At 40.0% G+C, this 144,179-nt stretch overlaps 1 protein-coding gene across 1 annotated transcript; it reads left to right on the plus strand.

Annotated features, from left to right (window-relative positions):
* Positions 1-9,509: 9,509 nt before the first annotated feature.
* Positions 9,510-100,185, plus strand: GIPC2 (GIPC PDZ domain containing family member 2; the record flags this gene model as incomplete). The annotated part of the gene is made up of 6 exons (XM_079724997.1): positions 9,510-9,766; positions 38,419-38,604; positions 48,077-48,257; positions 72,456-72,562; positions 78,401-78,482; positions 100,046-100,185. Exons 1-6 carry the CDS (start codon positions 9,527-9,529, stop codon positions 100,183-100,185), a joined length of 936 nt encoding a protein of 311 aa, XP_079581123.1. The 5' UTR covers positions 9,510-9,526.
* Positions 100,186-144,179: the final 43,994 nt, after the last annotated feature.

A 144,179-nucleotide genomic window follows, 5' to 3' on the forward strand; every position in this document is an offset into this window, starting at 1 on the left:
GAATTGAAAGGTTATAGAGGACTTCCCTGGTGGCACAGTGGTTAAGAATCTGCCTGCCAGTGCAAGGGACACAGGTTCAAGCCCTGGTCCGGGAAGATCCCACATGCTGTGGAGCAACTAAGCCTGTGTACCACAACTACTGAAGCTGTGTACCTAGTGCCCGTGCTCCACAATAAGAGAAGCCACCGCAATGAGAAGCCTGTGCACCACAACAAAGAGTAGTCCCCGCTTGCCACAACTAGAGAAAGCCCGCGTGCAGCAACAAAGACCCAACGCAGCCAAAACTAAATGATAATAAAAAAAATAAATATGAAAAGAAAGAAAGAAGGGCTATAGAATTCAAACTTCCCACACTATGCCAATATTTTGCCCTGTTTATTTGATATTTTATTTGATACAGCTTAAAGGGATTCTTATCTTTGAAGTTTTTCTTAACTTCACACCCTATTGTGTTCCCTTGTACTAATCCCTCATACATCACATGTAGATATTGATAATGTATCTGCCGTATACCCTACGATGACTCACTTCTCTTCTTACTTTTCTTTAATCAAATTTCAGTAAGCTTTTTACTCAGGCAATATATTGTGACATTATTTCACTTGATGGGAATGCATTATTTATACTGCTTACTAGGTTTTCTCTAATCTTTTTTCATTAGCTCAAGACAAGGTAATGCTATTTGGTGCTATAACAACCATAAGTACAAAGGTAAATTCAAGCCTTGAGACCCTGTAACAATATTCCATTTTGAGGGAGTATGAACCAGACTATGAATCATAATATGTTTATATTAATTTCTTAAGTTATAGAAATATAAACACAAAAAATGTTAAGTTATCCTAAGGAATTAATAGACTCTCTTTGTCTCCCCCTGTAATTCTGCTAAACTTAATAAGGAAAACATGGATTTTCAGGACCCAATTGATATGAGAGGTGAGGGAAAATAAAAAAGCTTGGTATGATGACTCAAATATGTCTGGTCTGGGCCGCTGAGTATGTGACCCTGTTTACTGAAATCAGGAGAAAAAAAAAGGTATTTTTCAGGAGAAAGGATGAACTTGTACAATCTCAATTTTAGTTTCCTACAGTACATTCCCCTTCTGGTAGATGGAGTTGTAGATACAAATTTGGAGGTCAAAAACATCTGCTGAAACCAGAAGAATAGATGTGGTCACTCAGGGAGAGCATGTAGGGTAAGAAGACAAGATGGCCAAGGAAAAATGCCTTCCTTGCAGAACAAAGTTCCTACAGAGTAGCAGTTAGCAAAGATGTGGAGAGGTAAGGAAGTGCTAACTAATGAAGGTTGATTGCCATTTGGCTCTACAAGGATTGAGTTATTAGCCGCTGCAGCTGCTGAACTTTAACATCCTGAAAGGAGGCCAGGGGAGAGATCAGGAGTGAGGTACTCTGTGCTCTGGGAAAACTGGCAGAATAGGCTTTCAGATAGTTAGATATTTTCAGGAGAATTTTCTATGAACCTGGATTCTTGCATCTTCCCATAGTTGGAAAAGCACCAAAACCATTAATGAAGATATCTGTTCCTCATGACTAGCAGCAACCTTCTACTGAGATACGTGTTTAGTTGCAGGTACCCCCTTTGCCAAAATCACATAGATACTGACCTTCCCCCTTACCTTTTCTGAGCAGTTACTCAGAGCTTTCCAAGAGGCTGTCTCCTGGGCTGTAGTCCTCAGTAAGTCCCCCAGTAAAACTGAAACTCAGAGCTCTCATTTTGTGTGTTTTTATTTCAGTCGACAGTTTTGGTGACCACTAAGGGACTCAGAGCAGACTTCTCTCCTTTGCCTGAACTTTATGTGGATCTGGATCCTTGGTACCAGAAGGGCCTCTTGTGCTTGTCTGCCTCCTTGGTGAGCCCAGAAGAATTTGAGTAAGCCTCTTCTGGTTCTTGGCTCTCCTAATTGTTGGTTGATGAGCCTAAGTTTTGTTTAGAGGTATATAACAGGTACCTGGCTCTCCAGTTGAAAGATACAGGGATTTGCTCAGTTGAAAGACACTGAGTGGTCTGGACTGGGTGATTAGGTGGGAGGCTGGCCTAACACCATTCCTAAAAGAAGGGCATTAGAAAGCCAGCCTTCAGCCAAAACAATCTTGAGGGAAAAAAACGGAGCTGGAGGAATCAGACTCCCTGACTTCAGACTATACTACAAAGCTACAGTAATCAAGACAATATGGTACTGGCACAAAAAAACAGAAATATAGATCAATGGAACAGGATAGAAAGCCCAGAGGTAAACCCACGCACCTATGGTCAACTAATATATGACAAAGGAGGCAAGGATATGTAGAAAAGACAGTCTCTTCAATAAGTGGTGCTGGGAAAACTGGACAGCTACATGTAAAAGAATGAAATTAGAACACTCCCTAACACCATACACAAAAATAAACTCAAAATGGATTACAGACCTAAATGTAAGACCAGACAGTATAAAACCCTTAGAGGAAAACATAGGAAGAACACTCTTTGACATAAATCACAGCAAGATATTTTTGACCCACCTCCTAGAGAAATGGAAATAAAAACAAAAATAAACAAATGGGACCTAATGAAACTTAAAAGCTTTTGCACAGCAAAGAAAACAATAAACAAAACAAAAAAACAGCCCTCAGAATGGGGGAAAATATTTGCTAACTAATCAACGGACAAAGGATTAATCTCCAAAATATATAAACAGCTCATGCAGCTCAATATTAAAAAAAAAAAAACCCAATCCAAAAATGGGCAGAAGACGTAAATAGACATTTCTCCAAAGAAGATGTACAGATGGCCAAGAGGCACATGAAAAGCTGCTCAATATCACTAATTATTAGAGAAATGCAAATCAAAACTACAGTGAGGTATCACCTCACACTGGTTGGAATGGGCATCATCAGAAAATCTACAAACAACAAATGCTAGATAGGGTATGGAGAAAAGGGAACCCTCTTGCACTGTTGGTGGGAATGTAAATTGATACAGCCACTATGGAGAACAGTATGGAGGTTCCTTAAAAAAACTAAAAATAGAATTACCATACGACCCAACAATCCCACTACTGGGCATATACCCTGAGAAAACCATAATTCAAGAAGACACATGCACTGCAATATTCATTGCAGCACTATTTACAATAGCCAGGTCATGGAAGCAACCTAAATGCCCATCAACAGACGAATGGATAAAGAAGATGTGGTACATATATACAATGGAATATTACTCAGCCTTAAAAAGGAACAAAATTGGGTCATTTGTAGAGATGTGGATGGACCTAGAGACTGTCATACAGAGTGAAGTAAGTCAGAAAGAGAAAAACAAATATCATATATTAATGCATATATGTGGAATCTAGAAAAATGGTACAGATGAACCGGTTTGCAAGGCAGAAATAGAGACACAGATGTAGAGAACAAACATATGGACACCAAGAGGGGAAAGCAGGGGCAAGGGTGGTGGTGGTGGGATGAACTGGGAAATTGGGATTGACATATATATACTAATATGTATAAAATAGATAACTAAGAAGAACCTGCTGTATAAAAAAAAATAATAAAATTAAATTAAAAAAAAAGAGAAATCCAGCCTCCAACTAACACCCAATCCAGGTTATGTATATACAAAACTTATACTTACAAGCACCAACTTAATTGGGAATTAAAGGAAATCTTGCCTCCAAAATGGCCAAGCTGGGGCTCTTTCATTGCATATGCAGTTAAGTTCAAGAAAGCCAACTTGATAAAATATCCTTTCAGGGGCTTCCCTGGTGGCGCAGTGGTTGAGAGTCCGCCTGCCGATGCAGGCGACACGGGTTCGTGCCCTGGTCCGGGAAGATCCCACATGCCACGGAGCAGCTGGGCCCGTGAGCCATGGCCGCTGAGCCTGCGTGTCCGGAGCCTGTGCTCCGCAATGGAAGAGGCCACAACAGTGAGAGGCCCGTGTACCGCAAAAAAAAATCCTTTCAGAGTTCTGATCCTAAGGGAAAGTCCTTCTAGGAGAAGCTTGCATTTCTCTCTCTGTGTCTTGAGATGTAAATGTTCTACTAGGGCTCTTAGAAATTCATGTCTTATCTAGACCATCTTCAGTTCCTGAGACTGAGAATAAAAGGGGGGGTGTGGAAGGCCTTTTTAAACTCAAACGAGTAAACTTAACTTATTCCAATTGTTACTTATGAACTAGTGAGTTTTATATTATAACACATGATTCATGACTAAGTTTTAAAATCTAACTGTGAGATCTCTCTGTGTCTATACGGATATATGTATGTCTGTGTGTATGTTAGAGATATGGTATGTCTCTACCTCCAGATGGTATTACCAAAATTAATTTGCAAATGAGTTCTATTTAATTGACTTAAAGGAAATTAAGTGCTTATATAAATTCTCAGAAATATAAAAGAAGCTAACCCAAATGAATTTCAGGTTCATGTGAACTGGGAAATATTCAGTATTAAATTAATATTTGGTATTAAATTTAGTTTAGTTAATACAGACATGTCTTTAGAGTCATCAACAGTAAGTATAATAGTATGATTGTACCAAGCTTTACTAGAAGTCAAATAAGATCTTACTATATCTGGTGCAAAGTTTGTCAGCTTTACCAAAGTTTGTCAGCTTTTTTATTTACCAAGAAAAATAACTTTGTATGATGAAGTTTTTAATAAGTAAGTTAAATATAAATGAGTTAAGAACCTACAGGTAAACTCTTTAGGAATAATTATGTTTTAGGAATGTCTACCTAAAAATAGCCTCTCCAGATTTTGCTAACTTGAAACTTCACAGTTTTGCTAAATTAAGTTAAATGATGGAAGTTTATTGACTATCTAGGTCATTTCCAAATAAAATGATACTGAAACATTAATTACTGAACACTGGCTTTCTTTTACAGAGAAACTAAAGGTATTTAAGGACTATTAATAAATATGTTTGGTGCCACACTGAGACATTTTCTATAAGAAAGCATGTTTTTAGACATTATAAATAGTGTTTGCCAATCTACAGAATCGTAATGTAAAATTTCCTAAGTGCTTACTTCTTTGTTTTCACTAGAAATTAAGATTTTTAAGAGTTGAGAATTCTAATTAAAATATGTACTTAAAGCTAATAGAAATAATAAGGGAAATATCTCACTATGCAAGGAAAGTAAGAGTTGTGTTTTCAGTAAAAGAAGATATGAGGAATGGAAATGCATTTTGTTAAGGGAAAATAAAGTAATTTTTTCTTAAAGCTGGTTATTTCTGAATAAGAAAGAAAATAAGGGACAAATTAATATGGGTATAGCAAGTTGTGGAAGGTTCCTGGGGAAGAAATTAAAAAAGAATCCTTAGAAAGGAATCCTTTGTGTGGTCAGGACTGACTTAGATTAGAATGAATTTAATTGAGTAGATACATTTTAAGATTAAAGGTAAAGTGGTGCAAAACTTGAATTTGGTTTTCTCTCTCTGTGAAGAAAACAAAGTTCTCTTAGAATGTTGATCTGCTTTCAGTAACATTGTAAAGTTTCTTTCCCTTTTTATTTATTTATTTTTGGCTGCATTGGGCCTTCGTTGCTGTGCACGGGCTTTCTCTAGTTGCAGCGAGTGGAGGCTACTCTTCGTTGCGGTGCACGGGCTTCACATTGTGGCGGCTTCTCTTGTGGAGCACAGGCTCTAGGCTCACGGGCTTCAGTAGTTGCAGCACATGGACTCAGTAGGTGCAGCTCATGGGCTCAGAAGTTGTGGCTCATGGGCTCTAGAGCGCAGGCTCAGTAGTTGTGGCGCATGGGCTTAGTTGCTCTGCAGCATGTGAGATCTTCCTGGACCAGGGCTCGAACCCCTGTCCCCTGCATTGGCAGGCAGATTCTTAACCACTGTGCCACCAGGGAAGTACCTCTTTACCTTGTTAGTAATGTATCATAACTTTCTGAATTTGTCTTTGAAATCTTTCTTTCTTTATTTAATTTCAATTAATTAATTAATTTTTTTTTTTGGCTGTGCTGCATGGCATGCGGGATCTTAGGGATTGAACCCATGCCCCTGCAGTGGAAGTGCAGAGGCTTACTGGACTGCCAGGGAAAGCCTGTTTTTTTTTAAGAAATAATTTTATTTAATTAATTAATTTATTTATCTTTTGGCCTCACCACGCAGTATGTGGTTTCTTAGTTCCCCGACCAGGGATTGAACCCGTGCCCCCTGCACTGACACTGCAGAGTCTTAACCACTGGACTGACACGGAAGTCCAAAAAAAGATATTAAATTAATTTGGTTTATTTGGTATGTTAAATTACATGGGAAGCATTGTTAAATGAGTGATAAATCTTCCTATGTTATAGGGGTAAATATTATTAATACAGGTATCCTAGAAATTATATGGAATTCCTAAAAATCTGGTATGTCCTGGCAAATTGTTATCAGTCATAATTCTAGTTATCTTAAAATGTTGTATGTCACAGCAGTAACCAAGCTTCTTTGTCAATTGCATTGAAATAAGATCTTTAACTATGCCTTTAAAAATTTTTTGTCATTTATAGACAGTTATTGTTGTATTGATGTTTTTGCAAAAAAATAAAACTTCGTCTTCAAGATTCATAGAAGGGACTGTTTGACAAGTACAGGTTTCTGATAAATTTCAGATCATACAGCTGAACTGGGTAAGGAATTAAAGAATTTTAATGGAAACCCTGATGGCTTCATAAAACTGTTAACAAGAGATCAAGGATTAGTTACATAGGACTGAGTGAACTGCTGAATATGGTTATAATTTTTATGTTTTAAAAAATATTTTGTCTGAAATGTTACTAGCTTTTACTCTGTGTTTTCCAGATATAAGGAAACATTTCCCCTTAAGCTAATTATGGCTTACAGCAATTTGGTAAATTATATCCTTGTAAGCAGAATTGAAACTTTTATCTTTTCTCTCTACCTCATCCCTCCAGAAATTGGAAACTCTTAGGTTCCCAGCAGATTTATCAGGTGAAAAATGAAGGCCACCTCCTGACAAGTGCAGGAATCTCAAGATATCTTGGAAGCTTCAAGAAGAGAGGAATTCATTCAAATTTGTTGATATCACAAGTGGAATTGAGTTATTAGCCACTGCAGCTGCTGACCTTTAACACACCCTGAAAGGAGTTCAGGACAGAGATTAGGAATAAGACTCTGGGAAAACTGGTAGAACAAAGCTTCAAATAGTTAAATATTTTCAGAAGAAATTTCTTATAAACCTGGATTCTTGTGCCTTCCCATACTTAGAAAAGGACTAAAACCATTTATGAAGATTATCTGTTCCTCATGACGGGCAGCAACCTTCTACTGAGATGTGTGCTTGGGTGCATGTACCCCCTTTGCCAAAAGCACATAGATACTGACCTCCCTCTTACCTCTTCTGAGCAGTTCCTCAGAGCTATCTGAGATGCTGTCTCTTGGGCTATAGTCCTCAGTAAATCTCCAAATAAAACTGAAACTCAGAACTCTCAAGTTGTACGTTTTTATTTCAGTAGAAGCCAAAACAGAGGTGTGATTTAAGAATAAGATGGTCAATGCAGTCAGATATTCCAAAAGGTGAAGTAAGACTGAAAAGTGTTAATCATATCTGATGATTAAGTGCTGACCATAGTAAGAGCAATTTCAGCAAAGAGTGAGGGCAAAGTCTGATCACAGTGAGTCTAAGAGCAAAGGGGGAATTGAGGAAATGCAGCTAATTCAAGACTGTTTTGCTTTGCTGTGAAAATGCAGAGGTGACTGCAGGGGTGGAGGGGTGGAGGACTTGAAAACAATGTAAAAGATTTGGGCTTTTGACCATCAGTGGATGGTACCAGGTGGGGAGATGAAAGACGAGAGTCAACAGGTAGCTTAAACATAGAGATCCTCAAGGAATGAACAGATCAGCTCAAGGGTCAAATAAAAGAAGAGATTTCTTCAGAGTTTGGAGAAGGGAGGTGGGTGGAATTACAGACAAAGGGTAGGAAATTGAGGGAGTTCAGGAGTCACACTGAGTGGCCTCAATTTCCTCTGTAGAATAAGAGACAGGGTTTTCTACAGAGACCAAGGAGGGCGGAGGTGGAGTAAATCATCTTGGGAGAGTGCTGAACGTTTGGGAGAGAAAGATGCCCAGGAAGAAGTAAAAAGGATTACTGAGAGTTGCTGAGGGCTTGGCTGAGGGTGTTTAACTATGAATTCAATGTGGCACTAATCTCAAAACTTCTCCTTCCAATTCTGCCTTGCAGGGTGTAAGGTACAGAGAAGGAAGATGGAGATTGACTTCCACTTAAATTCCTATTCCCAATGGCCCAGACATACAGTTACGAAGGCATGTGGCCCAGTTGTGTGTGAGTGCTGACCACACGTTTATGACCACCACCAGAAGGGCCAGCATGTTTGTATTCTAAGATGTGTTCTGTAGAATCAGAATACTAAGGCTTTTATAGAAATTGAGTCATTTAAAAACAAATTTTATTTATTTATTATTTATTTTTGGCTGTATTAGGTCTTCATTGCTTCGTGCGGGCTTTCTCTAGTTGCGGTGAGTGGGGCCCACTCTTCATTGAGGTGCAAAGGCCTCTCACTGCGGTGGCTTCTCTTGTTGCGGAGCATGGCTCCAGGTGTGCGGGCTTCAGTAGTCGTGGCACGTGGGCTCAGTAGTTGTGGCCTGCGAGCTCTAGAGCGCAGGCTCAGCAGTTGTGGCACATGGGCTTTGTTGCTACAGGGCATGTGGGATCCTCCCGGACCAGGGCTAGAACCTGAGTCCCCCGCATTGGCAGGCGGATTCCTAACCACCGCGCCACCAGGGAAATCCCTAGACATTGAGCCATTTTTAAAGGAGGGGAAAGAAGCCAGGAGATGAGAGGAGGGAATGGGCTATCGACTGAAGAACCTGCACAACCTAAACGTTTTGAGTTAAGTTTCATTCGGAGACCTTACTGAGCACTGTAGCGGAGGAGAGCCTCTCAGATAGCTCTGAGGAACTGCTCAGAAGAGGTAAGGGAGGAGCCAGGATATATGGGTGTTTTTGTTGGATAAAAACGTGTTATGGAACATGAAAAGATTACTGCTAATCACAAAGGACAGACGTCTCAAGTTAATGATTGTAGTGCTTTCCTATGTAGGGGAAGATGCAAGAGTCTGAGTTCACTGAAATGATTCCTTAGACGTGCATCTTAACTATCTAGGGCCAGTATCCAAATCACAGAATGCTTCCTTGTTTTCTCCATCCTGAATTCCCCTCAGGGCACACCATCCAGGGCAGCTGCGATGGTTGATGGCTTGATCCTTGTAGAACTGGAATGGTAGGCAACATTCCCCTTCCTCAGGGTCCAACTTTACTTCTCCCTGATCCATCCGGAGGGCAGGTAGCTGCTCGGCTGGTTGCAGGTGCAGCTCCTCTCAGTGGAGGAGGGACCTGAGCAGGCGGGGCCTGGCGGGAGCGCCTCTGCCATTGGCCCAGCCCAGGCTGCACCTGCCCGGTGCCGGCAGGCCCTTAGCACAAAGTCCGGGGTCCCAGGCCAAGGAGGTAGCAGTCCGTGGCAGCGCAGGTGGGTCCCCGCCCTCGGCCAGGCAAGATGCCCCTGGGGCTGCGGAGAAAAAAGAAATGCAATACCAAGGAGACCTCCCGGCTGGTGGAGGGCGAGCAGACGAATGCGGCTGGCGGCAGCCTACCCAGCCTCCCGGCGCCCACCTGCAGGCTGGTTTTCCACACGCAGCTGGCCCACGGCAGCGCCACGGGCAGAGTGGAGAATTTCTGCAGCATCCAGGAGCTCTACGCCAAGATCGCGGGCGTGTTTGAGATTTCGCCGTCGGAGGTAAGCGCCGGGGGCTGGGGCTCAGCCTCTCGCCGCCTCTCGCCGCTTCTCCCACCGCCCCGCGCAGGCTTAAATTGGCTCCGGCTGGTTGAGCTGCGCTTCCCGGATCCCGACGTCGGAAGAGGGGTGGGGTCCGCGGCTGCGAGCGCCCCATGGGGAGAGAGAGGGCCTTACAGGGAAGGGAAGAGGTAAGTCCCAGGACTGGAGAAAGTCACGTTCTCCAGGCTCGATCTGGCCTCTGGGAAACACGGGACGACCTTTCTTCCTCCTGCAAATGAGCATGCTCTAGTAACCCGAGATTCAGCAGCTTCGGCGCCTTCCCAGCGTCGAGATCTGGCTCGGCAAATTAACACCCTTCACTTTGTCTGGACTTTGCTCTCCTGCTTCCTCTGCAGGGCTGAGCGGGCCACGCTGAGCATCTCCGGGATTGACGGGCTAGGGGGTGCCTTCCGGGTGATACCAAACCAAGCCCCATTTTGACCCGCATATGTCATGTCACATGTCATCAACACTTTGGTATTTCCGGGAAGCTTATTATTCCAAGGGCGGATAACTAAGAGAGTTATACTAAACTATGCGGGACTAGTTGACAAAAATTTCAGAGGGGAAAGCCCCTCTAAATTTTACCCCATATCCTTGAAAAGGGACTGAAATTTGCTTTTATTAGATCGATAGCACGTGTGCCAGGAACTGGAGTTTGTTATAGGGTGATTTCCAAAGCCCTAGTTTAGGCGGATATTTATGTGAGCACTTTTTTTCATACTTACCCAAGCTAACTGCAAATGCAGGTGTGAGAAGTCAGTCCAAGAAAGTATTTTGTCCGTATTTCAAGGAAAAGCACAAGACCTTGTTGCCCTGGACTCCTGGGAGTGCAGAGAGCTGCCTTTGGGTGGCACAGAGCAGCATTTGGCTATCTATTCTTTAATGTTGTTTATCAGGTCAGTTCAAGTGAAATTGAGGTCAAGACAAAATTCCAAGAGGAGATGAAAGAGATCTTGAAGCTAACCTTTTGTTCTTTCAGGGTTCCCAGGCACTGAGGGGGCAAATCACAGACCCATTCTATGAATTATTTAGATTAATATAGAGTATTAACGATAATACTTCACGTTTGTATAGGACGTTTCAATTCAAAAAGCCCTCTTGCAGGAAAAATATTATTTGATCTTCTCTGAGAGAGGTAGGTGGCAGAGAGTTCATTGGGTAGTTAAGGACAGGATTTGGAGACTGACAAACCTCACTGTGGATCCAGGCTCTACCACTTACTAGCTGGGTGGCCTTGAACAAGTTTAACTTGTCTCAGTTTCAGCCATTTGTAAAATAGAGATAAGGATATCTACCTTGAAGGGTTATTGTAAAGACTGGAGTGCATGTGTAAACCTATCAGATTGCATTGGTGTATGGTCAGTGCTTTACAAATTGTAACTAATATCATTAATACCTAATATCATTAATACCTAACAGTTAAATGAGTGGGCTGAGGTACAATGTGTCTGGCCTTTGGCCAAGGTCACCTAGCTAGCAACAAAAAAGCTGGGCCGTTATTTTAAACTTGGATCTTCTTGTTTCTAAGCTAAGTGAGCTTGTTAGCATTCTTAACTGACAACTTTAAATATCTGTCCTGTAACCAGGGACTCCAGATTTATTTACTTTGCATTAAGTCTTCCTCATCATAATGGGATACTATTTTGAGTTCTAGATGCATGACTTTACTCAATCCACTTAATCCCTGAGAAGTATTATTATTATCCGTACTTCACAGATAGGAAACTAATGCTTTGAGGTTCAGAAAATTTTCAAAATTACATATAGTAAGTGGCAGAGCCTGTGTTTATTTAATTAATTAATTTATTTGGCCACGCTGTGCGGCATGTGATATCTTAGTTCCCCGACTAGGGATCAAACCCATGCCCCCTACATTGGAAGTGCAGAGTCTTAACCACTGGACTACTAGGGAAGTCCCAGAGCCTGGGTGTAAACCCAGGTTTTTTTTTCTGGCTCCAAATTCCATGAAGTTATATTGCTTCCCAAGTTTTCCAGGGTGTCTCAGCAATAACTTGGCAACCATGTTCAGCATTTTAAGTTTGCAATGTGCTGACTTGCATTAAAATTTCAAGATAAACATTAGGTATTTTGATGTGCTTTATCAAAGTTCATAAATTTTTATAACCCTAGATATATATATTAGTATGTTTATGCATATAATCAACATTAGTGCAGGTTTTCCATCTAGACTAAAAAGAGTTAAGTATATTCAGGGTAAAGTATTGATCATCATAGTATATGTCAAAGTATCTCAATAGTTACTTTTTTAATGAATGAATGAATTTATTTTTTGGCTGCATTTGGTCTTCATTGCTGCACACGGGCTTTCTCTAGTTGTGGCAAGCGGGGGCTACTCTTCGTTGCAGGGGCGCGGGCTTCTCATTGCAGTGGCTTCTCTTGTTGCAGAGCACGAGCTCTAGGCGCGTGGGCTTCAGTAGTTGTGGCACGCGGGCTCAGCAGTTGTGGCTTGCGGGCTCTAGAGCGCAGGCTCAGTATTTGTGGCGCACGGGCTTAGTTGCTCCGCTGCATGTGGGATCTTCCCGGACCAGGGATTGAATCTGTTTCCCCTGCATTGGCAGGTGGATTCTTAACCACTGTGCCACCAGGGAAGTCCCAATAGTTACTTTCGAAACGAGTAATTTATTAAAATAAAATGTACACTAGTGAGATCCCATTTCTCATCCCATTCCCCCAGTAAGAGGAATAGTGGTATACACTTTTGAGATGTCAGTGGGGAAAAAACAAAAAATTTCCCCCCTTTATATGACTGTATCAGAAGTCCTGCCTTTTCTCTAGAGAGGTGGCTATAAGGATACAAATAGCACTGTATGAAGAGCTGTACTCTCTCTGCTAAGGAAAAGAGGGAAGGAGTTGGCCTGACCTGATGGCAGGGAGTCTGTAATGTGCCTCTGGCTGTGCGAGGCGTTTAAGACTACAGGGTGGTCATTCCATCCTCACCATAGCACTGAGGCAAGGAGTCTTCTCATTTTGCAGTTGAGCTACATGAGGCTCTGAGAAGTCAAGTAGCTTGCCCAGAGTCACTGGACTCGTGTGGGGCGGAGTCGGGATTCGAATCAAGGTTTCCTGGTTCCAAGTTCATTACATAGCAGCTGTGGGATTCTTGGTAACTGTATTCAGATTCCAAATACAAACCCGGCAAAACTTCTTTTTTAAACAAACGATCTTTTCAAGTAAAGCCTCAGACTCAACCACCGAAATACTTACTACCTCAAAAAGATGCTGTAGTGAAACTGATAATTATGGATTTCACCTATTTCCTGGTTCCTGAAGGAGGAAGTTAACGAAACCTATGAATCACTTGCAGGGTGCAGTCTGTAATCATTACCTTGAAACAGATGGCCAATTATGCAAAAATCCCTTACAGCTGATATCATTTTTCTAAACAGCTAAATGAGCAATTCAGCAAAAAGAAAAAAAGTAAATCTTATCTAAAAGAACAGTTAAAAGAACAGTTAACTCATAAATGCTGGGTCGGTTTTACAAAACATTTGATACCATCTTTTAAAATATTCAGGATTCAGGGACTTCCCTGGCGTCCATGGTTAGCACATCGCGCTTCCACTTCAGGGGGCATGGGTTGGATCCCTGGTCAGGGAACTAAACTCCTGCATGCCGTGCACAGACAAAAAAAAAAAAAAAAAAAAAAAAGAAAAATTTCAGGATTCATGTATGAGTTGATTACTAAACTCTTGAGCCATAGTCATAAAATTTGTTGAAGGGGCCTTTTGAATATTTTACTACTGTAATTGTTTGACAAGTAGTTTGTGTCATGACATATTTTCTTAATTCTCTATTATGTGGAAAGATTGTGGGGAAAGAGTGAATTTGAAAGAGTTTATTAAGAAATCACTTTTGTAGCTAGATACTTGTCCAGAAGCTGAAAACTCTATAGATTTCAGATATTAACTTTGATTTGGTTACATTAGTTTGTATATGTTGTAATACTAAGTAATTCATTGAATGAATGGATCAAGCAAATACAGCCCCTTCTCTCTCAATACATAGAGTGGTCAAATAAAGCAGTGTACTGGGGAAGCACAAGAGTCAAGAATTGTGATTTTAATTTCAAGCCATATGTTCAACATGCAATTATGTTATTTCTCTTAAAACCAACAACAACAACAAACCTTCTCTTGTCACCTGCCCCCATCTCTTTTGCTATTACCCCATTTCTCCTTTATAGCAAAACTCAAAAGTTTCTGTCTCCAATGAGATATATTCTGCATCTCATCTCTCTGCTCAAGACTGATAGCTCCTCATCTCACTTAGAGTAAAAGCCAAAATCCAATGATGCTTACAGGTCCTGTGGCCTCTCTAACATGCTCCAGCTAGTCTGGCCTCCAGGCTGTTCCTTGAACTCTGAAGCCTTAGGGCTTTTGCACTGGCTGTCTTCTCTACCAGAACCTCTCCTTGGCAAAATGCTCTTTTTTTTTTTTTTTTTTTTGGTTACGCCTTGTGGCTTTCAGGATCCTAGTTCCACGACCTGGTATTGAGCCTGAGCCCTCAGCAGTGAAAATGAGAGTCCTAACCACTGGACTGCCAGGGAATTCCCAGAATGCTCTTCCTGAAGTTTGGTCTAATGTCACCTTCTCAGTGAGGCTGGTACGGATCATCCCATTTAAAATTACAGCACCCCCTAGGAACAAAACAAACAAACAAACAACAAAAAGAAAAAACAAAACCCCTCAAATTATAGCACTCCCTATTCCCTTTTTATAAAAAACAAATTTATTTATTTATTTATTTTTGGCTGTGTTGGGTCTTCGTTGCTGCGTGTGGGCTTTTCTCTAGTTGCAGTGAGCTGGGGCTACTCTTTGTTGCGGAGCATGGGCTCTAGGCACACGGGCTCAGTAGATGTGGCTCGCGGGCTCTAGAGCGCAGGCTCAGTAGCTGTGGTGCACGGGCTTAGTTGCTTCGTGGCATGTGGGATCTTCCTGGACCAGGGCTCGAACCTGTGTCCCCTGCATTGGCAGGCAGATTCTTAACCACTGTGTCACCAGGGAAGTTCTTATCCCCCTGTCTTGACTGATATAAATGACTGCTGCTCCTTTTACCAACCACAGTTTTAGCTTTGACAGTTTTCCCCACCTTGAGATAGTTTTATTAAGACACTGAGTCATAGACTTGTCCCCAGTTCCTGACAGCAAACCTATGCTGTCCTAACATCACCTAACACAAGCCCAAATCTTTTCTAATGCCCTCTTACTCAGACCCTCCCCCACGGTTCTCCATGGTGTGCTGTCTCCCTTGTTGCAAGGAACAGTAAACTAGAAATGAGAATTCCTGGTGGTTTTTGGCTGGAAGGCATTGACAGTTGTCACTGCTGGATTTCTACAATGCAGATTCTAAATGGAACCCTGAATATGGTTTCCCTGATTCCACCCATCCTCTATTTTTTAAAAAAAGCAATTAATTCATTTATTTTTGGCTCTGTTGGGTCTTCATTGCTGCGTGCAGGCTTTCTCTAGTTGCAGTGAGCAGGGGCTACTCTTTGTTGTGGTGCATGGCCTTTTCATTGCAGTGGCTTCTTTTGTTGTAGAGCATGGGCTCTAGGCACGCATGCTTCAGTAATTGTGGCACGCAGGCTCAGTAGTTGTGGCTCGCGGGCTCTAGAGCATAGGCTCAGTAGTTGTGGCTCACGGGCTTAGTTGTTCCGTGGCATGTGGGATCTTCCCGGACCAGGGCTCGAACCTGTGTTCCCTGCATGGGCAGGCGGATTCTTAACCACTGCGCTGCCAGGGAAGTCCTGCATCCTCTATTTTAATATTGATTCTCAGATCATACCAATCTCAAAAACCTGCAAGGCTCCCTGTTACTTACTGTCATATTCCTTTTGGGCTGCTATTAAAAAAATACCACCAACTTGGTAGTTTATAAACAAGAAAAACTTATTACTCACAGTCTGGAGACTGGGAAGTCCAAGATCAATGTGCCAGCATGGTTACCTCTGGTGAAGGCTCATTTCCTAGTCCACAGCTGGCACTTCTTTCTCTGTCCTCATCTGGTGGAAGGGACTAATGGTCTTTCTGGAGCCTCTATGATAAGGCACTAATCCCATTTATGAGGTGTCCACCCTCATAATTTGAGCAATTCCCAAAGGCCCCACCCATTAACACTAGGATTTCAACATTTGAATTTTGGGGGAGGGGACATAAACATTCAGACCATAGCACTTACAAATAACCCCCACGAGCCAGACAACGTCTCCTAAGTCCTGCCTGCCTCTTTAGTCCTGCCCTGTGCCTACTGCTCCAGTCTCATTTCCTAACAATCCCCTTTTTATTCCAGAATGTTTAACTGTTTCATTCCTCTATGCATTTTCTCATGATGTTCTCCCTTCCTTGTTCTGATAGCTCCTACCCACCTCTCCAGTCTCAACTGTCACCTCCTCCAGGAAGCCTTCCTTGTGAATCTGCCAATCTAGATATGTTTAATACCCAGTACTGCATGATTTTAACATAGCATTAGCACACTGAATTGAATTTAGTTACTTATCTCTTACTGAGGGCTGGGAGGGTTTTTTCCCTTAAAAATCTCATTTCCAGAGTTCTTAGATGGCTTAATTGCACCATAAAAGTTTAATAAATAAAAGTAGATGGTGGATCCAGTAGGAGATGAAGCTGAAGATGTAAACAGTAGTGAGACTACAAATGTCCTTGAAGCTATATGGGTTCTATTCTGTAGGCAGTAAGAGTAACCCAAGTATTTTTCAGCAGGGGAATGACCCGTGACTGGTGTTTTATAAAGTTGAAACACAATCGACCATCCCTTTGCTATGCTTCCTTTATAAAGTTTAGTTTAAGTTAAGTAGGATGGTATTTTCTGGAATTGCACAGTACCATCTGAGAAGTTCTAAATATACTACGATCATTATGTGTGCTTACTACCCCTCATGAGCATCAGCCTCTGTTTTCTATGAAAAGCTCAAGTAAAAAACAAAACACCAAAAAATCCCCCCTAGAACCATGACTCATTTTGAGAAGTGGGAGGGTAGTCTCACCAGCTGCCTTATAGACCTCATTGCTCTCAGGAAGATAAGAAATGGGTAAGACTGTTGATTTGTGTGCTGGAGATCCCCCAAAGTAGGTGTGTGAACAACTCTAGAATCAAGTCTGAACCCCTCCCCAAGCCTCTGCTACCTCATAGACAGATGGTGGCCCCTTTGCGATCCCTCACCTACTCCCACCCCTCCAGCCATCCTGAGTGGACATGGGAGGCTCTTGTAGTTTGTAAGAGATGGAGACACTCAGGTTACCTTGGACAACGTGTATGTATGTATTTGTTAGGATGTACGGGGAGGTGAGGAAGCCCAGGATCGCCTCTGTAGCTGGGTGGTCAGTTTCCGTGGACAGCTGGAACATCACTCATGCTGTCTGGGTGAAAGCAGTAACTTCAGACTCTGGAGAACCAAGAGCAAGTCCAGTTGCTCTTCACCTTCCCTCTCTACCTGTCTCCCTACTTCTTACTGTGTTCTTGACTGATTCCCTCTTTTTATCCTTTGACTTTTCTCCTTTAAGGCCCCTATTGCCTCCTCTCTGTCTTTTAGTTCTTTGCTTCTGTACTTTCTGTGCGCCCACTCTGTCTCAAACTTGAACTCCCTGAGAGTGAGTCTCTGTTGTTGAGTCAGTGTACAGGACAGGTGGGGCAGGCCCCTTTGGCTTGTGGGTCAGGGCTCGTCTCTGGTCCAGTGTGTAGGTGGTACTAAGGCAGATGAACAGTGGATAAGGAGTCCTGTTGGAGAGGACAGTGGGCAGGACAGATAGTCTGAGACTTCTTGAATTAGGGATGTGGCACACATCTTCCACGGCCTGTACAGAGCATGAAACTATTCTTGGTTCTCTGACATTTATCTGTTGTTCTTCTCTTTACCTGGAAATCTTTCCCCTGTTCTTTCCCTGTTAATTTTTTTAAAGGATAAACTGAGGCATATTTAAATTGAGTATATTTGAGCAAAAATCGATCTGGGCGGTGGCAAACCAGAAGGGGTTAGAAGTGCTCAGCAGACAGGAGTTAGAGGCAAGGTTTTTATAGAGGAGATGTGGAGGCAAAGCAAGGAAGTTATTTGATTGGCTCCAGCTTAAGTGGTTGCCTTATTTGGGAAAACCTACTTGGCTGTTTGTGATTGGTTGTCCTTTAGGTTTCTTAACGTTGAGGCATTTGCTGGCCTAGGTTTTGGTTTGCTTACCTAGGCTGCCAAGTTCATTAGAACCCTCTCAGTCTAATGGCCTCCTTTTAAAATTAACAACTCCTACTTATGCTCAGGACTTGTGAGTCAGTACTCCAGGAATGCAGGTTTCTGGGCCCCGCTTTTATGGATTTGGGCTAGGGCCTGAAAAATGTGGTAATTTAACTTTTCCCTGGTGTCCCTAGGCAGTTGGTCTGTCATCTGTTGGCAGATATGTTTTTGGGAACCACTGGATTAAATGAGAAGATCCAAGGTCTTTTCCAGTATGAACGGTCTTCCAGAGCTTGTGCACTCAATTAAAAATATTAGAGTGTCACTTTTATGTAAAAAGTATTGAAATACATACAAATGTTACTAACTGCCTGTCTCATGGAGCTTACAATGTATAGGAGTGGTGGTAAGAGTAAACTAAGACATGTGAGTAAACAAGTATGTATATGCTGATAATACAAGGTGGAATACAAAGGATGCTGCCAGAGATACCAGATATGCAGGTAGGGATATGGTAGGCAGAGATCAAAGAAGAGTGAGATGGAATTTGATTGAGAAAATTGTGGCAGAGCCCCAAAAGTATTGAGCCGTGTGTACCTTTACTGCTCAATGTACATACCTAGCATGTAATTTTGATTCCACAAATGCAAAACTGTAATTATACAGGAAAATGTGATAACAAACCAGAATAAAGAAAATGACTTCAAATCAAAGACTGTTTTTTTAAAAAAATTATTTATTTGGTTGCGCTGGGTCTCTGTTGCAGCAGGTGGGCTCCTTAGTTGTGGCTCAAGGGCTCCTTAGTTGTGGCATGCATGTGAGATCTAGTTCCCTGACCAGGAATTGAACCCTGACCCCCTGCATTGGGAGCACGAAGTCCTAACCACTGTGCCACCAGGGAAGTCCCATATATATATATATTTTAATATTAATATTAATTTATTTATTTGGCTGTACTGGGTCTTAGTTGCGGCACACGGGATCTTCATTGCCGTGTGTGGGATCTTTAGTTGCAGCATGCGGGATCTTTAGTTGAAGCACATGGGATCTAGTTCCCTGAAAGGGATCGAACCTGGGCCCCTGCATAGGGAGTGTGGAGTCTTAGTCAGTGGACCACCAGGGAAGTCCCCGCCTCAGTGTTATTAATTGTAACCTTCCTCTCAGGTCCTCCTCTTTCTTTCCACCTGTTGGCTCTCAGTTAGTGAGCATATCCATGATGTTTGACCAAAGACCACCAAGGGAAAATGGTTTCTGTGGTTTTGTTTTATTCATTCACTAAATTTCCTAGCAGAAATTACTCTCTGTGAAGCAGAAGTCCACAGAGGAGCTACATAGTAAATGTTATTTAAAACCAATTTTTATTTTATTTTTTTATTTTAATTTTTTTAGAAATTGGTGTCTTTATTTTTTTGGCCATGTGGTGCAGCATGTGGGATCTTAGTTCCCTGACCAGGGATTGAACCTGGACCCCCTGCACTGGGAGCACGGAGTCTTAACCACTGGACCGCCAGGGAAATCCACCAATTTTTATTTTAATTGAAAAAATAATATATGTACATAGTAAAAAATTTTAAAAAGTGGGTAACCACTTTTTTTTTTGTGGGGAAAAAAGTGTGAACCACGGTTCCCTAGTCCTCTTTCCCCAGAAGCATCTGCTTAGGCCACTTTCTTGACCTTCATTACAGAAAAATTAAATTTGTGAATTTATGAGTGTGTGTTTGTGTGAAAGTAAATGCATATCTGTGTAAGTGTAAACCTCCCTTCTACTTTTAACAAATTAGGAGCATACCATGTATCTGTTCTATACAGTTGGTAGTAGCAGAAGCAAAGAAGCGGACCTAAGAAAAAAACACTGAAGCCTGGGGATGACAGAGTCACTGGGGTCCTTTCAGGGTCACAGAGGGCCATCAGAATGTCCTTCATGCTAGGAGAGCTGATACTGTGTCTTTAATGGCAATGAGCCAATTTTTAGTAATTTCTAAGAAGTCTGTCTTCTGAGAAGGTTTCCTGTGCTTCTTTTGTTTCCCTGTGTTTCCTTATAATAAATCCCCATCACCTAAGGTAACCAAAGGTGTTCATTTTTTTATTGAAGTATAGTTGATGTACACTATTATGTTTCAGGTGTATAACATAGTGATTCACAATTTTTAAGTTATATTCCACTTATAGTTATTGTAAAATATTGGCTGTATTCCTGATGTTGTACAATGTATCCTTGTAGATTATTTATTTTATATATAGTAGTTTGTACCTCTTAGTTCCCTATCCCACTCTTCCCCTCCCTCTTTCCCTCTCTCTACTGGTAACCACTAGTTTTTTCTCTATACCTGTGAGTCTGTTCATTTTTGTTGTATTAACTAGTTTGTTGTACTTTTTTTAGAGTCCACATATGAGTGATACAATACAGTATTTGTCTTTTTCTGTCTGACTTATTTCACTTAGCTTAATACCCTCCAGGTCCATCCAGGTTGCTATAAGTGGCAAAATTTCATTTTTTATGGCTGAGTAGTATTCCATTGTGTGAATATACCACATCTTCCTTATCCATTCACCAGTTAATGGACACTTAGGTTGTTCCCATTTCTTGGCAGTTATAAATAATGCTGCTGTGAACATTGGGGTGCATCTAAAGCTGTTTCTTGAAACTATGTATTCAGATAAAGTAACTAACAAATACCTTTGGGCTAGATACTTGCTGAGATAAAGAAAAGAGGAAGCCAACAAAGAGTGGATGACTGTCACTGTTTCTCTGGATTGGGATTCTAAAAACTGCTTTTTTCTCACTGTCTTAGAAACTCTAGCCTTTCTGTTTGGGGTATGCTGAGTATTTTGAAGTTTTGGTGATTAAAATGTGGAGTAGGAAGTTGAAGCTTGGACATGACTAATACCAGGGAGGTCCTATGGCTTCTACAGATAAGCGAAAGGGAAGAAGGGACCTTAGACCTTGTCAGTGATAGAATATTTGCCTTTTAGGAACATATCTGACCCCCAGTTAGTAGTGGCTAAACAGGCCCAAGACCCAGCATTCAGAAAGTGTATTTGCTATTGTATAAAAATCTCCCTAGAGATAATCAAACCACGTGTAGAGGAAGAGTTCCAACTTAAAAAAAAAGAAAGGCTAAAATCCAGGATCTACATCTCAACCTCTACAGGTTCTTAAGTTACAGTGTTAACTTTAAGTGGTCTTAAAGGGATACACAGTAACAAGGTTGAGGAAATGATAATTCTGTACCCATTCCTGGAACAATTTACATGTCCATATATTGCATTAAGTAGTAGCGTTTGTAGTAGTGTTTGTGTGATTGATTGGCATTAACAACATGTTCTTCATGATCCAGGGCCAGAATGTAACTTGAACCTCCTGAACCTTTTTACATTTGATACTAACAGTGTGTTCTGGGTGTAGTTAGGTATTAGGTACTGATCATGATTTGTTACTCCCTTTCTCCTTCTGTATTCTTTTTTTAAAATTCATTTACTTTTGGCTGTGCCAGGTCTTCATTGTGGCATATGGGATCTTTAGTTGCGGCATGAGAACTCTTAGTTGTGGCATGCATGTGGGATCTCGTTCCCTGACAAGGGATCAAACCTGGGCCCCGTACACTAGGAGCATAGAGTCTTACCCACTGGACCACCAGGGAAGTCCCTCCTGTATTCTTTATACTTCCCCCTTCCTATCTTAATTTTCCTGCCTTCTGTAAAGGTAAGTGGGGGAGGGAAGCATAGCTTGAGCATTGAGAAGGGAATTATTGTTGAATACCTATCATTACCACTTAACCTGTGCTACCTTGTTTGAAATAGCAGTTCTTAACAGAACCCCAGAAATGGCTGTGATCAATAGATGAGGCAATTGGAGCTCAGAACAAAAATAAACTACTCTGGCTTTCCTGGTGGCGCAGTGGTTAAGAATCCGCCTGCCAATGCAGGGGACACGGGTTCGAGCCCTGGCCCAGGAAGATCCCACATGCTGCAGAGCAACTAAGCCAGTGTGCCACAACTACTGAGTCCGCGAGCTACAACTGCTGAGCCCGGGCACCACAACTACTGAAGCCCACATGCCTAGAGCCCGTGCTCTGCAACAAGAGAAGCCACTGCAATGAGAAGCCTGCGCACCACAATGAAGAGTAACCCCTGCTCGCCACAACTAGAGAAAGCCCATGCGTAGCAACAAAGACCCAATGCAGTCAAAAGTAAATAAAATAAAATAAATTAATTAAAAAAAAGTAAACTACTCAAGGGACTTCCCTGGTGGTCCAGTGGTTAAGGCTTCGCCTTCCAATGTGCACGGGGTGTGGGTTCGATCCCTCCTCGGGGAACTAAGACCCCACATGCCTTGGGGCCAAAACCAAAACATAAAATAGAAGCAATATTGTAACAAGTTCCATAAAGACTTAAAAAAAAAAAGTAAACTACGCAAATCATGCAGTCCAAAGAGATATCTTCTATCTTAGGTTTGTCTGACTCCAAAGCCCATGTTCTTTCCTTTACACAAGTGGTTCTTAACCTTATTGGACCCAAAGTTCCCCTGTAATAACAAATATTTTGTGGCACCAATTTTATTTATCCTGAAATAAAAATTTAAACAATAATACCTACCTATACACATAATTTTAAAAACTATTAGAAACAAACATGGATTTCAATGCAAATACTTGGGAAAACTATCTCAGAAGACATAATGAAGCAGTCAGTTTCTTGTATTTACCTACTTACAGTGAATAAGTTTGGATTTAAAAAGAATAAGAAAAAAAATGAAGAAAAAAAAAGAATAAGACAATAGTCACTTGATTGTTGTTGACTCCTTTCTGTTACCTTTTGTTATCTAAATATTTGTAGGTATTCATAGAACTATATAACGTAACAATAATAGGAGCAAATGATATAAATGTTTCATGTTAAATTCAAATAACATGGACAACAGTGCTGTCAGTGACTTGATTTTCTGAAATGATGAACAACTCTTGATAAGATTCTACAGAAACGAGAATATATATATTCTCTTCCCAACATGAATCTCTAGTAAGACATTTGAAAATCATCAGAATTAGGCTCACCAAGCTGAGCCTCTCTGAGCACTAGAGTTCATACCGTATCCCTACCTCATCCCCTATCTCTCCCAGCGCCAGTGGTGTACATAATCATTGTAACAACCAAAAAAAGCTCCCACAAGATTTCAAACAGTTTTCCAGTATCACCCTACCTGCTGGCAACATTGCTTTATGCCAGTTTGCTTGAGGTTAAGCACTTGCTCTAAGCTGTGAAGTTAAGATGTAAAGGGGGGCAAAATGGGAAAGCAACAAGAAGGGAAAAGCAGTAGAAAGACCTCCTGTTTTATACTTACAGTTTTAGGATCAGTATTATAGGATTGTAATCATACAAAGTGAAACATGGCTGGTTAAATTTGTGAGATTCCAAGCTTTTGCAATACCTCAAAACTACACATGTTGCTGTGGCTATTTCACAGACTTATAGGGTCCTATGATAGATGGAGAGTCAGGGTGGCATGACAGCAATGCTTTAGGTCAATCTGATGGGGAGGTGGGTTTCAGAGTAGCGTGGTGTGCCCTGAGTTTGCTTGGAGGTGCCACCGAGTGGCTTCAATTTTCTCACCTGGAAAATTGAACAATGGAATTGAACCTGGAAAATGTACAAATAATACCTGCCTTATAAGAGTGTCGCGAGAACTGAATGAAATAGCATATTAGGTATCTAGAACAATGGTTCAATAAATGTTAGTTCTCATTCCCTCTTTTCCTCAAAAAAGATGCTTTTTAGGCAATTTTTGAGGAATTTTTTCCTTTTAGTTTTTCTATTCTAGACCTGTACAATTTCAGTCTCCTACTTTTTGCCTAATCCCAGAAAATAAGGAAAGCAAATTTAAAAGTTTATCTCTATACATGATCCTCAAACTAAGCTATCTCAGTGTGGAATTCTGTGTTACAGTAACTAATGTGGACTCTTCTGACAAGGGCTTCTTCAATAAAGTTTAATATAAACCTAATAAACTATTTCAGTCAATACAGTCAAAGATCTCAAACTTGAAATATTAAATATACCAATTTATTCAGAATTATTTTGCATTGCATTTGTCAATGCTTATTTCTCTTGAACCCTTATTCAAAAGAGTTATTTCAAAAATAACTCTTTAGGAATACCCGTGTTTCTTTGTGTCATATCTCTAGACATACCTGTGACAGAATTTTTTTCAGCATGGAATTCTATTATTCTACTCCATTCTTCCACTGAACATTTAGAGCTCATTTTCAACTCTCCCCACACTCATTAAATCTCCTAGAATCTTTTTTTTAAAGTTAGTTGGAGACTTTTTTAAAATTTTTATTTAAAAATTTTTTATTTTTTAAATGTCTTTATTATTATTATTATTTTTACAGTAAGTCCTTGTTGGTTATTTATTTTAAATATAACAGTGTGTACAGGAGTCTCCTAGATTCTTTTTTTCTTTTATAATGAAGTATTTTCTTTTTTTAAAAAATTTAAATTTATTTATTTATTTATTTATGGCTGCGTTGGGTCTTCATTGCTGCTCCCTGGCTTTCTCTAGTTGCAGTGAGTGGGGCCTACTCCTCATTGCGGTGCACAGGCTTCTCATTGCGGTGGCCTGTCTCGTGGTGGAGCACAGGCTCCAGGCACGCGGGCTTCAGTAGTTGTGGCTTACGGGCTCCAGAGCACAGGCTCAGTAGTTGTGGCACACGGGCTTAGTTGCTTTGCGGCATGTGGAATCCTCCCGGACCAGGGCTCGAACCCATGTCTCCTGCACTGGCAGGCGGATTCCCAACCACTGCACCAGGAGGGAAGTCCCTCCTAGATTCTTAATTGTGCTCAAGTCACGGACACTGACTTCCAAGAAGCTTCTGGGGAAGATTACTTACATGCTAAGGGACAGAGGAAGAACTCTACCACTGCCTTTCCTCAACATGCAAATCATGTTTTCCTTTTTATCCCATGTTGTCTAGTCTTATCATCCTGAAAAGGAAACATGCTTATTTGATCTGCTTAATAGAAGAAGCATTAAAAATAGATGGCTATGTAACTTATATTTCCTACCCAGACACTTCACAGAGTGAAAAGGAAAGTTGTAATAATCACTCTGGGACAGCAGCGGTAAACTAGGATCCAGAGTCCCTCTAATTATAGAAAAGGAGAAAAAAAAATGCGATGTGAGAAAGTTTATCATACATTTGCTAATTAAGCACCTACCACACACAAGCCAGTTTCCTAGGCAGTAAGGAAGGTTTTGAATGGTAGGCATTTAGGGAGGGGGTGGGGAGAGGAGGGTGTGGGCATAAAAATAGAAGCAGGTAGTGAAGGCACAGTGTCAGCTCTAAGCTTGGAGCCAGGAGATGCTGGTACTCCTCGTCCTGGCTCTGGCTTGGTGACACCTTCTTGGGAGTGAGGATGGAGCCCTGCCAGCTTCTTCGGGAAGCTTCCTGACACTGCTGGGTCCTCCTCCCCTCTTCTCTAACTGCTCTGTCTGCTCCAGTCGCAGGAGTCCTACACGCAGGAAGGGCAGGAATGTTGGCAAGCAGAGGGTGGGAAGAAGCTGCTTGGGAGAGTGGGGAGCCCGAGCTGGTCATAAACCCCTGGGAGCAAAGGTGAGAGGCTCTCAGCCAGGGCTGTGACTAAGTGTCTCCGATTCTGTGACAGGATTCTATTCCTGGCAGCTCCTCTCCGTGTCTTCCTGGTCTCTGTTCTTGGAGCTGTCTATCCCTGGGGTGGGAGGTGGCTTGAAATTGAGCAACCTGAACCTAGAAGAATCTTCACAGTCTCCAGACTTATGGCTAACCTCCCTTGTGTCACACCAGCCCCACCCATGGGTGAACTTTTCTATGCTTCTCAGACTTTCTAATCAATAAGGGTCTAAGGCGGTCACTGAGTTTGCCTCCACTCCCTCACCCCAACCCTTTGTCACCTCTCATCTAGGGAACCCTGTAGTACATTTTCCTTTGTCCCCTCGTGCCCTGTCACTCTGCACTATGTTTTTCTAATGTCTTTCAGGTGTCCTAGTTTAGAATAAAAATCAATTGCAATCTTTCACTCCCTCAAGTTGTTGACAGTTTCTTGCATGACCCATTTTCTTCATAAAGTGCTCATATCTTTCTGTCAGAATTTCTGTTCTGGGGAATAGGAAGGAAGAGACCACCTTCCTGCATCACTCCCATCTTGACCCCTGAGTGGCTCCCCATGCTTGCTTTCCAATTTTTCATGATTTATTTGGGTAGCTTTTATTTAGTTAGTTATTGAAATATAATTCGTTTACAATGTTGCGCCATTTGGGTGGATTTTAAATATCACATACCTTATAGACATTTCATTGTAAGGGTTAGAATAAGTCTGCTTCCTGGTTAATATGAACAGGGTGCTTGCTACATGAGCATTCTGCCAAACAAATTTTAAAATTTTGTTTAAGGGCCCTTTGGGGATCTAATGGCTTTTTAAAAAATGTATAATTTATATTTGTATATTTGGTAAACTGGAAAGTTTAATCACAGGTCTCTTTACTAATAATTATAATTTATAATGTTATGTCTCACAGACCACTCTACTGCATTCTCGGATGTAAAATGTCTCCTGTTATATCGAGTTTCTCCTTCCCTTTTGAGGTTCTCTTCCATCTTAAGTGTCAAACAAGAGGAGGCTTTTAAGAAGATAAGTGGTTTAAAAAAAAAAAAAAGATAAGTGGTTTAGAAACCTGGAAAATTTGGGACAGCACCTGACAAGGGGAGCAGCAGTGATTTATGATGTCTTTCAAATTGGCATGTAACCTTGCAGCATTATTAGACCAGGCTAAAGCTCAGATATCTCCTCTGACCTGAAGCATAGTTTGGAAGAGTATGGATATATATAGCTACACACATTTGATTTATCTTACTCCTTGGGTTAGTGTCGGTGTAATGTCCGCAAAAGCAAGACTAAAACCTATCTCTATTCTTTTAAACTTTTCCTGTTTCAAGAATTGCTTTGAGATTGCCTTTCTTTGTTACATAGTTGCTTTGATTAGATTTCATTAACAAAGGAAAACGTTCTTTCTGTTACTCTGGGAAGTCATTTGGTAGATGAAAAAATGTGATTTGATTTTGGAGGAGGGGATAAAATTATTTTTGTCACATTATTTTGCCCATTAAAAACACTGGGAAAAAATGTGATTGTACCAGGGAAGGAACAGTACAAAGGATGATTCACCTTTTATTTAAGACTTGCCACTGCTGACCCAGGACAGCTAATTTAGAAGTGAATCATTTATAGAAAGTTCTACATAGTTCCGAGGCAGGGCTTTGTACAATATCCTCATGAAGGTCTAAATAGAGCATACAGTATCAGGTTTCTAAATATCTGTCTTGTTGCCAATTTTATATCTTTTCCAAACTGAAACTTTTTTTCTAGATGACTGTAGCCATTGACAAGGTGAAGGCAAAGGCACTGGATTTATAAAATAATGTATATTTAAAAAAACAAATCTTAGAAATTTGTTACATGTGTTATAGTGGGAAAATAATAGGCATGAGATCTTAAATGTCTGTGTTTTGTTACATTCATTTCTTTGGGTTATGGTCAGTTTTGAAATTAACTGGAAGAAATCATTTAAAATTACTTATTTACAGTAAATCAAATTAAACAATGTATTAATATTTTGATATTTACTAATCACCTAATACATTTGACTTTAAAAATTTTTTTATTTTAAATTTATTTATTTATTTAATTTTTGGCTGTGTTGGGTCTTTGTTGCTGTGTGTGGGCTTTCTCTAGTTGCGGCGAGCGGGAGCTACTCTTCATTGTGCAGGCTTCTCATTGCGGTGGCTTCTCTAGGCGTGTGGGCTTCAGTAGTTGTGGTGCACGGGCTCAGTAGTTGTGACTCGCGGGCTCTAGAGCTCAGGCTCAGTAGTTGTGGCGCACGGGCTTAGTTGCGCTGCGGCATGTGGGATCTTCCCAGACGAGGGATCAAACCTGTGTCCCCTGCGTTGGCAGGCGAATTCTTCACCACTGCACCCACTGCACCACCAGAGAAGTCTTACATCTGACTTTTCAAGTCCAATTACAAATAGCTCCTTTTTGTAAGCTGTCTTCACTCCATTTAAGAAGTGGGTGGTTTAATAAATAAACAGTGTATTTGGCTCCATATAGAGCAAAAACTTTGTAGTCTCTGCCTTCTAGGAGTTTTAAGTTTGAAGCCAAATTTATATTTACATCACAGCTATGGTATCATGGGGTTAGAGAAAGCACAAAAGTCTGAATTCCAGTTTTGTCTGTCATTCACTAGCTATGTGACCTTAGACAGATCATGTAAGGGAGTTTGTGCTGGTTTTCTCTTCTACACAGCATGTAGTGGTGCTTGTCCTCATGACCTGATGCACATGGATTAGCTGAGCTAATGCTTTAGGAAGTGATCAGTAACTTGGATGTCTCTATGTAGATATTAGGTGTCAGAGAGGCAACGTTGTAGGGGAAAGAGCTTGGAACTGGACAACCAGGGTTGGAGTTATATTAGCACCAAATACTACTTAATCACAAACTATTTTATCTCTTTAAATCTTTATGTTCTAATCTGTATAGTATATGGGTATAGTAATAAATGTCACATAGAATTGTTGTAGGATTAAATGAGGTAGTATGTGAAAATACCTTGTACACATAAGTGATCAGTTAATGTTTATGAGACCTTAATTTTTATTTTATTTTTGTTCTTCCAGACCTTTATCTCCCCAGTTCCTTCACTTTTACAGTGCTCTAATAGAAGTGGGACCCAGTCTCCAAACTGTGTAGAGCTGAGAGGGATGAGCAGGTGTCTCATTCCGTGAATGTCATTGAAGAATTGTTTGAGTTCTAGAATTTCCTTTATACAACACATCTACCATATATTTGGGGGAATCATGTAGGATAAGACTCTCAGCTTTTGGGAAGAGTTTTGAGTAATATAATTCTGTCACTCTGGCTTGCCTAGAATTACTTCCTTTTGTTCAAGCACTCAGGGTAAGTGGGTGATCTTTTCTCCTCAGTAATTATTCTTAGTTTCAGGTTGTTCTTAATTCCTGCTATTTTAAGGGCAATTAACTAAACGGAAGTAAAATCTTTTTTCTCTTTTTGAGAAACAGTCTGTGAGGCTTAGATAATAAGAATAACCCAGATAGGGCCTTGGTTATTAACAAAGAAAACATAATCCAAGTGGTATTCTTGTGTATAAAGATGGTGGTATTACCTCCTGATGAAAGTATGGTTTAGTCAATTACTATGTTTATTATTATCCATTTTCTCGTCTTTATTTTCAATAATGACATTAATATTTCTATAATGCTTATTTTAGAAAAATATAAAGAGTTAGCAAGGTTCTTGGTAGATTGAGATGTAGGAAAGTAGTTGTATTAAAATATTTAGTAACACTGTTATTTTAGATAACCACAGGAGATAACTGTTCTAGTTGCTTATATTTATTTTTAAAAATTAATTAATTAATTTTTGGCTGTGTTGGGTCTTTGTTGCTGCGTGTGGGCTTTCTCTGGTTGCGGTGAGCTGGGGCTACTCTTTGATGTGGTGCGCGGGCTTCTCATTGTGGTGGTTTCTCTTGTTGCGGAGCACGGGCTCTCGGCACGCGGGCTTCAGTAGTTGTGGCATGCGAGCTCAGTGGTTGTGGCTCGTGGGTTCTAGAGTGCAGGCTCAGTAGTTGTGGCGCATGGGCTTAGTTGCTCCGAAGCATGTGGGATCTTCCTGGACCAGGTCTCGAACACGTGTCACCTGCATCGGTAGGTGGATTCTTAACCACTGCACCACCAGGGAAGTCCTTAGTTGCTTATATTTAAAATCACATTCCAAATACTGTAATGCGAGCCACACAAGCCCATAATTTCTTCCAGAGATCTTTGGAACATGTAGAATCTTGGGCCAACTCAGTTCCTGTTTAAGGAAAGCATTAAACAAAAGGTTGGAAGTGGACTTCCTGGAGTTTTAAAAATGAATTTGATGTGTTTTTGGAGAGATTTGCAACCTGTTTGTGGGCTAGAATATCTTTTGAAACACTAATGACAAATGATTTATTTAACCCTATTCACCTAGCACACTCATGGAATATATAATGGTGCCATCAGAGAAAAAGTAATATTAATTTATATTAATGGCTCTATACAGTAGTTCAGACTCTTATCATCCCAGCCATATTGAGTTTCTGGGGTGAATAACCATAACCGTGTGATGAGAACTGAAAAATAGCTATTGAAATATAAATGCATGGTAAGAATATGGTCATGAGTTATACTCAACAAAAAAAGCTGAAGGATAATGTAATTTATGGGGGAACATGAAATCCATCTTGGTTATGACATTAAAAAGGAGCAAAATCTAATTTTCAGGAAAAGTAATGCAATTTAAGCTGTCAAGCATAGGTGTAAATATTATTCAAGAAGCACCTGTATTCCAGGAATAATACTAATAATAACCTTTAGAGCTTTTTAGTTTAAAAAGCACTTTTATGTAGAGTCTCTCATTGAGTTTTAGTAACAGCTGTGTGATGTAGACCAAGCTTTACTAATGCCAGGATGTACATGAAGACCAAGGAGGTCAAATGACTGAGCTCACTGAGAGTACAGAGTTGGGACTAGATCCAGGTCTCTTACCTCTTAACCCTTTGTTGCCTTCTTTCCTTTACTTCTATTTTTCTTTCTTTTTCACAACCATTACAAGTATAACGTAGCTCCTCTCTAGATATCCATTTTGCTGATACTGAAGGGAGCTTTCCTCTATGCTTGAAATTTTTGATAGGATATGAAATTAGGATAAGAATGCATATCATTTCAGTGCATTAAAGGAAACATGGTTCACCGTAGACCTCAGAGTTGTCTTTTTTTTTTTTTTAAGGATAAAATGAGACAGTAGTAGAAAGAACTTTTAAACTGTGAATTATGGGGAGTCCCCTGGTGGTCTAGTGGTTAGGATTTGGCGCTTTCACTGCCGTGGCCTGGGTTTAGTCCCTGGTCCGGGAACTGAGGTCCCACAAGCTGTGGGGTGTGGCCAAAAACAAAACAAAACCCCCCTGTGAATTATGAAGATACAAAGGATAATGATTCTATCAGTTAGAAATCTGTTAGTTGAAAGCAACAGAAAATCCAACCCACAATGGGTTGGTAAAATTATTGGCTTGTGTAACTAAACATTCTGGGATAGGGCTGTGTATCAGATAGGATGTTTTCAGCTGCAAGTAACACAGAGCTAGTTCAACTGCCTAAGACAAACAACTTTCTATTTTACATAAAAGAGGCATAGTGTGTTCCAGAGCTGGTTAACAGAGCAACTCACCAACGTCAAGGACCTAGGTTCACTTGAAATCTTTGCGTTCTTGGCATTGATCTCTTCCTGCCTTGGTAGTAAGGTGGTGGTGGAAGTTTCTAGATCACATACAGGTAAGGGAACATCCAGGGGAAGAGGGGATTGTCTTTTACTGTGTTTGTTTCTTAGGAATGAAAAAATACTTCCCTGAGGCTTCCTGGACTTCTTCCTCCCATGTCTTGTTGGCGAGGACCGGGCCACATGCTTACTCCTAAAATCACCACTTCTACCAGTCTAAGCCTTATGCCTGTAACACAGGAGGTGAATCATTTTCCTCCAAAGCACACACGAAGGATAGCTACCTGATATCGGAAGATTACCTTAGGAGGTGAAAGGGGTGGACAACTTCCAGTGTCCATTACTGACTGTCTTTAGGTGAGGCTGGATCTAGAGGCTCTGCCCTTCTCCATGTGCCAGCTTTGTCCCCAGGGTCAGTCTTCTAATGTTGAAGTGACAGCTGCAGTAGTTAGACTTCACATCAGAGGAATAGAGACACCTTTCTCGGAGCTTCCGTGGAAAAGAAGATTCCTTCCCCAGAAACCCCAACAAATTCTTTCTTGTATGTTATTGGCCTAAGTTGGATTATGAATTAGTCATTAACTGATTTAAACCTAACTACGATTCATTTCTGATGGAACTGAGGATGGGTTACTCCTACCCAAGCTACCATATGGCTTAAAATGAGGAATGAAACTTGAGGGGGAAGGGGAATGGGTACTGTAGATATTGATGTCTAGCACAATAACAAATCTGGTCCCAAAGGGCAATAGCTTTCTCCTTTCATTAAACCACGTCTCCTATAAGTCATGGTGATAGGCACGCAATAAGACAAATATGACAATAAGATGAATCCTTACCTGCTAAAAGTTTACAAAGCAGCACATGGTAAGTTCCACAACAAATGTATGAAATTTAATAGGTATATAGAAGGTGAAGGAATAACATTAGCTTAGGGTGTTATTAGAAAATGTAGTTTAGCTAGACTTTATTGGATGCGGAAGATTTTGACAGATATGACTGGGTTTAGAAGTTGAATTTAAGCTATGGCATTTTTGGCCAAGGGAATGACATGTATAGTTATATGGAGATGGGAAAAATATAAAGTATAAAATTGTTAAAGACATGGGATTCTAGAACAGAGCTGCCTAATATGGTAGCTGCTAGCCAAATATAGATATTGAGCACTTTAAGTGTCGCTAGTCCAAATTGAGATAAAATGCAAGGGTAAATATACACCAGATCTTAAAAACAACAACAAATGCTGGAGAGGGTGTGGAGAAAAGGGAACCCTCTTGCACTGTTGGTGGGAATGTAAACTGATACAGCCACTACGGAGAACAGTATGGAGGTTCCTTAAAAAACTAAAAATAGAATTACCATATGACCCAGCAATCCCACTACTGGGCATATACCCTGAGAAAACTATAATTCAAAAAGACACATGCACCCCAATGTTCACTGCAGCACTATTTACAATAGCCAGGTCATGGAAGCCACCTAAATGCCCATCAACAGACGAATGGATAAAGAAGATGTGGTACATATATATAATGGAATATTACTCAGCCATAAAAGGCACGAAATTGGGTCATTTGTAGAGACATGGATGGATCTAGAGACTGTCATACAGAGTGAAGTAAGTCAGAAAGAGAAAAACAAATATCGTATATTAATGCATATATGTAGAACCTAGAAAAACGGTACAGATGAACCGGTTTGCAGGACAGAAATAGAGACACAGATGTAGAGAACAAATGTATGGACACCAAGTGGGGAAAGCGGCGGGGGTGGTGGTGGTGGTGGTGGTGGTGTGCTGAATCGGGCGATTGGGAAAAAAACAACTTAATAAAAATGTAAACTCTCAATTTCATTTGAAAAATAATTGATTATATGTTGAAATGATATTTTGAATATATGGGATTATATGAGGAAATTAGATTAGTTTCATCTATATCTTTTGTTAATGTGATTTTTAGAAAAGTTAAAATTATGTAGCTTGTGTTACATTTATATTGAGTAGTACTGCTCTAGAAAGTGGAATAGTCATGAGAACGCCATCAATCTTATGAAAATTGACAATGATGGTGGTAAAGCATCAAATATAGATACCCCAGAAGATGTTAAGGATTTCATTTTACAATGAAAAAACATCAGAAAAGTATATCTAATGGATGGATAATTTTCCTTATATGCTGCCTTACCCTGAGTTTACTTTCTTTTGATTTAGTTTGTGCACCAGAGAGTATAAAAAATGACGTTAAGTACTATGTCGTACTACCTTTATATAGTATATCTTTTCTCTAGTATATCTCTGTAACCAAGTATTTGTTAGAGGAACATTGATTATATAACCACTTCAGTGTTTCTTTTCTTGTATTGTTTTTTCTTTCTTTTAACATTAAACATTTATTAGCTATGATAATTGGATGAAGTCATGATTTTCTCATCCACAAAATGAGGTTAATAAAACCTAGTACACAAGTAGGTTTTATTAAACGAGGTAAGTGAATGTGCAGTGACATTCGGATATAAACCGAGCAGCGCACTGTGTTAGACATCGTAGGAGAAAGATGACTGAGATCTCGCCTCTCTGAGTGAGGATGACAAATACGTGTTACACCAATTGGAGTTGAAGGCAAGGTGACTCAGACACTCTAATGAGGTGCTAGATTTAAACGTTGTGAGTGAAGTGGAAAGAGTGATTCCACCCGGGCAGTCACATTCCTGCACAGTCGCAATAGACAAGAGCATGGGGGTAGAGTTGGGGGTAGGCGGGCAGGCCTTTTAGATTTTGGATTGAAGAAAATGTATGAATGGAGGTCGGAAGCTTCATGATATGTATTTGCGGTTCCTTTTTGGTTTAAGTATCCAGGACTGTTATATTACAATTGGGTTATGTTGCCCCACTGTACCTCAGTGGAGCATCTACCAGCCTGGGAGTTCCTTGTGTATGAGGACTCTGGTCCTAGTCATCTTTGTATATCCAGCGTGCAGCACAGAACCTGACAAAAAGCATGTGTCCAATAGATGATCGTAAGTACATGAATGAGCACGAACTTTGCAGCATTTAGAAAGCATTTCTTATTTTTCAGTTCAAAATGCAGTACCTACGAGGAGTATTTGAATCTCTAGACTTTATGACATACAGATGTATTTGCTGATGGCTGGGCATTGAGATCGTGTGAGTGATAGGTTTTTTTTTTTTTAAATGTTGTTGAGCCTTCTTTTGTAATTAATTAATTAATTAATTTATTTTTGGCTGTGTTGGGTCTTCGTTTCTGTGCAAGGGCTTTCTCTAGTTGTGGCAAGTGGGGGCCACTCTTCATCGCGGTGCGCGGGCCGCTCACTGTCGTGGCCTCTCTTGTTGCGGAGCACAGGCTCCAGACGCGCAGGCTCAGTAGTTGTGGCTCACGGGCCCAGCTGCTCCGTGGCATGTGGGATCTTCCTAGACCAGGGCTCGAACCCGTGTCCCCTGCATTAGCAGGCAGACTCCCAACCACTGCGCCACCAGGGAAGCCCCAAGTGATGGGTTTTTATCCTCCCTTGAGGAACTGATCTGAAGTCACGGAACTTTAGTTACCTGCTGCTACAGAGGGGTCTTACTCCACCTCCCAGGGACCGTTACATTTCTGCCGGTTTTCAACACAGCTTTCTGTGGAGCTCTATTCCATGTCTCTACTCCTTCCAGGAAAGAAATCCCGATGCCTTGGCTGCCAACTTCTGGCTGCCCAGAGTGGAACGTTATTCTGCAGAGGAGGAAGCACAGTGGGAAAGGGTTATATCTACAGGAAATCTTATATTTGCTCTGTAGTGAAGCATGTGAAAAGGTTGAAATAAAGGAAGTAGCTTAGTAGTAGCTAGAAGTTCAGTTTGTGTGGGGTTTCCTGTTTGGGGCTTTTCCCCCTACCCTGTTTTATCATCATTATGTTTTAATGTTTTATTTCCTGTCTACTTGGTAAGTTGCTTTTTTATAAATTAATTTTTATTGGAGTATAATTGCTTTACAATGTTGTGTTAGTTTCTACTGTACAGCAAAGTGAATTGGCTATACGTATACATATATATCCCCTCTTTTTTGGATTTCCTTCCCATTTAGGTCACCACAGAGCATTGAGTAGAGTTCCCTGTGCTATACAGTAGGTTCTCATTAGTTATCTATTTTATACATAGTAGTGTATATATGTCAATCCCAGTCTCCCAATTCATCCCCTCGCCTTCTCCGTTGGTATCCAAATGTTTGATCTCTACGTCTGTGTCTCTATTTCTGCTTTGCAAATAAGATCATCGGTCTACTTGGTAAGTTGCTTATTAGTGGTGGTTGGGATCCACTATGAGCATCATTAACAGATTTTCATGGGAAAAAACGAGAAGGAGAAAACTGTTCTACTCACTTTCCATCTTTTTGAGAAAGGAAGCCAGAAAAGCTGTTTTCTATGCATACTACCTCCCCCTGACTAACCATGATTAATGATTTTTGTTAGTGGACTAATTATACCACTGACTTCACAACTGGAATAAGAAATAGGAGCCATTATTGGCTTAAATGACTCGCCGCCCCCCCGTGAATAATAGAAATTTAACACCAGTGAGTATTTGCAAAGAGTAACTATAAAGCCGAATATATTATGTCTTCACCGGGATACAAATGTTAACAACCCTTTGTGTTAAAGGCCCACCAGCTAGAACAGCTCACTACAGACCTGGGTGAAAAGAGGAAAGGGCAGTGGCAGTAGTTCTTCCCTGTAGGCGTTAATTCTTCTGTACCCTTTGGCCTCTTCCTTGTCTTTATCACTAGTACCTTTCATATACCTCTGGGATTTTATAGGGGCTTTGCCAACCATACTGGACCTCGAACTGTAGAGCAGGGAGAGCTGTTCCAATTCAGACTTCTTCTTTTTTTTTTTTTTTGCGGTACACGGGCCTCTCACTGTTGTGGCCTCTCCCGTTGCGGAGCACAGGCTCCGGACGCACAGGCTCAGCGGCCATGGCTCACGGGCCCAGCCGCTCTGCGGCATGTGGGATCTTCCCGGACCGGGGCACGAACCCGTGTCCCCTGCATCGGCAGGCGGACTCTCAACCACTGCGCCACCAGGGAAGCCCCAGACATATTTTGATAGGGCTTAAAAAGCCATTTAACAAATAGTAATTGCACAGTTTCTGGGCTTCCAGAGGCTTATGGATGCATTAAAGCTCAGGGTTCCAGGGGAATCAGGAATGGTGTGAAACTCAGGGAGTTTGGGAGAGGGTTGGAAGTGAGGGCTGAAGCAAGTCTCAGGGATGGAGGAAAGGCTGACTATATCTTTGGCAAACGTTACTTGATAACAAAAGGTAAAATTTTCCATTTAGCCATTTTGGTATGAAAAACCTGTATTAGGGATTTCCCTGGTGGTCCAGTGGTTAGGACTCTGTGCTTTCACTGCCGAGGGCCCCTACCACCAAAAGAAAGAAAGTTTTGTTTGCTATGTAGAAGGTACTCAATAAATATTTATTTATTGAACTTAATCTTTTTTTTATTTTAAGACTTAATTTTATTTATTTTTGGCTGCATTGGGTCTTCGTTTCTGCATGTGGGCTTTCTCTAGTTGCGGTGAGCAGGGGCTATTCTTCGTTGCAGTGTGCAGGCTTCTCCTTGTGGTGGCTTCTCTTGTTGAGGAGCGCGGGCTCTAGGCGCATGGGCTTCAGTAGTTGTAGCACTCGGGCTCAGTAGTTGTGGCACATGGGCTTAGTTGCTTCACTTGGCATGTGGGGTCTTCCTGGACCAGGAATTAGACCCATGTCCCCTGCATTGGCAGGCGGATTCCTATCCACTGTGCCACCCAGGAAGTCCCAGACTTAATCTTGAAATCAGTGGCATGTTCTTAACCCTCCTTCTCCTGTTCCATTTTTTATCTGAGCCTCACAAATTACCCAAATTATGGTTGGCAAACTTATGAGTAGCATTGCAGATTTTAGTAAAATGAATTGTATTTTTGAAGGAAAATGAGGTCAAATAAAGACTGGGTAAACGTAAGAAGTCCCTTTAAAACCTCCGCACAATTTCTCACCATTTCAGTCTTTCTGTTTCTACCATTAAGTGAATTTGATCAAGTTGCATTAGCCTCTCCAGACCTCAGTTCCCCCTTTCTTAAAGCCAAGGGATTGGGACTTCCCTGGTGGTGCAGTGGTTAAGAATCTGCCTGCCAACGCAAGGAACACGGGTTCGAGCCCTGGTCCGGGAAGATCGCACATGCCGGGTAGCAACTAAGCCCGTGCGCCACAGCTACTGAGCCTGTGCTCTAGAACCCGCGAGCCACGGTTACTGAGCCCACGTGCCACAACTACTGAAGCCCATGTGCCTAGAGCCCATGCTCTGCAACGAGAAGCCACTGCAGTGAGAAGCCCACGCGCCACAACAAAGAGTAGCCCCTGCTCGCTGCAACTAGAGAAAGCCTGTGTGCAGCAGCGAAGACCCACTGCAGCCAAAAATGAATAAATAAATAAATAGGTTTATTTTAAAAAAAGCCAAGGGATTGGACTAGTCAGGGTCCGTTTTAGACATTTTTGTTTTACTACCTCATTCATTAATTACTTTCTTAAGCACAAAAATGCAAAATAAATAAAAATTTCCTCATTTAAAAAAGCAAATTTTCCAAAATAGTCTTGCCTATGTTTTCATTGTGGTATACATATCATGACCCCACCTTTGGGAACACAACCTTCGATGTCAGCATTGTAAATGGCAAGTAACATAGGAGTGTAAACTGCTACGAAGTTGGTGAGACCTGAGCTTGAATCCTGGCTCTGACAAGTACTATCTTTGTGACCTTAGACAAATTGCTTACTCTCATTAAGTCTCGATTTTCTTATTGGTAATATGGAGATGATAATGTATTTATAAAGCTATTGTGAGGATTAAATATAATGGATATAAATTGCTTAACACAGAGCTTGGCCTATAGGAAACAGTTCATATCACCTAATGTTAATGATATAACTGCTTACATCATAAATTGAGGACAATTTCACTCAAGTACTAAATAAACTAGTGATCAGAATGTTTTCCTGGTGGAAACTGACCTAAAATATTTCTTTCTCTTTGCAGATCTTATATTGCACTTTAAATACACCTAAAGTTGACATGGGAAAACTCTTAGGAGCACAGATAGGTCTTGAAGATTTCATATTTGCCCATGTGAAAGGGATCAAAAAAGAAGTGAACGTGTATAAATCTGAGGATTCACTTGGTCTCACCATTACAGATAATGGTGCTGGCTGTGCTTTTATAAAGGTAAGTCTTAAAAAATAACTGTGTGACTTAACTGAGGGTAACATATAATCTATATTGTATGAAAATCTACCAGGTCAAAGAAAGTTTGAAATGATCTTTGGAGTGAGAGCTGACTCGACAGCGATGGATGGATTGGTAATGTTTCCTTTAAAAAATGTTTCAAAGACACTATTCTTTTTTTTTAAATTAATTTATTTTATTTTATTTATTTTTGCTAGGTTGGGTCTTCGTTGCTGCGCGTGGGCTTTCTCTAGTTGCGGCGAGTGGGGGCTACTCTTTGCTGCATTGCACGGACCTCTCATTGTGGTGGGTTCTCTGTTGCAGCAGCTTCTCTGTTGCGGCGAGCGGGAGCTTCAGGAGTTGCCGTGTGCGGGCTTAGTTGCTCTGTGGCATGTGGGATCTTCCTGGACCAGGGCTCGAACCGCATCGCCTGCATTGGTAGGCGGATTCTTAACCACTGAGCCACCAGGGAAGTCCCAACACCATTCTTTTGTTTACTCGTTGCTTGAATTTTTTTTTTTTTTGATTTTTTTTTCCTTCAGATTAAACTTCCTCTAGAATTTAGCATTTACTGAAAAGGAAAGCCTGGCCCTGGTGCCTACTTATCCTCATGGGCTCTTGTAGGTCTGTTGCTCGTCAGCATGTGGTGACTTCCATGCTGATTTCCATTGATTTTGTGTTATTTCCAAGTGCACATATTTTTGGCCACCTTATTTACTTTAAAAAAATGCTCTTCAGGGGGCTTCTCTGGTGGCGCAGTGGTTGAGAGTCCGCCTGCCGATGCAGGGGACACGGGTTTGTGCCCAGGTCCGGGAAGATCCCACATGCCGCGGAGTGGCTGGGCCCGTGAGCCATGGCCGCTGAGCCTGCGCGTCCGGAGCCAGTGCTCCGCAACGGGAGAGGCCCCAACAGTGAGTGGCCCGCGTACCGCGAAAAAAAAAATGCTCTTCAAAAATATCTGAACATATACAGTTAACTCTTTAACCACACAGGTTTGAACTGTGTGGGTCCACTCAGATTTTTTTCAATAGTAAATATTACAGTGTAATGCAGTCCAGGGTTGGGTGAATCTCTGGATGCAGAACTGTGAATATGGGGAACTGTTCACACGGTGGGATTTTTTACCAGGACTTTCCATTGCGTGGAGAGTCAGCACCCTTAACCCCTGCATTGTTCAAGGGTCAACTGTAATTACTTTATCTAAATACAAAGAGTAATATAGAGCTGCAAAGGCAAAAGAAGGAAGTTTGAAATGGTGTGAAAAACTGTTAAGAACTGAGGAATGGTGAAAAGATTCATCTCTTAAATAACAATTCTATTATTGTAATAAGTAGTTGTGTTTCTTTAGTTTTTTTTTTTTGGCCATGCATTACAGCTTGTGGGATCTTAGTTCCTTGAAATCCCCGGCACTCGGCAGTGAAAGAGCCGAGTCCTAACCATTGGACCACCAGGGAATTCCCTGTAATAAGTAGCTGTAATAACACTGACTTATATTGAATGCTTGTCAGGTACTAGGCACTTTGCATACATTTTCTTATTTAATGCTCACAACAATTCCATTTGATATCGTGTTTTCTTTTTAATTACTCTTTTGTTGAGATGTAACAGATGTACACCTTTAACGAATGTTTGCAGATCTGTGTAAACACCACCCAGAGTAAGGGAAATTTCATTTCCATCACCCAGAAGGCTCCCTTGTGCTCCTTCTCGGTCAATACCCTTCCCCCACAAAGGTAGCCACTATTTTGACCTCTATCACCATAGTTTTGCTTGTTCTTGAACTTCATGCAAGTGGAATCACATATTATGTACTCTGCTGTTTCTGGCTTTTGCTCAACATGTCTGTGAGGTTCACCTCTGGGTAGGCACCATTATCAACAGTTATAGATGTAGAAACAGGTTTGGGAAGGTTAAGCAGCTTGCCCAGAGCTATGCAGCTGGACAAATTCAGGATTTGAATGCAAGCGATCTGACTCCAGAGCTGGCAATCCTACCCACTGAGCTTAGAATTAGTGATAAAGTTTCATGCCTTTTTTTGGTCCAGATCCTTGATTTGCTGAGGCATTGTCATCATTGAAAAAAATAGCCTTAGGGAAGTTATCTTCTTAACTGTAAATAGTACTTTATTTAACTTCCCACTTGATAGAACGGCTATTTTTAGCTCTGCAAAAGATATGACTCTGCTGAAGTTTGAGTGGGTGACCAAATAGAAAATCTGTGAGTTGGGAAAGTCATGTGGAATTATCTGGGGGAAGCTCAGGACATGAGGTACATGGAGCAATGCCATTCTAATGTCAGCAGGGAAGGGCTTGGAAGTTTTGCAAACACGCATGGATTTTTTAGATCTTAGCCTCTGATGTCCAGAGCTTGTGTTTCTATTTTTTTATGCCCCTTCAGACATGTGCCTGCCTCAGATTACTAGTCACTAGCCCTGTGGGGACAGAGAACATGGTGTCAAAGAGAAAGTGGAGCCTAAGCCAAACCTCCAACTTACAGTTCAACTTAGAAGAGAAATGAATATCATACTGTGTACAAGATTGATATGATTTTTTAAAAATTGTGGAGGGCATGATTTCAGACTTATTGAAAGAGTGTAATAACAAAGAACTCACATGATACCCTTTACTCAAAAAAGTTTTACCATTTGCCACATTTGCTTTATTCTCTTAAACACACACATATACATGTATGTAATTTTTCCTGAGCCATTGGAAAAAGTGGAGTGCATATATTATGTCCCTTTATCCAGTAATACTTCAGAATGTAGTTTCTAAGAACAAAGATATTCTCTTTAATATACCTACAGTACAATTATGAAATTCAGAAAACCTAACAGTGATGCAATACTGTCAAACTAATCTAATGTCCATATTGCAATTTTATCAGTTGTCCTAGTAATGCATTTTTTTCCTGGAATAAGTCCAATACAGAATCATGTATTTCATTTAGTAATCATGTCTTTTTAGTCATCTTTACTCTAGAATTGTTCCTCAGCCTTTTATAGAATATCCCTCAATTTGGACTTTTCTGATGTCTCTTTATGTTGTGAAACCGGTTATTATGCATTTTTGGCAGGAAAATTAGATAAGTGATGTTGTGTCCTTCTCAGTGTATTACCTCAGAAGGTGCATTTTATTGGTTTGTCTCACTATTCATGATGTTAATTTTTTCCCTTGTGTAAGGTAGTGGCAGCCAGTCTTATTCACTGCAAAGTTATATTTTCCTTTGTAATTAATAATTTGTGGGGAGATACTTTGAGATTATGTATATATCTTGTTCTCTTAGTTGCATCCCACAAATTTAGCATCTATTGATGAGTCTTGCCTGACTTGGTCTTTAATGGTTGCAAAATGGCGGTCTTTCTAATTCCATCATTTCCTATATATTTTTTTAAAACATTCTATTATAATAAAGCACTCCACTTACTTATTATCTATTAGCAATGGACACATGATTTTTAAATTAATTTTTATTGGAGTATAGTTGATTATACAATGTTGTGTTAGTTTCCACTGTACAGCAAAGTGAATCAGTTATTCATATACATAAATCTACTCTTTTTTAGATTCTTTTCCCATGTAGGTCATTACAGAGTACTGAGTAGAGTTCCCTGTGCTATACAGTAGGTCCTTATTAGTTGTCAATTTCTTATTCAGTGGGTCCATTACCATCATTTATTTTGATGCTCCACTTTCCTGAGATTTGTCCTGCAGGAGTCCTTTTCAGCTGGCTCCTGTATCCTTTTGACCTGCCTCCCATTATTTTATTGAGCAATTCCTTCCTTTTTGGTACAACAAGATGTTCTATGATCATCTTTTATCTTCTTTTTCCCAGGCTTGGAATCAACCATTCTTCAGGGAGCTCTCGTTTTTACTGAGGACGAGTATTTCAAAATCAAGATCTGAAGCTGGTTGCATGCATTCATTGCTACCTGAGTGTCAGTGTTTCTAAGTCCTTTCAGTTACCACAGAAAGGGTTAGAAACTGTGTATTTTAGGAATTATTATTTCATAATTATGCCTCCAATTCTAATCCTGCCCCACAAGGTTCTACCTTGGCTTCCCCACTAAAATATTTACTCTCAAAATTATTGAAATATTTACTTATTTCCTTAGTTCTACAATATACATAAAATAGTTTCAGAATTGCTGTATTCATACTCTGAAAAATCTATTAAGAGTTCAAGATTTCTATGCTTTTTTTTTTTTTTTTTTTTTTGCGGTACACGGGCCTCTCACTGTTGTGGCCTCTCCCGTTGCGGAGCACAGGCTCCGGATGCGCAGGCTCAGCGGCCATGGCTCACAGGCCCAACCGCTCCATGGCATGTGGGATCTTCCCGGACCGGGGCACAAACCCGTGTCCCCTGCATCGGCAGGCAGACTCTCAACCACTGCGCCACCAGGGAAGCCCCCTATGCATTTTTTGTCTTTAAATGTATGTACACAAAGTATTCTCTTCAGGAGTTAACTTGGAATAGGTTCTCACTTGCCCCTCCTTCCCCCACCCCATGATTTTTATTCATTTGAAATACTGTTGAATCCATTTGCTTCTCTTCAAATTGAGTTTGAGTTTTTCCTCTCATGTTGATTTTATTTTCTGAGTATGTAAAATGGTTTCAAAAGTTAAAACTATAATAAAAGATGTATTCAGAGATGTCGCTCCTTCTGTGATCCCCATTACTTGTTTTCCCCACTCCTTAAAGTAATCAATTTTGTTAATTTCTGACTCACTCTTCCAGTGTTTTTTGCCAAGATAAGCAGAAAAAGTGTAATGTTCCAAGAGTTCGCATGTCATCCTTGTTTGGGGACTATGCTAATCTTCTCTGTATGCTTCCAATTTTAGTGTATGTGCTGCTGAAATGAGTACTTGATATGCTTTTAGCAGTGGCTGCAAGTCAGTGAAGGTTGATGTAAGAGGACAGTGTAGTGGGGATTCAGACAAGGGTGAGGAGGAAGGAGTCCGTGATTAGGAAGGCAGTGCAGTGTGGTGTATAGGACCACGGGCTTTAGAATCAGGCCTGCTTTTCGTCTTGCTTCAACCATTTATTTACTTGCTGTGTGACCTTGGACAAGTCATTTCTGTGCCTTCTCTCAAATGGAATATTAGCCCCTACTTTATAGGATTATTTGGGTATAAACTGATGACACCTCTGAAATGTTTGATAGTACTTATAATTGATAGCTAATACCTTAATAATAGCAAGAACAACAAATCATCACATAATTAGGAGATGAGATCGATGGCAGAGAAATGTATTTACTAGTACCGCATGGTTCTCACTGATAAGCCTCTTCAGGTGGAAAGACAGCAGACTTAAACATTTATAACTTTTGTACCCGTCTTAACATTTCCCAGCAAAATGTATATAAATAACTTAATCAGAAGAATCAGAGTATACTTACAACAAACTCTACAAATTCCTAAAATAGTTCAAGGCCAGAGTTGGCGTACATTTTCTATAAAGGGCCAGGTAGTGAATATTTTAGGCTTCATTAAATTTTAGGGTCATACAGTCTTTGTTGCAACTACTCAACTCAACGTTGTAGCATAGAAGTTATATACAATACTTAAACTATGAGCATAGATGTCTTTTAGTAAAATCTTATTTATGGACACTGTAATTTGAATTTTGTATAATTTTCACATGTCACAGATATTCTTTTATTTTTTCCCAACCATTAAAAAAGGTAAAACCATTCATAACTCATGGGGCTTATAAAAACAAGTGGTAGGCCAGATTTGACCTATGAACTGTTGTTTGCTGTTCCCTAGTTTAACAGAAGAGAATACTTTTAGATTCAAAATAAAAATAAGGGCTTATACTATGCAATGAAGAAATGAAAACCTAAGTTGATTTAGAATTGAAGTAACTTATAAATAACCACAGAACTGTCATTTTTAGAATATCTTCTTATAGAAATCTGTATGATTTGGGATACTTTTACTTTACTAGAACTAAATCACATTTTAGCATGATCCTTTGAGAAATATGGTACTAGTATATTTCTAATATTTTGATTATTTATCCAGAACTAATAATTGTACAAGGTCAAGGGACTCGGGGGGCGGGTGCGGGGACAGGTCAGGGACGGAAGCTAGGATCTCTGAGAAGAGGCATGTAAAGCAAGAATAGAAGTGGTGATCTGAGAAAAGAGGTAACATTTGAGATCTGGAGGCCATGATATAGATGAAGAACTGCTTTAGTAGAGGTAAGAAAAAGTAAAGTAGGAGGGTGGGGTTTGTAAAAAAAAAAAAAAAAAGTTCAAAGGTGATAGGTCACCTTTTTCCAGCTTTATTGAGGTATAGTTGACATATAACATGGTGTAAATTTAAGGTGTACCATGTATTGATTTGATACACTTACGTATCGTAAAATGATTATCAAGGTGATAGATCGTCTTGGATAACTACAACCCCAAACTCTGGTCTTGAGTCAGAAGATCTTGAATTCTTCATGCGACTTGCTTTCTTTCTTAACCAGACGTTTGGGTTAGTTAGATCTGTTTGATTGGGAGCGTTTTGATGAAAGAGCATGATGTCTCATAATTATACCACCTCTCTTTGAAAACCAGTTCTCTTATTTATTAGCTGTGTTATTTTGGTTAAGCCATGCCATCACTGTGCTTTGATTTCCTCATTCACTAAAGAAATATTAAATATTTCCCCTCCCAGGCTTGTTAGGACTAAATGAAAGAGCTATTTACAATTGCTATCTGCATGTTTATTATTATGAACAAGGTTTGGGGACAGTGTTTGGAGGGTCAGCAGCAGAGACTCAGAGTTGCTGACCATGTGGGCAGGGTCGGCTCAAACAACCTTGAGTCAATGCTTAAGACTTTGAGGATGGTGAGATGCCACCCTAGAGCTCTGCTGATTTGTGATGAGAAGATAGAATTTTGTAACTATATGGGATGAATTAATAGAAGTTAATATAATAACAGTCTGAAATGTTTGGGAACCTCTAAGTTTAATAATATTGTAAATCCTACCTTCCAAAAAATATTTAATGTTGTCTTCACATTTTGCAGCATCAAGCTCCAAAGCCAGATGAGAGAAAGTTCTAAGTATTGAAGAGAATGATATTAAGTAACTCAGTAAATATAAATATAGAATTAATGCCTCTTTTTTCTTCCTGGTCCTTTGTGCCTGAGTAACACTTTTAGCAATATTATTAATCTATATCAAGTTATGGTATGATTATTAAAGTATATTAAATTGCAGAAACTTGTTTCAGTTGCTACCTCATTCTTTATTCTATCTATTTAGGAAGCTAAGGCTCAGGTCACCCACAAAATATATCATCAGTGTCTCCCACTTTGCTTCTATATCTGGTTCACCTTATGGTGCCCTTCTCCAAGTTTCTTATGTTGGTTTTCCTCTCTCTTCATCCCAGATTCTTATCCACTGGCCCTGATGATTACATATGCTTTGACTTTTCTCTTGCCCACCTGGATTCTCACCTTGCTACCTGCTGACTTCTGGTAACCGCCTTTCCTCCCTCTCTCTGGGCACCTTTCTTGTGACCTGTGGCTACTCATAGGCCCTGGTGACCCTAGATTTCTGTTACTCTGCCCTTTAATTTACTGGTAAGATTCATACATGTCTTTAAAGTCTTTCATTTAGTTTTATATAGTGCTTATTTTTAATAAAATTACAACAGTAAGTCTTAAACTAAAAACATGTGGAACTGAAATTTGTATGGTATAGTTGATCAAAGGAAAAAATAGGTTCAGAATGTATCAAGAAACAACTTAGAATAAAAATTAAGAAAGTCAGAGTTATAGATTTTCATATTCTCTAGTGACTTAAGAAAGGTTAGATGACAGAATATTACATTTTTTTGCTTTGTTTCTTTAAACTCTAGTCTTTTGTTTAATCTCACTTATGTTTCTTTGACAGTTTAGAAACTCCAGTTGTACTGAGTGGTTTGTTGTGGTTACCTTTGTTTGTTTCTCTAGTTTATGTGTCAAACATGGATTTACTAAAAAATCATTTTCACTTAAATTATGAAATTTCTGGGTTTTTTCCTTTAAAATTAACTACCTGTAATGACAGTAATCTCCGTGTGAATAAGCATTATAGTGTCATTTGCATAAAGACTGTTAACAGTTATTACAATGAACATATCAGTGTTCTTAAAATTGGGGGGTAAAAAAGAAACCCACTGTAAATTTTGGTATATTGTAATACAATTTAAAAATTAAAAATGCCCAACCTTTCTAGGTTAGTCTTCTACAACTTGTTTTTTCTTATGACAGTATTATGGAGATGTTGGGGTACTTGAGATCGTTTTGTCTCTCAACTCGTGGACGCAATAATCAATCCCCTGGTGACTCAGAAGATGTTGTTACTCCACCTGACAAAATTGGGAATACACACACTTCAGTTACACAATAGCAGCAGCCCCTAATATTTCCAGCCTGTCATTCTCACAAAGGATTTGTGATGCCCGAGGCAGACTGTAGCCTGCATTTTGCCATGTTCCTCACCACTGTTGAAGAATTTGTACATCCTCTGTGGGACTGTTACCTGTGCAGAGTTTTCTGGAGCTTCTGTCCCTAAAATCCTTTCAGAAATTCTTAGGATTATGTTAGGGAGTCTTACACCTCATCTTGAAACTCTGCACTACTGATGTATTGTACTTAATTATGATAGAGTTAGGAAAGACCAATTTGATGTTTCTCCTTGGGTCCTAAGTTCTCCTCACCTAAAATACATGAATGAACAGCGATGGTATACCATCCTTCTCATTGGCTCCACAATTGGTAACCACACCTGTCTCTTAAGTATCAATATTCTTAACTAAGGTTGTACCAATTCTTGTCTTGCATTTGTAACTAAGGTTTAAAAAACTGTAGCTGGTAGAAAAAGCTCAAGCTTTATTCTGATGTAATGGGCCTCATGTTGAAATGATTCAACAATCATTTAGGGAGGGACTTTTCTGTGCAGATGTTGTGCTAGGCACAGGGCAGTGGTGAAGAAGACCATCTCTGTTCCCAAGGATATTACAGTTCAGTAGTGGAGACTGAGAGATAAATGAACAATTGCAGTATGGTTTGTTGAACTTGGCAAATTCCTTGATCTTCTGATCAAGACATGAGACTCTCATAAAGTTTGTTAAAATTAATTGAGAGGGCAAATGTAAAGTACCTACCTTAGACCTCAACTTATGTAGCAGAAAGTACTACAGAGACATGAGAGTGGCACATTACCTAGTCTTGGAGTGGTCTGGGAGGTGTCAGGAAAAGCTACTCAGAGGAGGTGGTGACTGTGATGGAAGCTGAATTCTGAATGATAAAGAAGAATGGTTGGGAGTAGGATGGTTGTCTTTGTTGTTTGGGCTTCTGTCTTTAACTGAACATTAAACTGCCTTGTTGATATGTCAGTATATTGTATGTAATGTCTCAAGAGCATGATAAGTAATGTTACACAGTGCTATTTTATATTAAGTATTACCCTTCATTTTCTTTCAGAGAATTAAAGATGGCAGCGTAGTTGACTCAGTTAAAACAATCTGTGTGGGGGATCACATTGAAGCCATCAATGGAGAAACTATCATTGGGTGGCGTCACTTTGAAGTTGCTAAGAAGTTAAAGGAATTAAAAAAAGAGGAACTCTTTACCTTGAAGTTAATAGAACCTAAGAAGGCCTTTGGTAAGTCGGTTTGGCTTATCTTTCTCAGGGAAATGAGTACTGCAATATGGTGCCATGTGCTTTTGTATATCAGTTAAGAACATAGGAAGTGATAGATAAGCTCTACTTATAAGGAAAACAACCATTGAAGGAGAAAAAGTTTACCTAGGACATTTTCTTAAAAAGACATTTTGGAGTTATAAAGTGTCATGTATAGTGACTCAATTTGTTCCAAGCTCGAAGAACAGCACCTTGTATTGTGTTCATCTTGCCGAGCAGGGAGATTTTGGACTGAGCTCTCTAAACAGTGGTATCTGTCACTCATGGCCCTCAACGGCAAAAATTTTAGTTACACACAGAATTGATATTTAAAGTAGTTATTTGGTCTATTTTAAAGACTTCCTTCAATACTTTTCCTCCATTGGCATTTTGAACTTGGAAGTGTGGAATGGTATGAAATTGCTTCTACTTTGGTGTGACATCTGTACTTGCTTGGTTTTAGCCATGGCAGCTGTGTTCCAACTGCTGTTCAAACCCCCAGGGCTATCTCATCTACAGGAAAATGTGCCAGCTTCTCTCTCACTACCCAGAACTATTTTAGTAAGCCAAATGATGGCCTAGTGTTCATCAGTGTTAAAATATCTTCAGCAGAATCATTCTCAGCCTGCCCTTGCTCATCTGTGACTCCACCCACCTTATGTTCTTTCCTTTGCTCACAAAACATAAATATTCCTTATAGTTTGTCTCTAATGGCTTTTCTCAGGGCAGTTAATTACAGTGATGGGTGAATGCAGTGGGTCTGGGCAATTACATTTCCCCACCCTAAGCAAGTAAGGGGCAGATCCTAGCCATACGAAATTGAAACACTTTCTCTGCTTCCAAGCGATTCTGTGCCATTTAATAGAAATGCAGTGTAGGTGGTATTGCTTGTGGGTGACAGATTTCTGAGAAGATGTAAGAAAAGGATGCCTTATGCCAGTAGTGCTCCTGGAGGGACCATTCTAGGAACAACTGCCGCAGATACCGTGGTTCTGCATGGTACATTACAGCATCTGAGCTTACTTCCCACAGAGGAAGGTGGGCCAGCACACAGAGTTCTATCCAGCAGCCCCTTTTGAAATGGGTTTATTTGGTAACCAACTTCCCAGGTATCACAGCATATAAACTGATAGGATGTAGGCAGTTTGAGATAAACAGTGTCTGATTTAGGCTCTTTGTAAATCAAAGTTATTCTCTTAGTACAGCTCAATCTGTACTAAGATTCAATAGAATCTGTTTTCCAGAGTTGATCTCTTCCTCTTTTTCCTTGTCTGCATATAAATTATGTGGTCCCTGTGTTTTTTGTAGAAAGTTGCTGGTACACCTTAACTTGGATGTTAGGTTGGTAATAGTCTTAGATGTTATAGAGGTCATTGTATTTAGCTGCTATTGCTCCATGATTAGATTCTTCCCTTCAATAGTTGAGATACATGTATGGACGGTTGGTGTACTTCACTGCCTTATGTATCTGCAATGGCTGAACTTGCTCTTTTGCTTCATATGAATTCCATGGACAAATTTGAAAAGGATTTTCCTAATGGGGGTATATTATTTCAGGCAGCTCACATTCTGGTGGTATGAGTTAGGATACCTGGAGATTGATTTTGGGGCTGTGATGAGCTCACATTCTGGTTGTATGGGTTAGGATACCTGGAGATTGATTTTGGGGCTGTGACCAGCTCACATTCTGGTGGTATGGGTTAGGATACCTGGAGATTGATTTTGGGGCAGTGATAGGTTTTTATTTTCCATGGTTTCAATGGCAGCTTAACTCAATGTAACCCCTGCTGGTCTATATGCATTTTTCACTCTGTAGATCAATGTTTGCCTCTGGGCCCTAGCCTGGGGATTTCTCTTAGAAGTAGGACTTGCTTCTCTGCCCACCCTTCAACCCTTAATTTTGGTGCCTACCTTTTTGACTCTAGGATAAAGGCAATGCTAGCTTGTTCCTTACCCTGTGGCCTTATTCCAGCACTTAGCTCTTTGCCAGGGAGGGAATATATATCAGGAGGTACTTGGGGGACCAGTCTTGGCCCCATTCTCTCCATCCCAATCTTATCTTTTGCTATGTTTCCTTCCTTCCTTTGTTTTTCTAGCATTTTCATTGATTCATTGATTCAAATTTAAAGTCCTTCATGATCTGACTCTGTCATCATGGATTCCTACCAGGAGAAAGGGCCAGTCTACACAAGGCAGAATTCTCTTCTTTGCATTCAGATAGCTTCAGCCAAGATGGCCTAAGTCATTTCTTGGACTTAACCAAAAACTGTCAGAAATAGCCACACACTCCAGTAGCTTGAGATTTTCCTTTCAACTTCCCAAAGGTTTAGCCTGGGGAGGCATGTGGACTGTGTCCCAAAATATAGGAGGGAATACTGTAGTTGGCTGCTTTGTGCTGGCATAGCAGGTATGATGAACACAACTTCTTAACCACTGATGAGGGAATCCTTACTGCCTGTTTTATTTCCATATTTTACATCCACCACTACCCACACCCCACTTCTAGGGGCCACTATATGTGTCAAGATTCTTTGAGAGCTACAGAATAAGCACTAGCTAATTTAAGGAAAAGACATTTTTGGGAAAGACTATCAAGTAGGTCTCAGAAACAAAGACAGTTCAATCAAGTCTTGGAAAGGTAGGAAATGAGGCTGTTTCAGGGATGTGTGAACCAGGAACCCTTCATGGTACTGGCTTAATTGACTCCCTCCAGTTATTTCCTGTCTTCATGTTACCCCACATAGGATTCAAATTCCTGGGAGGGGGTACTTATTAGGTCGTGTGTCTGTCTTGATAGTGGGGAAGGCAGACTACATAACTGACAGGCCCACCAAAATCACACAGAACAGTGAAGGGGAAGAAGTTTCCTTTTGGGTAGGAAAGGGCAGATGTCCATTTAACCATTTCTCTAAGCTTTTACATCTTGTTCTTTAAGCAGAGAAGTGTTTGTTTTCTATTGACTTTGAATCTGACTCTATCCATGCATGATGCTGTCAGTCTGGTGTATCAGAATGAGTCTGGAGGGAGGAGGGTATTGTCAACTGGCTTTGGGTGTCTAGTCTTAAGGATTTTATTATTCTACTAAGTTTTGGGTGCTATATAGATGGCTGTTTGGCAGTGGGCTATCTGGAGACCATGACAGTATCTAACTTTCTTTCAGGGAAAGGCTAAAGCCATATTCTTCTTGGTGCTGGCCACCAAATTTGGAAGGGACCTCACTCCATAGATTTGGACTACACTCCTGGAAGGTCCTTCATTTATGTATCCCACAAATAATTTGAGAATCTGCTGTGTTCCAGGTACTCTGCTATGCCTAGCAGATACTAAGAAAAAAAGACTAAGTTATAGCTCCTGCCTCTTGAGAAGCTCACAGTCTAGTAGGAAGCTGTTATGGACTGAATTGTGTCCCCCTAAAATTTGTATGTTGAAGTCCTAATCTCCAGTACTTCAGAATGTGACAATATTTGGAGATAGGATCTTTAACTAACTTAAAATGAGGTCATTAGGGTGGCCCCCGGTCCAATATGACTGGTGTATTTACAAGAAGAGAAAAATTGGACATGGAGACATGTAGGGGGCGAATGCCTTGTGAACATGAAGACAGCCAACTGCAAGCCAAGGAGAGAGACCTCAGAAGAAACTAACCCTGGTAACAGACTTCTAGCCCCCATAACTGTAGGAAAATAAGTTTTTGTTGTTTAAGCCACGTGGTCCTTTGTTATGGCAGCCCCAGGAAACTAATACAGAGGCCAAGAAGCAAAAAAAGAAAATATAGTGCAAGTTCTTTGACTATGGCAGTAGAGCTTGGACTTCCTGACAATATAGAAGGTATAGGTTGGGTGTCTAAGCAGTCCTTTGGCCTTGGGCAGATGGCAAGAACTTACCAATATGTTTTCATTCAATGAATATTTGAGTAATTAGTATATACTGGTCTTAGGGTGCTAGTTGCTGGGATAATAGTCACTGTTTATCGAGAAACTACTGTGTTCCATCACCATACTACATACTTGGTATTCCATAAATAAGATCCAGTTCTTGCCTTCAAGAAATGCATGCCTAGGGACTTCCCTGGTAGCACAGTGGTTAAGAGTCTGCCTGCCAGTGCAGGGGACATGGGTTCAATCCCTGGTCCGGGAAGATCCCACATGCCGCAGAGCAACTAAGTCCGTGTGCCACAACTACTGAGCTTGCCCTCTAGAGCCTGCAAGCCACAACTACTGAAGCCCACGTGCCACAACTACTGAGGCCCATGCTCTGCAACAAGAGAAGCCACCACAATGAGAAGCCCGCGCACCGCAACAAAGAGTAGCGCCCGCTAGCTGCAACTAGAGAAAGCCTGTGCAGCAGCAAAGACCCAACACAGCCAAAAAAAAAAAAAAAAAAAAGAAGAAAAGAAAAAAAATAATAAACTCATGTTTAGTGAGAAGAGATGGATATGAAAAAATTTCAATAAAGGGTGTTAGAGGTGATAGAATGTTCTGGAGGTCTAAAAGTGGGATACATCAAACCAACCAAGGAGTTTAGGAAAAGCTTCCTGGAGAAGGAATTTGAGCTGAATCTTAAGAGGCTTACTCAATGAACAAATCAGGGAAGGTTGTCCTAGGGAGTAGGAATAGAATAAACAAAGGTGCAGAGACATGAAGCAGTATCATATATCTTAGAATATGGTGTATGTGGGTGTGATTGGAATAGAGGTTATAGGTGGTGGTATGGCAAGAGACAAAATCCAAGAGTCAGTGGGCACCAAATTATCAAGGGCCTTATGTATATAGATAAAGAGTGGACAGTGGAGAACCACTGAAGGGGTTTAGACAGGGGAGAAGCATTATGAGACCTGGATTTTAGAGAGGTATTTTGGAGACTATGTCAGAGAGGTAGGGTATGAGTAAAAGGTCAGGAATTCAATAAAGACTCTATTGTGTTGAGGAGAAGCAAGATGAAATCTGGAGACAGTGCCAGTAGGCATGGAGATAAGAAATGGTTTTGAGGATTAGATGGTGGTGCGCTGGAGCCATTAGTGCCCATCTCTTTTCAATTCCATGTTCAGTGGCATCAAGTCGGTTGCTTGAAATTGGCTCTGGTGCGGTATTTGCGTCACAGAAATAGAGAAGTGCTACAGGGCTTTTTTTTTTTTTTAATAACTGGAAAGGTGACTGTTAAACATTTACCTGCATACCACTGAATATTAAGAAGGTAAAATTGGTAACGCATTGGATGTTGAGGTATAGGAAAAGAAGTTGCAATTGATGATCCACAGATTTGTGGATTGTGTGTGGTGCTATTCCTTGAGAGGAGGAAAACTGGAAAAGAAAGATTTGGGTGAGGAGACAGGGAAGAGAGATTGTACTTACAGTACGATTTTGGGCCTTAAGAGTTTGAAATCTGTGACAGTTCAGTTGGAAATGCATTAGATGTAGATGGGCATTTAGAATTGGGGCCTAGGGAATGGGATTTCTGAATAACTTGAAGCCATGGAAGTAGATCCAGTTACTCAGAGTAATAAGGGAAAAAGACCAAAAACAGAGCCCTGGGGGAACCCCAGCATTCAAGGGATAGAAAGAGAAGGAGTCAGCACAGTGAGGAATGGCTGGACTTGGAAGAGCCAGCTTCTGGGTGGCCTTTACCCAAGCACTCAAGGAACAAGTCACTTGTCCCAAGAGCAGATGCGCCATTGCAGCTTTCCTAAGTTGGCTATGGGACCCTGAGGGAGGAATAAAGGCTATTATAAAACATACCCTCAGAATCTTCTCTGCTGGTTTAAATAGCTGTTTTTCAGCCAGTAGGTCTCAACTAGTGTTGAGTAGAATAGAAAGTAGACTAGAACTGAAAATTTCATAGTGCTTTGTGCCTAGTAAGGGTAAGCATTGTTTCAGTTTCAATGTTTCTGTGTATGCATATGGGTATTTCAGATATATAATATATGTCATGATATAACGTATTATATATATTTCTCACTGTGTGTCACAGCAAAGAAACCACAGAAAACAAAAAACAAAAACATTTGAAAGCAACTGGTTTAAATGACCCCCTTGTTGAAAACTTGTAATTTAATGGGAAATCTTATTCATACCTAACATGGTTTCTCCTGGTCAGCTGCATTCCGATCCAAATTTTCCATCTTCTAGCCATGAGTTGATGGCAGCCTTCCCAGTCCTTATCAAGTATCGGCTGGAACGTCTCTAGTGGTAATTTTTTTAGGGCATGGCTCACTTCCTTTTCTCTTTTGCCAGTGAAAAGGAACATGTCTCCACAATGAGCTCAACCCTTCAGAGTTTGCCCTGTAAACCTAGATTTTTCCAAGGCTGTGAAAATTCATTCTTCCATTTAACTGGCTGAATTATCAGACTAGTTCAACTGGTTTGTTTTCTTATGAGGCCTTTTAATTATTAAATGTTATGAGGCCTTGATTCAGTTTTATTTAGATGAGTCTCCACTTAACTTATCCTGGAGAATTTCTTTAATTTGTAATTGTTCCACTTTATGGAAAGAGGTTTGTGGAAGGAGGTATGAAATGTATCTGTAAAGTGTTTTGAAAACAGAAAGGGAGTTGAAAGAATGTTGGCCTCCTAAAGCATTGATAGTCTTTGTTTTGGGGTTAGATTTTGTTACAGATCTCTGGGCTATGTCTTCTTTTAGAGACCCATTTCTGTGCTATGTGCCCATCAGAATAGGATGTTCAGTATGTGAAGTACGTCCGATTCCCTTGAGTCATTCACAGCTGGAAAACTTGTACCTCATCTTCGTGATTCAGCTTAACTGATGTGCTCATTTTCAAAGACTAAGTCTATTTGCTATTAAGAGAAACGTTGGCTTTTAAGTTTTATGACTTTTTAGATAGACACTTCAAACATTTAAAAAATTCTCTCTACTATTCATGCTATTTCAAGTGAACATTTTTCAAGCAACAGTGCTTTTGGTCCTTTTTTTTTCTTTTTAAATTAATTAATTATTTATTTTTGGCTGCGTTGGGTCTTCGTTGCTGTGCGCGGGCTTTCTCTAGTTGCGGCGAGCGGGGGCTACTCTTCGTTGCGGGGCGCGGGCTTCTCATTGCGGTGGCTTCTCTTGTTGTGGAGCACGGGCTCTAGGCGCTCGGGCTTCAGTAGTTGTGTCGCACGGGCTGTAGAGCACAGGCTCAGTAGCTGTGGCGCACGGGCTTAGTTGCTCCACGGCATGTGGGATCTTCGCGGACCAGGGTTCGAACCCGTGTCCCCTGCATTGGCAGGCGGATTCCTAACCACTGTGCCACCAGGGAAGTCCGGTACTTTTTTTTTTTTTTTTTTTTTTTTTTTTTTTTGCGGTACGCGGGCTTCTCACCGTTGTGGCCTCTCCCGTTGTGGAGCACAGGCTCTGGACGTGCAGGCTCAGCGGCCATGGCTCACGGGCCCAGCCGCTCCGCGGCATGTGGTATCCTCCCGGACCGGGGCAGGAACCCGTGTCCCCTGCATCGGCAGGCGGACTCCCAACCACTGCGCCACCAGGGAAGCCCCTCGGTACTTTTATATATACTGAATTCTACTAAATATCCTGTGGAATACGAAAAAAGTTACAAAAGGGACAACAAAGTGTAAATAGTTAAGTACGTAGACTCTGCCACATATGGGCTGTGTGTTAATGTGACATTGGGTGAATTAACCTTTCTGTGCTTTGGTTTCCTCACACAAAAAGTAAAGATAATAGTATCAACCACATTGGGGCGTTGTGAGGATTAAATGATTGAACACAAAAACAATCATAGAACATATAAGTCTTTGGTGGAAGTTAGCTGCTATTATTACTATTGATACTATCTTGAAGGTGTAGCCCTTTCTTTAAGGAGTAATTTTAGAAACAAGATGAACCCTACATGAAGCAAGACAAACAATGTGGGTGAGTTGGTGATTAGCAAATATTTGTTGAGAACTCTGGCACTCTTCCGGATCCTGGAAAGACAGATGGTAAATCACATCTCATATCAAATAATGAACTATATCAGTATGTCATTGTCATAGCTGCCGTTCACTTTTCTAAGTACTTTCTAAGTCGGAAATAATTTAATCCTTACAGCCATCCTAAAAAGTTAAGCAATCTGTCCAAGATTTTAGAGTTAGCTAGTGAACGCGGGAGGTAGGCTTCTAACCCCTGCAGTGAGCCTCCAGAGCCAGCCCCTAACAGCTGTTATGGATGAGTCAGCATGTTTACTGTCCTCAAGGAGCTTTCAATTTACATAAGGAGGCAGATACATTAAGAATCAGGTAGTTTGGGCTTCCCTGGTGGCGCAGTGGTTGAGAGTCCCCCTGCCGATGCAGGGGACACAGGTTCGTGCCCCGGTCCGGGAAGATCCCGCATGCTGTGGAGCGGCTGGGCCCTTGAGCCATGGCCGCTGAGCCTGCGCATCCGGAGCCTGTGCTCTGCAACGGGAGAGGCCACAACAGTGAGAGGCCCGCGAACTCAAAAAAAAAAAAAAAAAAAAAAAGAATCAGGTAGTTTATCAATAGCCGTAATAGCTACCATTTGAAGCAATTGCTTATTAGAAGCAATATGGTATAATGGTTAACAGCATAGATTCTGAGCCACACTGCTTGGGTTGAATTCCTACCTCTGCTGCTTACTTCCCATGTGATCTTGGACTACTTACTTACTCCCTTCTATGCCTGTTTACTTATCCATAAAGTGTTGTGGGGATTGAATGTGTTAATATACGTAAAGCACTTAGAATAGTGCTTGGCACACAGTGCTGCATAAATGTAAGTCATTGCTACCAGGACTTCTATTCTGGCCTGATTCAATCCTTGTGTCATTCCTATGAAGGTTTTCTAGATAAGTAAACTGAGGCTTTGGGCAGTTAAATACCTCCCTGAGGTCACTCAGTGCATAGTACTCCATTCCTGTTTATTCCTGAGGCTTCTGCGCTTAACAGTATGTATTACTGCCTCTTAGACTACAATGCAAACCATATGATATGAGCTGTAGTGCAGATTTAAACGAAGGGAAGTTCACCTGAGAGCTGATTTGTCCATGATGGGGAAGGGTCCTGAAGCTGAGAGTGAGGGAGGCTGGGAGCAGTGGTAAGATTGCGAAGGAATTTTCCCAAAGCGATAAGCCATGGGACAGATGGCTTATAGAGCATGTCCCACCAGTATCAAGGACCAGTGTCCCATTCCCATGTAACTCCCCATGAGAAGTGATAGGACTCCTGATAGAGTTGCAAAGGGATATCAGGGCTGTGAGAGCTGTGACCTTGCCATCTGAGGTGAAAGAGCCCCTGTGCCCTGGGCTTGGACACACTGACTTGGAGGTCAAGCTTCAGGGTAGGATCTGTGTTGGACTGAGCACCACATCAGCCCTCTGGATCCCGAGAAGGGGAGACTCTCAAAGCAAAAACCAAGACTAAGTTTCTCACCAAGCCTGTGGAGTGAGGGGCTCCCAGTCAGATTCAACCTGACATTTCTTTTCTCCAGAACCATGGAGCAAAAATTTAAATGTTTAAAGAGGGGAAAGATATGAGTAGGTGAGAAAGATTCCTGAAGAAGATTGCACTTGAACTTGGCCTTGCAGGTTGGCAGGGGAAGTACAGACAAGGAAGGAAGGTTTTCTGTGGAAAAGTCTTGGAGGGATTGCAGCAAATCAGGCTGCAGAAACAGCTCCAGGCCATGTTAAGAAGATCTCTGAAAACTAGGTGGGGAACCTGAGCTTGTCGGAGAGGATAATAGGGAATCATGGAGATATTAGAACTGAAGAATGAAATGATGAAATAGACTTTGGGGAGTTAAGCCCGGAGGAGGAATGTTGGCTGTATTTGATTAGAGGAGAAACCACGTCAGAAGCTGCTGCAGTAGTCCAGGAGGAAATAATAAGGGCTGGGATCGGAGGCAGCAGCGGGAATTCGCATGAAAGAAGAAAGCCTGAGTAATACTGCAGAGGCACAAATAGAGGTTAGAGATGGGTTGATGCACTTTAGCTAAAAGAAAAAAAAACCCCACAATCCTGTCAATTTAAAAAGTTGATACAGGGCCTCCCTGGTAGTGCAGTGGTTGAGAGTCCGCCTGCCGATGCAGGGGACATGGGTTCGTGCCCCGGTCCGGGAAGATCCCACATGCCGCGGAGCGGCTGGGCCCGTGAGCCATGGCCGCTGAGGCTATGCGTCCGGAGCCTGTGCTCCGCAACGGCAGAGGCCACAGCAGTGAGAGAGAGAAGGTTTGGAAGAAGCAAATGTAACCCCAGGTTTCTATCGTTGGAGCCTGTGATAAAAGTGATCATTGGAAATGGGGCCATTGGATGTAGTAATGGTTTGGTAGAAAGTCAGGGAGAGAAGTTTAATTTTAGATGTATTGCATTTTATGTGACAGTGGCACTCTCTTTCATGTATTTTTTGGCAAAGGTTTTAAGCACTCACAGTGACAAATTTGGGGGCTAGAACATGCCACTTAATCATCTTTTCATGTCATAGAGTTTGTTCTGCCTTTCTTATATCTAGCTAGACATTGGTTTGGCATTTACCACAAAAATACTATGGAAGAAGATAAATGAAGAGCCAAGTTCTCTTTTGTGGGGTGTGGCAGATGTGTTAGATGAATGCTGGGTGTAACCGATAAATGTGTTTTCAGTGTAAAGACTCAGCTGGATAAAGACCCAGGCTAAATATTCACTCTTTTCTACTCTAGCTATAAACTCTCACCAAGGGAAAACTTATTAAATGCTCATGTTTTTAATCTAAGAAAGGTGAAATTATTATAATCTATAATACTGAAGGCTCTGTAATCTGTATTTCCCATGTCATTTACCCTAAACAGTGATTGATTTCTTAGAACTAAAATGTTTAAGGGGCCTTATGTTGGAATTAATAACAACCATGAGTGGAAGGTAGAGAATAGTTCTCAGCTGTTTGTAAGCTTAGTAATTAAAATAGCCATGTAGGATGAAGGCGTCAAAACTGATGCTAACATGGAAGTGGCTTCCTTAATATGGTAGAACAGTGTGAAGATAATATAACTTATTGGTATAATTGCTCTTTTTCTAATAATACACATTTCTAATAATACACATTCTTCCCATTGTATAATGGGAAGTGTCATGTAATTGTAAGAAAATGGATCTGACAAATTATACTCAAAATTGTCAGAGTATACCTTCAGAAAAAGGTAAGCAGATAAACAGTTCCCTTTGTGTATGGGAAGAGCCTTGGTAAATTTAAGAAAATTGAAATTGTATCAAGTATCTTTTCCGACCACAATGCTATGAGACTAGATATCAATTACAGGAAAAGAGCTGTAAAAAATACAAACACATGGAAGCTAAACAATACACTACTTAATAACGAAGTGATCACTGAAGAAATCAAAGAGGAAATTAAAAAATACCTAGAAACAAATGACAATGGAGACACGACGACCCAAAACCTATGGGACGCAGCAAAAGCAGTTCTAAGGGGGAAGTTTATAGCAATACAATCCCACCTTAAGAAACAGGAAACATCTCGAATAAACAACCTAACCTTGCACCTAAAGCAATTAGAGAAAGAAGAACAAAAACATCCCAAAGTTAGCAGAAGGAAAGAAATCATAAAAATCAGATCAGAAATAAATGAAAAAGAAATGAAGGAAACAATAGCAAAGATCAATACAACTAAAAGCTGGTTCTTTGAGAAGATAGACAAAATTGATAAACCATTAGCCAGACTCATCAAGAAAAAAAGGGAGAAGACTCAAATCAATAGAATTAGAAATGAAAAAGGAGAAGTAACAACTGACACTGCAGAAATACAAAAGATCATGAGAGATTACTACAAGCAACTCTATGCCAATAAAATGGACAACCGGGAAGAAATGGACAAATTCTTAGAAATGCACAACCTGCCAAGACTGAATCAGGAAGAAATAGAAAATATGAACAGACCAATCACAAGCACTGAAATTGAAACTGTGATAAAAAATCTTCCAACAAACAAAAGCCCAGGACCATATGGCTTCACAGGCGAATTCTATCAAGCATTTAGAGAAGAGCTAACACCTATCCTTCTCAAACTCTTCCAAAATATAGCAGAGGGAGGAACACTCCCAAACTCATTCTACGAGGCCACCATCACCTTGATACCAAAACCAGACAAGGATGTCACAAGGAAAGAAAACTACAGGCCAATATCACTGATGAACATAGATGCAAAAATCCTCAACAAAATACTAGCAAACAGAATCCAACAGCACATTACAAGGATCATACACCATGATCAAGTGGGGTTTATTCCAGGAATGCAAGGATTCTTCAATATATGCAAATCAATCAACGTGATACACCATATTAACAAATTGAAGGAGAAAAACCATATGATCATCTCAATAGATGCAGAGAAAGCTTTCGACAAAATTCAACACCCATTTATGATAAAAACCCTGCAGAAAGTAGGCATAGAGGGAACTTTCCTCAACATAATAAAGGCCATATATGACAAACCCACAGCCAGCATCGTCCTCAATGGTGAAAAACTGAAACCATTTCCACTAAGATCAGGAACAAGACAAGGTTGCCCACTCTCACCACTCTTATTCAACATAGTTTTGGAAGTTTTAGCCACAGCAATCAGAGAAGAAAAGGAAATAAAAGGAATCCAAATCGGAAAAGAAGAAGTAAAGCTGTCACTGTTTGCAGATGACATGATACTATACATAGAGAATCCTAAAGATGCTACCAGAAAACTACTAGATCTAATCAATGAATTTGGTAAAGTTGCAGGATACAAAATTAATGCACAGAAATCTCTGGCATTCCTATATACTAATGATGAAAAATCTGAAAGTGAAATCAAGGAAACACTCCCATTTACCATTGCAACAAAAAGAATAAAATATCTAGGAATAAACCTACCTAAGGGGACCAAAGACCTGTATGCAGAAAATTATAAGACACTGATGAAAGAAATTAAAGATGATACAAATAGATGGAGAGATGTACCATGTTCTTGGATTGGAAGAATCAACATTGTGAAAATGACTCTACTACCCAAAGCAATCTACAGATTCAATGCAATCCCTATCAAACTACCACTGGCATTTTTCACAGAACTAGAACAAAAAATTTCACAATTTGTATGGAAACACAAAAGACCCCGAATAGCCAAAGCAACCTTGAGAACGAAAAATGGAGCTGGAGGAATCAGGCTCCCTAACTTCAGACTATACTACAAAGCTACAGTCATCAAGACAGTGTGGTACTGGCACAAAAACAGAAAGATAGATCAATGGAACAGGATAGAAAGCCCAGAGATAAACCCACACACATATGGTCACCTTATCTTTGATAAAGGAGGCAGGAATGTACAGTGGAGAAAGGACAGTCTCTTCAATAAGTGGTGCTGGGAAAACTGGATAGGGACATGTAAAAGTATGAGATTAGATCACTCCCTAACACCATACACAAAAATAAGCTCAAAATGGATTAAAGACCTAAGTGTAAGGCCAGACACTATCAAACTCTTAGAGGAAAACATAGGCAGAACACTCTATGATATAAATCGCAGCAAGATCCTTTTTGACCCACGTCCTAGAGAAATGGAAATAAAGACAAAAATAAACACATGGGACCTAATGAAACTTAAAAGCTTTTGCACAGCAAAGGAAACCATAAACAAGACCAAAAGACAACCCTCAGAATGGGAGAAAATATTTGCAAATGAAGCAACTGACAAAGGATTAATCTCCAAAATTTATAAGCAGCTCATGCAGCTCAATAACAAAAAAACAAACAACCCAATCCAACAATGGGCAGAAGACCTAAATAGACATTTCTCCACAGAAGATATACAGACTGCCAACAAACACATGAAAGGATGCTCAACATCTTTACTCATTAGAGAAATGCAAATCAAAACTACAATGAGATATCATCTCACACCAGTCAGAATGGCCATCATCAAAAAATCTAGAAACAATAAATGCTGGAGAGGGTGTGGAAAAAAGGGAACACTCTTGCACTGCTGGTGGGAATGTGAATTGGTACAGCCACTATGGAGAACGGTATGGAGGTTCCTTAAAAAACTACAAATAGAACTACCATATGACCCAGCAATCCCACTACTGGGCATATACCCCCATCCCCTCTGCCCTGGACTTGCCTGTGAATCTTGTCTCAATAAACCCTTTGGAGTAATAAAAAAAAAAAAAAGAAAACCATAATTCAAAAAGAGACATGTACCAAAATATTCATAGCAGCCCTATTTACAATAGCCCGGAGATGGAAACAACCCAAGTGTCCATCATCGGATGAATGGGTAAAGAAGATGTGGCACATATATACAATGGAATATTACTCAGCCATAAAAAGAAATGAAATTGAGCTATTTGTAATGAGGTGGATGGACCTAGAGTCTGTCCTACAGAGTGAAGTAAGTCAGAAAGAGAAAGACAAATACTGTATGCTGACACATATATATGGAATTTAAGAAAAAAAAATGTCATGAAGAACATAGGGGTAAGACAGGAATAAAGACACAGACCTACTAGAGAATGGACTTGAGGATATGGGGAGGGGGAAGGGTAAGGTGTGACAAAGTGAAAGAGCGGCATGGACATATATACACTACCAAACGTAAGGTAGATAGCTAGTGGGAATCAGCCGCATAGCACAGGGAGATCAGCTCGGTGCTTTGTGACTGCCTGGAGGGGTGGGATAGGGAGGGAGGGAGGGAGACGCAAAAGGGAGGGGATATGGGAACATATGTATATGTATAACTGATTAAATTTGTTATAAAGCAAAAAATAAAAAAAATGTTTGTTATATTAAGTGAAAAGACAGATTACAAAACAATGTACAGTAATATCCCGTTTTTTGTAAAAAACTATCTTTACATGTAGAAGAAGTGACTTGCAGTATATGTATATTGAAATGTTAACGGTTATCTCTGGTGGTGTGTTTACGAATGACTTGTTTTTTAGGTTTCTTGTGTTTCTCACGTTTTAAAAACAAAATATTAACTTTTATAACCAGAAAACAATTATTTAAAAAAAAAGTCTAGCATTCCTAGTCTAGGAAGTAGAGAAACGGAATCATTCCACTTTTAGTAGCTTTATAATTTTTAACTGTATGATCATACTCATTTTAAACAGCTTTCTTTAACATTATCTTAAATGGTTCCATGTTAGAAATGTGGTAGATTACATTGTATCAACTTTTTATTTTATTTTTAAAATTTTTTTGTGGTACGCGGGCCTCTCACTGCTGTGGCCTCTGCCGTTGCGGAGCACAGGCTCCGGACGCACAGCCTCAGCAGCCATGGCTCACGGGCCCAGCTGCTCCGCGGCATGTGGGATCTTCCCGGACCGGGGCACGAACCTGTGTCCCCTGCATTAGCAGGCGGACTCTCAACCACTGCACTACCAGGGAAGCCCTGTATCAACTTTTTAAATTGACAGGATTGTGTGTGTTTTTTTTTTTTAATGAACTAGACATTTTATTTTATTTTATTTTATTTATTTATTTATGTTTATTTTTGGCTGCCTTGGGTCTTTGTTGCTGCGCGCGAGCTTTCCCTAGTTGCGGAGAGTGCGGACTACTCTTTGTTGCGGTGCTTGGGCTTCTCATTGGGTGGCTTCCCTTGTTGTGGAGCACAGGCTCTAGGCGCGCGGGCTTCAGTAGTTGTGGCACTCGGGCTCAGTAGTTGTGGCTCGCGAGCTCTAGAGCGCAGGCTGAGTGGCTGTGGCGCACGGGCTTAGTTGCTCCGCGGCACGTGGGATCTTCCCTGAGCAGGGCTCGTACCCTTGTCTCCTGCATTGACAGGCGGATTCTTAACCACTGCGCCACCAGGGAAGCCCGGCAGGATTGTTTTTGTAACTACTAAACTTTTTAAAATGTGGAGGAAAAATATGTGTAATAAACCATGAATAAAAGTGAACAATTTTTGATTTTTGAATTCCCATAAAATCATACTATGGAATAAAATAAGTATAAAAGGATAAAAATACTTTAGCCATCCTTTTAACTTCCTCGTGTTAGAGTCCCGAGGTTTGTAGTATTTTTGGTGATACAATCCCCTCTGGATTAAAATTATCCCAGAGGTGCACATTAACTTTTGCCTGTAATTTCAGGGAGTTATGAAAATAGGGTTGAGTTTTTCTCAAATGACACCTTACCTAAAGAACAAGATAATTTTGGGCATAGTTATTTCCCTTCTGACACTTGTCTTACACTGTTCAGTCTCATCAAAGGAACAGTTAAGAGCAACTTTGTGTAGCCTTTTTTTTTTTTTTTTTGGGTGGATTGGGTCATGTGTTGCCAGCCCTTTTGATCCGATAGCCACCTTGTGTATGTGGCATCCACTTATCTCCTTTTCCTTCTTATCCACCCCAGCACCCTACCAGCTTGATCAAAACAAAAACAACGGCATAGCTATTCTAAAGAAGTGTGAAGAATGTTGGAGAGAGGAAGGAGACATAGAAAAAGGGAATGAATAGTTAAAGTTTTAAATTCTGGGGCAAAGCGAGATTTTATGTCAGCTACTCTGAGAGAGGGGTGGGGGGAGAGAGAGAGAGAGAGAGGGAGGGAGGGAGGGTCGGGGGTCGAGGTAGGGAAGTGAGCACACCAGCTGTTTATGGACAGTGCCATTTATGTATGTCCAAGCATTGGAAGGTCTCTTTAGAAGGGTTGCTTCATTGCTCAGACACAATTCTGTATCTGTGAGGTATCTTTCATTTGGAAACAGTGGAAAACCTTATGACCCTGGCTAATGCAGAAAAGGGAAGCTTATAAATCAACCGTCGTTGAGTGATGCCGGCATTAGCAAAGCTCTATGTAGGGCCTGTACAATGTGATCAGGACCCCGTTTCTTGCCCTTCCTTTCTGCTCTGCTGCCTGAGGCATCAGCTTCATCATCCATATATCCTTCACGTATCCCAGGATGGTGATCAGCAATGTCTGGGACCATGTGCTTCCTTATTTACATAGAACAGAAAAAGAGAGTGTCCTTGCATCAGAATTTCTAGCAAAAGTCCTTAGATTTTTTTCTGACTTACCTTTGTTCACATGTCCACCTCTGAAACAATCATTGTGATGAAGGGGATCAGTTAGCTTGGCCCATTTGTGTGTCCCATCCCTGAAGCTGGGAGCAGTCAGCTTCCCCTGAACCACAGTGATCCTCATGACCACTGGGTACTGAGAAGACAGCCAACTAATGTCTGTTACCAATGGCAACTCATAATCTTTAATAGAATATAAAATCAGGCAGTGGCTCTGGGGTAGCCCAGCTCTACCACTACCAGTTGTCTATGACCTTGGTGAAATCATCTTACTTCTCCAAGCCTCAACTGTAAGTTTAGTTGTAAAATTAGAGTAATACCTACTTTGTAATAGTGTTGTAAAGATTAAATAAAAGAACTTATCAAGAATTTCTAGTACCTGGTACATATTAAATGATCAGTTAAAAAAGTTACCTTTAATTTTCCCAGATGATCTATGTTTTTGCCCCTAGATGAATTATAGTGTAGATGTATATGTGTATATTTATTCCTTTGAAATAAGACTGCAGTCTAAGAATAACACTAGTATATGAAACAGCATATAACGCTTTATAGCCATATGTAGTGAGAAATTCTATACCTTGAGAGATTGTCTGAAAATGAAGGCAGAGAGCCGCAAGTCCCAAAGTAAAGTTGTCGACCCTAATTATTATTGTTTTGTAGGCATGCGTCAGTCTCCAAGAGAAACTTAAAATTTGAATTTTGATGAGAAATCACCCAACTTTCAAAAGTTGGCAACTAATTTAAAAAATCTGAAAATGTTGCACACTTCACAAACATGTCTGTGGACCACATGTCACTGAACTACCTGTTTGCAGCCTTGGACTGTGAGAATTATCCTTTGTGCCCAAGTCCTTTTCTCTGGTATCATCCATGCACACTAAGCTTCTCAGGTACCCCAGTGGGAAGAAAATTTCAAGTGAATTATTCCCAAGATGGGTAGAGGCCTGGTAAACTGAAAGTCACCCATTTGGGAGGGACTCTAAAACATCAACTCTCCACTCCTTGCTTTTGGAGTCTTGGAACTCATGGCCTGGAACATGATCCTTTCCCTTTTCCCACTTAGCCTTGCTGTCTTACACCTTCATGGCTGGGTCTCTGCTTGGACATTTTCCCCAGGAAGTTTTGGGTTCATGAGAATGAAACATGGGAGCCCACTTGGACCTTTGATACCATCCCTACCTGTGATTAATACATTGATGTATGATGTCTGTTCTTGTGAATGTGGTTAGTGTGAATCAATCCCTAAGACTCAGGTCAGTTCTGGGAACACTGGAAAAAAGCATTTCTGGGCCTGTAGTACTGAAGGTCATTGGTATAACAACCCGCAAAGTCCTGCCTGAGTTGCCATATGGCCACCATTTTTTTTTTTTTTTTGTGGTATGCGGGGCGTGTAGGCTCAGCGGCCATGGCTCACGGGCCCAGCCGCTCCGCGGCATGTGGGATCTTTCCAGACCAGGGCACGAACCCGTGTCCCCTGCATCGGCAGGCGGACTCTCAACCACTGCGCCACCAGGGAAGCCCTGGCCACCATTTTTGATGCTGTCGAACTCCAGAGGTGGAAATTATAGAAATGCATTAGTGAATTTGGTGAAGTAGCTTAGTTCACCAGTATGGGTGGTTAGGGGAGGGGACTCTAAGTTTCCAGGTTGGAGTGTTGATATGTCTGCCCTCTTGCCCACATGGTGTCATGTAACTCTAACAGGACGTTTTGAATGGGCGTCAGAGGTCCAATGAGATGGACACTGGAGGGCCCCCACTGCTGAGTGCCCCCCGAGGAGCTGGGCTTAAACTCAACCACTTTGGCGAATCTGAGTAGAGTAATGGGTCATCTGTTGTTTCTACTCCCCTGTAAATGGAAGGGGGAAAAAATCACAGTTCTATGGAAGACAGAATAAAAAGGAGACCTTTGTATTTGAAGTGACAGTTTTCTGAACATTTGAAGAGAGACTTCTGCATGGTTCTCATCCTGGGAAAACCAGTGCAAATGGTTTTGTTGGGGAGGGCATGGGAAGAGCAGATGGCTGTCTCTCCAGTGTGGACCGTGTCAGCAGAAGCAAGTCCAACAGCAGTAGCAGCTCTCTGTGTATGAGCCAGACCACTGGGCAAAGCACCTTTCATACGGCAGCCATTTGAATGCTTAAGACAACATCCTGTGTAGGTAGTGTTACCGAGAGATCGGCCTCTCTGTACACGGGTGCCGAATCAAATCTTGGAGACAGAGTTCTGGGTGAAGTAGAAAAGGATAGCTTTATTACTTTGCCAGGCAAAGGGAGACACACCTGGCTTCTGCCTTGAAAAATTATGTGTCCCAACCCGGGAGGATTTGATGAGGGTTTTATAACAGTGGTTCAAATGTGGGGTCTCTGACAAGATTAGGATTGAGCAGGGCCTGCAAGCCCTTAGTCTCAGCTCAGGTGGTCGCCTAATCTTGATGAGCTTCCCTTTAATCTGGCCTCAGGTGGTTTCAGGGCTGCTTCTCCCTTGATTAACAACTGTTGGAATCTGCCCTTTGGAACTCAGGGAAGGTCACAGAGGCTGGAGCCTTGCCCACAAGAAACAGGGGACAAAAGAGCCTCTGTGCTTGGGAGTCCCACAGGGCCTCACTTGGTTTCAGTAGTGTTCTTGTACAGATAAGGACTTATTCCTTAAGTTCTCACAATCTGTAAATGGTGGAGCTGGGTTTTAACTCGAGTTCTCTGATTCTGAAGTCTGTCTCTTGCTGGACACAGAGGTGTCCATACGTGCCCCCCTCTCATGGAAATCATGGCTCTGCCCCTGCTATGAATTGTACTCCAGGCCAACTCAGGCCCTTGTGGGAGCAGAACAAGATCTTGTTCTGTGCAGAAGCAGGAGAATGCCCACCCTTCTCACTGTCACCCTGTGTCCCTTGGGGATCTAAACCACTTGCATGTGTTCCACCTGAAGATAGGGCCTTGGCTGCTGTCAGCGCTCTTCTTCCCCTGGGGCTCAGGGTGGGACTAGAGACAGATATCTTGCTGTCTTCTCCATTTCCCCATCTCTCCCCTGACCTCCACGATGCAGCAGGGACTGGGGGTTGGTCTGTTTATTGAAAATGCCAGTTAAAATGGTATCATAAAGAATAACACAAGTGGATATAAACATTTTATTTTAAAACATATAAATATGTGTTCTTTTACAACTCTTTAGATGTAAAAAGCTCTTTGAGTAGAGGACACAAATTGGAGTTCTATGAAGTCTTGCTTTAGTAATCAGAACCTGAATGCACATCTATGGTTTCTGTTTGATATCTAAAAGGCAGATATGTGAAATGCTGGATGTTTAAAGATATTTTTCCTAATCTCCTAGCATCATTTTGCCCACACCTTTTTTTTTTTTTTTTCTTGCAACTCGCCCTTATGGAGTCTTTCCAAAGCAGTTAACCTAGTTTTCCTACCAGTAATAACTCCGTGTTTCACACTTATTTCATCAGCTCACGTAGTTTTAAATTCAATTATGTAATTAGAGTAACAGATACAGTTGCCACAAAAGGGTTTGGAACTAAGGCGACTGCTTCTTGGTGACATCCCACTCAGTTGTGGGAACAGCTGTGTACCCCTGAGCTGTGAGTGTCCTGTGCCCTAAGTGACACAGGAGGGGAGCCCTGAGTCTAGTGAATCCTTCGAGCTGCAGGCCGATTACCAGCGTCTCCTGTGTGAACTGCATCCCTCTCATCATTCAGCCCCAAGAGAGGCCTCATGCAAACCCGTTCATGAGAAGTGAAGTGACTGATCTAGGGCTTGGCCTGGTTGGTTCGACAAGCTTAGACCGGCCAGCACAATAAAAGTAGGCCAGACGAGCAACCTTTGCAAACATTAAAAAAGCAAAACATTTTTTTCCCCCTGAGGCTGAACAGGGCCATCCTGCCTGTTTTCATGTGTAAACCGGTTGATTTACTTCCCTGAGTCAGGATTGTGGGGAAATATGGCTTCTATTTCTTTAGCTACAAGAACTGCCTTTCTGGAGGCTGGTCTAAGCCAGAAGTGAAATTTTAACTTTTGTTTTTGTGCCACCAAGTGGTTAGTTTTGAGATAACACTTTCGAGAAGAAGACAAACATGTAATGATTTAAAAAAAAATCTGGGGTGCACAAGCAGAGCACAGAGGATTTTTATGACAATGAAACTACTCTGAATGATACTCTGATAGTGGATACATGCCACTATTCATTCTTCCAAACCCACAGAATGTACAATACCAGGAATGAACCCTAACATAACTATGAACTTTAGGTGATATGATGTGTCCATGTAGGTTCATTGATTATAACGAATGTAGCCCTGTGGTGAGGGGTATTGATCATGGGGGAGGTGATGCATATGTGGAGGCAAGAGGTGTATGGGAGAGCTCTGTCTTCTCAATTTGTTATGAACTTAAAACTGCTTAAAAAAATAAAGCCTAGGGGCTTCCCTGGTGGCGCAGTGGTTAAGAATCCGCCTGCTAATGCAGGGGACACGGGTTCGAGCCCTGGTCCGGGGAGATCCCATGTGCCATGGAGCAACTAAGCCCGTGCACCACAACTACTGAGCCTGTGCTCTAGAGCCCACGTGCCACAACTACTGAAGCCGGCGTGCCTAGAGCCCGTGTTCCACAACAAGAGAAGCCACCACGATGAGAAGCACGCACACTGCAACTAGAGAAAGCCCGTGTGCAGCAACGAAGACCCAACACAGCCAAAAATAAATTAATTAACAAATTAAAAATATAAATGAATTAAAAAATTTTAAAAAAGCCAAGTAAAAAAACTTCTGTTCTACATTTCATTTTCCCTTTTAGCTACTGGTGTTGCAAGTAAGAGCCAGGTAAGCAGAGACATCATCTAGGGTGGCTGGCTGACTTCTCAAGCCTGGATGACGATTCCTCCGTGAATTTCCCACGTTCCAGAGTCTGGGTCCTTAGCTTTGTACATCCCAGGAACCTTTAATTTCTTCAGTGTATCCAGAACTTGTGCAGTTTTCCAGGGTTATATCTTGCTTACCAAACTTACAAAAGACTTGTTGTTAAGTCAGAATGCCAGTGTATTACTTTACAGTTAGAAATGTATATGTAGTTGTAAACCAAACACATGTGTTAGCTGAGTGCTTCATTTGCCACCCTGTAGGAAATTTATATGGGAAGACAAATTATACAGAGCAGGTTGCTTGGTGAAATCGCGGTGGGTAGAGGTTGTGATAGGGGGAGTGCGGGTGTAAGGTTGTTTATCTTGGAGGTTAGCATCATTAAGGTGAGGCTGTCTTGACCACTGTAGGTCTGTACATGACTCCAGACTGGCTAGTGTAGAATCCTGGACAGTGATGGTGACAGACTGACCTCATCTTTTTCGTTGGGCATTCTTTTGGAGCCCCTGTGCTGAGTGAGCATCTCCTGTTAATCTGTTCTTCCCTCGGACGGGACACAGTGTGACTGGCAAGGAAAATGCTGCAGACTTGCTGACACAGCTCTGGTCTCCTGAGCATCTCTCTGGTCAATGTGGTCAGCATGAGCACTGTCAGCCACCATTTAGAGGTTTTGGCTTAGGGGAACTAAGCATGATTAGTTTAGATTGCGTGATTATTTTGAATAATTTCACTCTCAGAGGAAGACTTATGTGTTTTATGTTTTGATGGCTCTGTCCTCAAATGCAGGTTAAAATTAACATGTAAAATCCTTAGTCACCTTGGAATAGATCCCCAACAGTGAAACAGGACTTGCTGAAGATGGGAATTATCCTAGATTCTAAGGAAGGATGTGTTTGCGCAGGCCACTTGACGTCCATGTTTTGAGAGCTTTGTATGGACCTCACCACCTGCTTGTACACTGCGGCCTGCCCTGTGACTCTGCATTGGAGCTCAGTTATCTCCCAGGCTTGGTGCTGCATCTCCTCACCCCCGCCTCCATCCTTGCCCCAAACTGCTGCCAGAGTCCTCAGTCAAGAGGACTTGGGCTACCTGCAGAAGTTATAAATTGGTGGCCTATGATTAGAATCTGATCCACAAATTTTTTATTTTTGCCATGACGTTGTTTTTATTTTTATTTTATTATTAATTTATTTTTGGCTGTGTTTGGTCATCCTCGCTGTGCTCAGGCTTTCCCTAGTTGCGGCGAGCAGGGGCTACACTTCGTTGCGGCACGCAGTCTTCTCATTGTGGTGGCTTCTCTTGTTGCGGAGCACATTATGTCGTTTTTAAAAGTTTGATTTAGTTGCCAAAAGTTAAAAATCAGGAGGTTGGCACAAAACTGAGTGTTCATCTTCTTTGAAAACCAATAGAAGATCTGGCTGTGCAGGGCCTACCTTCTCACAGAGCAGTCAGTTACTGGAGTGGCCTGGATAGGGTATGTCCTGGGAGTTATCCTCGGTTCCCACCCTACCCTTCCACTCATTTATGTTACTGTCTGGGACTGGGGGTGACTCTTGGTATGCTGGAAAATCAAAACCAAACCAAAACACACATGTAGAAAACCAACATAGGGAACGGGAGCGGCTTCTTGTGGACTCTTGCTCTCTGTTCTCGTCTGCCTTGCGAGAGGAACTCCTTCCTTGGAACCTGTTCCAAGCCTCTTGAGGTCCATTACCTCTGAATTTATCCCTTGTGCTTCCAAGAGGTGTGGTGGTGAAGTGTTGTTGAGACTTTGGGGTCACAAGGCCTGGATTTGAATACCAGCTCTGATCCTTACTGAGTTCAGTTTCCTTTTCTGTAAAAGACGGCTCTAACTTGCCTCATAGGTTGGCCCAAGAATTAAATGGGATTTTGTATTGAAAGCATCAGGCAGAAGGTAGGTCCTCCAATAATAGTGCCTCCATCTCTGTCTTCTATCAAGACATGACTCCTTCCCTTCTTTACGACCTTAATGAAGTCCAGCTACACACCTACCTCTGCTTTCCTGCCACATATACCTCTTTACTCTTACAATGAAACCAACTGTTTTATTTTTTATTCCTTATAACTTCCAGCCTTGCCGATCAGCACATTTCATGTATTCCCTTTTCTTGTTGTAGGCAGACCTCATAGAGACTCTCATATGAGAATAATGGATGACAGGTGAATTTATTTTGTTCTGGGAAATTTTATCAGAAGGCATAGCTTTTATCAAATCTCTTCAATAACTGTCCAAAAATTTGTGATGGAAACTCATTAGCTTTTATAGCAACTGGTTGGAATTCTTAATATATGTACGTTTCCCCATCCATTGTATGTTTATAGACATGGAACCCAGGTCAAAAGCTGGAAAGTCATCAACAGGAAAGATTGGTACTGGAAGGGAGACACTTCGCCTGAGATCAAAAGGTCCTGCCACTGTGGAAGAAGTGGTATGTTATGTTCATTTAATCCCTATATGTCTTGGAAATGGATGGACATTCGTGTTTGTCAGAGCTGGAAATAAAGGCCCTCTTTCCCTCTGCTCACTCAGCAGCTAGAGGTATCCTCTAGAAACTCAAATGAGATGGAACAATCTGTTCAACACCCTCCAGTGGCTTCCCACATCACTCGGAGTAAAAGCTAAAGTCCTCAGAGTGTCCAACGCGATCTGACTCTGTGTCTCTCCTCTGCTCTCATTTCCACCCCTCTCCTCCTGGCTCCCTCTCCTTCAGCTCCTTGAGTCTCCTCTCTGTCCGCAAGCACTCCAGATACATCCCCGCCTCAGGACCTTTGTATGAGCTGTTACCTCTAGCTGGATGCGCTGCCCATTTACGGGCACTGCTCACTCCCTTGCCGCCTTGAGTTTCTGCCCACATCTCCCACCCTGTTTAACCTCTGAGCAGCTGGTATGATAGCAGTTCCCACCACCCTGCCCCCTGCCCAATCTTCCTTGCCCTTCATTTTTTTTAAGGCGCTGAACACAGTGGGACTCATATCCTTGTCTCCTTTCAGTCCCTTGTCTTGTTCTCACATGTCCTGTTCACAGCTGTATCCCCAGCACCTAGAACAGTACTTGACACTTCAGAGGAGCTCAGATCTTTGAATTTAATGAATTAGTGAGTGATTCACTTATGCTTGACTGGAGGAAGGGTTTTGCTGATTGACTGTGTCTATGTAAAGGTCAGTATTTGAGTGAAAAACAAGAGGAGAAGAGACACATGGAGGGAAGGAGGGTGGAAGAAGAGGGTGGCAGTGGTAAGGATTCAAAGTGACAAGTGGCAGGTCCGCTCACAGCAGGAAGACAGCGGTGATGAAGCCCTCCTTTGGGGAGGTCAGGCAGACCTCTGAGGCTCCGGAGCTCCTTGGCGCGGGGGACTGGGTCGGGGGGAAGGCATGTCTGTGTGCGCATACTGTCCTAGGGCTCCCAGCTGTTTGAAGAGCAAAAGAGTGAGACAGATGAATGGTTAGGAGGCTGTTTTCATAGGATCCAGAGCTTTTGGGGGACGATGTCACGGTCAGTCATGGGTGTGGTTTGTCGGAGCAGACCCTCAAGAAACCACGAGGCCAAGGTTGTCCTCTTGAATGTTTGAGTCACCCAGGATGTTGTCTGTTTTGGGGAATCCAGAGGAAGACTCTGAGTCGAGTGCCTTGGTCCTGGGTGAATGAAAAGATTGATCTGGAGGCAAGTGACAACGGAGAGGCCTGGGAGAGCTGAAAGCATTTTGAAAGTGAGATATGACAAGATTTGTGAAAAAACCCAGGGCAGTGACATCTGGTTGTTCTGAGTCTTTACTTTTCCAATGCCCAGCACACTGCCATGCATATTGCTGAAGTCCAGTAAATGTTTATTGAACAAATGAACAAACCTCAGTGGAAGAAAGGAATCTGTAGGAGGATGGGAGGACAGTGGGAAGGAGCTAGGGGATGCCAACTGTGCTTTAAAGTGGAGGAGGAAAGGACAGACCTTCAAACTGCTTGCAAAGGAATTGGGGTCGGCAGGAAAAACTCCATGTCACTTCAGGAGGAGCGCCCTCTCCTAACAGTTAAAATGGGTAATACATATCTGTTTATTTATGAGCAGCTGCTATATAGAAGGCGCTGGAATGAAAAAGAATAACTGCATATCTGCCTGAGGAGGTGGGAAAGATTCATTCCAAGACAAACATCTAAAACTCCCTTCCTATTTGCATAGCCTGCTTCATTAAATAGGGCAATTAAAATAGCTCATAATAAAAGGGAAAAAAAAACTAGTTTGGTGCTAATATTAAATTTGATACAAATGACCTACCATTTAATTTCAAACACCAAAGGACTTACAGATTTGAAACAAATCAGCCCCTCATAATCTAGCACAATTTCTGAAAACTGAACTATACTCCACCTGCATACCTCACAATTTATTCACTATGTGTTTGTTGAGACAGGTACAGTCCAGGTGCTGGTGATACAAAGATGGATAAAGACGTTGTTTTTCCTTTAAAAGGAGAGAGGCAGGAAAAGAAGCTATTACAAATCAGAAGGGCAAGGTTAATGTCATAAAGGAGGGTCTGGCTAATCAGCTGCAGTCAGGGATTGGGAAAGGGAAATCAGGGAGAGTTCCCTCCAGAAATGGTTGAGTTGGTCAAAGATGGGGAGAAGAGTGTTCTAGGCATGAAATGGAAATGTCCACGGGACTGGAGTGTGCTGCAAGTACCTGGTGGGGGGTGATGAGGCTGGAGGTAGAGGCCTGGGTCAGGGCGTGAGGGGCCTGTGGATAATGGAGGGGGGGCTATTTAAAAATTGCAAGGGGAACAGCAAATCAGTTTTGTGTTTTAGAAAAACCCCTTGGTTCTGGGGGATGGGATATTGAGCAGGGTGGATTTGAGAGTGTGAAGATTTTTCTTTTTTTTTTTTTTAATTTTTATTTTATTTTTGGCTTCATTGGGTCTTCATTGCTGTGCACGGGCTTTCTCTGGTTGCGGCGAGCAGGGGCTACTTTTCATTGTGGTGCACAGGCTTCTCACTGCGGTGGCTTCTCTTGCTGTGGAGCACAGGCTCTAGGTGCACGGGCTTCAGTAGTTGTGGCATGTGGGCTCAGTAGTTGTGTCTCGCGGGCTCTAGGGCTCAGGCTCAGTACTTGTGGCGCAAGGGCTTAGTTGCTCTGCAACATGTGAGATCTTCCCGGACCAGGGCTTGAACCCGTGTCCCCTGCATTGGCAGGTGGATTCTTAACCACTGTGCCACCAGGGAAGCCCCGAGCATGAAGATTTCAGGCAGGGAGACCAATTAGGAGACTTCTGCAAATAAGAAAAGATGAGGGGAGTATTATTCAGCCATAAAAAAGAAGAAAATCCTGCCGTTTGTAACAACATAGATGGACCTTGAGGGTATTAAGCTAAGTGAAATAAGTCAGAGAAAGACAAATATTGGATGACCTCAGCTATATACTCCTCTCACCCCCCCACCAAAAAACAAAAAAACAAAAAACCCACCTCATACAGAAATGGAGCAGATTGGTTGTTGCCAAAGGCAGCAGGTTGGGGGTGGGTGGGTGAAATGGGTGAAGAGGGTCAAGGTACAAACTTCCACTTATAAACAAGTCCTGAGGATAGACTGCACAGCATGGTGACTATAGTTTATAATACTGTATTATATATTTGAAAGTTGCTAAGAGACTAGATCTTAAAAGTTCTCATCACAAGGAAAAAAATAACTATGTGTGGTTATGGATGTTAACTAGACTTATTGTGGTGATGATTTTACAGTATATACACGTATCAAATCTTCATGTTGTATACCTGAAACTAAGATAATGTTATTTGTCAATTATATCTCAGTTAAAAAAAAGTCAGTACTGAACACAGGCAATCAGAATGTGAATGGAAGAGGGAGTGATGAGATCAAGAGCTATTTAGAATAGTAAGATCTTGGTGGCCAGTTTTTAATGAGAAGTACTGATACTTGTTACAATTACTTACAATATGACTGGTTAGATGCAAAGGTAAACACTTAAGTTACTTTGCATAGCCTGTCACTTCACACAGACCATTCAAAATACATTGTAAAGAAGGCAAGAGTGATATATCATATCTCTTGTCTCATTGTTTTAAAGGCTTAGTTAATATAAATAAAAGTACAAGAAAGTTGTAATAATATCCTCAAGGAAAAAAAATTTTATTTGCAATAAAATGCATATTTTTTTAAAGATTTTTTTAAACATCATTATTAGAGTATAATTGCTTTACAATGGTGGGTTACTTTCTGCTTTATAACAAAGTAAAGCAGCTATACATATATCCCCATATCTCCTCCCTCTTGCGTCTCCCTCCCACCCTCCCTATTCCACCCCTGAAGATTTTTTTTTTGATGTGGACCATTTTTAAAGTCTTTATTGAATTTGTTACAATATTGCTTCTGTTTTACGTTTTGGTTTTTTGGCTGCGAGGCATGTGGGGTCTGAGCTCATCGACCAGGGATTGAACCCTCACCCTCTGCACTGGAAGGCAAAGTCTTAACTGCTGGACCGCCAGGGAATTCCCTAAAATGCATATTTTCAATAAGTTTTGAGAATACAAAGCAACCTATATTTATGACAGTATTTAAAGTGTTATGAAATTTTTGCAGTGTAATCTTGAATTCAACATTTGTACCCGTAGTTGAGTATTTAACATATTTGGGCAATTTTATTTCAGCTATGAAGCCATTTAAAACCAAGTATTGAAATAAACTAAACAGAACCAGACTTCACCAAATATTAAACCAAGATTTTAAAAGAATAATAAAATATATCCAATCATGTTTTTCAAAGAAACTTTTAGGAAGAACAAAAATATTTTGGTACCATTAATACATAAAACAACAATTATTTAAAAATATTATTTTATCATCTCCTTATAAAATTTCTATTTTTATAACATACTCAATACATTAATGTGGTAACACATGTGTGTAATTGATAAAAATTGCATACAGTAGTCCCCTCTTATCCACAGTGGACACGTTCCAAAACCCCCAGTGGATGTCTGAAACTGTGGATAGTACTGAACCTTATATATACTATGTTTTTTCCTATACATACATACCTATGATAAAGTTTAACTTATAAATTGGGCACAGTAAAAGATGATAATAACTAATAGTAAAATAGAACTATTATAAAATACACTATAATAAAAGTTGTGTGAACGTGATCTCTCCAAATGTCTTATTTTACTGTACTCGCCCTTCTTGTGATGATGTGAGATGATAAAATGCCAGTGTGATGGGATGGAGTGAGGTAAATGATGTAGGCATTGTGACATAGTGTTAGGCTACCACTGACCTTCTGACTCTAAGTCAAAAGGAGGATCATCTGCTTGGGAGATCCTGGATCATCTAGCCGTGATGATGATGAAGGTTGGATCTCAGGAGCAGGTGATGTCTGTGGTTGGGGATTCTGGGATGGAGCAGGTGGTGTGAGATTTTATCATACTACTCAGAATGGCACACAATGTAAAACTTGTGAACTGTTTATTTCTGGAATTTTCCATATAATGTTTTTGGACCTCAATTGACTGAGGTAACTGAAACTGAGGAAAGCAAGACCACAGATAAGGGGGGACTTCTGTCCAATAAAATTAATAAAAAATAGATATTAGGGATATGTGTTCAGAGTGTTTTACTCTTGGGGTGAGCTGTTAATGCATGTGGCCTGCATGATAAAGACCAAAGCCCTATTCAAGGCATACAGGACTCCTTAAGATCTAGTCATGTCTGGCGCTATGATTCCCATCACATGGGACTTCTTGCAGTCCTTTAACCCACTGTACGCTTTTATAAGACTCTGCAACCTCACATAGACTTTGTGTATATATTGCCTTCTACTTTCAGTGCCTGCTTCTGCTTATCTGACGCCAGTTCATTTTGAAAACACACTTCTTAAGTCACCTTTCTGAAGTCTTCCTGGACTTAGAGATTTAAATTTACTTCTCCTGTGATGCCTCTTTGCCTTTGACATCCTTTAGAAATTGTCCTTATTATTGTTAAATAGCTATTAATTTTCACATCTGTCTCCCTTCTAGACTGCTAGCTGCTTGGAGACTGTTCTGGCTTTTCTTCTTGAATCTATAATACTTAGCACAAACACCAAAAATATTTACTATATTGATTTGTATTGAGTTGCAGTGCACATTCTAGATATATTTCCATTCAAGTTAGCTGAAGTACACAACCAAGAACTGGCTCCACATCAGGTTTCCCCCTATGTATGCCTCGACATTCAAGAGATTATACATAAAAATATGATTTTATTTATCTTTTCTTTGATAAAGCCCTCTGAAACCAAAGCAAAGGCGATTGGAAAGGTTGATGATCTTCTTGAATTGTACATGGGAATTCGAGATATCGATTTAGGTAAGATTACACTATTCAAAAAAGTCTTATGTCTTAATTTGATGGAACTTAATGCTTATTTGTGTCTTGCTTGCATTTATTGTCACATATTTTTCAAGATAAACAGTATCTGTGTAGTGATGAAAAGCATAATGAAAATAAAGATAAATAAAAATGAAAAGAACACCTGGCCTTTACCCCTTATTAGTTGTGAGGCCTCAAAGCCAAGTCAACTTTCCTAAACTTCAGGGTTTTTTTTTTTTTTACAGGAAAATGTTCATTTTATCTATTTAAAAAAATTGAAGTATAGTTGATTTACAATACTGTGTTAGTTTCAGGTGTACAGCAAAGTGATTCAGTTATATATATATATATATTTTTTTTCAGATTCTTTTCCATTATAGTTTATTAAAAGATATTGAATATAGTTCCCTGTGCTATATAGTAGATCCTTGTTGTTTATCTATTTTATGTATAGTAGTGTGTATCTATTAATCCCAAACTCCTAATTTATCCCTCCCTCCCGTTTTCCCTTTGGTAACTGTAAGTTTGTTTTTTATGTCTGTGAGTCTGTTTCTGTTTTGTAAATTAGTTCATTTGTATTATTTTTTAGATTCTACATATAAGTGATATCATATTTTTCTTTATCTTACTTCCACCCATGTTGTTGCAAATGGCAATATTCATTCTTTTTTTATGGCTGAGTAGTAATATATCTATATCTATCACATCTTCTTTATCCATTCATCTGCCAATGGACACTTACATTGCTTCCATGTCTTGGCTATTGTAAATAGTGCTGCTATAAACATTGGTGTGCATGTATCTTTTTGAATTAGAGTTTTCATCTTTTCCAGTATATGCCCAGTAATGGGATTGCAGGATCATATGATAGCTCTATATTTAGTTTTTTAAGGAACCTCCATACTGTTTTCCAAGTGGCTGCACCAATTTACATTCCCACCAACAATGTAGGAGGGTTCCTTTTTCTCCACACCCTCTCCAGCACTTATTATTTGTAGACTTGTTTTTTGGCTGTGCTGTGCAGCATGTGGAATCTTAGTTCCCTGACCAGGGATTGAAACCATGCCCCTTGCATTGGGGGCACAGAGTCTTAACCACTGGACTGCCAGGGAAGTCCCCTATTATTTGTAGACTTTTTAATCATGGCCATTATGACCGATGTGAGGTGATAACTCATTGTAATTTTGATTTGCATTTCTCTAATAATTAGTCATGTTGAGCATCTCTTCATGTGCCTGTTGACCATCTGTATGTCTTCTTTGGAGAAATGCCTATTTAGGTTTTCTGCCCATTTTTTGATTGGGTTGTTTGTTTTTTTGGTATTGAGTTGTATAGGCTGTTTTACCGGTTTTTTTTTTTTTTTTTTGCGGTACGTGGGCCTCACTGCTGTGGCCTCTCCCGTTGCGGAGCACAGGCTCCGGACGCGCAGGCTCAGCGGCCATGGCTCACGGGCCTAGCCGCTCCGCGGCATGTGGGATCTTCCCGGACCGGGGCACGAACCCGTGTCCCCTGCATCGGCAGGCGTACTCTCAACCACTGCGCCACCAGGGAAGCCCTAGGCTAGTTTTAAACTTCAGTTTTTAACCTATAAATAATATTTCCTACATAAGCAGTTTTATGGATTTAAAAATATATTGATGATAGATGTTGACTTACTGTGGTGATGATTTCATAATATATACATATATTAAGATATATATGAAAAAATTTTGTAAATGATACATATGAAAAGTATTTAATACATCAGATTTAATGGACAAATTGTGTATTTATTACAATATTAAAGTTGTGCCCCATTTAATAAGATTACTGAAACCTTGTGAACAATGAATCAAATATGAAGAAAGCAGACACATTTGGCATGTGACGAACAAGGGCATTTGAGCAGTTGAATTTCTGTGTATTTCTTTATTTTATTTTTTAAAAATTTTATTTATTTTATTTTTGGCTGCGATGGGTCTTCGTTGCTGCATGCGGGCTTTCTCTAGTTGCAGTGAGCAGGGCTACTCTTCGTTGCAGTGTGCAGGTGTCTCATTGCGGTGGCTTCTCTTGTTGCGGAGCATGGGCTTTAGGCGTGTGGGCTTCAGTAGTTGTGGCTCATGGGCTCTAGAGCACAGGCTCAGTAGTTGTGGAGCATGGGCTTAGTTGCTCCACAGCATGTGGGATCTTCCCGGACCAGTGCTCGAACACGTCCCCTGCATTAGCAGGCGGATTCTTAACCGCTGTGCCACCAGGGAAGCCCTCTGTGTATTTCTTATGTCATCATTAGGATGTCAGTATCTTGATCTCTCAGTTAAGACTCTATCAATTGCAAATAACAAATGAAACAAAACAAAACTCAACAAATCTAATTCCAACTGGCTGAAGGAAATGTTAAGCCAGGGAAATGTTCTGGTTCTTCTAGCTGAAAATTCCAGAGGTAGATCTTGGCTTCAGAAATGGTTAGAACTGGAGTTCTCACGCTGTCATCAGGATGTGGTTTCTCTTCTCTCAATTCTGGCTTCATTTCAGATCCCCATGTTATCCCCTGGTAGCTTCAGGCCCTCCCTCATAGAGCCCAAATGACAGCCATGGCTCCACCCTCTACATCTTCTTGGTGGCAAGCACAGTGGGAGAGAGGGAGGGCCTTTTCCAAGTCATTCAAACAAAATGCTCAGGATCATCTCTGATTGTCTCAAGTGAACTAGTCACAGAAGCCAGGGAGGTGGTTAGGTCTGGGTCAAATGCTCTACCTATGCAACAGAGAGTGACTCTGAAATACAAGGGCTGAGATTGTGAAGGGCCTGGTCCCTCCAGTGTAGAAGCAAGATGATAAATGTTCCCTTAAGAAGGGCAGGTGGATGCTGGGTGGGGAAAGAGTGAATGAGCATGCTAGTGGTGGGGTGTGTGCCTGCATGCATCTGTGTGTGTGGGCATGGGTGAATTTGTATCAGGTACTTAGTAAATTTTTTAAAGTCAAAGACTGGGACTATTTTGTTTACTTGCTACCAGGGAAAGTATTTTACTTTACATTAGCTAGAAGTATTTAAAACTCATTCTTCCTTTTCTACTTCTACTCATTTTCCTTTTTCCTTACAGAGTTTATTCTTATTTTTTCCTAGCCTATCTGAACTTTAAAAATAAATTTTTTTTTTTTTTTTTAAATAAATTTATTTATTTATTTATTGGCTGTGTTGGGTCTACGTTTCTGTGCTAGGGCTTTCTCTAGTTGCGGTGAGCGGGGGCCACTCTTCATCACGGTGCGTGGGCCTCTCACTGTTGTGGCCTCTGTTGTTGTGGAGCACAGGCTCCAGACGCGCAGGCTTATTAGTTGTGGCTCACGGGCCCAGTTGCTCCGCGGCACGTGGGATCCTCCCAGACCAGGACTCGAACCCGTGTCCCCTGCATTGGCAGGCAGGTTCTCAACCACTGCGCCACCAGGGAAGCCCAAAAATAAAATTTTTATGTTGGCTGTGCAGATGATGTCTGTAATTGAAAAAAGTGATACTGTTTTCTAGCTCCTTTAAGAGAAATATAAAATTTGCATATAATAGATCCTTGCTACACACAACACGAAGTTAAAGCTGAGATGATCCTATAGAAAGCAAGTGTTTTAAAATGTTTCTCCCAATCTGTTTGTATTTGGAAAAATAAAGAGATTTGCATAAATGATGTGGGCCTGTGACAGTTATGCAAATGAACTTGCAAATGAGAGTAAAAGGGATTTAGAGATGGTGATGCTCTTAAACTCAGGTAGTATTTGTTAGGAGAGTAATATGAAATATCTCTATTCAATTGAGAAGTTTTAAAATTGTATACTGTATAAATATTATAAGATTCAGGAACTAGGGTATCAGTTGCTGGATCTTGAGCTTTAGGAGAATCATACTTTTCAAAGGTGAGAACTTAAAGCAGTGCTCAACTTTAGAACTTAATTTTGGGCATAGGTCTTATAGCTACTTAAGTATAAATTGGGCATAATTAAATAAATCATATTTAATAATAAATCTTTTGTTATTAAAATATACAAATATACAGGGAAGAGTGTTGGGCAATGGTACAAGTAATTATAAATGAATTAAGAAAGTTCTTTTTTTATAGATTTATTTATTTAATTAATATTTTGGCTGCATTGGGTCTTCGTGCTGCTTGTGGGCTTTTTCTAGCTGTGGCGAGCAGGTGGCTACTCTTCGTTGTGGTGCACAGGCTTGTCATTGTGGTGGCTTCTCTCGTTGCGGGGCACAGGCTCTAGGTGTGCAGGCTTCAGTAGTTGTGGCACGTGGGCTTCAGTAGTTGTGGCTCGTGGGCTCTAGAGCGCAGGCTCAGTAGTTGTGGCATATGGGCTTAGTTGCTTCGCAGCATGTGGGGTCTTCCTGGACCAGGTCTCGAACCTGTATGCCCTGCATTGGCAGGCAGATTCTTAACCACTGCGACACCAGGGAAGCCCAAAAAAGTTCTTTAAAGATCAATTTTCTTTCACTCTGACAAATTCAGAGCACTAAACATTCCTCACAAATTCCTTGTAAATTAACTAGTAATCCCTTTATAAAGTTAATTAATCAAATTCCTCCAATGGCATAAAAATCATTATTATTATACATGATTAGCAATGTGATTAGTCACCTAGGGAGGTAAAGTTTAAGGAAAGTAATTATTTTGAGAATGTGAACCGTTGTTGAATTAGGAATTTCTCTCATTATTCAGATCGGATTAGCATGAAATATGACTCACAAATATGACACTGATTCAACAGACAAATGAATATATTTACTTGTTTGTATTCCAAGCATTTCTTAGCTTTCAGAAATGTTGTCTTAATGCAAATTACATTGATATCACGTTATTTTCGAGTTAATATGTTTTTTCAGAAAACTTAAAAAGTAATATGGCAGTAAAATGACTAAAACCCAAAACACTATCCTCAAAAAAGGATTGGGATGTATTTACCATTTGAAAATGGAAAACAATTCAAATGGGTTTATGTAGAAGTAATCCTGAAGGGGATAGTCTTTCATTTGGTTGTAAAGTTGTGAGCTATTTCACAACCAACCGAATGCCAGCCAACGTGGCTTGCCTTGGAATGTTACCCATGGGGGAAACTGGTTTCTGGAAGATTTTAAGTCCTGTAAGACTCTAGATGGGGTTGACCTAACTTAAAGGAAAGTTGTGTCATATAAGTTTCTTCATGAATATTTAAGGCCATTGTGTAAATTGTATATGGAACTACACTATTTTCTGATGATACCAACTTAGGAGTTTGGAGACCGTCCCAGCAACTTCAGAATTTTAGGATTTCTAATTTCTAAAGAGATCCAAGTGGGGGGGACCTTCAAGATGACAGAGGAGTAACACTTGGAGATCACCTTCCTCCCCCAAAATACGTCAAAAATACATCTACATGTGGAACAACTCCTACAGAACACTTACTGAATGCCGGCAGAAGACTTCAGACTTTCCAAAAGGCAAGAAACTCCCCACGTACCTAGGTAGGGCAAAAGAAAAGGAAAAAACAGAGGCAAAAGAATAGGGATGGGACCTGCAACTCTGGGAGGGAGCTGTGAAGGAGGAAAAGTTTCCACACACTAGGAAGACCCTTCACTGGTGGAGATGGGGGCGGGGCGGTGGGCGGGGTGGGGGGAGATTTGGAGCCACGGAGGAGAGCACAGCAACAGGGGTGAGGAGGGCAAAGCGGAGAGATTCCTGCACAGAGGATCAGTGCTGACCAACACTCACCAGCCTGAGAGGCTTGTCTGCTTACACACTGGGGCGGGTGGAGCCTGGGAGCTGAGGCTCGGGCTCTGGAGGTTAGATCCCAGGGAGAGGACTGGGGTTGGCTGTGTGAACACAGCCTTAAGGGGGCTAGTGTGCCATAGCTAGCGGGAAGGGACTCTGGGAAAAAGTCTGGACCTGCCTAAGAGGCAAGAGACCATTGTTTCAGGGTGTGTGAGGAGAAGGGGATTCCTTCCCTGTCTGCCCACAGAAGGCAGAGCACTGCCTAAACGAGCTCTAGAGACGGGCGTGAGCTACGGCTATCAGCGTGGACCCCAGAGACGAGCATGAAACGCTAAGGCTGCTGCTGCAGCCACCAAGAAGCCTGTGTGCAAACACAGGTCACAATACACACCGCCTCGGGAGCCTGTGCAGCCTGCCACTGCCAGTGTCCCGTGATCCAGGGACAACTTCCCTGGGAGATCACACAGTGCGCCTCAGGCTGTTGCAACATCATGGTGGCCTCTGCTGCCACAGACTCGCCCTGCACTCCGTACCCCTCCCTCCCCCGAGCCTGAGTGAACCAGAGACCCCTAATCAGCCGCTTCTTCAACCCCTTCCTGTCTGGGTGGAAACAGAAGCCTGAGGATGACCTACACGCAGAGGTGGGGCCAAAACCAAAGCATTAAATGCAACAACATTCGAATTATAGGGGTCCCAGAAGAAGAAGAGGAAAAGAAAGGGTCTGAGAAAATATTTGTAGAGATTATAGTTGAAAACTTCCCTAACATGGGAAAGGAAATAGTCAGTCAAGTCCAGGAAGTGCAGAGAGTCCCATACAGGATAAATCCAAGGAGAAACATGCCAAGACACATATTAATCAGACTATCAAAAATTAAATACCAAGGAAAATATTAAAAGCAGCAAGGGAAAAGCAGCAAATAACATACAAGGGAGTCCCCATAAGGTTAACAGTTGATCTTTCAGCAGAAACTCTGCAAGCCAGAAGGAAGTAGCAAGACATATTTAAAGTGATGAAAGGGAAAAACCTACACCCAAGATTACTCTACCCAGCAAGGATCTCATTCAGATTCAACGGAGAAATTAAAACCTTTACAGACAAGCAAAAGCTAAGAGAATTCGGCACCAAGAAACCAGCTGTACAACAAAGGCTAAAGGGACTTCTCTAGGCAGGAAACACAAGAAAAGGAAAAGACCTACAAAACAAACCCAAAAAATGAACAAAAGGATAATAGGAACATACATATTGATAATTACCTTAAATGTGAATTGATTAAATGCTCTAGCCAAAAGACATAGACTGGCTGAATGGATACAAAAACAAGACCCGTATATATGCTGTCTGTAAGAGATCCACTTCAGACCCAGGGACACATACAGACTGAAAGTGAAAAAGATATTCCATGCAAATGGAAATCCAAAGAAAGCTGGAGTAGCAATGATCATATCAGACAAAATAGACTTTAAAACAAAGACTTACAAGAGACAAAGAAGGACACTACATAATGATCAATGGATCAATCCAAGAAGAAGATATAACAGTTGTAAATATTTACGCACCCAACATAGGAGCACCTGAATACATAAGACGAATGCTAACAGCCATAAAAGGGGAAATTGACAGTAACACAATCATAGTAGGGTACTTTAACACCCCACTTTCACCAATGGACAGATCATACAAAAGGAAAATAAATAAGGAAACACAAGCTTTAAATGACACATTAAAGAAGATGGACTTAATTGATGTTTGTAGGACATTCCATCCAAAAACAACAGAATACACTTTCTTCTCAAGGACTCATGGAACATTCTGCAGGATAGATCATATCTTGGGTCACAAATCAAGCCTTGATAAATTTAAGAAAATTGAAATCGTATCAAGTATCTTTTCCAAACACAACGCTATGAGACTAGATATCAGTTACAGGAAAAAACTGTAAAAAATACAAACACATGGAGGCTAACAATACGCTACTAAATAACCAAAAAGTCACTGAAGATATCAAAGAGGAAATAAAAAAAACCTGAAAAATTTACAATGAAAACACAATGACCCAAAACCTATGGGATGTAACAAAAGCAGTTCTAAAAGGGAAGTTTATAGCAATACAATCCTACCTCAAGAAATATCTCAAATAAACAACCTAACCTTACACCTAAAGCAATTAGAGAAAGAAGAACAAAAATACCCCAAAGTTAGCAGAAGGAAAGAACTCATAAAGATCAGATCAGAAATAAATGAAGGAAACAATAGCAAAGATCAATAAAACTAAAAGCTGGTTCTTTGAGAAGATAAACAAAATTGATAAAACATTAGCCAGACTCATCAAGAAAAAAAGGCAGAAGACTCAAATCAACAGAATTAGAAATGAAAAAGGAGAAGTAACAACTGACACTGCTGAAATACAGAGAATCATGAGGGATTACTACAAGCAACTCTATGCCAATAAAATGGACAACCTGGAAGAAATGAACAAATTCTTAGAAAAGCACAACCTTCTGAGACTGAACCAAGAAGAAATAGAAAACATAAACAGACCAGTCACAAGCACTGAAATTGAAGCTGTGATTAAAAATCTTCCAACATACAAAAGGCCAGGACCAGATGGCTTCACAGGCGAATTCTTTCAAATATTTAGAGAAGAGCTAACACCTGTCTTTCTCAAAGTCTTCCAAAATATAGCAGAGGGAGGAACACTCCCAAACTCATTCTATGAGGCCACCATCACCCTGATACCAAAACCAGACAAAAATGTCACAAAGAAAGAAAACTAAAGGCCAATATCACTGATGAACATAGATGCAGAAATCCTCAACAAAATAGCAAACAGAATCCAACAGCACATTAAAAGGATCATACACCATGTTCAAGTGGGGTTTATCCCAGGAATGCAAGGATCTTCAATATACCCAAATCAATCAATGTGATATACCATATTAAAAAACTAAAGGATAAAAACCCTATGATCATCTCAATAGATGCAGAAAAAGCTTTCAACAAAATTCAACAGCCATTTATGATAAAAACCCTCCAGAAAGTAGGCATAGAGGGAACTTAACTCAACATAATAAAGACCATATGTGAGAAACCCACAGCCAACATTATTCTCAGTGGTGAAAACCTGAAACCATTTCCTCTAAAATCAGGATCAAGACAAGGTTGCCCACTCTCACCACTCTTATTCAACATAGTTTTGGAAGTTTTAGCCACAGCTAAAACGAAATAAAAGGAATCCAAATCGGAAAAGAATTAAAGCTGTCAATGTTTGAAGATGACATGATACTATACGTAGAGAATCCCAAAGATGCTACCAGAAAACTACTAGAGGTAATCAGTGAATTTGGTAAAGTAGCAGGATACACAATTAATGCACAGAAATGTCATGCATCCCTATACATTAATGATGAAAAATCTGAAAGAGAAATTAAGAAAACACTCCCATTTACCATTGCAACAAAAAGAATAAAATACCTAGCAATAAACCTACCTAAGGAGACAAAAGACCTGTATGCAGAAAACTACAAGACACTGATGAAAGAAATTAAAGATGATAAAAATAGATGGAGAGATATACCATGTTCTTGGATTGGAAGAATCAACATTGTGAAAATGACTGTACTGCCCAAAGCAGTCTATGGACTCAATGCAATCCCTTTCAAACTACCAGTGGCATTTTTCACAGAACTAGAACAAAAAATTTCACAATTTGTATGGAAGCACAAAAGACCCCAAATAGCCAAAGCAATCTTGAGAAAGAAAAACAGAGCTGGAGGAATCAGGCTCCCTGACTTCAGACTATACTACAAAGCTACAGTAATCAAGACAGTATGGTACTTGCACAGAAACAGAAATATAGATCAATGGAAGAGGATAGAAAGCCCAGAGATAAACCCACACACATATGGTCACCTTATTTTTGATAAAGGAGGCAAGAATATACAATTTGGAAAAGACAGGCTCTTAAGTGGTGCTGGGAAAACTGGACAGGTACATGTAAAAGAATGAGATTAGGACCCTCCATAACATCATACACAAAAATAAACTCAAAATGGGTTAAAGATCTAAATGTAAGGCCAAACACTATAAAACTCTTAGAGGAAAACGTAGGCAGAATGCTCTGTGACACAAGTCACAGCAAGATCCTTTTTGACCCACCTCCTAGAGAAATGGAAATAAAAACAAATAAACAAATGGGACCTAATGAAACTTAAAGGCTTTTGCACAGCAAAGGAAACCATAAGCAAGATGAAAAAACAACCCTCAGAATGGGAGAAAATACTTGCCAATGAAGCAACTGACAAAGGATTAATCTCCAAAATATACAAGCAGCTCATGTGGCTCAATATCAAAAAAACAAACAAACCAATCTGAAAATGGGCAGAAGACGTAAACAGACATTTCTCCAAAGAAGATATACAGATTGCCAACAAACACATGAAAGGATGATCAACATCACTAATCATTAGAGAAATGCAAATCAAAAGTACAATAAGGGGCTTCCCTGGTGGTGCAGTGGTTGAGAGTCCGCCTGCCGATACAGGGGACACGGGTTTGTGCCCCGGTCCGGGAAGATCTCACATGCCCCGGAGCGGCTGGGCCCGTGAGCCATGGCCGCTGGGCCTGTGCGTCCGGAGCCTGTGCTCCGCAACGGGCGAGGCTAGAACAATGAGAGGCCCGCGTACTGCAAAAAAAAAAAAAAAAAAAAAAAGTACAATGAGGTATCACTTCACACCAGTCAGAATGGCCATCATGAAAAAATCTACAAACAATAACTGCTGGAGAGGGTGTGGAGAAAAGGGAACCCTCTTGCACTGTTGTTGAGAATGTAAATTGATACAGTCACTATGGAGAACAGTATGGAGATTCCTTAAAAAACTAAAAATAGAACTACCATATGACCCAGCAATCCCACTACTGGGCATATCCCCTGAGAAAATCATAATTCAAAAAGAGTCATGTACCACAGTGTTCATTGCAGCACTATTTAGAATAGGTGGTACATGGAAGCAACCTAAGTGTTCATCAACAGATGAATGGATAAAGAAGATGTGGCACATATATACAATGGAATATTACTCAGCCATAAAAAGAAATGAAATTGAGTTATTTGTGGTGAGGTGGATGGACCTAGAGTCTGTCATACAGAGTGAAGTTAAGCCAGAAAGAGAAAATACCATATGCTAACGCATATATATGGAATCTAAAAAAAAAAGAAAAAGTTTCTGAAGAACCTAGGGGCAAGACAGTAATAAAGACGCAGACGTAGAGAATGGACCTGAGGGCACGGGGCGGGGGAAGGGTAAGCTGGGACAAAGAGAGATAGTAGCATTTACATATACACTACCAAATGTAAAATTGATAGGTAGTGGGAAGCAGCTACATAGCACAGGGAGATCAGCTCGGTGCTCTGTGACCACCTAGAGGGGTGGGATAGGGAGAGTGGGAGGGAGACACAAGAGGGAGGGGATACGGGGATATTTGTATACATATAGCTGATTCACTTTGTTATACAGCAGAAACTAACATAACCTTGTAAACAATTATACTCCAATAAAGATGTTAAAAAATTAATGTTATTGCTAATGACGTTTGTCATTATAAAAGTAAAAATGAAAATCCTTAAAAAAAAAAAGAGATCCAGAAATATGTGGAAAGGAAATTTGAATGATAGTTTCTCAGTAATGTTTTCCTGTAAAATGTTTTATAGGTCTTTTAAACATATATGATAATGTTATTTAGAGGTTATTACATTTTTTCCTAGGGTGATTTCTTTTTTCACTGAATTCAAAACAATGAACACTATGGAAAGTCATCCTTCTCAGATAAAGCCAATGAAATTTTGGAAATAGATTTTTCTTAAACATTCTGTATTGCCTGTATTTTTTTTTTTTTTTTTTTTTTTTTGGTTCGCGGGCATCTCACCCTTGTGGCCTCTTCCATTGCGGAGCACAGGCTCCAGACGTACAGGCTCAGCGGCCATGGCTCACGGGCCCAGCCGTTCCGCGGCATGTGGGAGCTTCCTGGACTGGGGCACGAACCCGTGTCCCCTGCATCGGCAGGCGGACTCTCAACCACTGCGCCACCAGTGAATCCCTGCCTGTGTTTTTTGATGTTTGACTAATGTGTGAGTTGCTTGAAATGGGTCGACATTTATGAAAAGTCTTAGGGAAAGTAGGTGTTAAGACTTTACATAGAAAGAGTTACAGTTACAGATTTAATAGTTAAATTAACAGTGGTGGTCATTAACCTTTATCTAAACCCTGCTATGTGCCATTTTATAGATTTGAGAACAAACGGATTCAGAGATGTTTGGTAACTTGTCCAGTCAGCTAACAAGGACTGAGATTTAATTCTGGGACTTTGATACCAAGATTTTTCACCTTCAGTAGTACCTTATAGCTAAAAGTTATGTTTAAGTATTTAAAAACTTAGTGGAAAATACAGATTGACCTGTATCACCAATATAAGTTTGTCATTAATAATGATGTGAAAGTTGTTTAGTAGTGGTAATAATATAAAGATATTCTTAGTATGGCCACTAGATGTCAGCACTTAGCTGTTATATGTGGTGTAACAATTCTACATTTTAGTGGAATATTTTTTTTGCCAGGTTGTATTCAGGTGCTAAATATTATTGTGGCATATTGCAGATCTATTATAGTTAACATATTAAAAGCATTTTAGTAGTTGTCACTATGTTAATGTAATAAAACTTTAAAAAGTATTTCATTTTGCTAAAGTTTCTTTTGCTTTTCTCTTTTTTTTCATAAATTTATTTACTTATTTTTGGCTGCGTTGGGTCTTAGTTGCTGCGCACGGGTTTTCTCTAGTTGCGGTGAACAGGGGCTACTCTTCCTTGCGGGGCTACTCTTCCTTGCGGTCCGCGGGCTTCTCATTGCCGTGGCTTCTCTTGTTGCGGAGCATGGGCTCTGAGCGCACCAGTTTCAGTAGCTGTGGCACGTGGGCTCAGTAGTTGTGGCTCGTGGGCTCTAGAGTGCAGGCTCAGAAGTTGTGGCGCACGGGCTTAGTTAGTTGCTCTGTGGCATGTGGGATCTTCCCGGACCAGGGCTTGAACCCATGTCCCCTTCATTCATAGGTGAATTCTTAACCACTGTGCCACCAGGGAAGCCCTCTTTTGCTTTTCTGTTAAATCAGAGATTCAATCTTTTACCAAAACGGATAAAATAATACCATTTATTTCTCCTGTAAAAAATATTTAAAATTTATGTTTATACTTTATGAGTTAGCAATTCATAACATGTTCAGAGCATGCTCCATTCTTAATTTCTTTTAACATACATAAGCAAATTATGGGTTTTGTAAAGATCTCTGGAGCACTGTATTACATACAGTATTTCCAGCATAACTATGAAGCTGCCTAATTGGTACTTTTGTTGCTTCTACAAGACCAGTGTTTCCTTGAAGGGAGATAACTTACTCAGTTTTTAATCCCAGCTCCTACCACAGTGCCTCTCCCAGAGGAAATCCTTGGTAAATGTTTATCGACCTAATGTCTGTTAAGAGGCACAAAAAATAGTGAATTCACAGGGAGTATGGAGTCCTAATATCATTTTTGAAGCTTTAGCCCTTGGGCAAATTAGTTAACTTTGAATTATAATTTCTGTATCTTTGTAAAAGGGTATGATAAAAAACAACCTTACTGGGTTGGCAAGGCATTAAATTAAATATGTATAAAGTTTCTATCACATCATAAATAATAGGTATAGCTATTATCATTCTTAGCAATGATTACTAACAATTATTGCCAGTAATAATGGTAGTGGTGTAGTAGAGGTAGAAACATATAGGAGGTCTGAGAAGTTCTGGGGCTGTGTTTAGTGTATGGGAGGTTTTCTTCTCTGCTGTGCCAGCATGAGTGAGATTATATAGTTTGGACTGTAAGGTTATTGTCTGGGCATCTGAAGCCATCATTTTTCTCATTTTGTGACTAAGGAACCCAAACCAGAGATTGCGAGTCAGAGTCGGCCAGGTCCAGGATATGTTGTTCCTGGGCTCAGGGCGCTAGCCAGTACTGCTGAGCTTCCTGAGGTGCCAAAAACATGCACCAAGTTGTTTCTTTCAGCCAATGTGTGTGTGTGTGTGTGTGTGTGTGTGTGTGTGTGTGAGTGTGTGATAGAGGGAGGGAGGGAGGGAGGTTGTTTGATTCAGTGTCCATTAGTGAACATCTGATCCTGGTCATCATTTCCTGCATCATTTAAGAGCATCAGCCATCTGCACTGTTAATTTCTGCTTCTGAATGGTCTGTAGATTTTCTTATATCTTTTATTTGTGTGCATAATATTTCTTCCTCAAGGAGATTGTATATCACCCTATGTCAGTATGATCTTTAGGTAACTGTCTCAATAAATGCTGTCTGTAGGCCCTATGAGAAATATTTAGAATTGTAGTCTAAGCAAAATTCTGAACTTGAGTCCTACTTTTGCAAAAGTTTTGGCTGCTCTTCTTTCACATCCTGGCTACAGGATCAGAGTTCTGGGCTTCACTTTCTTGAGTGCATGCTAACTGTGCGGGTACAAAAATTATTTAAGTGTAATTACAAGGACTCTTTCTGGACCTACCCAGCTACCAGCATTTACTGTACATAAGACACTGAACTAGTTTTCCCTGGGCACAAAAGACCGAATAAGCTATTCAAGATCTGTTGGGAGTTTGTTCTCTGATAGAGGCAATATGTAGATGAAAATAATGACAACACAGAACAATGTTAAATGTGCACCATAAGGCCTTATGCCTCAAAGTGTGGTCTGGGGACTGGCATTACCTGGGGGTTGTTGGAAATGCAGAATCTCAGGCTTTGCTGCAGAGCTACTGAACCAGAATCTGCACTTTGCTGAGATCTCAGACAATATATTTGCATACTCAAGTATGAAGAACACTGGTAGAAGGCTTTAGGGAACGCAGATGTCACTTCTAGTTGGGGACACAGGATTTCATGGAGGAAGGAGCCTTGAAGGAGAGAAAGGATTTTGATGGTGGAGCTGGTGATTAGGAGCAGGCTATCCTGGGCAAAGGTAGGAAGGAGGAAAGACGGCTTTTTGAGTTGTCAGATTTCTAAGGGTACAGCGTTAGTGCAGGAGTAAGCCATGTGGGAACCAGGGGTACTTCAGATCAGAATGCCAGACAGGGTTTAAATTTTTAAGATATGCGTTGGAGATCAAAGGAATATTTTCATATATGCGAGTGACACAGACAGTCTCAGAGGTGGAAAGGAGCTTCCTGGTCCTTTTTTCTTATTACCTAATAGGATCAGAGCTGTGCTTTAGGAAGAGAAATCTAATGTACCTATGGGAGATGGTTCGCTGACTAGACCTGGAGATTAAGGAAATAGCATGGTGGCAATGCGAGTGAAATGAAGGCTGGAGAGGTTGCAGGGGTAGAATCAAGGGGAGGCAGTGTTTGGTACACTGGCAAGAAGAGAAAAAGTAACAGGGACAATGATTGCACTACTAATGACAGTGGTGGCAACGGGAAGAGGAGTAGTGGGTTTTTTGGAAGGGGACATGATGTTTGGTTTCTGGACATGCTGGTTGAGATGCTAACAGAATACAAGCTAGGAGACTTGTGCACTCCTTATTCAGAAAGGGGTATTTGGAACTCGTGAGAGAAGTCAGGGATGGAAGTGAAGGTTTGGGACTTCTCTGCAGCAAGCCATGGTTAAGCGGGGGTTGTGGCTAAGACCTCCAAGGCAAGACCACCTAGGGAGAGGAGGGACACAGAACATCAGTAGAGTCCCATTTCCTGAACACTTGGTTTCTTATCTCACTGTGTGGAAATGCGCTTTGAGGGCTGCTTTCCTCCTTTGTTTTTTTTTTAAAGATAGATTTATTTATTTATGTATGTATGTATGTATGTATGTATGTATGTATGTATGTATGTATGGCTGTGTTGGGTCTTCGTTCCTGTGTGAGGGCTTTCTCTAGTTGTGGCAATTGGTGGCCACTCTTCATCGCGGTGTGCGGGCCTCTCACTATTGTGGCCTCTCTTGTTGCAGAGCACAGGCTCCAGACGCGCAGGCAGTAATTGTGGCTCACGGGCCTAGTTGCTCCACGGCATGTGGGATCTTCCCAAACCAGGGCTTGAACCCATGTCCCCTGCATTGGGGGGCAGATTCTCAACCACGGCGCCACCAGGGAAGCCCTCCTCCTTTCTTGACTATGATACTATGGCTGTTGAAAGAAAAGCATTACTTATAGACATTAGAGTGTTTCTCAGTGGCTTAGGAAATAATTTCCAAAATATAGCTGGTACCCACAAGGGCACAGAGTTTGTAAGTCAGCCATAGTTTTACTGCATTGAACAGGCCCTAGCTAAAAAAACCAAAACAAAAACTTTCTCTCCAATTTGAATGTATCTACTGTATTTAAAATTTTCTTTCAGGGGCTTCCCTGGTGGTGCGGTGGTTGAGAGTCCGCCTGCCAATGCAGGGGACGCGGGTTCATGCCCCGGTCCGGGAGGATCCCATGAGCCGCGGAGCGGCTGGGCCCGTGAGCCATGGCCGCTGAGCCTGCGCGTCCGGAGCCTGTGCTCCGCAATGGGAGAGGCCACAACAGTGAGAGGCCCGCGTACCAGAAAAAAAAAAAAAATTTTTTTTTCTTTCGGGCTTCCCTGGTGGCGCAGTGGTTGAGAATCTGCCTGCTAATGCAGGGAACATGGGTTCAACCCCTGGTCTGGGAGGATCCCACATGCCGCGGAGCAACTAGGCCCGTGAGCCACAACTAATGAGCCTGCGCGTCTGGAGCCTGTGCTCCCCAACACGAGAGGCCACGATAGTGAGAGGCCCACGCACTGCGATGAAGAGTGGCCCCCGCTTGCCACAACTAGAGAAAGCCCTCGCACAGAAACGAAGACCGAACACAGCAAAAATAAATAAATAAATTAATAAACTCCTACCCCCAACATCTTCTTAAAAAATTTTTTTTCTTTCATTGTCTGTGTAGAAGTTTCTCTCCCTAATATTTTATTATGGTGTTTTTCAAACATACAGTACGGTTGAAAGACTTTTTAGTACTTCATACCTGTCACCTAGATTCTACCGTTAATATTTGATTATAATTGCTTTAACATACACCTCTCCCTTTACCCATCCTATGTAGAGATTTTTGTAAAAAACATAGTGTGATTGTAATATAAAATTTATGTACTGCTTTTCAGTAAATATTAAAAAGATTTTATCAAGTTATTACAAAGTTATAAACATTGTTTAAAATTACATCAAAATATTTCATCAAATATTTCATCTAATATATTTCATCATACTAGAGGTGACTTAATGATTCTGTATCTTATTAAATAAAAAAAATGATCCTGCATCTTAGGTTTTTTAAAATAAAAATGTTCTCCTAAATTCTTTTCTGTTTTTAAGATTTAAAAAAAAAGTGTAGATTCTCTTGTGTGAAGGAAAGAAGACACTATGTTGAAGAGATATCTGCACCCCTGTGTTCATAGCAGCATATTCACAATAGCCTAAGAAAATAGACTTAGGAAATAACCTAAGTATCTACTGGCAGATGAATGAATACAGAAGTTGAGATATATATACAGTAGAATATTATTCAGCCATAAAAAGGAAATCCTGCCATTTGTGACAACATGGATGAGACTTGAGGGCATTATGCTAAGTGAAATAAGTCTGAGAAAGACAAATACGGTATGATCTCACTTGTATGTGGAATCTAAGAACAGAGCATCAAAAAACCAAACTCATAGAAAAAGATCAGATTTGTGGTTACCAGAAGTAGGGGGTGAGAGGGAGGGGAATTGGATTAGGGTGGTCAAAAGATACAAACTTTCAGTTATAAGATAAATAAGTACTAGGGATGTAATGTACACATGATGACTCTAGCTAACACTGCTGTATGGTGTATATGAAAGTTAAGAGAGTAAATTCTAAGAGCTCATTACAAGGAAAAAAAATATTTTTTGGTGTCTATGTGAGATGCTGGTTGTTCACTAAACTTATTGTGGTAATCATTTCATGATGTATATAAGTCAAATCATGCTGCGTACCTTAAACCTATGCAGTGATGTATATCAATTTTTTCTTAATAAAGCTGGGAGAAAAAAATGTATAGATTCACAGAAGTGGAAATATTAGTAGATCAAACGATGTGAACATTTTTAAAGATTGGTACTTGTTGCCAAATTGTTTTTCAAAAGCCAAATTTACAAAGTCCACACCAGTATATTTGAGTGTTTGCTTCACTATATCCTGGCCAGCCTTGGCATATCATTAAAATATCTATCTATCTATCTATCTATCTATCTATATAGATAGATAGATAGATACATACATACATAAAAGTTTTAGTAACTTGGCAGGCCTTTGGGCTGGAGAAGAAGGTCCAGCTGCAGCTGGACCCTCCTCCCTTTTGAAGTGTTTGCTTCTAGGTTAATGGTAAATCGAGAAGCTTTTGGGTCATGGCTGAAGCCTGGAGCAGCGTAAGAGACAGGGAGATGATAATGAAGAGATTCAATTTCCCTCACTTTTTACTGCTTAAAATATTTTTTTTAGGCAATCTCTAACTTAGAGAAAAGTTATACAGTACAAAATTTTTTTCTCTTGAACCATTTGAGAATAAATTAATGATATACAACTGCCCCCAAATACTTTAGTGAGTATTTCCTATAAACAAAGGTATTCTCTTGTGTAACCCTAATATAACCATCCAAATCATGAAATCAGCATTGATACATTACTAACATCTAATCATATCCTGTTTTTGTTTCACCAAGTGCCTTAATATCCATTACAGCAAAAGAGCATGTTCAAAATCATGTGTTACTTTTACTTGTGTCAATTTGGAGCATTTTGCACTCCTGATTTTCATGACCTTGACACTTTTTGAGGGTACAAACCAGTTATTTTGCAGAATGTTCCTCATTTTTGGATTATTTTTCCATAATAACATTCAGGTTACACCTCTGGCAGAGATATCACAAATGTGGTGCTGTGTTCTTTTCATTACATCTTATCTGGAGACACGGGGTTTTGATTTGTTCTGTTTATGATATTGTTTATGTTGATGACTTGTTTAGGTGGTATTTACTAAGCTTCTCCACTGTAAAGTTATTCTCTTCATAATAAGTATTTGGTGAGGAGATATTTTGAAGCTTTGTAAATATCCTGTTCCTCATGACTCAACCAACCAACCTTTCATCCATCTATTTGTCAATCAACCAATCATTTCATTATGGATTCATGGTTTGCTGTTTTGTTCAATAGGATTATAATCTGTGACCATCACTACTTATTCTGATGCTCAAATTGTCCCTCATTGGGTCAGTGGGCATTATTCCACTCTGACTTCTATGTCTTTTCACATGTTCCCACTTTTTTTTTTTTTTTGAGACTTTCTTACTTTCTGGCAGAAGTTATTCTTAGTTCATATTGTACTTTTCCTGCTCCAGCCCTGGAATCAGCCATTTCTCTGAGGAACTCTGATTCTTTTTAGTGGATAATGATATTTGGGAACCAAGATCTGGGTGTTTTGTGTGCTCATTGCTATTGGGGTGTCACTGCTCCCAGGTCCCCACAGTGGATTGAGGAATGTGTGTATTCATGTCTTTTTATTTTATTTTATTATTTTATTATTTATTTTTGTCTGCGTTGGGTCTTCGTTGCTGCATGCGGGCTTTTTCTAGTTGTGACGAGCGGGGGCTACTCCTCATTGTGGTGTGCGGGCTTCTCATTGCGGTGGCTTCTCTTGTTGTGGAGCACTGGCTCTAGGCTCGCGGGCTTCAGTAGTTGCAGCTCAGTAGTTGCAGTTCAGTACGCAGGCTTACTAGTTGTGGTGCACGGGCTCAGTTGCTCTGCAGCATGTGGGATCTTCCTGGACCAGGGCTTGAACCTGTGTCCCCTGCATTGGCAGGTGGATTCTTAACCACTGTGCCACCATGGAAGCCCTGTGTTCATGTCTTTACCTCTATAGTTTTTAATCTCTCTTTTGAAAAAAAAATATTTCACTGATCTCTACAATTCTAATTTAGCAGCAATCATTCTAGTTTTCTCCCTTTTCCTATTTATCTTTCTCTGACAGTGACAAAACGTGGTTCCCATTATTCAGTGTATATACATGTATGTGATGCATGCCCTTGTATGTAACCAATCTCTCATCAGTGTGGCTGCTGTCCTCTTCTCCCCCACCCCCATGCCCTCTTTACCACACCTGGACTCTCCACCCTACACCAACCTGTCCAGCTATGTGGAAGCCCTCCTCATCTTAACTAGGGATTTGACCCCTGCCCCAGGTCACCCCATCCACATCCCACTTCTGCTCTGATTGTGGTGCCCTTCTACTGGCCACATCTCCTGTCTTCCCCCTAGCCTACCTGTGTTAGTACTGAGCTGTTCGAGGTGAGGAACAGTTCTTAAATGCTCTCCAGAGCCCTAGTGGATTTTAGCTGGAAAGATCAGACCTCTTGGCTCATTCAGAGAAGTCATACAAACTTTGATTTGTTTAACCTTAACTTGGGAGGGAAAAAGAGGCTGGGCTTTGGTGTTTCCCTTTTACCTGGGGTTTTTTCACCCAAGTCCCAAATCACATCCACACTGCCCCTTCCTGGTAGCTAGTGCTTATAGGGGGCTGAGAAAAAAAACCAGCTGAGCCTTAAGGGCTCCCAGCCAGGAGGGACAAGTCCCAGGGGAATGTGTACTCCTGAAGACGCTGGTTCCCCAGACATAAAATATGGGATCCAGGCAACTTATTAGAAAAACAGAACAAGGGCACCATCTTTGCTTTCTATCCCAAACTGGAAAAGGGCTCAAAAAATGTTTCCTTGATTCCACGAGGAGACAGATTTCCTCCCCTTCTCCCTAGCTTGATTGCCCCATGGCAGACTGTTATCCTTTGTCTTTTTTATAGTTGGGGGTGGGGAGTGGCAGAGGGGATGGAGAAAGCTAGTGACTATGGGGGTGGGGAGCAGATGTACTCTGGGTCTCCCGTCAGGCTTAGCCACAGGAGCCCTTGCCCCACTCATAGGGACACCAGAGGCTCCCACCTGATGGGCTCCAAGATGGAGGAGAAGGCAGGGGTAGAAGATGCAAGCCAGGGTGCTGAAGACAGATTGTTTAAAACATCTTTGCTACCTTGATGTGTAATGATAGAGAGTATCTTAATTTGTACTAGAAGTATGTATCTATGCATATTCCTTTTATTAAAAATTTTTTTGAATGAATGACTTTTATTATTTAAACTCTTTAATGCTAAATACACATGCATACAGAAAAATGAACAAGTTATAAGTATACAACACAAAATTCTCACAATGTGAACACTTATTTAACCACCACTCATGTCAAGAAATAAAACTCTGCCAGTACTCAAAAACCCCCTTGATGCTTTTTCCCAATTATTGCCTGTTCCCTCCTCTCCAAAAGTAACCACTTTCCCAACTTAGCCATAAATTTGTTTTGCCAGTTTTTTTTATTTTTATGTAAATGGAATAATATAGTATGATTCCTTTGTGTCTGGCTTCTTTTGCTTAATGTCACATTTGGGAGATTTGAGAATGTTCTGGTATATTAGCTGTGGTTTGTTCATTTTCATTGCTGTGTATAAGTTCATTGTATGATTATATTATGTTTATTTAGTTTCCTACTGATAGATAACTGGGGTCTTCCTGGGTTTGGGCTGTTGTGAATAATACTGCTTATGAACCTTATTGCCCATGGATTTTGGTGCACATAGACATGCATTTCCTTCTAGAATATCTATGGGAATAGACTTATGCATGTTACTTTTAGCAAGTAATTTGCCTTGGTGTCATTTTTCTCAGTCTTCTGATGCTATTTCATGTATCACTAATCTTTAAAAATTATTTTTGATAGCTACTACCATGTTTGAAGCTGGAAAGGACAAAGGTAATCCAGATGAATTTGCTGTGGCACTTGATGAAACCCTTGGAGACTTTGCGTTCCCAGATGAATTTGTCTTTGATGTTTGGGGAGTCATTGGTGATGCCAAATGAGGATGATTATGACGTGAATGATCGTCTCTGGAGGAATGAACCATTGTTCCTGAAAAAAAAAAAGTTAAAATCTGCTTTTAGACACTGTTATGGACTCTGGCTTGTTTTATGTGTATGAATACATTCTTTTGAAATATAATTTTGATTTCTGGGCACTTTTTAATGCAGTTGCATATGTAGTATGCTTAAGATAAATTACCTAAAACGTGATCAATTTTAATACTCATTTAAAAGCTTTTTAAAATTAGTTTTAGAGAGTATTTCTAGATAGGTTATTTTGTTCCCCAATGACACCCATGTTTTGTTTTCCATATAATAAGTAGTTGATTGCAATCGCTTTGTAGTTCTTTTGCAAAATCTAATGCAGTGGAAATGAGGATTGGAATATAATTTGCCTCATAGCATCTTCATTTTGTTATACTAGCTTGAACAGGATATGATATGTTCAGGACATGAAATATGAATTATGCCTACTAGATGTCTAGAAACATTTTTTTTAAAATCCACTGAATAAGGGGAGGAAGATTCCTATAGCCTGTTGATGTCTATGGCTTACTCTCTTTGTAAAACAAGGATTGATTGACTTTTATTTTTCGCTTCTTTGTAATTGCTTCCTTGCTTCTTAAACTTGTTGAAATCTATTGCGTTGTGTATGTATTTGCACGTGTAGAAGAAGGTGAAAAAGAGGCAGATACGGTAGAAACCACTTATACTTGATTTTTCTTTTTTTAGCAGTTCTTACAACACTATTTCTTTTCCATCCATACCTACTGTTATGTTACCCTTTATAAGCATTCCAGGGAAAGTTTTTATAGTCTGTGTAGAACTTTTCTTTTGAAAGATGTTTACTCAGAAAATAACTGTGTTTGAGAACATTTTTGGGGGTTAAAGAGCAACCCTTTTTTTTTTTTTTTTTTTTGAAGAGCAACACTTCTAAGCCTCCTGAACTTAAAAGGAGATACCATCAGCAGTAGATTTCCCCCTAGTGAAAGTGCAGGAAGAAGGGAAAATTGAGAAAATATATTAGCTTATTATTTTAGAGTTCTAATGCACTCTCTCTGAAACCTTACATTATTGAGAAAATTGAGGGTAAATGACCATTTTATCACTCTTACTTGACATTTTACAGATGTAAGAGAAATGGAAATGAATGGTTTCAACATACATCATTTAATAAGGCGGAGCATGGTGTGACCAAGCATTCTTCTAAAATGTTAGGTGGAAAATGCTGCATGCTTCCGTGGTAATCAGAAATAATAACCTGTGAGGGGTGTATTCTAGGAAATCAGAAGTAGTTCCCTTTTCATGCTGGGTTGATGCTTAGATAACTCTTGTTTTCTGGTGCAACTTCACTTTTACTGCTTTCCGCTCTCTTTTTCACATAAATTTAATTCTATGAATCTTGGTATTCTTTGTCTCATTAATCTGAAACCTGCACAGAAACTGTTGCAGTCATTAACATGTAACAAAAGCAGTTTATAGAATGTGGATTGTCTTATTGCCCTTGCCCATCATTTGGAGATAGCATTCAGGCTGTAGTAATTTGTTGCTACTTGTTTAGTGAATTTCTTTCAGAGGTCCCCAAATACATACTAATTCTTAATATCACTTCTCATAGGATAGGAAAGTTATTTGATGACTTAAGAGGCCCACAGAAATATTTCGGTTTAAGCAAAAAATAAATTTTTTGGCACTAGATGTTAGATTTGAAATGATGAGTCATTGTTTATTATTGATGGCTGTCTGATTCTCCTTTCCTTTTGGATATGGATGAACACTGACACTTGGTGCAAATTCTCTGTGATTTGTGGAATCTCATATTCACAAAGTGGTTACCATGATCTTTCTAGAATTTTGGTGTGTAAGGTACTGACGGCCATGTACAGCTGCAACTGTAACTTGCTTGTTAGCATCAAATGAGCATAAAGGGTGTCAGCTGGGCACAGGTGTTTTACTACTAACAGTTTTTTTTTTCTTGAAATGTCTTTCTCTGTTACCTCTACTGAAAAACTGATAACAAAGTAAGTTTCTTCATTTTGTTCTCTTACCTGAAAATATATCTCTTTGTGAACTTTGTGCCTTTTGGTAAAACTCTCAGTGCACAAAAGGAACAGGGTTTCTTTTTAGATGTCACAGTCCACAAGTGGGAGCTACCCTTCTACTGCTACAATGAGACAAAGTCTTTTTTTTTTTAACTGTGCCATTTTATTGGCAACACTAAACATTTTCAGAAGGCCTCTGTTGTTTTCTCTTGTTCTCTAAGAACTTTTTTTTCCCCAAGTGGAGGATGATGGTTTCATTCTTTTTAAGATTTTGATTATTTTATTCTTGATTTCCTTTCATGCAAAACAGCATCTTTCAGTGGCCACTAAGAGCACACTCTGTTTTCTTTGTGGAAAGAATGTAAAGGATGAGTGAACGTTGGGTTCAATGGGGTCTTGAATACAGCTTGGCTCCCAGCAGGTCTACACATTCTGATGACTACAAATGGGTACATTTTGGGTTTCTGTGATGTTTCAAAAATACAATTATATAATTATATGATGTGAAACTCTTTAAGAATTCAACTAATAGGGCTTCCTTGGTGGTGCAGTGGTTAAGAATCCACCTGCCAATGCAGGGGACATGGGTTCGAGGCCTGGTCCAGGAAGATCCCACATGCTGTGGAGCAACTAAGCCTGTGCACCACAACTACTGAGCCTGCAGGCCTAGATCCCGTGCTCCACAAGAGAAGCCACTGCAATGGGAAGCCCACATACTGCAACAAAGAGTAGCCCCCACTCACCGCAACTAGAGAAAGCCCACACGCAGCAACGAAGACCCAACATAGCCAAAAATAAATAAATAATTTTAAAAAAGAATTCAACTATAAAAGCTGTAATCAGTTAACCTCTGCTTGGGGCTGCTATAGCCAATAGTATAATGTGACAGATAATTAGCTAAATAGAGATAATTTTTCCAAATGATGTTTAATTTGAGTATTTTCCCCCATAACTTTAACAAATAAACATTTTCCAAGTAAAGCGCACTTTATTTGGGTCCATGTTGCTATACCTCCATCAAGTCTAGAGAGCGCCTTCCTGGTTCCTTCAGTTATCATTGCCTTCCTAGCATAGTGGCAGAATGAATTTCACCTGCAAATGGTGTTTTCAAAGTAATGATTTTTCTAAATAGAGTACAGTTATCTGCCAGAGATGTAAAAGAGTGACCATATAATTACCATTTCACTCTGTGATACATCTAAAACATATGGATACCAATAGCATGCCGTTACTCTGGAGGAAGTAATAGGTTAAAAAGACAGTTGAGTGTTTTACTCAAGCTGTGACTGAATAGAGAGAGATAGGAGATGCTATTCAACTCACAGTCCCACGTATTAGGACTCTGTGTAAAATGCACATTTATTATCTTCTTGACACAGACTGAAAGAGATATCAGAGTAATGTATCATGGTTATAAAATGTTTCTAAGATTGAGAAGTGTACCACTGGCACAACCTGTCCCTACCTGTTACCTGAAAACCCAGTTCTAAGACATGATTCATGGTTATTATATGCTAGGAGGGTGAGCAAAAGTTGAGTATGACATCTTTTTTTTTTTTACATCTTTATTGGAGTATAATTGCTTAACAATGGTGTGTTAGCTTCTGCTTTATAACAAAATGAATCAGTTATACATATGTTCCCATATCCCCTCCCTCTTGCGTCTCCCTCCCACCCTCCCTATGAGTATGACATCTTTATTTCATTGGAGACATTACATCTCTATGAGACTTATGTATAGCCATAGATATTTTCAAACTATAGGAAGAAAAAGAAATTAAAAAAAAATTTCTGAAAGATAGTTTTAAGTAAACGTTTTATATTTTGAACTGTTTGTGCCATGCATATAGCATTGACTATATACAGGTAAAATATTCTACTTTGTCATAAAGAAAAGTTTTTTTCTCTTTTATAAAAATCATAGCTTATACTTTAAAATGTATTTTTGAGATTGAATTTGGAAATTTATTAATATGTGAAATTACAAATTATATTTTGATACATTGTTTAAAAATGTAATATTTAATGTATTTCTACTTATAATGTATACATCTTCATGTATTGATCAAAAAGTAAATTATTTGTAAAGCTATCATAACTTTATATTTCTTATATTTAAAATAGAAGTCCTCAAATAAAAAATCGTTTTCATGGAAAAAAAGTGATGAATGTTTTTATCATGAAAACAATAAAAATTTGGGGTTTTGAATGTCAGACTTTTAAGTTTTGTCTAAATAAATAATGGGGATAACACATGTGATTGTCCAGGCCTTTGTGTTTTTAACGTACCTTGGTATATCTTTTTCTCAACATATTTTGTAACAAGGTATAACCTCAAGGTCTCTTAGTTTTAAAATCCCCAAATTATTTGCTTTGATTCAGTAAAAATACATGAGATAGGCACTGCTACAATACTCTAAGACAAAACAGTCAGAAGCTGTTCCTGTTATAAGATGGAGGTTTACCCAGGGTGACACTTTCTTCTTTATTCAACCAATTTTTATGGCAGTAACTTCCAAACAATAGTATAAGTAAAAGACATATCAGCCCCTAGCTCTTCGGTAGTTATGCCTTTTGGGTTCATTATCTCCTTGATAGTTTGAAGGCCCTATCAGAGCTGTTAGAAATCCTTACAAATGTGCTAATTCCATGTACTGGTGGTGGGGCCCAGGAATCTGCATTTTGACACCTCCTCCAAATGGTTCTAAATGGAAGTGAATCAGGGACCTTTACTGTGAGCTCTCTGAAGGTGCTGGCCTAGTCTAGGGTGGAACAATAGATACACTTGAGCACTCAGGATCTATCAAGGTAAGCAGAGGCATAAAAGAGATCTCTAATGCAATCAGATAAGTGCTCAAATGCATGTGATGTAGTATGCGAAAAAGCTGTAAATGACAGTAGGCATTTTGTTAAGTGGACAGTTTTCTAAACGTTACTTGGTATGCTAGAAGAATTTGTTATCTTAGAGAAATAGACTCCCCAAGTGGCACACTATGGGTTAACCCATGTGATGGTTTTGCTTCAGTTTACATGCAGTGTTTGATTCTTACTGTTGATACAAGTAAATATTGGCTATTTATCTTACCCTTATTAGGTTTTTTATCCTCTTCTAGTTTTGTAGGTAAAGATCCTCTGAAACGATGGTTTCTAAACATTTTCGCTTTTAACAGAGTGGAATTGACATGTGTGATAAGAAGACTGACCTCTCTCAATTAGACTAAGTTCAGTGGATGCTGTGGTTTTGATTATGGAAAAGCTAAGCCTGTAAAAATGCTGCTTGAATTCTCCTTGTATAGATTTTTCTCTTATTGAGGTCCCTTTATGCAGAGGGTAGAATGCAGAACGTAATTCATGCTTCCTTATCTTATGTGTCATCTAAAAATAAGTGGGAAATAATATTTATGATTAAAAAAGTTATACATCCAATGAATTAATTTAACTTTGAAAAAGTGTTTTCTCTAGAAGTTAGAATTTCTACCCCCTTGTTCAGATAAGTTCTTGTAAAAATAATTTGATTTGTTTTATTTATTTAAAAAAATTTTATTTATATTTTTATTGCATATATATAATATACAATACTTATATATTTATAGTGTATATATATATATATAACAAAATTTACTATTTTAACCATTTTTAAGTGTACAGTTTTGTGGCATTAGGTACATTCACAATGTTGTGCAATCATTACCTCTATCTATTTCCAGAACTTTTTTTTTTTTTTTTGCGGCACTCGGCCTTTCACTGTTGTGGCCTCTCCCGTTGCATAGCACAGGCTCTGGACGCGCAGGCTCAGTGGCCATGGCTCACGGGCCCAGCCGCTCTGCGGCATGTGGGATCTTCCTGGACCGGGGCACGAACCCACGTCCCCTGCATCGACAGGTGGACTCTCAACTACTGCGCCACCAGGGAAGCCCTATTTCCAGAACTTTTTCATCATCCAAACAGAGGCTCTATATCCATTAAACAACAACTCCCCATTCCTCTCTCTGCCCAGCCCCTGGAAACTTCTATTCTACTTTCTGTCTCTATGAATTTGCCTGTTCTAGGTATCTCATATAAATGGAGTTATACAATATTTATCCTTTTATGTCTGGGTTATCTCAGGAAAATGCTTTCAAGATTCAACCATGTTGCAACACATATCAGAATTTCATCTTATTTTAACAGAAAAGTAAACAGAAATATAAAAATGAGATAAACCAAAGATTTTCTTCCCCATAAAACAAGAGGAAAACTGCGTCTTTTGCAATGGCGCTGGAGAAAAATGAAGAAATAAAATCTTACAAACTTAAGGAATGGATTCAAAACCATGGGAAACTTTAGGATAACAGGATAATGGGAACATTGTAGTCATCTTCCTGCAATGTCCTTCCCTCTTCACACCTTCCATTCCTTGCTCTTTCTTCTCTACCTAACCTCCATTCATGGTGTTCCTCAGGCCTCGGGCCTGGGTTCCTATCCCCTATTCTACCCTCTTAGGAGACTCATCTGATCCTGTATCTTTAAACATTTTTATATTTTCAACTCCAAAATCTATATCACCAGTTTGGGCCTCTCTTCTGAGCTCTGTACTCAGATATTCAACTGCTTCCTTGACATCTCCACTTGGTGTGTCAAAACCTTAACATGTCTAGCATGAAACATTAGATTTTTCTTAGAAGTCTTATTTTCCTCCATTTTTGTGACAGGGAGTGGCTCATAATTCACCTCACTGCTCTTTTACCTACTGTGTCTAATTCAGCAGCAAGTCCTTTTTGTTGTATTTCCTAAAATGCCTCCTGAATACATCCACTTCTTTCCAGTTTCACTGTCACCTATTTCATCCACATGTCATCTCTCCTGTGGCTGCTCCAACAGGCTCTGCGCTGCCCGGTAACAAGAGTACTCTGAAAACATTTACTGCAGGACATGAGTGTTCAGCATCCTTTAAAATGAGTGTCAGCGCCTCATTTTTTCTTCTCTGGAAGGGTTTGACATTAAGCTTTTTTCTGTCTTTGAGGGAAGGGACACTACTTTTTGGATGATTCAGCTTCTACTAAAGGGCCCACAGAGTCTACTGTGAAAGAAATAGGAGGAAGGAGGCAAGATGAAGAAATCTCTTAGGTGTAGACTAAAGGCTGTGAAGGCTAAACTGTGTGTGTGTGTAGGAAGGGCAGAGAGAGAGAGAGAAATGTCTTTAAAGGCCCAAACAGAGGGGATTGGTACCTTGTTTTCCTGCAGACACATCATGGTTAGATGGAGTGTTTAGACCAACAGGAACAAAAGTCTTCAAAAGATTCCTGATCTTTCATCATGGCACAGAGGGAGTAAGCCCCATAGTGAGGGGTGGTGTTTGAACACTCAAGACCTGTGAGGAAGCTTGAGTCGTTGACCAGAGAGCACCAACCTTCATAGAACACCTCTTCCCATCCCCTATTTGTTTCTGTCATCAGTGTTCGGTGAGGATATGGTTTGTCAGCAGTCTTGCCTGCTGTTGTCTAGCAGGAATGTCACCCCATCGGCTAGAACCTCTGGCTTATTCCTGTGGCTGCCCTATTCCCAGGCATTGTATTTTATTTTATTTTATTTTTCATTTCATTTCATGCCGTACCACGTGGCATGCTGGATATTAGTTCTCCAACCAGGAATCGAACCCATGCCCCCTTCAGTGTAAGCGCAGAGTCTTAACCACTGGACCGCCAGAGAAGTCCCCCTAGGCTCTTTTTTGAAAAGGACACATAAGCTTTAGAAAAGAGATATGGTCTCTTGAACACCTGGTGATGCGTGGGGGAATCCTTGCTTCTGTACTTGGGAGGCTGACCTGAACTAGCATGTGACCCCTGGCTGGGACACTGGCAAATGACATGTTAATGGGATCACATCACTCCCTTTCAAGCTCCATACAGTGGCCCCCTAAGCCCTACCCCCCCCATTGCCATACTCCCCCAGTTCTGTGCTCTGGTTACATTAAACTTTCTTTTGACTTCCGAGCTCTTACCTTTCTCAGATCTTTTTCACTTGCTATTTTCTCTGCCTTGAACACCCTTCCTCTTATTTGCACAACTATGTCCTTGTCATCTTTCTGTTTGTTTAAATGCCACTTCTTTGGAAAAGGCTTTTTTGACCTTCTCCCTCCCCTTATTCTCTGTATTCTTGATCTCAGCCCTTGTTTGTTTCCATCACAACACATCATTATTTGTGATTATTTTATTAGGTTGTTTTTTTTCTATGTTCCCCACTTTAATGTCAGCTTCTTGGGGGTGGGATTGTTAATGTCTCTCTCATAGTTGTATCCCCAGCACTTATTATGGAGCCTTGTATATATCAAGCACTAAAAGAATAATTATTGATGAGGAATTTCAACAAATGTGTGTTGAGTGCCTACTGTGTGTCCAGCCGCAGGAAACGGATCACCTCACCTAATCCTCAGCAACCCTGCAAGGTAGGTAAAGATTATCCCCATTTTAAAGATGAAGAAAAAGGTCTAAAGCAATTAAATAACTTGCTCTAGGACATATATTTGGTTAGTGGCAGGATTTGAACCTAGTTTTGAGTTTAAGTCCTGCGCTTTCTGTAAAATTGATCCTGTTAATACTTTACCAGAGCAATGTTCTGAGTCACTCAACTGAAGAAAGATGTAGAGGGGATCAAAACTTGGGGAACAAGGTTATAGATCCAGTTAACTGCTCTCGTCAGCCTGAGTAAGGGTGCAACTATGCAGAGGTCAGGCTAAGTAGACTTAAATGGCTACTTTTTAGGTTAGAAAAATCTAACCTAGATTTTTAGGTTAGAAACCATATGCTGAAGGATTTTAATGGTTCTTTAGGTTAAAAATTATAATTAGTAATAAGTCTGGATTTTTTTATAGGTTAAAAATTATAATTAGTTATAAGTCTGGATGTTTTTTATAGTTATTGGCATAATAATTTCTTGCTAGTTTGACTGAAAAAAAAAAAAGATTAAGGAAAGAAAGGTCCTGACCATTTTTTGGAGAATAAGGTCTGGCCTTAGAAATCCTTCAAAGCTTCTTCTAGTTAAAGTGATTTCATGGTTTAGTTGTTTTGACTTGAGCTGTGGGTATTTTGCTTCTGGAGTCATTATTGTTTACGTTTCAGTAAACTATTAAGGGGTGATTGCTGTGTTCTTCAAGCTTGTTTTTAATAGGATGAAACAAATTTAAAAAAAAGTAGCAGCTTGTTATCAAATGCTCTGCATGCCACTTACTGTTTGAAAATGTCATTAGCATTTGAGGTTTCATGGAGCATGGAATCTTATCATTAACCATTTTTAAGACTCTAAGATACTTCAGTTCTGAGAAATGAATTGGTAAGTTATATTGCTTCAGAAGGCTTATTTCTGGAATAAAACTCAATTTATATGCCAAAGGGGTGAGTTTATACAGATGATTATAAATTTCCTGAACATATTCCCTACTCAATCCTTTTCTATACATGAGTGGTCAATTTCAACATATTAACTTATGAGTTGATGAGTAGGGAATATCTGTGAGGCTTCCCTCAATATTAAACTGAAAGCAAGACTATTTGTAACTGTGGTGATTTAAAAAATTAAATCAATCATGTTCCTTCCAGGGGATTACATATTCATGTGTAATTTAGATATGTTTATTGAATTTTTATTGAAATAAAATCCAAGGAAATTCTGAAGTGGGAAGGTATACTGACTGAAATAGAGACAGGTGGCATTTTCAAGAGTGATTATTCTAAAATTCCAAAGAGTATGTCTGTGGCTATCTTTTTTGATTTTCTTGATAAACATTGTTAATAACTTTGGCTTAATCTTGAAATATAAATTCATTAGCTTCCAGAAAGACTCCTCCAGGTAATCTAATGCTTATTTCACTGATAAAAACTCTCCACTATCTCCTTGTCCTATATGGCAGAATTCACTAGGCAACTTAAAAAATTTATCTTGGCTGTCCAGTATGTGGCATTGCCTGCCTTGGTTGCTACCTTGAGTCTGTCTTCCTCTTATGTGAACCTGAATAGCAAATCAGGTATTTGTTGTATTTTTGTTGTATCCATTCTGACTTGTCCACGGTCTGATTTTTGAGCTCGTCTGTGATCCGAATAAGCATAGCCCCTTGACAGCTAAAGTGTCTTTGATAGCCAGATAGCTTCTCCTCTGACTCTTGAGGATTATATCATGCAGTTTCAGAGAGTATTCAGAGTGAATGACTAATTCTACAAAACCAACCAATGGTCCTCTAGACCCGAGAGGCAAAGAAATGACTGAGCACTGAAATGCTGCAGAGGTAATTATGGTTAATATCCTGTGAAAGTTATAGATGGCTTCATACCAAGCATAAAATTAAATAGGTACATTAAAAACTTTAAAAACCTCATTCATGCTTCAAAACTTTTAAATAAGTTTCAAGCAAACAGTTAATTGTGAATTTATTTGTTCTTTGCATGAATAAATAAAACAAGTTGAGCTTTTTTGGACTTAGTACTTAATATCATGTGGATGATTCACATCACTGAAAACCTTGTTTCCATTGAGATAGAATTCTGTCTAGACATTGATTCATATGTTTCTGTTTCAACAGCTATCATTTGAACTAACTTTTCTTCTCTCTGATTTTTTCACATTTAAATAATTTACCAATACTTTTGAGGTAAATCAAGTCCTTTGGTCTTATCATAGGATATTTCCTTCTTACTTATTATATATTAGCTCTATTATCACATGATATTCTTGAAAGACTCATTAACTATAGTTAAATGACATTTGTTAGAAACAAGAGTTTTTAAAGTTGGAATTGAAATAGTTTCCTATCATTATAATAATATAGAATTGCTTTCTTATCAATCATACCTGTCAATTCAGGTCCAGGGTATATATGAATGATTTTCTGCTGCTGTATGAGGTAGAGTTGCCCGTGAGAGAAGCAGCTGAATCACAAATCAACACCCTCAATTCAAATTGTTTTCTCTGGGCTTTATAACTGGTCATGGTATAACAGAGGCTCACAGGGAATAGCAGAGATATAAAAGCAAATGGGAAGTTGAAAGAAATCAGGGGCTTCTAGAAAATTTCCCTTTACTAGACCTACTGAAAAGCCCTGCTGTGAGCATTGATCTTATTTTAAATGTCCAAATTTTTTTTTTAAAATTTACTTTATTTTTGGCTGCATTGGGTCTTTGTTGCAGTGCGTGGGCTTCTCATTGCAGTGGCTTCTCTTGTTGCAGAGCACGGGCTCTAGGTGCACGGGCTTCAGTAGTTGTGGCTCGTGGGCTTAGTTGCTCCACGGCATGTGGGATCTTCCTGGACCAGGGATGGAATCCATGTCCCCTGCATTGGCAGGCGGATTCTTAACCACTGAACCACCAGGGAAGTCCCTAAATGTCCAAATTCTTCATGCTGTTTTGATAATAAGGATTTCATAATCTCTAGAGATTAGTAATTGGTTCCAGGAATAGCATGGATGCTTAATTAGGTGGTAAATGATGGACAATAAACTATTGTTAGATTCCTTAACATAGCTGATTTGTCGCTTATTTTTGCATCACTGTTTGTTTTCTGTGTTCACAGTGCTTTATTAGGTGTGGCATGTTCCTCCTTGTTGGAACCAAATATCCCAACCAAATGCTGGACTTGAATTTCAGTAGCCTGTGAGAGACCATCTCTCCTGTTTGACAGTCACAGGAGTCAGCATCCTGTGCCTCATTTTCTGGGATCAGGAGGATTATGGCTCATCTCTTTGAGGGCATAAACAATCTCCATTTTGAGCATCAATCTCAATTGTTCCAGAGGGAATATGCCTCTCCTGATTGATGATCTGGGACCTCATTGTCCCTGGGCCCCTCTAAGCTGAATTTTCTATAAATCATCCTATTAGGATTCAGTTATAGAGAACACACTCTGATGTATCTGCTTTAAGCAGAAAGGGATTATTATAGATTATTAAACAGGCCCCAGAATTGTTAGAAGGAATGGAGAGAAGACTCTGAGCTGAGTAGGCAGACACTAGGATAAATTCCCAAAGCCTTGCTGCCCAATTGGTTTACTAAAGGAGCTGCTGCCATGGCCAGAAAGCTGTTTCTGATAAAATAGTATCAACTCTGGGGCCATACCACTTCTGCTCTATCTGCATTGGCACAAATGATGCCACATGCCTTGCCTCTCTTACAATTAAATTGGTTCTGAATTCAAGTCTTAAGTGCATGCGATTGGCAGAACTTAAATCATATCCAGAACCTGTAGCCTCTAGGGAACTTGGGGAAAATAAAAGCTTTTTGGCTAATGCAGTATCAGAAGGATAACACAAGGTTATTGGAATAGATGTTGAACATGCCAATCCAAAATATTTGCCACCACCAATAAACTATTTAAGTCAGGTCAACCCAACCTACTTCCCTAATTGGTAAAAATCTGTCCAGACATTTTTGGCATGATGCATAGTAAGCAGATAGCCAGAATGTATTTACATAACTTGGTAAACTGTTTTTCCTTTATCTATGCTGCCATGCTTCTGCTTTTAAATAAAATCAGTAGTTTAGTGAATAAGAAATAGTTAACATCTTTTGTAGAGGTTTACGTGAAAGTTGGTGAAATATTGGACACAGGATAAAAAAGTAGCATCCAAGCACATTCCATTGCCTTAAGACAAAATCATCTACATTAGAGGGTTTATTTTTGAAGATATGAAGCAAAAGTGAGCCTCATAGATTAATTGTTGAGGTGTGTGGTAGAAGGCAGCTTACTGGTATACTCCTTTTTCTGCATTTCTCTTTGGTGATATGGGACATATCAGGGCTGCTTTTAGTTTGGGACTCAGTGAGTGGGCAGCCATCTACTGTGTTTTTGTTTCAATTGTATTTTACTTGTTGGGTGATTGAAATGTTCCAATTTTTTTTTTTTTTTTTTTTTGCAGTACGTGGGCTTCTCACTGCTGTGGCCTCTCCCGCTGCGGAGCACAGGCTCTGGACACACAGCCTCAGCAGCCATGGCTCACAGGCCTAGCCGCTCCATGGCATGTGGGATCTTTCCGGACCGGGGCACGAACCCGTGTCCCCTGCATCGGCAGGCGGACTCTCAACCACTGCGCCACCAGGGAAGCCCATGTCTACATCTTTTAAAATCCATTTATATTACTTGAATTTCAAAATTGTTTGGTACTATAAGGATTTTTTAAAGATTCCACTAGAAATTTGTGGATAATATTGGTCACATGTATAAATTAAATATAGGCAATAAATATATTAATTCTAGATATTGCTTTGTTGAGAGGAAAGAATAAAACACTTATTATTATAAATAATGAACACTTAATAAATATAATAATAATGTATTAATAAAAATATTCAGATTCTGTAAGTATTGTGAAGGGGGGGAAAAGCACTTGAGATTTTAATACCCAAAGATAAATACTGTTAATATTTTGGTGTGCATACTTGCAGTAGTATTCCTGTTTGTTTACTTGTATATTTTAACAAATAGTGATCATACTCTATATATTGCTTTAGATCTTGATTTTTAAAAAATTTAACAATATAGGTGTTTCTGAAGTTCTAAATGTTCTTCTACCACATGATTTTAATGATTAAATATTATTCCCTCTGATGACTGTATCATAGTTTATATATAGTGAAAATTTAGATTTTTAAAATAGCTTGCTGGTATTATAAATAATGTGGTGATAGAGTTTTTCTATTTCTCATTAAAGGAATACAAAATCCCTTAAAGACATACACATACCAAAAAATCCATCAATTTATCATCAGAAAAATATGATTTTAAAATTATTTATTTTATCTAAAAACTTAAAGGGTAAAACAGAAAACTTGACTTTTGTTATTTATTTTTATAAACTTATAGACTGTGAAGGAAGAGAGTTGAGGGATAGAAAAGAGAACTGATTCAAAGGTATAGCAGAGAAATCACAGAAAGACTAATTGGAAAGGATGATGTGATAGGCAGATTTCTTGGATGGTTCGCAGTGTTCCCACTTGTTGGTATTCGTGCCCTGGTGCAATCTTCTCTCCTTGAGTTTGGGCTGGACTTAATGACTAAATTCTAGACAGTAGACTATGGCTGGGACTTCTGTGATTGAGTTAAAAAATACTGTGACTTCCGTGTTGCTAGCAGATCCTGTCTGTCGTCTTCTTGGCTTGCATGCTTTGGTGAAGCAAGCTGCTGAGTGGGAGAGGCACACATGGCAAGGAGATGAGAGAAACCTCTGGCCCACAGCCAGCAAGGAATTGAGGTCTTTAGCCCAACAGCCTGTGAGAAACTGAATGCTGCCAACAACCACGGAGTGAGCTTGGGAAGTCAATCCTTACCGAGTTGAACCTGTAGATCCTGGACTAACTCCTTGACTGAGAGACCATGAAGCAGAGGGTCCGGATAAGCTGTGCCCAGACTCATGACCTATGGAGACTGTGAGATAAAATTGTGTGTTGTTTTCAGTTGCTAAGTTTTGGGGTAAATTGTCTTACAGAAATTGGAAGTAATACATTTGACTAGAAAGAAGGGGCAAGAATGAGTTCAAAGACCATGGAAAGGAGGCTCATACTGAAGATATTAGGAAACATAGCAACTTTTACTTTTTTAGGTATCTTTTGCTAAATGGATGATAGTGATTGTGTTTTCCTTTTACAATTATTTTAAATCTTTTTAAACACTTCTATAGAAAAGTTAGCAAATGGAAAAGTTCAAAGAAAAAATAAAAGTCATGTATAAACTTACCACCCAAATATAGCTACAATTATTATTTTGATACACATTTTTCAGTCCTTTCTCTTTCTCTACAAAATCGGGATTATTCTCTAATAGTATTTTATAACTTGGCTTCTAACCTAAACACATACTACATCTTACATTTCATATTCTTCTACCCATCTTTTAAATGGCTGTATAGTTGCCCATTGTGTAATATATTACAATTTATTTAACCAAACATCTATTGTTTGACACTTAATACTATATTTTAATGCATGAAATTTAGACTACCCCAGACAATCAAGGTTACCTGGATGGCATTTGCGTTTTGTTTCATGCTTTGCTTTATCTCACAGACATAAGTGATAAATTTTCAGAGCTAAAGGAGGACATAATTTAAAAATTATTTATTTATTTTTGGCTGCATTGGGTCTTAGTTGCAGCAAGCAGGATCTTTCCTTGTGGCGCGTGGGCTCTTTGTTGCGGTGCACGGGCTTCTCTCTAGTTGTGGTGTGTGGGCTCTGTAGTTGTGGCATGTGGGCTTAGTTGCCCGACCATGGATCAAACCCGCACCCCCTGCATTAGAAGGTGGATTCTTAACCACTGGACTGCCAGGGAAGTCCCCAAAGACGACATAATTTTTAAAGCCAGTTTTCCCAGGCAAAGAACACATTATTCTCCAGAAAATGTCATCAGGGCCATTTCTGTCCAGTGTTAAATGAAAGGACTTAGATGGTAACCAAGTAAATGACTAGTGGAAATAAGCTTGGGAAGTATTAAAGTGCGAAGCATCTATGACCTCCTTCTTTAAACAAAGTCTCGGACTCCAGGGAAAAAGTAAGTCATCTTTTGAAATGTAGCTGATACAAAGAAATAGAGAACTGTTATAATAAAATACCTGCCTCTGTTGGCCTTAGTAGAGCTTGAGGGATCAGGCAGCTGCCCTATGTCAGTGGGACAGAGACCCCATTGTGGACACCAGAACCAGCAGAGACATGTGTTGTGACATGGTGTTCACATTTGATAGAGAAGTAGTATCCATGTGTCCATAGGATCTTTTTCAGCCTTCTTTCTCCTGATTTTTTTTTTTTTTTTAGCTGCGAGTGCACCCTGCAGCTTGCGGGATCTTAGTCCCCCAATCAGGGATTGAACCCTCACTCTAGGTGATGAAAGCGCAGAGTCCTAACCACTGGACCGCCAGGGAATTTTCCCTTCCTCCTGATTGTTAATCCTGTCTTTTTCTCTATTGTCTAAAAGCAGTCTCAAAATACGTGCCTAAACATTAAAAAACACTTAACAGAAGTTTCCAAATAACTATCTTCCTAAATGTTTCATACTGTACTTCGTTGGTTTTTGTTGTCTTTTTTTTTTTTCTGTCAAACTGGAAGTAAAATTGTCAGTAACAAAAAATGCTAACTTCAGGCTCTTTCCCCCTGCTTTCTCCCAAATACATTTTATTAAACATGAGAAATGAATTAACAAAATATGGATAGCCCTGTGTCTGATTCAGTGTTTTGCTCTAGAATCTTGATATGTTAACACTTCCTTCAAGCCTAAAATTCTATGATTTTGTGATTTCACTAGTGAGAGTGGTTAGAAAATTACTAGGTGAGTTCTAACCCTGGGGTTAATGATTTCCATTCTTCCCTGATCACATCTCAATCCTAATGAAATCTCTCCTTCTATATCTGCTTTCTAGTGAGTTGACTGTGTGTCCACACAATTTTCTGTGTTTATTCTTGCAGACGGGATATTGGAATTTGAAGGATCTCAAGGCACTTTTCTCAGATGTAAGGGTCTGAACCCCAAGTCCTAGGCCAGAAGTTCTGCTCTTGCTCTGAAAGCTTTGAAATGATAGCTTTATTTAATTGGTGCTTTACATATATTGATTATAAAACTTTGGGTTTCTTCCTAGAAAAAGTGTACCCTATGAAGTGAAAAGGTGTCTGGTTTGCTGTCTATATATTTGTATATATGCTATATATATATCTGTGGGAGAATTCTTGTGGCTTTGAAGGAGTGTCAGACTTCTCATTGCATCAGAATTCCCATAATGCTACACATGAAGTGGAGCTGACCTTGCATTTCTAATCGGCACTGAGATTAGATATGCGTGTTTCAAAAAAGACTTTTCAAGCTGTAAAACAGAGTGCAAATATTTGAAGATGGTAGAACGATTAGAAAAGAAAAATTGGAAATGAACATTCTCCTTAATTAACCTAGAAAAGTTACTAGCTTTTCAGAAAAAAAGAAGAAAAAAAGCCAAGTGGGTGGATGAGGCAGTGGGGTTCTTAAATAACTAATCTTTTTTTTTAAACATCTTTATTAGAGTATAATTGCTTTACAGTGGTGTGTTAGCTTCTGCTTTATAACAAAGTGAATCAGCTATACATATACATATGTTCCCGTATCCCTTCCCTCTTGCATCTCCCTCCCTCCCACTAAATAACTAATTTTTGATATGTTCTATTGCCATAGGGAAGAAGTATCTCTTGAACTGAGCAAGCATATCAGGCCTTGGAACTTTTCTTCATGTAAACCCTACCCCTTTGATGATCCATAGAGGTCTTGGAGTCTCAGCCTCTGTACCTAATAGGGCTGTAACCAAGCCATATCACATGCCTTTCTTTTTTCTTCTGTTCCCTTCTGCTAGATTACTTTTCTCCAAATATCAATTTTTTTAACTTAAAAAAATTATTGAACACCTATTATGTAAGGCCTGTATTATACCACATGTTGGGGACATAAAGATGTGATTCCTGCCCTCAGGGAGACCTAGTCCTAAGTCTTACACTAACTCTTCTCTCTAGACAGGAGGGTAGGACCTCATTGTCTATTCTAGATATCATTCTCATAGCTCTAAGATTTGCTTTCTTTTTCAACAGACATTCTATTCAATGCTGTTTGTAATTTTGTTAATATCTCTCTTTTTTTTTTTTTGCGGTACGCGGGCCTCTCACTGTTGTGGCCTCTCCCGTTGCGGAGCACAGGCTCCAGACGCGCAGGCTCAGCAGCCATGGCTCACAGGCCCAGCCGCTCCGCGGCATGTGGGATCTTCCCGGACCGGGGCACGAACCTGTGTCCCCTGCATCGGCAGGCGGACTCTCAACCACTGCGCCACCAGGGAAGCCCTGTTAATATTTCTTGGCACCTGATTTAAGTTGTTCTTTCTGCCTCCTCAGTACTCATTTCCCTGACTCAGATATTTTTTCTTGTCTTTATTTATATGGTAAATGTGAAAAACAATAGACTTTACTTAAGTAAAATTTTTATTAGATAGGAGCTTAATCCTGAAAGTGTTAATTTCAAATTTATGTCTTAGTACGTTTACAAGTTCCCTGAGGACACAGTAATTGAAAATCTTCATTTAAAATCTAAAGTTTAAAAATAAGAGATACAAATGTAAATGATATCCCTAATTGCTATAAAGGGTATTGTGGGTTCTTAAGTATTTGAGACTAAAAAATACTTGTATTAAATCCCAGACTAGTGAAGTATATAAATTATAAAGTTACTGTAAGAAAAGGTTGAGAGGGAGACTCATTTTAAATGTAATAGTGATGGTTAATTTTATGTGTCAACTTGACTGGGCCATAGGGTGCCCAAATATTTGGTCAAACATTATTTTGGGCATTTCTGTGAGGGTGTTTTTGGATGAGATTAACATTTTAATGGGTTGAGTGAAGCATATTGCCCTCTATAATGTGAGTGGGCGTCATCCAATCAGTGGAAGGCATGAATAGAACAAAAAGACCAACCCTCAACCATGTAAGAGAAACAGTCATCAGCAGACTGTCTTCGGACTTCATCTGTACCATCAGCTTTCCTGGGCCTGTGCTTGCTGGTCTTCAAACTAGAGCTGCAGCATCATTTCTCCTGGGTCTCAAGCCTGCCAGTCTACACTGTAGATTTGGACTTACCAGCCTCTGTACTCATGTAAGCAACTCCTATAATAAATCTCTTTATATACCTACACACACACACACACACATCCTATGGGTTCTGTTTCTTTGGAGAATGTTGACTAATACAATAATGTATGTAACATTTGCTAACAATATACTTATTTTAATCTTTGCACAGTGTAGATGCTCAAAAAGTAGTTGATTAATTGATTTATTAATCATTATGCTCATAGGCTTCACAGTCAAATAAATAGTTTTGGACTCTGCCTCTGCTATTTACTAGCTATGTGAACTTGGTCAGTTCTGTGGCTCAGTTTCTCCATATTTAATATCAAGGTAATATTAACTTCCGTGTAGGGTTGTTGTGAGGATTAAATGAGATAAAGGCAGAAAAGGAAAGCAGAAGCTTTGATGAAAGCTCTGATCATTTATATCCATTCAGGGCCTTCCTTGTGACCAATATTTCTATTTGTCCATAGCACATGGGGCCGACATGTGGTCAGTCTGTAGATGCTTTCAGAAAAGACCATGGCCTCCATGGCATTTCACAGTCTGCAGTGGATCCAGTTCAGCCTTTCCTCTCTGATGAAGCTAACAAATTTATGTTCATGTTGACACCAGTCATAGCTGCTCTGAAAATAGTGGTTCTGAACTCTTGTAGTATGAAGATTGATTTTTTTTGATATAAAACTTTTTTTCCCCTGCATTATTCTATCAATTGAAACTCACAATGACAAAAAGCTTCTAAGTATTCAGGAACACTTTTAAGTGAATTTATATAAGAAACTCAGATACTGCCCAAGGTCCCCTGAAAATCAGATTAAATTAGGCTTGAGCTCCATTTCCAGGGCCTGTAACAGGCAAAGTGCTACTCATGTTTCCTTTTTTTTTGGGCTGCGTTGGGTCTTCGTTGCTGCACGTGGGCTTTCTCTCTAGATGCGGCGAGCGGGAACTACTCTTCGTTGCAGTGCATGGGCTTCCCACTGTGGTGGCTTCTCTTGTTGTGGAGTATGGGCTCTAGGCGGGCGGGCTTCAGTAGTTGCGGTGCATGGGCTCAGTAGTTGTGGCGCGTGGGCTCTAGGGTGAGTGAGCTTCAGTAGTTGTGGCTCGCAGGCTCTAGAGGGCAAGCTCAGTAGTTGTGGCACATGGGCTCTGCAGTGTGTGGGATCTTCCCAGACCAGGGATCAAACCCATGTGCCCTGCATTGGCAGATGGATTCTTAACCACTGCACCATCAGGGAAGTCCCACTACTCATGTTTCCTTGAGTTTCCCACTCTTTAATTCCTCACGCTTCACTTTACTCCCACTTTTTTTTTTTGCTGTTTCAGATGAGCCTTGGGCCAAATCTAGAAGCTCAGCCCCTTAACCATTTCCCACAAAAAATTAACCATACACAGCATTTTATGAATGTGGTAATTTTCTGAAGATCTGAGAGGTCCCATTGTTCACCATGCAGCCTATGCCAGCATGCTGACTCTATCCACCTCTCTTTTCTGCTCAGGGATTTTCAAAGCCCATGCTCCTGCCATGATCTCTCCCATTGATCATGTGCACCCCCGATGAGTAGAGTCCTCTCTGTCCTTCTGACAGCTCTTCCCACGCGAGAAGCTAGATCAGCCTGCCTGGCTTCTCCAACCTGTCTTACATTCTGTTACTCATCAGTAAAATATCTACGTATTTGTGTCAAATGGTAGTATGTATGTGTTAGGCATATCCACAAGCAAGGTGTGCTGTGTGTGTTTTTAAGTTCTCCTTAAAATAATTACAGTGGTCAAGGGGCTCCAGAACCGAGCAGATTGGGGACTACTTCCACAAAAATCTCTCTACTATTAATTAACTTTGTGGAGGTGTTATCAATGGATTTATTTATATTTTCATTCTTGTCAGCTCTTGTTAACAAAAACCTGAACTTTACCCCAGTTAAAAAAAACTTCTTTACATACATATTTCCCTTTATCCTAAACTGGTCCCCACTTAAGCTTTAAGCATACATCTCCTTTATTATATTCCAGATCTTAGTAAACACATTCAGTATACGTCAACATTTTATAGATATTGATGTTTTCTACTTTTGGCTTTGACCAATCCATACTGAATAACACTGATTTGGCCCCATGTTTTAGCTTCCAGCTCTCTTATGCCACCAATGTGGGAAGCTTATAGTCAATATTTTCTCCTCACCCACCTGCCCTCACATCAATAACATTTGCTAATGGTACTGATATTTGAAAGGGAGGCGGCTGCTCATTTTCTCCTTTCTGATTGTTTGAGGGCAAATGCTGAACATTATATATATATATACATATATATATATATATATTTTTAACATCTTTACTGGAGTATCATTGCTTTACAATGATAGGTTAGTTTCTGCTTTATAACAAAGTGTATTAGTTATACATATACATATATCCCATATCTCTTCCCTCTTGTGACTCCCTCCAACCCACCCCTATCCTACCCCTCTAGGTGGTCACAAAGCACTGAGCTGATCTCCCTGTGCTATGCGGCTGCTTCCCACTTGCTATCGATTTTACATTTGTTAGTGTATATATATGGCCAAGCCACTCTCTCACTTTGTCCCAGCTTACCCTTCCCCCTCCCTGTGCCCTCAATTCCATTCTCTAGTAGGTCTGTGTCATTGTTCCCGACTTGCCCCTAGGTTCTTCATGACCATTTGTTTTTTTTAGATTCCATATATATGTGTTAGCCTACGGTATTTATTTTTTCTTTCTGACTTACTTCACTCTGTATGATAGACTCTATGTCCATCCACGTCACTACAAATAACTCAATTTTGTTTCTTTTTATGGCTGAGTAATATTCCATTGTATATATGTGCCACATTTTCTATATCCATTCATCTGTCGATGGACACTTAGGTTCCTTCCATGTCCTGGCTATTGCAAATAGAGCTGCAGTGAACATTGTGGTACATGACTCTTTTTGAATTATGGTTTTCTCAATGTATATGCCTAGTAGTGGGATTGCTGTGTTGTATGGTAGTTCTATTTTTACTTTTTTAAGGAACCTCCATACTGTTCTCCATAGTGGCTGTAACAATTTACATTCCCACCAGCAGTGCAAGAGGGTTTCCTTTTCTCCCCACCCTCTCCAGCATTTATTGTTTGTAGATTTTTTGATGATGGCCATTCTGACCGGTGTGAGATGATATCTCATCGTAGTTTTGATTTGCATTTCTCTAATAATTAACGATGTTGAGCATTCTTTCGTGTGTTTGTTGGGAATCTGTATACCTTCTTTGGATAAATGTCTATTTAAGTCTTCTGTGCATTTTTGGATTGGATTATTTGTTTTTTTGATATTGCGCTGCATGAGCTGCTTGTAAAATTTGGAGATTAATCCTTTGTCAGTTGCTTCATTTGCAAATATTTTCTCCCATTCTGAGCGTTGTCTTTTCATCTTGTTTATGGTTTCCTTTGCTGTTCAAAAGCTTTTAAGTTTCATTAGGTCCCATTTGTTTATTTTTGTTTTTATTTCCATTTCTCTAGGAGGCGGGTCAAAAAGGATCTTGCTGTGATTTATGTCATAGGGTGTTCTGCTTATGTTTTCCTCTAAGGGTTTGATAGTGTCTGGCCTTACATTTAGGTCTTTAATCCATTTTGACCTTATTTTTGTGTATGGTGTTAGGGAGTGTTCTAATTTCATTCTTCTACATGTAGCTGTCCAGTTTTCCCATTACCACTTACTGAAGAGGCTGTCTTTTCTCCATTGTATATTCTTGTCTCCTTTATCAAAGATAAGGTGACCATATGTGCATGGGTTTATCTCTGGGGTTTCTATCCTGTTCCATTGACCTATATTTCTGTTTCTGTGCCAGTACCATACTGTCTTGATTACTGTAGCTTTGTAGTATAGTCTGGATTCTGAGAGCCTGAGTCCTCCAGCTCCGTTTTTCATTCTCAAGATTGCTTTGGCTATTCGGCGTCTTTTGTGTTTCCATACAAATTGTGAAATTTTTTGTTCTGTTTCTGTGAAAAATGCCACTGGTAATTTCATAGGGATTGCATTGAAGTTGTAAATTGCTTTGGGTAGTGTAGTCATTTTCACAATGTTGATACTTCCAATCCAAGAACATGGTATATCTCTTCATCTATTTGTATCACCTTTAATTTCTTTCATCAGTGTCTTTTAATTTTCTTATAATTTTCTTATAAAAAATCCCCAAAAGGTGTTTTGTTTCCTTGGGGGGGTTTATTCCTAGGTATTTTATTCTTTTTGTTGCAGTGGCAAATGGGAGTGTTTTCTTAATTTCACTTCCAGATTTTTCATCATTAGTGTATAGGAATGCAAGAGATTTCTGTGCATTAACTTTGTATCCTACTACTTTACCAAATTCATTGATTAAGTCTAGTAGTTTTCTGGTAACATCTTTAGGATTCTCTATGTACAGTATCATGTCATCTGCAAACAGTGACAGCTTTACTTCTTTTCTGATTTGGATTCCTTTTATTTCTTTTTCTTCTCTGATTGCTGTGGCTAAGACTTCTAAAGCTATGTTGAATAATACTGCTGAGAGTGGGCAACATTGTCTTGTTCATGAGATTAGTGGAAATGGTTTCAGTTTTTCAACATTGAGGATGATGTTGGCTGTGGGTTTGTCATATATGGCCTTTATTATGTTGAGGTAAGTTCCATCTATGCCTACTTTCTAGAGGGTTTTTATCATTAACTTGTGTTGAATTTTGTCGAAAGCTTTCTCTGCATCTATTGAGATGATCATTTGGTTTATCTCCTTCTATTTGTTAATATAGTGTATCACATTGATTGATTTATGTATATTGAAGAATCCTTGCATTCCTGGGATAAACCCCACTTGATCATGATGTATGATCCTTTTAATGTGCTGTTGGATTCTGTTTGCTGAGGATTTTTGCATCTATGTTCGTCAGTGATATTGGCCTGTAGTTTTCTTTCTTTGTGACATCTTTGTCTGGTTTTGGTATCAGGGTGATGGTGGCCTTGTAGAATGAGTTTGGGTGTGTTCCTCCCTCTGCTGTATTTTGGAAGAGTTTGAGAAGGATTGGTGTTAGCTCTTCTCTAAATGTTTGATAGAATTCGCCTGTGAAGCCATCTGGTCTTTGGCTTTTGTTTGTTGAAATATATTTAATCACAGCTTCAATTTCAGTGCTTGCGATTGGTCTGTTCATATTTTCTATTTCTTCATAGTTCAGTCTCAGAAGGTTGTACGTTTCTAAGAATTTGTCCATTTCTTCCAGGTTGTCCATTTTATTGGCATATAGTTGTTTGTAGTAATTTCTCATGATCCTTTGTATTTCTGCAGTGTCAGTTGTTACTTCTCCTTTTTCATTTCTAATTCTATTGATTTGAGTCTTCTCCCTTTTTTTCTTGATGAGTCTGGCTAATGGTTTATCAGTTTTGTGTATCTTCTGAAAGGACCAGCTTTTAGTTTCATTGATCTTTGCTATCGTTTCCTTCATTTCTTTTTCATTTTTTTCTGATCTGATATTTATGATTTTTTTCCTTCTGCTAACTTTGTGGTTTTTTTGTTCTTCTTTCTCTAATTGCTTTATGTGTAAGGTTAGGTTGTTTATTTGAGGTGTTTCTTGTTTCTTTCTTTCATTTTTTTTTAAGGTACGCAGACCTCTCACTGTTGTGACCTCTCCCCTTGCAGAGCACAGGCTCCGGATGTGCAGGCTTAGCTGCCATGGCTCATGGGCCCAGCCATTCCACGGCATGTGGGATCTTCCCGGACCGCGGCACGAACCCATGTCCCCTGCATCGGCAGGTGGACTCTCAACCACTGCACCACCAGGGAAGCCCTGAGGTGTTTCTTGTTTCTTAAGATAGGATTGTATTGCTATAAACTTCCCTCTTAGAACTGATTTTGCTGCATCCCATAGGTTTTTGGTCGTCGTGTTTTCATTGTCATTTGTTTCTAGGTATTTTTTGATTTCCTCTTTGATTTCTTCAGTGACCTCTTGGTTATTAAGTAAGGTATTGTTTAGCCTCCACTTGTTTGTATTTTTTACAGATTTTTTCCTGTAATTGATATCTATTCTCATAGCATTGTGGTCAGAAAAGAAACTTGGTATGATTTCAATTTCCTTAAATTTACCAAGGCTTAATTTGTTACCCAAGATATGATCTATCCTGGAGACTGTTCCATGAGCACTTGAGAAGAAAGTGTATTCTGTTGTTTTTGGATGGAATGTCCTATAAATATCACTTAAGTCCATCTTGTTTAATGTATCATTTAAAGCTTGTGTTTCCTTATTTATTTTCATTTTGGATCATCTGTCCATTGGTGAAAGTGAGATGTTAAAGTCCCCTAATATGATTGTGTTACTGTCGATTTCCCCTTTTATGGCTGTAAGTATTTGCCTTATGTATTGAGGTGCTCTTATGTTGGGTGCCTAAATATTTACAACTGTTATATCTTCTTCTTGGATCGGTCCCTTGATCATTATGTAGTGTCCTTCTTTGTCTCTTGTAATAGTCTTTGTTTTAAAGTCTATTTTGTCTGATATTAGAATTGCTACGTCAGCTTTCTTTTGATTTCTATTTGCATGGAATATCTTTTTCCATCCCCTCACTTCCAGTCTGTATGTGTCCCTAGGTCTGAAGTGATTCTCTTGTAGACAGCGTATATACAGGTCTTATTTTTGTATCCATTCAGCCAGTCTGTGTCTTTTGGTTGGAGCATTTAATCCATTTACATTTAAGGTTATTATTGATATTTATGTTCCTATTACCATTTTCTTAATTGTTTTGGGTTCGTTATTGTAGGTCTTTTCCTTCTCTTGTGTTTTCTGCCTAGAAAAATTCCTTTAGCATTTGTTGTAAAGCTGGTTTGGTGGTGCTGAATTTTCTCAGCTTTTGCTTGTCTGTAAAGGTTTCAGTTTCTCCATCAAATCTGAATGAGATCCTTGCTGGGTAGAGTAATCTTGGTTGTAGGTTTTTCCCTTTCATCACTTTAAATATGCCCTGCCACTCCCTTCTGGCTTGCAGAGTTTCTGCTGAAAGATCAGCTCTTAAACTTATGGGGATTCCCTTGTATGTTATTTGTTGTTTTTCCCTTGCTGCTTTTAATAATTTTTCTTTGTATTTAATTTTTGATAGTTTGCTTAATATGTGTCTTGGCATTTTTCTCCTTGGATTTATCCTGTATTGGACTCTCTGTGCTTCCTGGACTTGATTAACTATTTCTTTTCCCATGTTAGGGAAGTTTTTGACTATAATCTCTTCAAATATTTTCTCAAACCCCTTCTTTTTCTGTTCTTCTTCTGGGACACCTATAATTTGAATGTTAGTGTGTTTACTGTTGTCCCAGAGGTCTATGAGACCATCCTCAATTCTTTTTATTCTTTTTCCTTTATTCTGCTCTGCAGTAGTTATTTCCACTACTTTATCTTCCAAGTCACTTATCCATTCTTCTGCCTCAGTTATTATGCTATTGATCCCTTCTAGATAATTTTTAATTTCATTTATTGTGTTGTTCATCACTGTTTGTTTGCTCTTTAGTTCTTCTAGGTCCTTGTTAAATGTTTTTGTATTTTCTCCATTCCATTTCCCAGATTTTGGATCATCTTTACTCTCATTATTCTGAATTATTTTTCAGGTAGACTGCCTATTTCCTCTTCATTTGTTAGGGGTGGTGGGTTTTTACCTTGCTCCTTCATCTATTGTGTGTTTCTCTGTCTTCTGATTTTGCTTAACTTACTGTGTTTAGCATCTCTTTTTTGCAGGTTCGTAGTTCCCATTGTTTTTGGTGTCTGCATCCATTGGGTAAGGTTGGTTCAGTGGGTTGTGTAGGCTTCCTGGTGGAGGAGACTAGTGCCTGTGTTTTGGTGGATGAGGCTGGATCTTGTCTTTCTGGTGGGCAGGTCCACATCTGGTGGTGTGTTTCGGGGTTTCTGTGGCCTTATTATGATTTGAGGCAGCCTCTCTGCTAATGGGTGGGGCTTTGTTACTGTCTCGCTAGTTGTTTGGCATAGGGTGTCCAGCACTGTAGCTTGCTGGTTGTTGAGTGGAGCTGGGTCTTGGCATTGATGGAGATCTCTGGGAGATTTTTGCCATTTGATATTACATGGAGCTGGGATGTCTCTGGTGGACCAGTGTCCCACCTCAGAGGCACAGCCCTGATGTCTGGCTGGAGCACCAAGAGCCTGTCATGCCCATAGCTCAGAATAAAAGGGAAAAAAAAAGAATGAAGGAAAGAAAGAAAGAAAGAAGATAAAAGAAAATAAAATAGAATAAAATGAAATAAAATAAGATAAAATAAAGTTATTAATATAAAAAATAATTATTAAAAAAATTTAAAAAATAATAAAAAAAAGGAAAGAAGAGAGCCACCAAGCCAAAAAAAAAAATCCACCAATGATAACAAGAGCTAAAAACTATACTAAAACTAACAAACAAACAAATAGAAAAACGGATAGAGAGAACCCTAGGACAAATGGTAAAAGCAAAGCTATTCATACAAAACCACACACAGAAGCATACACATACACACTCGCAAAAAGAGAAAAAGGGAAAAAAAAATATATATCCTTGCTCCCAAAGTCTAGCTCCTCACTTTGGATGATTCGTTGTCTATTCAGGTATTCCACAGATGCAGGGTACATCAAGTTGACTGTGCAGATCTAATCCACTGCTCCTGAGGCTGCTGGGAGAAATTTCCCTTTCTCTTCTTTGTTTGCACAGCTCCTGGGGTTCAGCTTTGGCTTTGGCCCCACCTTTGTGTGTAGGTCGCCTGAGAGTGTCTCTTCCCCATGTACATGGGGAGTTTCTTGCCTTTTGGGAGGTCTGAGGTCTTCTGCAGCATTCAGTAGGTGTTCTGTAGGAGTTGTTCCACATGTAGATGTATTTCTGATGTATTTGTGGGGAGGAAGGTGATATCCACATATTACTCTTCTGCCATCTTGAAGCTCCTCCTGAACATGATATTTTACAAGTTAATAGAGATTCTTCCAGAAAATATTTTTTGCAATAAAGTTTACTTTCAATCTTTCTAATCAGTAAGCTATTGTCTATTGAACTGTCTTAATTTTTGTGAAGTAAGGTGGCACTATTTTTATTTTCTTGTTCATTATCACTGAATTCTCTTACAAAATTACCCTTCTTCCATGAGAAAACATCATATATCACCCAACATTTAAGCTCTGGACCAAAGAGTACAGTGACTACTGGTGTGTGTAGAGTCGGCAAGGAGTGAGTTTTGGGTTTAAAATTTTAATATGCAGAAAATATCTATTGAACATCCACTAGGTACATACAAAGTGCTATACCTGGGTACTGGGAGTATAAAAAAGGACTAGAAACATTCCTGGTCCTCAGGGGGTTTACAGTTTGGTCTCCACAGACAAGACCAGGAAGTCAGAAAATAGCTATTATGAACAGCAGAGAGTGGTAAGTTACCGAGAGGCAGAGAGAGCTGATGGGAGAAGGGAGAGTCCACCTCATTGGGACCAAGGAAGATTTCATGAGTGGAATCTTATTAGCACCTTAAACAGTGGCCAGCAATGGGTCAGAGAGAATTTGAGGCAGAAGGCAAGGCATGGAGGTGGAAAAGTAGAGGATGGTTATGAGAGCAACTAATTGTGTGAAGAAATGTACTGATATTTCGGCCTGCAGAGGTAGGTTGGGTCTGATCAAGAAACATCTTCAGTATCAGGCTAAGGAATTTCAGTTGCCCATGATTCTTCCCTATCCCTTGTAGTTCTAGTGGGTCCTATTTTTATAATAGCATGTGTCCTCTTGTATCCTGCTTAATCTGTTTACGTGCCTACCAGTTGTATTAGTCTGTGAGTGATTCCAAGTCCTGGTAAGTCATTTATTTATCTTCCTATCATAGACACCTAGTAGGACACTTGCCACACGGAAGGAGCTTGGAAAATGTGGCATTAATTGAAGCTAACCTCAAGTTTTGTGGCATGAATATCATTCATTACCTGAAAACACACCACAGACGTCCATGTGTGTGTGTGTGCGTGCATGTGTGAGCACACACACATGGTTTCATAAAGATTTAAAAATTGACTTTTTCCTCTCAAGGTTATTGATTCTCGATTTTCTTACTGAATTCAGCAGGATCCATTTTGGTATGAGTTGTAGCTTTAACAGACTGTAAAAGCTGTTGTCAGCTTGGTGATTACATTTCATGTTCTCAATTTTGGGGGGCAACAGTGTGTAAAAGATTTGGATTCTCAATTGCCTCAGAAAAGGCAGATTACTGGCAGCATTTACTCTAGCTAACCCTTTTAAGCTCATCTTCTGCAGCTCTCCCCCTGGTGTCTACATTTCAGCCAGAGGGAACTCCTCACCCTTCTCAGGCTATGTCATCTATTTCAATCCTATCTTTGCCTGTGCTGTTCCCTCTGCTGTGCATACATTAGTGACTGTAACAGATAAACTCCTAAACCTCAGGGACTTAATATGATTAAATAATATTTATGTTTTCCTCAGATAATAGTACAATACAGTCACTCCTGGAGGGTGGCCTTTTTCTACATGTTTCAGGGAGACAGGTTTTTTCTAACCCGTGGCTGCTCCATCTTCACATCATGGCTCTCAAGGTTGTCATAGTCATCTCCAGTCTAGCCAGCTGGAAGAGAAAGGCCATGTAGGGTCATGAGTCAAGAGCTAAATGGACCCGGCCTGGAAGCAACGGATGTCACGTTTCATTGGTCAGAACTGACACAGGGCCATGTCTAGCCATAAGGGAGACTGGGAAGCGTAATCTAGCAGTGTGCCCAGGAGAAAAAGGAAGTAGTTTTTGGTGACTTACTAACAAGTATCCTCCACAGTTTTTCCTTCTGGTCACAAATTTCCTATTCTATTCTTTCTTCCTTTTGTAGAACACCTTCTTTTTCCACAGGAGGCAACTCCAAGACACATGAAGTCAATGTACCAGTACAAAGTTTAGGATACTTAGATGATGTCTGTGGTGTCTGGATGGGGCTCCTTGTGGAGATCTGTGAATAAAAAGATAAGTTGTTCATCCCTTCTCCCGCTCAATATACGGTGGATCAGAGAAGGGATAACTACAATAAAAACTCTCTGGAAAACAAAAGAATGGAAGACAGTTATTAGTTGTTGGTACATATGATATCCTGCTGAGCAGGTTCAGGAAGGTCTCCTGCCCTGTGGGTGGGGAAGGTCCTTGTTTAGATTCTGATTCTGCTCTCCTCTTGGAACTTCCTTGTCCACTTGGTCCATCTTCTGGGTGGGTCTTCCATGTCCTATATTCCATGGCTGCACCTGAAGAGGGCATTTGGGAGTTTATTTTTCATGAGGGCTGTAAAACTTTCACAGCCTGCTTTCTGCTTGTGCAAGCATGAGGTCCTGAGATGGTTTTAATGTTCAAATAGCCAAAGGCTTTTTTAGGTTGAGATCATGTTTATTTGGCAGTACAGTTCACCCAGAAATTTAGAAGTTTTTTGATCTGTTAGCTTCTAGTCAGTTCCACGTGCCAGTAAATATATTCAAAGTTTTGCCTAGATGTTGTTCTCAAGTCTTATTTATTTACTTCTTTGTCCCCATGCCCTTCTTTCTCAGTTTAATGGTGGTTACCTTGAGGACAATAGGTTTGGGTGGCGGCCACACCATTAATGTAACTTTGTAACAACACTGAGGTTTTGGAATAATTTAAATGATTAATTCTTATTGATTGTTAATCATATTACAAAGAGTAATACAATATTAAAATATATCATCCTCAGTAAATTAATATGCACTTAGAAAATCTAATGGTTACAGGTAAAATATAGCATATGGAACTTTCATTTAAAAATACAAATTTTATGAAAATTAAAAAATTTTTGAGATTTTGGATAAAGATATATCTTAAAATATTATGAAAAATATTCTTTATTCTGAAACAATGTCAGAAAAGATTACCCAAATTCCTCTAAAACAACTAGTTATAGTTAGTTATCCAGTTGCTGTTTTTGGTAAAATTAACAAGAAAACACATTTACAATTTTACACTGCAATCATATGTCAAGTAATTAGGATTGAAGAAATATTGTTGACATACACATTAGGTTGACTATTATATTTTCAAAAACAGTGTTCTTTCACTCATTTAAATTAAAAGAATTAAAACATGCTTAAATCTTGTTCTGGTATTCTAAAAATGTTTGGAAACATTTTTCTTAATTTTTAGTACTGAAATCCATCTGAATGGATTTACTAATAGTCATTGTAACCAAATGAAATTAGTTTTTTTTGGTTTTAATAGTTCATAGGACTTAATTTTATTTGAAGGTATGATGAGGCAGCCCCATCTTTCCATCTGTTTCTATGGTCTGAAATCACAGTTCTGCACAGTGGACATATATTCTCTCTGTAAAACCATAAGGCAATGAATGCACTCTTCAGAAAAACATGCTGACTGATAGGAAGAATAATTTTCTGAAATTCAGCTTGACACACTGAACAAATATCATCCACATCTAAATAAGTCACTCTGTAACTTGGTTGTGTAAAAAATATTCACAAAACCTATCTGAAAATTCTCAGATTTCCAAAAAAACCCAAAAGCTATAAAATGAGGTAGAATAAAGACAGTAATATCCCAAGAATCTAGCTAATTATATTATTAAACTCCCTGAAGCAAATAAGGCAATGAAACCAAAACTGATATGGGAAAAAATATCAGTAAAACTGACATAATTCTTCTAAGAGCATACACCAGTAACCCTTGGATTTAAAAAGCAGGATGAAAGAAGGCACTACTATAATAAGATTTTTTGAGCCTATGAAAAGCAGTTTCAAAATGAAGTCTGTAATTCTAATAATCCAAAGTACTTCTGAGAAGCTTGAATGATCCAAAGTAGGATTTAAAAAGATTAAGTTGTAATAAAGTGACTGAGAATGAAAGAACAGAAAATCCGGCTAAGAATACTAGTAACCAAGCTTACTGAATCTTTGAGCACCTTTTTCTTAGAAAAGCCTGATTTACAATGCTTTTGTTTGCACAGTTGAAAGTTGTTAGAAACCCAGTTCCAAGAAACATACCACATATTTCTGGAGCTTGGATTTTCAGCACATCCTTTAGGCATGGAGTTTATCCGGATGTGAACATCTCCAGAATGAAGGCAAGGCCCTTCTCCCATCCATGTTGTTGCTCAGGCATTTTGGGAGGCTGAGGCAGCTTCACTGCCTGCAGTTCCTGGAGGACTGGTGTGGCCCTGGAATACATTTTCTCTGATCCAAATTTCTTTGCATTAGGACTGTGTTTCCTCTCATGATGTTGAGTGGATAGAGGCCTCACAATGGTGTCAGGGACAGTGGGAGATGCTGTCATACCCCTTCAGTCAGGGCCATCACCCTCAAACCCCACCACAAGTAACTTCGGTTAGCCTAATGGCAGCAGCAAAGCTGGATTTTAATAGGCTTTTGTGTTCGGGGTCTAACAGCTATCATACAGCTTTTCTAGTCAGGCGTCCAATTTCTGGACCCTCAATTTCTGCTTGCAAACTGGCCACTTATTTCCTGAGCTCATTTCTTATAATGCTTTGCTGCAGTACAAAGAAAGTGAGCCCAGTTATTCTCTTGCTAATCACTTTGCCCAGAGCTACGGCCTCACTAGGCATGTGGCCTGCTTTCCAAGTCATCTCAGACAACAATTTCACCAAATGTTTTGCCCCTGTAAAATTTGGGTGTCCATCTTTACAGTTCTGTTATAGATTCCTTTATAATAAGTGTTGAAATCAGCTGGTGTAAGTCCTCCAATTTTGTTCTTTTTCAAAGCTGTTTTGACTATTACACATCTTTTGCAGATCTATATGAATTTTAGATTCATTTTTTCAAATGGCTGCAAAAGAACCTGCTGGGATCAGGAACTGAACCTGGAGAAGGAGGGGTCCAGAAAGGAGAGTTGGTGAATCAGGGAAGTCACTAAGTAGTCCTCCTGAAGCACTGGCACAGTGGGCAAGTCAGGGCTTGAAGGGAGTCTGCTGAGAGGGACCCCTAAGGGGGCAGGTGTAGAGGTCTGTGCAAGGCTGTGACCTGGTCCTAGCAACTGCCTCTGTGAATTTGCATTCCAGCCTCTGCTCACTGGTTGCTGTTGGTCAGCAGGGCAGGCAGACAGGTAGAGCTGCTGGCCCTGGAGGTGGAAGAGGCTGCAGAGTGGAGAAGGAGGGTGAGGACAGTCTGGCATCTGCCATTTCTCTGTGTCTGCCTCATCTTACCTCTAACCGTGACTATCTTCAGAGCATAAGGGCTGTTGCTTCCTTTCACTTAGCAAATCCTGTGCAAGTTTCTAACCTAGAACCAAATCTAACCCCAAACCAAATAGGGAAGGCGATTCTAAAATGTGGTTCTGACTTAGCCAGACCTACACAAAATAAAATCATTTTCTCTTTGACTGTTCTCTCTGTATCACCATCTTCATCCAACCAGCTACCAACTCCTGTTGATTCTACATCATTATTTCTGCATTATGACCCCTCCTTTCTCTGCTATTGCCCTTCTTTAGTGCAACCCTTCCTACATTTCACGTCTGAAGTACTTCTTTATTAGCCTCCTTACTTGCAATTACAGTAAATCTGGCCATGTAGGTTGAGCACTACACCACTCCGGGGTGCCATTCACAGACCACATTTCATGGCCCTCCCTAGGTTGTAGAGGATACAACATGCAGAACTGTATGTAGTAGTTCCATATCACATGTAGCCCCGTTTATTCCCCCCAGTAACCTGAGCCTTCCTTTTAAAAGGTACAACTGACCATGTCATTCTCCTGCCTAAAATCCTTGACCTCCCATGACCTTCTCAAGGTAAAATTTTAATTCCTTAGCATAGCATAAAATCCATTCATGACTAGCAGGTGAGTCTAAACTCTGGAATCAGAATTTCTAAATTGGAATTTTATCTTAGTAATTTGAGAAATATATGACCTTAGGCAAGTCATTTAATCTCACTGGGTTTGTTTCTTTAGCTGTGAAATGGAGGAGGAGGGTATGAATACTCTTTTCATCATCAATTTTTGTCAGCATCCATTGAGAGGTAAAGATGGAATATTCCTTCTGTAGTGCAGTCTCTCACCGTCGTCTGTCCCTACCCCAACTCTATGCTTCAGCTAAACCGAACTCCTTCTAATCATTCTCTACGTTGTGACCCATCTGCCTCTGTGCCTTTATACCAGCCCCCTGTATTACCCTCATTTTCTTCCCCTGGATAGAATCTGCTCATTCTCCAGGACTCAGTGACTCATCACTTCCTCCTGGAAGCCTCCTCTGATTCCCTCAGACGTGATTAGTAGCTGCTCCATTGGGCTGTCTCAGCAGTCAGTGCTTGATTATACCACAGTGAATTCTCTTTTTCTGTTACTTGCCTATCTCCCCCATTATGTAAGCTGTAGACCATGTTTTCCTTGAGGGTAGAAACTGTTTTATTTGTCTTTATCCTTAGCTCCAAATATAGCTAAGTTCTTAAGAATGTTTGTTAGCAGGTTCTTAAAAATATCTGTTGAATTAATGAATGATGATGAATGATAAGGGCTCTAACAGGCATTTTTATACTTTATGGAGAAATATAAGGATGATAGAGGGAAGATTTTGGGACAAGGTCCAATAGCAGGAATTCTAGAATTCTGAAATTTAGTGATTTGATTATTCTCTTAATAGAAAGAATAGCTAAAGACATTTTTGTGAAAACATTGTTTACTAGCAGTTGTTCAATATCCATTGCTCTAAGACCTTTTATAAAAATATTATTGAATAATCCATAAAAGTTCTTTGAAGAGTATTCTGTTTGTCAGTGGTCAATGGTAATACCTAAAATATAAAGTAGCTATTCTTGGAAAGTTATGGATCAACATCCTGGAACTATCAGTTTGTTCTATAACGTCTGTATGAGTTCAATCATTTTGATGGCGCACCTTGCCTCAGTCAGTTTACACCTGAAGTTTCTGATGGCACTTTTAATAAAGAGAACAAGTAGTTATATTTTTCTCCAGAACTTCAAATTTCCATGTATTGAATATGCAATGAAATAAGGTACATCCATAAGGATTTTTTCATATTAGAAATTTCTGGATCAGTAATCAAGTTTCTTAAAATTTGGAATAAAATGTCAGTGCATGGACTTAATATCAGAAGATATTAAATCTAAGCACTTCTGTGGGCAATAGACCTTGACCTTTTCCAAAAAATCATCTCTTCTTCAAATAGGTTCTTGTTTTGGCATAAGTAAAAGTTTTAATAAATACGCAAACGATCACTCTCAACATCAGTGTCATGCTTTGTCAGGCTTATGATTCTAACTGCTACCCCATGCATCACAATTCTAAGATTAAGAAGAATGACTTGCTTAAATAATTTTGCATCTTACAAATGAATAAGAAGATGAAGATCTCACTAGAGAAATGGGCAAAGGGCATATGAAAGCAGTCAGTAAAGAAGAAATAAAAATGGCCAATATATATATAGAAAAATTTGCATATGGAGAAATGCAAACCGAATAACAGTGAGATACCATTTGAACCTGTCACAGTAGAAAAGGATGTGAAGAAAGAGCACTTTGATCCATCGCTGTTGGGAGTGTATATCGTCTTTCTCTGCAATTGGACAGCAGCATGTAAATCTATATCGTCTTTCTCTGCAATTGGATTGTAGCGTTGACTACTTTTAGGCGATTTGGGATGTCTGCCTGTGGAGAGCATGCGCTCTCATCAGCTTCCTGCAGGTGGAGCTTTTATGGGAAAGGCCTCCCTCCACTGGGGAGCCCTGTGGTTTTCCAGCTCTGTCTGTGTATGTTTGGGAAATTCTGTTTAATTCCAGCTACCGCGTTAGGAATCTCAATGGTCTGCATACCTGATCCATGTCTTCTATTCAACTTTTATCAAAAATAAGACTGATGTTTTGATTTCCACTTGTCAGTTTCCTCTCTATTGCTCAGTTAGCCTTGAACTGGGGCTTCCTGACACCCCCAAGAAATAACAACAATGGCAAAATAGAATTTGGATATTCAAAAACATGGGATTGATTAAAAAGATGTGTCAACAAAATTGGATATGACGCAGCAATTCAAAACAATTCATTGATGCACATATTGATACATGAAGAAAAGATTCTAATATAGCATTCTGCATATGAACACACTTATTATATATGTATGTAGTCCGTTCTTTTCCTCTCTCTTTCTTTCCTCATCCATATTTTCTAAAGCTTCCGTAACTACACAAAATGGGTTAAATACATGTTTGCTTCTGTAGAGGCTGTTTTCACTGCTGTGTTTCCTGTGCTCATGGTGGCTGGTGTGTGTTTTCCATTCTTCTTTTGTCTGTTTCCTTGGTGGGGAGAGTAGGGTCTTGGCCACAGGCAGTACACCTGGAATTGGGTCAGCTTTTCTTTGCTGAACACCTCTTTACATGGATTCTTGCACAGGACCCGGCTACTGACTCCATCTCCCCCTCTTTTCTGCAGAGCCTCACCTGGTCAGAAAGGAGCTCACCTGTGGGCCCAAATGAGGCGATGGTCATCCTCTTCCTCCAATGCCCCACGTGGTCTTCTTCCCAGGAAGCAGGGTTGATGTCTGAGGAGAGCTAGTGCCTCAGCCATCCTGGGGCTGTTGAGGGTTGGGAGAATTCTCCCACTCAAGAGAATAAAACCATAGATACTAACAAGCTCGGGGTGAGCTGGTACACAGAGTTACCTCTAATTCATGGAGATGCCAAAAAGCATCATCATTCGCAGTGGATCCTGGGGAATGGAATTTTCCACACAAGTGAAGTTTCTAGATAACTAGCATTTACTACCTTAAGAACTTATACTATTTTTCTTCATCATTTTTAATGGAAATCTTACTGAAGGGCTTTCAATTTATTTCCACAAGCATTCAATATTTTCTTGATGATGCGGTCTCATTCTTATAAAGAACATGTTTTATTGTGCTGTTGAACGGTGATGTTCTCTGAGCACACTGAAACATGTAGTCCCAAAGAGCAGCTCCTGGTTGTACTTTCAAGGCCATGCCTGTGTTTTTCAGATGGTTGGCTTGCTTTCCCTGCTGACAGCTGTTCCATCTGACAACCTGTGTGTTCTGGTTGAGACCCTGTTATATTGAAATAGCATTTGGTTGGGAATGGCTCTGATTAGAAGCAAGACTCAGTATCTTGTGGCTGACATTTCTGCCACTGTGAGGCCATTTCCATTGGTTCTGAGTTTGCAGCTGGGCTTCGGCCACTTAGTTATAGTAGTCAGTGGTCTGACCTCTGGTTGAAGGGGCTATTCTTATACTTTGCATCAAGGTTTCTAGTCACCTTTTTGACAACCAAGTTAAAATTCAAATTTTGCTTTACGATCAGACTTCCTTATAGATTAATGATCACTTATAATTTTAGGAACTGTGGTTCAAAGAAATGAAGTCAATTTTCTAATCTCATTGGCAATGAAATGTTTATGAACTTCAGGATCTGTTCCTGAGGCTATGATTGGAAATCACGAGTTTTTCCTAAAAGAATTTTAAGGGGATAATTGAATGATCAAGCATTCATGTATTTAATAACTCTATTCAACTTAATTAAGAAATTCTCATTGATTTTCCATTGCCTAAAGTATAAAGTGCAATTGTTTTAACATCCTATCATTTAGTTTGGCTGCCTAAAAAACACCCAAAACATAATGGTTTAAAACAAAAAAGTTTCACTATGTTCTATGATTCCATGGGTCAGTGGGCAGCTCTTTCAGTCTGGGTCATCTTGGCTTGAGTTGAATGGTCTAGGTTGGCCTCACTCACATGTCTGGGATGACTGGGATGACTAGGCCCTCTCTCCACCAGGTCTTTTATCCCCCGGAGGATAGCCTGAGTGTGTCATACGGCAGCAGAAGGGTTTCCAGCAGCAAGAGAGGGAAAATCCCAAAGTACATATATTTTTCAAGCCTCTGCCTGTGTCACATTTACTAATGTCCCATTGGCCAAAGCAAGTCATATTGACTTGAGAGCATGGATACAGGAGGCATGATTCATGGGAGTTATTACTGCAATGATCTATCAAAGCATGTACCAAACTATCACTCTAAACCTGCAGTCCACAAACTGTGGCTCAGGTGCCCTGGGGCACCAGAGTGAATTCACAGGGACTGTTTCAGGATATTTTACAATTTTGAGGGAAACATAATTTTATTCTGTGACTACTGGACATCACAAGGACTACTAGCTTGATGTAGGTCACAATGTCAGTATCATAATGATACATTCCTTTTGGTGCTGTTGTATCTTTGAAAAGCTGGATTTTTGGTGGTTGCTGTGATGAAAAGCAAGTATTGCAGGAAAATGATTGTGAAGCAGGAAGTGAGGGTAGTGGTGTCCAATTTGGTTCCAAGATTGCAGAGGTTGTGTGGTGCCCAATGTGTGCATATATACCATTATTAAGTAAATGTGGTTAAGAAATAAGATATCACTTAAAATTTTATGTGTATTACTTTTCAAATATAATTAAGTTGTGAGTACATACAACTTACAAAATTGTTTGGACCTAGCTACTAATGGAACTATTAAGTATTGCTTTTGGTCTAGGGGCACTGAGATAAAATTAACTAGACACTAAGGATGCCGTGAACCAGGAAAGTTGGGAACTGCTGCTCTAAACTCATTTTTTCTTTTCTTTTTTTAAACTGCTGATAAAAGAAGAAAGTCAAAAAGCAAAGCTAGTTTTGGGGTAAGGTGAAGGGATTCAATTTTGGTTATTGCTGAGTCTGAGGACCTAATGGACCATTCAGGGAAAGACACAGAATTGTGATTCAGATAGGAGATTTGGAATCAAGCTAAATGCATCCCTGACTACTCATGTGCAGGCTCTCTTTCTGATTGCTTTGGATAGTGTATGTACTCAAGAATTAATTGTAAAAGGAAAAGGTAGGATTGCTGAAAGGGAAGGAACCTAAAAACCAAAACTCAAAACCAACCTGTCAAACAAATGTTCTTGGCTTAATATTTTTGCAAATGTTAAATGGATGCATTAACATTTCTCTCTTATGTCATATTTTATTGCAAAGGGCAGACCTCTAATGGGGAGCCATGAGGTTTACTGTCCTAGAGAAGGAGAAGGTAAGCTCTTGACCTCTTAGCCAGGTGTTGCAGAGATAGAGGGTTTGCTAATTACTTTATTTCCCATTTCACACATCACTAGCTGAGCCCAGAAAGCTCAGATCATAAAGGGGTCCCCATCATATAGAGAAGGCACCTTGTACACAGTTAAGGCTTAACAGGATTAACATCAAGAAGCAGGAGGATATGATGTAAAAAATATATAGACCCTCCTCCCCTCATACACACATATTTTTGTCCAAGGAGATTGTGGAAAGGAATAGGAAGAGAAGATAAAATTTGTGTCTTGTGGACTTCCCTGGTGGCACAGTGGTTAAGAATCTGCCTGCCAATGCAGGGGACATGGGTTTGAGCCCTGGTCTGGGAAGATCCCACATGTCACAGAGCAACAACTACTGAGCGTGTGCTCTAGAGCCCAAATGTCACAACTACTGAGCCCACATGCCACAACTACTGAAGCCCGTGCACCTAGAGCCCGTGCTCTGCAACAAGAGAAGCCACCGCAATGAGAAGCCCGCACACCGCAACGAAGAGTAGCCCCCGCTCACTGCAACTAGAGAAAGCCCGAGCACAGCAACGAAGACCCAACACAGCCATAAATAAATAAATAAATAAATAAATAAATAAATTAAATCTTAAAAAAAAGATTAAGTTCAATAAATATATATTTATTGAGTACCTTCTACATACTAAACAAAACTTTCTTTCTTTTGGTTGTGGGGGCCCTCCGCAGTGAAAGCACAGATTCTGTGAAACTTGAATACTTCTATATAATGAGATATCTTTGTTAAAAGATTGAGAGTAAGATTAAAAGACAGCTTAGTAATAATGTAGAGAAAAATCTCTACCATAATAGAAACTGCACTATTTTAAGGAAATTAAAAAAAATTGGAAATAGAAATAATATCCGCTTCTCTTAAGCAGATGTGGTGAATCTATCCTTGGTGGTCTGACTGTATATTCTGTTATTAATTCGTATTATTCATTCTTTCATCTCTCCATCCATCCATTCATTTGTCCATCATATATTTGTTGAGTACCTGTTATAGGCTCTATGCCAAGTATTAAACAAATAGATTGGAAAAGCGTTTTCTCCCTAGGGTTTATTGTATAGTTGGGGAGTTGCAGGGGTAGAAGGCTGGCTTATATGTGTGTGCACATGTACACATGGTATGTACAATAAAGGGTAGAGGTATGTAATTTTTCTGGAATTTTAACACTCACACAAAGTCAGGAGATGAGGCCTCAGGACTGTGTAAGGTAGGCATCTGGAACTAAGACAAATGAATAGAAGCAGAAGCCTTGTAAGACTGCACAATCCATAGAATAGGAATTAGAAAAATGTGGCTCACCAGCCCAGGAAAGCTGGAGGTATGCTACCTCCTGATACCTGATAAATCAGGTATCCTGATTTATCATTCTTGTGGGATACCAAATTAAAAATTTATATGTATACTGATATAGAACCTGAAGTCTGGTAGAGACAAATGGAAATTTTTCTCCAGAGATAACAGAGATTATACATGGGACTCCCAGAGAAACAACTCTGCTGAAGATAAAAAAATTGCAAATCACACAAGGAAAGGAATCACCATGAGAGGGAGGCAGCAGATGCAACTAGGAGGAGAAGTAACACCACAAGAACTGAAGATAGTAGAGCTAGCTAAAATAGACCTAATACTTATTATATTTAATGTTCTTAAGGAGAAGAAAAAAGGAAAAAGCCCACAGAACAACAGGACAGTATGAAAAAAACTGAGAGATTAGAAAAAGAACTAAGAACTTCTGGGAAATAAGCATTGGAATGAAAACTCAATAGTTAGGTTAAATAGTAGATTAGGAATAGTAGAATATAACATTAGTAAATTGGAAGATAGATTTGAGAAAATCACTCAGTACAGTATACAGAGAAGAGATACTGAATCTGAGAGAGAGATTAGACTGAAGAGTTTCTACATATATCTAATAGGATCAAAAAGAACAGAATGGGGAAGAGGCAATATCTGAAAAGAAATGGCTGACAATTTTTAGAATTAAAAAAAAGACATAAGTCTTCAGAGTAAAGGTGACTATCAGGCTGGGTCAAGATAAATAAAGCCAAATTTATATCTAGAAACATTGAGGAAACCTGTAGATCAAAGACAAAGAAAAATCTTAAAGTCTTCCAGAGAGAAGAGACAGAGTACTTAAGGACTTAAGGACAATACATAGGGACTTCTTTTTTTTTCTTTATGAATTTATTTATTTATCTATTTATGGCTGCGTTGGGTCTTCATTGCTGCGTGCTTTCTCTGGTTGCAGGGAGTGGGGGCTACTCTTCGTTGTGGTGCGTGGGCTTCTCATTCCGGTGGCTTCTCTTGTTGCAGAGCATGGGCTCTAGGAGCGCGGGCTTCAGTAGTTGTGGTGCACGGGCTCAGGAGTGGTGGTGCGCGGGCTGTAGAGTGCAGGCTCAGTAGTTGTGGCGCAGGGGTTTATTTGCTCCGCAGCATGTGGGATCTTCCTGGACAAGGGCTCGGACCCATGTGCCCTGCATTGGCAGGCGGATTCTTAACCAATGTGCCACCCGAGAAGGCCCTGTCACAAAAATTTGATCCACAAATTAAATTAAAAAATTTTAATTTCGTGATTTCAGCTAGAGAGTTGTTTAGCCAAGGAGTACCTACAAGGGCTTTTGTTTCTTAGAAGTCTCTTGCTCATTGGTAAGCTCAGGGCGTAGGATGAAAGTGAGAGGATGAACAAAGGGAATTCCTACTACTTTGCACAATAATGCAAGTTACTATCTCTGTTGTGGACAGACAGAGGTGCAGATTGTATACATTGGGAAAAGCATTAGTCTTCTTTTGTCTAGATTTGGGCTATATTGACTCTGAGGCTCAACATTTGTCATCGGAAGGTGAATGTGTAAATGTCACAGCCAGTAGTTACTCACTGGATAATCAAGTAGGCACAGTTGCCTCTGACAGTGGTCACGAGACTCCAGAAGTCCAGGCCAAAGCCCACCTTGAACTGCCTTAAAGTAGTCTCTGGTGATGATATTCTAGTTTGAACAACTCAGATTTAGGGAAGTATTCTGTTGAGTGGTTACTGTATCCTACAGATTACTCAGAGCTGGGGTAGGTGGAGAATTGGAGGATGAACTCTAGAGTAAGACAAATTCCTGGTGGGTAGAGGGTGAGGTTATCCTAAAGGGGGGTGGAGAGTCCCATTCTGGAGGTTCGATGAAGACAAGGATGCAAGATTAGAAACTGGGACGTGACAAACAGGAGAGCACTGTGAAGGGTTTTAACTTTTTTTCTGGTTTTCCCTTGGTTTGTTTATTTATTTATTTATTTATTTATTTATTTATTTATGGCTGCATTGGTTCTTCATTGCTGCACCCGGACTTTCTTTAGTTGCGGCGAGTGGGGGCTACTCTTCCCTGCGGTGCACGGTCTTCTCATTGTGGTGACTTCTCTTGTTGTGGAGCACGGGCTCTAGGGGCACGGGCTTCCGTAGTTGTGGCACGCGGGCTCAGTAGTTGTGGCTTGCGAACTCTAGAATGCAGGGTCAGTAGTTGCGGTGCATGGGCTTTTTTGCTCCAAGGCATGTGGGATCTTCCCGGACCAGGGCTCGAACCTGTGTCCTCTGCACTGGCAGGTGGATTCTTTACCACTGCGCCACCCAGGGAAGTCCCTCCCTTGGATTTTAAAGGCAGTCTTATTTACCATATAGTTAAGAGCATTCACCCTTCACGTAGTAATTTCCTTTGGCTATTTACTCACCTACCCAGTGATTAAAGTCTGATCTGTCAGCACAGCGGAGAATCAAGGGATGGGGCAGTGAAAGGATGTGTGGCCTGCTCCGTAGTCATCTCTGTTCTGAGAGGCACTGGAAGCATCAGTTTTCCCTATATAGGGGAACTGAGATCCATCAGTGGTCCCCAGTGGGCTTAGAGCAGAGGGGAGGAGCACAATTTACAAAAACAAATATTTTATACACATTTCAGGAACATTTCTGTAATGTAACCCTTGTGGCTTTGGATACCATCAGTATGCTAATGACTTTTAAAGTCAGATCTATAACCCAAACACCTCCCCTGAATTTGACACTTGTATATCCACTACTTAGCAAATATCTTTGAGTTCCTATTAACTACTGGACACTAGGCTAGACCTTGGATAAACACTGATGAACACAATCCCCAGGTTCCTATCCTCAGGGAGTTAGTGAAGGAGAGAGTTAAGCAAGTAAATTCACACGAGAATGTATCTTTCTGAAGGTTGTCTGGTGCTTTGGGGGAAAAGAGATGGGTCCCACAAGAGAAAATGGTGCGAGAGATGGCTTCACATCCAGTGGTCAGGAAAGGGCTCTCCAAGGAAGTAACACCCTTAGGTTGGGACTGAAGGATGTGGAGGTATCTGAGCCAGGGATATATTGGGGAGACTGAAGCAGATGGAATGAGAGCTTTGACATGGGAAAGATCTGGCAAGTTTGAGAGACTAAAAGATAGTCAGTGTGGCTGGAATGTTTGCGTAAGTGAACTTTTTTTTAAAATGGTGGCAATAAATCAAGGCAGCCAGCTGGGGAGGGGTGCTGGGAGAGGAGGCGTATCAGAGGTGACTTGCAGCTAGTCTGAGGAGCCCAGATTTATATATGAAAACTCTGGCTTTTTCTAAAACATCATTTTTTCCCCTCATGTAAATTTTTTCTGTACTATTATCTGTCATCTGATCAAGGAAATAGTTAAATACTTGCTCTAGGTAAGTATTCGAAGATTATCTGAAAGTGAAAATGCTTTCTCTGATTAATCTTGCTCAGTCATCTGACTGTAAGAGAACATTTTGTGTTGCACGGTTATTTGTGTGCTAGCCGACTTCTGACCTGGGTTATTTGGTATTCACAACAAGTAATGAGACAGTTTGTGTGCTTGAAAAAGCAGAGTGGGAAAAACTATTACAATTTTATAAATAACTCTTGGTTCTTGTGTAGTGTTCCCTTTGTTCAAATAGTGCTGTTTAAAAAAATCAGAGATTCTCATTTATGAAGTCTAGTTTGATTTTCCTAATTATTTTAAATCTTACTATGATTCATTAACGTGTTGTACCATCATTAATTCAATTCATCCATAGTTACAACATTTTGCATTGCTATGTCTATCTTAACTGTCATCAAATTCCTTTGACCGAAGGACTCTGTTTTGTTTTTCTTTACGTACCAAGCTTTACCCTTTTCTTAGTCTTGGTGTCTTCTATCTGAAGATGTTTTTCATTGTTTCAAGAGTATTAGGTATACTTAGTAGAGCCCAATTTTTAAGAGCACCATAGTATGGCTTAGCAGTATAGTGGAAATAGCATTGGCCTTA

The sequence above is a fragment of the Hyperoodon ampullatus genome (genome assembly GCF_949752795.1).
Source record: "Hyperoodon ampullatus genome assembly, chromosome: 2".
In the NCBI taxonomy this organism is placed as follows: domain Eukaryota; kingdom Metazoa; phylum Chordata; class Mammalia; order Artiodactyla; family Ziphiidae; genus Hyperoodon; species Hyperoodon ampullatus.